This window comes from Phaethon aethereus, assembly GCF_964289735.1.
Source record: "Phaethon aethereus genome assembly, chromosome: 3".
In the NCBI taxonomy this organism is placed as follows: domain Eukaryota; kingdom Metazoa; phylum Chordata; class Aves; order Phaethontiformes; family Phaethontidae; genus Phaethon; species Phaethon aethereus.
In genome coordinates, this window is record NC_138576.1 from 55791640 (window position 1) to 55917335 (window position 125696).

At 40.0% G+C, this 125696-nt stretch overlaps 1 protein-coding gene across 1 annotated transcript; it reads right to left on the reverse strand.

Moving 5' to 3' along the window:
- Positions 1–52585: 52585 nt before the first annotated feature.
- On the reverse strand, positions 52586–104433 carry FRK (fyn related Src family tyrosine kinase; the record flags this gene model as incomplete). The annotated part of the gene is made up of 8 exons (XM_081998526.1): positions 52586–52800; positions 54644–54809; positions 56993–57174; positions 62194–62352; positions 73946–74114; positions 74735–74898; positions 83490–83611; positions 104003–104433. The coding sequence occupies 8 exons, from the start codon at positions 104431–104433 to the stop codon at positions 52586–52588; spliced, it is 1608 nt and encodes a 535-aa protein (XP_081854652.1).
- Between the last annotated feature and the right edge of the window lie 21263 nt (positions 104434–125696).

Genomic DNA, 125696 nt, shown 5'->3' on the forward strand with positions numbered 1-125696 from the left:
TGACAGCGGCCCACCAGCAGAACTGACACGTCAGGAGACTTTGGGTAATGCACCACAGGAGTCCATCAGAAACAGACATGCTGGTGGTCACGGACCAGAAAAAGGCATGAGTACCAGCTTGTTTATACCTACTACCTGTCTCAACACGTTTGTCTGTGTAGATTTATAAATATGTGCCTATACATATATGTACAGATGATATACAAGATATACACAGACATTACACACTCTTGAAATCCTTCTCTCCTGCACTAACACCAGACTATTTATAATATTACTTTGATTTGCAACATTTCTCTCACCTCTAAAGACAATTAAGGAGGAAAAAGTTGCACATTAAGTGGACCCATTATGAATTCATTTGCTAGGTTTTTTTATTAGCACAGAGAATGATGAATTAATTTGGTATTCAAGTAATGCTCATTTCTGCCTCCAGTAAGAGTTCCCTCATAACGCACCATTAGTTAAATGTACCATCACAATAAAAATCTAACAAAAAAATAAGCCTTTATGTTACTTTAAATAATGAGCCCTCAGCGAAGCTGAATTAGCATTATAAATTAAGAAGTGTTGCATTATGGTAAGAATATATTCTTTAGGTAACGTCAGTTCACAAGAGCAAAAGCCAAGTTCAACCGTTCTGTCTCCCAATTTAACTGCATAAAAAAGAGGGAAAAAAAGAAAAAATAAAAAAGAAAATTCTCTAGGGCCCACATATACTCCCCCATGTACCCCAGAGAGATAAAATGAAAATCATAGATTCTAGCTTCAGTACTAAAAGAATAAATGCCAGTCACCTACCCATGTGTCATTATCAAATTTCATTAGTATACACTCACTTGTGTACCTAAGCTTTTAATAGAAATATTATGTAAGATAACATTAAAGAATACTTGTAATCTACCCAGATGTGAGTCCTCTTTTCAACATAACCAACTGGACCTTCAGCTTGCTTCCAAATCATCTGGCAATCTGTATACAAAACACCCTCTTACCCATTTAACTGGCACCTTCCTGTGAAACACCTTTAATCCAGAGAGATTAGTTTTACTGCATAAACCTCCTCTAGTATATCCGAAATGTGAACTACAGTTCTTATTGGTTGCACCAGTGGCATAGAAAAAATGCTGTAGAAATTCAGATATCTGTATTTTACTTATTAGTCAAATTACATATTGTGAAGGGTTTTTTGTCTTGTTCTTGATACTTCACTGCTTTTCCTAAACTTTAAGCCACCAACACAGAAATTTTTGCCCGAATTTCAGACAGTACCAGTCTACAGGTTAGGCAGACAGAAGCAGTGAATACCTCTTGTGACCCGCAGTGATTTTGGTAGATTTAAAAAAAAAAAAAAAAAAAAAAATCAAGTTTAGCAAAGAGATTCAATGAGTCTATGAATATTTAATTTGATGCACACCTTCTCTCCCACACCTTGATGTAAAAATACAATCCAGTAACTAACACAGGCAGCACTAAGCACAGACCAAGACCCAGTCTGTATACACAGGCTACACCTATGCTAGTGAATTGAAAACACAAGTATGAGTCCCACCCTGTAGTTCTCCATACTGTTAAATGGTTAGTGCGGTTTTGGCCTGAGTCAGTCGGTACTCTCCTTAGCAATGCCCAGAGTATTTCTAGAGTTGATCAGACTGGGAACCGTTGCTAACAAACTTGTCCACTGTGGAAAGGGATAGGAGAGTTTAGCTGTGTGGATGAAACTCTGCCATGGCAGGCAGCCTTAGGGCCAGAAACGAATCTCTGGCTCATTTGATATGTTTTCTGAGTGTAAATGTAACTACAGAATTGCACCAGTAACATACACCTCCTAATAAATACGATTGTTCAGGAATTTCCAGTGAAATATTTTTTTTTTTCCTTTAGAAAGCTCTGGTTCATTAAAACTGAGAACTTTTGCAGGAATGATCATATCTGTTTCAGCAAAGAGAGAATAGCTAATCAAAAACAGAGGCAAGAATGACATTAACAACCAGAAAGGCCAAAAGCTAATAGGATATTTACTTGGCCTATGAGATACTGACGTTTAAGTCACTGTTTTGAATCAGCTAGAACAAAGACTTGTGTTATACTCTTATTCAGCCTGCACAACTGTTTTGAACTAATAGCTACGCTGAGATGAAGCACAGTTATTTTTTGTTCTCTATTATTTACCTGGTAAAGTTTAGGTTTCAATCCATGGAGAAGGGATTTTTTAAAGATTTCCCACAAAGTTCTAACCATAAATTATATCTCCATCTTTACCCATTCTCTTCTGTGACATCCACCAAACACCAACTCAACCATAAAATCATAGAATCATAAAATCATTAAGGTTGGAAAAAAAAGAAAGTGCCATATTTTGCCACTTGTTGCCACAAAGCCAACATTGGAACAGGCTGCCCAGGAAGGTGGTGGAGTCACCGTCACTGGAAGTATTTAAAAAATGTGTGGATGTGGCACTTCTGGACATGGTTTAGTGGGCATGGTGATGTTGGGTTGATGGTTGGACTTGATGATCTTGAAGGTCTTTTCCAAATTTAATGATTCTGTAATTCTGTGATCTACACATTTTTTAACAACTCCAGTGATGGTGACTCCACCACTTCCCTGAGCAGCCTGTTCCAATGTTACACCACTCTTTCAGTAAAGAAATTTTTCCTAATATCCAATCTAAACCTCCCCTGGCGCAACTTGAGGCCATTTCCTCTCTTCCTATCGCTAGTTACTTGAGAGAAGACACCAACACCTACTTCACTACAACCTCCTTTCAGGTAGTTGTAGAGAGCAATAAGGTCTCCCCTCAGCCTCCTCTTCTCCAGACTAAACAACCCCAGTTCCCTCAGCCGCTCCTCATAAGACTTGTGCTCCAGACCCCTCACCAGCTTTGTTGCCCTTCTCTGGACATGCTCGAGCACCTCAACGTCCTTCTTGTAGTGAGGGGCCCAAAACTGAACACAGGATTCAAGGTGCAGCTCCGCCACTGCCGAATACAGGGGCACAATCACTTCCCTTGCTCCTGCTGGCCACACTAGTTCTGATACAGGCCAGGATGCTGTTGGTCTTCTTGGCCACCTGGGCACACTGCTGTGTGTCAACCAGCACCCCCAGGTCCTTTTCTGCCGGGCAGCTTTTCAGTCATTCTTCCCCAAGCCTGTAGCATTGCATGGGGTTGTTGTGGCCAAAGTGCAGGACCCAGCACTTGGCCTTATTAAACCTCATACAGGTGACCTCAGCCCATCGATCCAGCCTGTCCAGATCCCTCTGCAGAGCCCTCCTACCCTCCAGCAGATCAACATTCCAACCCAACTTGGTGTTGTCTGAAAACTTACTGAGGGAGCACTCGATCCCCTCATCCAGATCATCAATAAAGATACTGAACAGAACCGAGCCCTGGGGAACACCACTGGTGACCGGCCACCAGCTGGATTTAACGCCGTTCACCACAACTCTCTGGGCTTGGCCATCCAGCCAGTTCTTTACCCAGCAAAGAGTAAACCCGTCCAAGCCACGAAGCCGCCAGTTTCTCCAGGAGAATGCGGTGGGAGATGCTGTCAAAGGCTTTACTAAAGTCCAGGTAGACAACATCCTCAGCCTCTCCCTCATCCACCAGGTGGGTCACCTGGTCATAGAAGGAGATACAGTTGGTCAAGCAGGACCTGCCTTTCATGAACTCGTGCTGGCTGAGCTTGATTCCTCCATTGTCCTGCACATGCCCTGTGAGAGTCCTCAAGATGAACCACTCCATAATCTTCCCTGGTACCGAGGTCAGGTTGACAGGCCTGTAGTTACCCAGATCCTCCTTCCAGCCCTTCTTGTAGATGGGTGTCACATTGGCAAGCCTCCAGTTGTGTGGGACCTCCCCTGTTAACCAGACTGCTGATAAATGATGGAGAGTGGCTTGGCAAGCTCCTCTGCCAGCTCCCTCAGTACTCTCAGGTGGATCCCATCCAGACCCATAGACTTGTGAGTGTCCAGGTGGCTTAACAGGTTGTTAACTGCTTCCTCCTGGATTATGGGGTGGGGGGGTGGGGCTATTTTGCTCTCCATCCCTGTTTTCCAGCTGATTTCCACTGAATACCCTGAGGATAACTGGTCTGAACCATCTGTATGTTCTTTTATAAATATTTAGGGGTTAATCACATAATTCTGATCTTTTATTTGATTCTGTAATAAGATCTAATTGTAGCTCATCAGCAGAGGCAATTGACAAGAATGGCATATAAAGAAAGGAAATTTAAGCTATATCCGGTTTCTTAATGACATCGGTCAATGCATTTTAACTGAGAAAGATGTACAAAAATGAGTATCACTGATCACAGGCGTTACACAAGGACTCTACAGGAAGTTATTGGTAAAATCTGTGAGGTATGGACATGGCTACTCCTATCAAAAAAAGACACTGTTTCAGTTGTCTTGGGAGCCAGGGAACAGGATGACTTCAGCAGTTCAGGCATAACCAATATTATATCACTGAGCAGATGCAAAAATAGATAGCACAAATGAAATTATGCACAGGATTCAGTGAGGTTTTACAATGATTTCTACTACAATGTAGCTAATTCCTCAAATTATGATATAGCCAACAGTGCTGAAAAAGGTAAAATGCACAAGACAGCTTGTATTGCAAAGTGTTATTATTAAAGTCTTAGCTTGCTTATTGTATTCTGTTAGACTCTGTTTATTACCAGAATTGGAGTCACCTAATTTTTCCTTGATTCGTTGTAGGATTTTATATTTATGCTGTCTCATTTATTGCATTGGCAGCAGAGATCTGTGCTATAGCCTTGCCTCAAAAAGCTAATGTCTTCAAACTCATTCTGGACTGATGACATCTGTTGATAATCTCAATATCTCTTAGTCATACCAGTACAATTGCCTTATCCTTCTGGTGTACAGCAGATTTAAGCGGTTTCGTCAAAGTAGGTCATACATAGTTTCACAACACCTCAACTCCCTCCAGTTTTCCATGACAAAATGTCACAAGGTTCTTGCTCCACTTGCCAGTGAATGAGGCCATGAGCTGAGAATGAAGGCAGCCCTCTTTACTACTGTGCATGTGCATATGTCTTTCTTGTCTGTGTAGTTTTTTCCTTTCTTATTTTTTCTTTTTACTTTTTTCTTTTTCTGGCACAAAAGAAGCAGCTTACATCTGTTCTTTTTGTTCTCATGGTTTCATGTGCTAAAAAAAAAAAAGAAGAGAGACTGAATTTAATGCTTCTATACTAGGAGATTTAGCGTGCTTTTCAGCCTGACATGGAACTGATGAAAGGCAGCACAACTACACGCTTTTCCCAACTGAGCTCAGATAGGTTTGTTCACTAGAGTTCAAGTCTCCTGCCAACAACTCACCACAGTTTCAAATTATTCTCCTTCCATATTCAATCTCTGTGAGTGGATCAGCCTATGCCCCTTCTTCCAGACTGTACATTTGCCAGTTTTAAGGATTTAATAGCGGGGTTGCAGCAGTGACAGCTCTATTTGTGGCACACCTCCCTTCCCACAGTTGATAGAGGTCTGGTATTCAGCCGTAAAGTTCAACTCTCCAACACCTTATCAATCAGCTTCCCTGTGTGACCCACTTCAGGAAAGATTTAAATGAGGTAGTGTGGATTCTTCATAGTGAATACTATAATTGGAGGGAAGAGCGAGCTGTATATTGTTCCTCTAATACATCAGTGCTTTCAATGGATTGTTTGGCTTTGATATTAATTCACAAATGGTACAAAACCTGGAATCTGTGAAATGAGGGAAAAAAAATTCTTAAAGAAAATAGAACAAGTTATTTTTTTGAGAATCTTAGTGGCTTTTCCCAGACTTAAAATGTTCTCTTCATGCCATGAAGCAAACGTCATTTGCTGTCACTTTCCATTCAAACCATCATGGTCCCCACTGTGAAATTCAAAAACATTTGGCTTCTCTCCCAGTCTTTTGTTATGCCTGCTATTCCAAAAAATACAGGTGGGACAGGATAGGGAAAGACTACAGACTTGCTGAGAAGTGGATTTCTTTCTCAAGAGCAAAAGAAGCAAAATCATATAGATTTCCTTTCTATCTGTATTGGTACAGACAGTGGCATGTTTAATGTAACTTTCTAGGCAGGGCTGCCTGGGTTCTGTTCCAAAATAACTTGTTGAATAAATGATGTTCTGCAGTCAGAGTGGTAAAAGAGGACACTCAGTGTCCAAAAATGGAGGCAAGGTACAGGGCAAGCACAAGCTGCAAATCTCTCCTCTCCTCTCCTCTCCTCTCCTCTCCTCTCCCTTCATGATAAAGAGAAGACTACTGGACTGTTTAGAAAAGGAAGCAAGATCACCTTCCATAGTAGCTACTTTCAGACCTACCAACTACTGAGCAGTTACTACTGCTAAAGCATACATGACCATCTATTGTTAAAAAGGATATGACAAAACTGTCAATGTTAGGACACAGCACTCATAAACCAAGCTGTAGCCAGAAGAAACACACAGAATTTCGGTTAAAATCTATCGCTTTACTGCCTGTTCTACCTATTTTTGTGTCTTTCACAATCCTTACTAATCAAGAGTAAATCACTCTAGTTTTAAGGGTAGTAAAACAATCCATTTTGCAGATAAAATTACTGAGAGGAAGCAGAAAGTCAGAGAAGGAAACTAGAAAATAAAGTAAACCAGAGAATAAACCAAAAGATTCTTACATAAGAATTACTTTCTTACATAATCATAACATAACACATTAAACTCAGAGCTATTTTACCTCCAGCTCTTGCCTATTTCAAATTCTTGCTTAACCTACTCTGTTGCAGTTACAGCCTTTGGTTAAGTCCCTGTACACTGTCATGTACTCTTCTCCAAATCAGTCAAGAGGTTAAAACTCTTTTTATTTCCTTTTTAGATAGTTACTTTAATACCATTAATCAAACATCACATCTTGGAAAAAGTAAGGGGCGCAAAGTCAGGTCCCAACTACTTCGAAAGTGTAAAAATTAAAGTAATAGAAAAGTAATAAAAATTAAAGCCAGGTATAAGAGTAAGGGTGTAAGTTCAAAAGAAGAATCAAGAGGATCCAGAGGAGACGTGAGACAGAGAATTTGAGGGCAGCTAAAGTTATGTAATGAACATTTGTCTCAACAGCCAACAATAATTTAAGACCTCACAGATTCAGCCTCTGCTTCAAAACAGGTCACTCATTTCCCAGGCATTTAAACGAACTGTTACACTTCAGCAGTAGGGTTTCTCCATGGTAAAGGAGTGTGTCCCCCTGCAGCCCCTCCATAATGGAGGATATATATGCCTGCAGCGCATAGAGGACTCCACCTCGGAGCAGACAGATGCACCCAAGGAAGGCTGTGACCCCGTGGAGAGGACCCCATGCTAGAGTAGGTTTCTCTGGCAGGACTTGTGACCCCATAGAGGATCCACACTGGAGCAGTCTGCTCCTGAAGGACTGCACTCCATGGAAAGGACCCAGGCTGGAGCAGTTCATGAAGAACTGCAGCCCATAGGAAGGACCTACATTGGAAAAGTTCATGGAGGACTGTCTCCCGTGAGTGGGTTCCCACACTGGAACAGGCGAAGAGTGTGAAGGGGGAGCGGCAGAGACAATATGTGATGAACTGACCACAACCCCCATTTCCCTGTCCCATTCTGCTACTCGGAGGGTAGGAGGTAGCAAATTTGGGAGTGAAGTTAGTGCTCAGAAGAAGGGAGGAGACGGGGTGAAGCTGTTTTATGATTTGGGTTTATTTTTTATTGCCCTACTCTGGCTTTTGATTGGCAATAAATTAAATTAATTTCCCTGAGTCAAGTCTGTTTTGCCTGTGACAGTAACGGCTGAGTGATCTCCCTGCCCTTGTCTTGACTCACAAGCCTTTTGTTATACTTTCTATGCTTTCTCTCCCCCGTCCAGCTGAGGAGGGGAGTGATAGAACAGCTTGGTGGGCACCTGGCATCCAGCCAAGGTCAACCCACCACAATAGTAAGAAACGTACAGCAAAGTTTTATGTAATACTTAATGTCAATTCATTAATTTCTACAGTAAAATTGGTTATGCCTGTATTTGCTTTCTTTCTGTGGGTTTAGTATTCTTCCTGCTCCCCATCCCATAAAGTCATCCTCACCACCATCCCCTACCTGTTACTAGCAGAAGAGAGATTTATAAATGGCAAGCCCAGCTTATTTGCTGATTTTTGCTTGGAGCAGAGCGAAATACTGCCCAAGCCACAATAGAAGTTTTGCTTTTCCTTTCAACACCACCCCAAGCAAGACCTCACATCAACAATGGAGGCAAAAGGAAGGCAAACTGTGAGCTCTGGTTGGTGCTGATGCCGAGAACTGGCTCTTTTAAATAGAGGGTCACTAAAAATGAGCAATTAACCAGTTCTCTCCTCATTGTCGTGCAGTTTGTGTTAATGAACTGTTAAGTCCTACATCACTTCAGAGATACTGATTTTATTAATAATCAATCATTGGAAGTCCCTCATCTCTGTTTGTAGTTCTCCTTGAATAGACCCTGACACCATCACCTTGTTTCCCTGCCTCCACGAATCAATTCTGGCAGCAGTCCTCAGATATCACCTAAGTGACACAGCTGCTTGAGACGTTGAACAGAATGGAAATGTTTAGAAGAAAAAAGGAAATTGAGAATGACCACACTGAAAGGTCTGGGTTTTATTAAAATGAATGAAAAATCAGAATAAAACACAATTGTTCTAGCTGCTTTCCAAACAGAAGAATTTTGCACAGGAAACCCAGTTCTTCCTGGTAGGACCACAGAGGAGTAACAAGTTTCTGGCAGAAACATGCATTCCATGAAGCTCAAAACATCTTTTCATCTTTTCTTTACATAACCCAACAGCAATAGTTCTTCCTAGCTACTTGTTTCTATTTCTTTTACACAGTGACCTTCATTTCTTCTTTTTTATTGTCATACTTTGCTCTATTCTGAATCAATCGCATGTTGGATGTGTTGATGTTGGAAAACCTCTTTTCATGTATTTCACTTCCCTTCAGTTTCTCTGGCTAACTTTGTTATAGAATAGAAACATACAATAGAAAGTTCCCTTGCACAGGAGTCTTTGACTTGGTTTTCAGAGATGCTAAATACTCACTCTTCACTATCTCTGAATATCATGCCATTTATTACATTTCAGGTCCTGGCACAGTTCTGCAAGACACTCATTCTCCCTGTTTCTCTCCATCACAGCACATCTGTTCCTCTGGTTTTGTTTTCTGGGTTTTATTTTTCGATTTTTTTTCCCCTCTTATTCCTTACTATTTACTCTGTTTATGTATACTCTATGAATTTAACTTAGCCTTTTATTTTGATGTTTTCAGTAAAGAAATGCACATATGTTTTTATCATTCTTTCAACTTCTCTCACCATAGTCCTCTCTATTCCCTTCAGGCTGAACACAACCCCTTTTGATCTGCTGTCATTTATCCACATTAGGACGAAGTCACCCGTTGCAAGTATGATGCACTCTGGAGTAAGTGCTGCAGCTGCAAATTTGCACTGCATTGTGGAGGGCATGACTTTGCTGCTCCTGCTACAAAGTCTAGTCATTAGTTAAAAGCTTGTACTTTTAGTTCAGGAGGCCATTCTCTAGACCCAAGTGAAAGATAGCACCATACTCCAGAGCAGCCAATGGTCTCTTGCCCAAGGCATGAATTCAACAAAGTTATTGACCTGACTTACAAAGCAAGAGTATCACTATAGCATACACGGTTCAGTACTCTTCCAAAAAGGTTTATATCTTCTTGTACTATTCTCTTACTTTTTCTGTAACATTTTGACTGCATGTTCCATTGTGAACCTGAGGAAATTTTCTGGAAGAATGCCTACAAATGGAAAAAAACTAATGCAAAAGTATATAAATCACTATAATTGGCATATTCTTAGAGCTCTAGTTCTGTCCCATGCTATCAGCCAAGAAGGCATCTATCACACACACATCTTCACAAGTACTGTAAACAGTAGCAGGCAAAAGAGTCTCAACATAGGGAATTTTTACTTAATTTAATTTATTCCCAATAAACACAAACTTGTAAACACTGATTCCAGTATTAAGAAAAAGAAAACATTAAAAACTAAACAGTTAGGGAAACACTTTCTCAAGTCTTAATTTAAGACAATCATCCTCCTAGTCTCAATGGCCATTGTTTTTGCCACACTTTACAGTCAGTTCCTCCAAATTGCTTCAATGAGGTGACAGGCAGCACACAAAGTTAGGGTGGAGTGTAATGGTTTCTTTCTGCTGCTCTTCATTTCCTAGTAGATTTCCTCTGCTCCTTCATGCTCCTTAGTGGGCTTCCTCCACTCCTCTGTGCTTCTTAGTATCACTGCATGGGCAACAGTCCCTTGAGGGTGTACCTTCCCCAGTCTGGGCCACAGCTCCTTCAGGCTGGAGTGCCTCCTTCCAAGAGTGCACCTCTGGCCACATGTTTCCTCAGCAGTCCTCTCACTCTCTGTGTCTAAGAGTGCCTCTTGACATTTCTCCCAATGCATGTCTTCACATAACTCTACACATGCTTCCTTCCTTGCGGCTCCTGCCCCTTCTTAAGTATATTTCAGCCGATGCCCTATGTGCTCTCCTGATTGGCTGAGCTTCTGGCATATGATGGTTTCAGCATGTGGTTGTTTTATTTCTAAAATAAATAATATCATAGACACGTTTCACATACCTTTTCTAAAATTTGCTGAGATAAAAAATGCAGAAAGTCTCTAGTGATATTAAAATTATCCTGTGGGTTAGCCATCAAAGTTTGCTCGAAGAATGATGCTGAACATATTCTTTTGTTTCCACATTACAGGCCATAACATTTATTTCAGAGGTATCTTAAATCCTTGCCTGCCTATGAAGTCTACAGTTAGATCACTCCTGTGAATAAAACTTTTCTGTGAGGATAACATAATATTTCAGTATTAATAAATTTTTCCTTAGTCCCTTGCACATTTAAGCTTTCCTTATTTAAACTTATTATCACAAGCAACAAAAATAACAAAAACCCCTGAAATAAATGTCTTAACTAAAATAAAATAAAATTAGATGTGCAAGGAAACAAACTAGGTAAAGACGAACTTTCTGTTGCAAACTCTGTCTCTAATAGTCATTGTCAGCTGTTTCCACAAGGACTTCTCAGAATGAAGCTCAAATCATATTGCATGTCATTGGCTCTTACAGCAGCAAGTCTGCTATCCATCACTATAGCACCCAGAGTTGTAAGCTCAGGAATGGGCATCAGTTTGTCAAATTCTCACAAAATATGTCCAGCTTCTCTCATCAGTCACAGACTTTGAAGGACAAATGCAACAACAGTTGCCTGGTCAAAGTAGTTGAGATACAGGGGCAATAAAATTAGTTCAAAGTTTCCTACTTCACCTTCTCAACTAGGAGAGGTTTGCATGTTTGCAAGGCAAGCTCTCTGTGTCTTGTATTGACTTCTAGAAGTAAGGATCAAAGGGGTGTCCATATTCAACATTCTTTGCTCTTTTGTTAATGATGTCTTAAAGGGAAAGGAGAGAGGAGGCAAAATCAGGTCTTTCTCCTCATCTTTCTGAGTCTCTAGATGGAAATCCATACCGAGAAAACCAGTGGACAGTTGCTATTTTACGTGAATAAAAATACTATTAATCTGTGATCCTTTATCATACTTGGAAGATCATTAAGCCAAGCAGGCAAACTGTTAATGTTTACAATATCTGATATTCCCCAACAATATACACAGACTAATAGGAGGAAAACAACTCTAATCCTGCCTTACTGCCAATGGGGATTAATTTAATTCAAATAAACATGTTTATGGAAATAAAGAAAAATTCCTTCTGCAAACAGCTGGTTAAACTTGAAATTTTTTTCTTAATTCATCCAAAATGACCAATTAGACCGGGTGCAGTAATTGTTCTTCTCTCCCTGCTCATGCTTTACTAATTGCTAATGTTGGTGTGTGTAAATACCAATTAAATCTGTTCCGACTTATTCTTTTCAACTGGTGTTTAGGTTTTAAAGGGAAAAATGGCTTTTTAAATTCATATAGACAGTGTGTGTCCTTTGTGATTTTCACAGTCTGTTCCAGTTAACAACAAATGAAGATAAATACCAAGCAAAATATGTTTGGTGTTTCTATAGAACAAACAGCCCTATTTATAAGTGTTACAAACTACCTAGTATTTTGGTCACTTGCTTGTGATTTCCTGTGTATCAACCACAGAATAATGTCAATGACATGGTAAGTGTTATCTCACCATTTTACCTCAGTGCTAATTGCCAGTGATTTGTTGGTGAAGGGTGACAGTAATGACAAAGGGGGTAACAAAGAGGAATGTAATTCAAGTGGAGCTAAAATACCTCCTTGGGTTTTATGTGTTCTACTTGACCCAAGTAAACATCATTCCTTTAAATCATTACTTCAGATTGTTTTCTTCTGAAATCAAAGGATAATTTTGCAAGCTGGTTTGGTAAGGATGATTACAGATGTAATAGTGGGTAAACTAAACCAGAGATGAAACGAAAGGAATAAGGAGTAGGGAAAAAAAAACATGATGACATTAAATTCACAAAGATTAGGTACTAGATTACAAATAAAAACTGTATGTGATACATTTAGACTTAACTAAGATTAAATGGTGAAAGCTGGAAGGAAGCTGAAAATAAAGTTGCTTCTGTGGTGATTGTTTTATTAGGTTTAAAGCAATGAAGCTCCATCATGGAGTCCTTTGTTCAGCAGTCCCACCAGCGCACCTCATTCCCGACCTGTGGGGTTCAGCCTGGAGCAGAGCGTGCCGGGAGCCACGTAGACGTTGCAGATTCAGCCAACTCTGAGATAACCTGCTGCTGAGGGCAACACTGGGAATTGGTGGGCAACAGCAGAGTGGAGTGATGAAATCAAAGTAGCTTGTTTCACGCTGGATCCCTCACAGCTATCTGACTGAAGTTTTTTTCTTTTTTGTGTGTGTCTTAGGCCAGGGTCTTTTTCAACCTCCAGTCGTTCATCGGGGTTGCAACAGTGCTCACTGCACTTGTTTAAATGAGAACAGAAGATGGAGACAGCAAAAAGATGCATTAGCTGCTTCTGCTCACAGAAAGAAGAGTAGAACTCTCTGCAGGGACTAAGATGAAAAAGTCTCAAACATTTAACAACTATATGGCTGGTTATATGGTTGTGACTGGTTTCTGGTAAGCAGAGCATTTGCTCCAACTTTTAGTTTTAGTGCACTTCTAATGCAACCCTCTTGATTTGCCTTTCCTTAACATTATAATAAATCAAGAATAACGCCACTGACATCCTCATTTTCAGATTGCCTACCCCTGTAAAATATTCCTAGTGGAAGTGGAGGTCTTCCATAATTTCTCTTCAACTACTGAAAGTAGGCTTACTTTTTTTGTTATCTTGAATGAATCACTTAGAAGGACTTAGAGGATACTTTTTAGAGCAGAACCTGACATCCTTTCTTCACATGTTGGATGCCAAAATAAAAAAGTTGTTAATACACAAACCAGATTCCCCATATATAATAATATCTCTATAGTACCACTAGTTATGTAGTAATTCCCAACCTACATCAAAATGAATGCTGGTTTCTGTCGTGGAAGTTTGTAAAGCTCTTCCTTAGGGGTTGGGTTATATTATACTGTAGATTTTCCCCATATTTGCTCAAACCCTAGATTAGCAGCACAAAAGATTCAGCATCTTGAGACTGTTCTCATTTATGCTCTGGTCCAAACTAGCTAGTAATCAGTACTTGAATAAGGAACCCCTAGCTAGAATAAACATCCCATACCACTTTTCATGTCATATAAGCAGAGCCAAAGTTGTAGCAATGGCAAGGTACAAGGGTGTACCAACTGGACAAAGCAGGAGCCTTCCAAAGACTTCAGCGTGTGCTTGTTACTTTCTGTCTTCAGTGTCCTAAAACTGGCTTCAGCTTGGAGTGAGAAATTCCATCAGTGGAAATGAAGGGTAAGAGCATGATCTAAACTGATATACTGCCTTAGGACATGAAAATACCTTACAGAACAACCTAGAAAAATCTCTAAATCAAGGTCTGTATTTTCTTCTTTTCAGGTTTTCCATGTCTCTTCAAGCTAGCAATGTGTCTCTTTTTTCTATTTCTTATGGTTTTTTAATGAGAAAGGAAAGATCATTTAGCCAGTCCTAAACGAAGGACTTCAATGCTCCCTCAAAATCGTATTTATAAAGGTTTAAATACCGCTATGCATATTTATTACATTGTAAACTTCTTTCTGCCTACATTTTCAAGCCTTGCTCTCTCCAACTGGACTTCTGTTTGCAGGACATAAGGGATATAACAGAAATCCACAGGATTATTTTTACTTCTTCTCTGTGCCTTGCACTATCACAAACATTTCTGTACTGAATAAAGCTATATATTTTATGCCACTGTGTAACTGCTTCTTGTCCTCACCTAATTTTATATGTTTCTTATTATAATGTTTTATTAAGCTGTACAGTGTATTTTCTGGGTAACACTACATTTTAATGGGCTCGACTCTCTTTGCTATAACCTCATTTTTTATCTCACCTGGACGAATGCAACAGAGGGCGTTCTGTGGACATCACAGCCCAGAATCATCTCAGTTCAAATATGATGTGTAGTACATAGCAAAACATGCAATAACAAATAAATGCATTGATGATTTAGAAGAACGGCATGAATGGTAATGGGGATTATGTCACTTGTTAACCTTGATCCTTTGTTCATTAATTTAGTCCCAATCGGTACAAAAGGTTCCATTTATTTCTCAATCATCCCTCCAGCAAGCCTGCAGCCCATGTCTACAAGGTAATAACTTGCAGAAGCTGTATATGAAATAAAATTTTAAATAAGGGAAATCAACAGCACATCATATCCCTGTTTTCTTCCTTCCATTTTCACTATCTTCTTCACTCACTGATGAGGAAGGTTAATATTAAACATTGAGTTAATGGTTGTCAAATCAATCATGCTTTTCACTGAGTTATGCTAGAAAGAAGCAACACACTTTATAAGAAATCAGAGAAGGGCTGAATGAGATAATGTAAAATCACTTATACAGGCACTCTGGAGATGGAACCCCGTTTAATATTTAATGTAGTCATTAACCTGAGAGTGGAAGGAAGAGGGTAATGGATGGCCTATTGCTTTTACCTACAGGACAAGTTTCTGAAGCAAACTGTCTCCCCTGGGGCAAGTATCACACATGCCGAAAATCTATAAAGAGGGTCATAGATGAAAGGAGTTTGAGCAGCTTCAAAATTCCCATGTGAGCATCGTGAAAACTGCAGGCAGACCAGGTGGTGAAACTTGCCATACTTTGTGCAGCCGTGGGCCATTGCCATCCAAATGCTCAATTAGATTATTATGGCAACAGACACACCATGCTGGTCAAATAACCAACACATCTGCAGAAAATAATCAATTATTGAAGAAAACTATCTACAAGTAACATTACTCTCACGCTTTCTTGTTCTTCTCTTTCTTTCTTTTTTTTTTTCATTCTGCTTAGATGCCCAGCTGTTAGAGATTACTCCTGAGAGCCAGAAATCCATGAACTAAATTTAACTATGAGAAACATGGTGGGGAGGTTGTTTGTTTTGGATGGTTGGTCTTTTATTTTGGTTTTTCATAAGAAAAACACTCAAAAACACATTAAACATTTACAGGTGACCTTCTAAATACTGTAAATATTTTCTGTCTGGCAACAGCACAGCATACAGTATGTTTTTATGCAGTGTAGCCAAGTTATATGGTAACCATTGCAATAACAGTCAGGGCACGTGACGCACTGTCACAAGGACATCATGCACAGCTATGAATTTACTCCAATGGGTTGCTGTGCAATGGCTTCCCCACCAGCACCACCTAGCATGGCACCCGTCCTCCCAATCATACGGACCACCCAAACCCCTTTGCCCAAAAAGAACTCATCAGCATCCAGCCTTGAATTGCATTTCCCCTCCTCCTCACTAATTTGAGAACCTCTCAGGTCTCCCCACCTCCCTTAAGTGGGAAGTTTCTACACACACTGATGAAACAGACAACTGCTGTCATGCTGGACCATCTATTTTTGCAGGCACAAAAAGCCACCATTGTATGTTCTCTCACAAAGAGAGAGTACGGAGCCTGACACACTCCTATACATGAATGGTCTTTATCAGCAAAGGGGATATGGTGGATGTTGTTCTTCACTGCTGCTCTGACAGGTAGTCATACTGTTGGTATACCTGTAAGTCAGTATAGACAAAACAGACATCTGACCTAGAAGAGAGTGGCAAGATTGAAATTTCTCAGCAACAAGAGTGCCAAAGCTTTAAAAAATGCAGAAATACAGGGTTGGGTGGGGGGAGGGTTCTATCTGATTCATAACTGATAGCAGAATACGGGGCATCCATTAAGCTACAAGGTAAATATGTGATATCAAAACCAGAGCAATTACTAAGTGTTAGCATTAACTTTTGCCACAATACTTTCTATCACACTAAACTCTATGTAATAGAGCCATTTCCTTCCCTGAGGAACTTAACTGCTATAGGGAACAAACACACAAAAGTCAAGACCATCCTTGGTTGCATCTTATTCACTATTTATTTAATGACTGGATTGGTTTTGTAAATACATTTTTAAAAAATCAGTAATTAATGTTACAAGAGAAAGAGTAGTTTTATAAAGAATGGTCTCTTCTTAAAGAAATCTTTCTTCCACAGAATCAAAGACTAAGGTCCTGTATTTTTAAATTACATTTTTTAAAAAGTCCATTTTACAAAAACAAAAAATTATTTTATTTCCAGAAATGAGCAGAATATCACTGCATCATTAAGCTTTCACGATAAGCAGTAAATCAATTTCTGAGATGCCTGAGAATCTGTGCAAAGGAAAATGCTAAGTTTGAATCTATCCATGCTTTCATATCTGAAACCTAGCTGTCAGGCAACTCTGAGATGTTCTTATGACTTTGCTTCACAGAAGGCTCTGGTACAGCTGGTCATCCACAATTTGCGTTGGATTCTACATAAAGAAGAAAAATCACACTAGTAGGAGCACAGCAATGTAGGATCATAAATAAAGCACTTTTGTCTTGTTATGAAAGGGGCTGCATCATCTTATCCTTAGTGCTGCACCGTTATTTCTCACATGTATAGTATCACTGCTGCAACACTTTCCAGGTAAATAAAAAGGCAAGATATTTGCTATGGAGAAATTACAATCTAAATTAGGCCCATGAATGACAATCAGCTATGAAGTTCAGAGACAGAACAAAGCAAAAGGCAAGCAATATTGCTCTCCAGGGACAGTACATTATTAATAATAAGTAAATAAATACTGTATACTTACTCTTAGCTAAATTAACTTATTATCTTAATAAAATAGTAAAATATTAATTAATATATTAATTAATATAATAAAAATATTATAGATACTGTAGCAAGTTAGGTGACAGAGCACAAATACACAGAGTCGGGACAAAAAAGTTGAAAGTAAGCACATGCTTTTAGTTCTTGATTTTGTTTAGCAAATAACCTAGTACCAGTCAAATTCTGTCTTTGCTGGTACAGTGACTCAGATGATTTGTTATCCTGTGCCACTGACTGAGAGCACTGTTTGCATGGCTGAGCCTTTGTGAAGGCACTGACTGTATACTGGAACACCCACCTGTTCAAGTGTACAATGTTCAGCAACAATTTAAGGCAGGGATACAGAGGGTCTACCCTGCTTGAGCTGGGGCATCAGACAAGATGACTTCCAGAGGCCCCTTCCATCCTCAACCATTCTGTGATTCTGTCTAGAGCTGTAGCCTTAACACTGGGTGCCTCAAACAATTTGGTCATGCATTTGTGCACTTTGGAAGTTGTGGCTACTGGGTTGATTAGCATCAAGAGTGTGTTTCTGGTGGCTCTATCTCCATTGGACCCAAATTTCTGCAGCAGAGCGAGCTGATGAGTTCACAGCCAAAAATCATCCATCTCACTGTTTGAGGACGGGGATCTAGGTGAGTTCATCACACAGCTGCTTTGCTCTCCTGATGTTACACTAGGGAGTCACCTATTAGAGCTGAAGATTCTGTCTTTCTAATAATTGACATTATTCTCTCTGATCTTTCAGCTTTTGTGGTTGCCAGACTACACTGTTTGTTGTATTGGGTAATAAGAACAGCATGTTGAGCAACAGCAATGGAAAAACTATAAATCATTTGATAACATTAAGAGATTGTTGTTGAACTCAGACATATTTATAATGTTTTAATGACTCTAAAGTGGAAAATAGCTATATTTCTGTACCTGTAATTTTTGCCCAGATATGAAAAATGCTAAAAGAGACAGAGTTCAGAGCCAGAGGGAAGGTCGACTTTGCCATGGAAGATATTTTGTATAGCAATAATTAAAAATATATTTAATCACTAAAATAGTATGATGAATCACAACATTAACAAAATCTTCTGGTAATGTCAACTGCATTATCCATACTTATGGTAAGCAATGGGGATGTTAAGATGAAATACTAAACCCTTAGTAGCTGGGGGAGGGATAAGGAGGATGTTTTAAAACATGACACCCAAAGCAGACTGCTTTATATGTCTTTTTTTGAAGTTGCGCTTGAAATTGATAGTAGCTTCTAATGCTGATAAAGCAGCAGAACTTTATAGTCTACACTGCTCTTATGATGTTTCTCAATTCATGATGAGCTGTGGTGTCTGTGTGAACGTACAGTATAGTGCCAGGAAGATTTTATGGTTTTGGGATAGAGACAATAACATAGGTGTTTAAACTAAAACAGTGATACAGGGCAGATGATTTTACATTTCATTTTAAAACTAGAAGGACATGACAGACAGACAGACAGGTTGATAATATTTGTAGTTTCTTTTAAGAACTCTGGATGCTATGCAATGCTATGGTCCCTGACAGGATGCACCCTGAAGTGCTGAGGCAGCTGTCTGTGACACCACCCTCGATAATCTCTGATTAATCATGGCAATTGGGAGAGGTGCCTGAGGACTGGAGGAAAGCAAATGTTGCTCCTATCTTCAAGAAGGGAAAGAAGGAGGATGCAGGGAAGTACAGGCCATTCAGCATCACCTCTAGTTGGAAGCCAATAACAAGCCTTGCACCCCTGGTGTCAATATTGGGTTCAGTACCGTTCAGCATCCTTATTCATGGTGTGGATGATGGTCCAGAGTGTACCCTCAGAAAGTCTGATGATGAGGGAGGAGTGGCTGATACGTCAGAGGGTCGTGCTGCCACCCAGTAGGATCTCAATCGTCTGAAGAAATGGGCTGACAGGAACCTCATGCAGTTCAACAAGTGTAAAGTCCTGCACCTGGGGAGAAACAACCCCAGGCACCAGTATATGTTGGGCATCACCCTGTTGGAAAGCAGCTTGGCAGAAAAGGACTTGGGGATCTTAGCAGACACCAAGCTGACCATGAGCCAGCAAAGCATCCTTGCTGCAGCAAGAAATAATGGCATCCTGGTTTGCATTAGACAAAGTATTACCAGCAGGTCAAGGGAGGTGATCTTTCCCCTCTGTTCAGTGCTGGTGAGGCCACACCTGGAGTGCTGGGGTTAAACCACAACAACAGCCCTTTGCTGGACTCTGTCCAGTAGCTCCATGTCTCTCTTGTACCGGTGAGCCCAGAATTGGACCCAGTACTCCAGGTGTGGTCTCATCAGAAGATGATCAAAGGACTAGAGCATCTCACATATAAGAGAAGGCTGAAAGAGCTGGGACTGTTCAGCCTGGAGAAGAGGAAGCTCAGAGAGGACCTTATCAATGTATATAAATACCTTGAGAGGGTGAAAAAAGGACAGAGCCAGGCTCTTTTCAGTGGTTCTCAGTGACAGGACCAGAGGCAATGGGCACAATGAAACAAAGGACGTTCCATCTGAACATCAGGATATACTTTTTTATTATAAGGGCGATTAAGCATTGGTACAGGTTGCCTATAGAGGTTGTGGTGCTCGGAGATATTCAAAAGCTTTCTGGACATAGTCCTGGACAACCAGCTCTAAGTGGCCATACTTGACCAGGGGGTTGGACCAGACAACCTCCAGAGGTCACTCACAACCTCAGCCATTCTGTGATTCTGTGAACAACTACTTTTTATCACTATCAGAAAAGGATGCAGGACTTTTTGCTTTGATGTCTCTAAAATCATGCTTATGTTCTTTGAATGGATAACATCTAACCCACTTATGTAAAACGTATGCTGGATTTGGTCCTTTATCAGGAATGCAAAGAAGAACTGTAGGTCAGTATTCTTATTCACCTGTGATACTATCAACGTGGAATGAAACACCTACTGGGGTTGCCCATCTGTCAATAATGGAGCCCAGTCACTTCAGGGAGGAGGACAATATGTACAAACGCTGAAAAACTTGGGTGCAGTGAGTCATCTATGCCAGTACACATGACAGCAAAGGTTGCTTCAGTGGTTGGTCACCAGTGGCTGGGGTGAGAACATGTTCCACCCAGGCTTGAAGTAGCCTTTATCATTTTTCCAGTCCAAGGACAGTTAAGTACAGCTGCCTTTAAAAAGCATAAGTATAATCAGTAGCTTCTTTACCAAGAAAGGCATCTGGGTTTTTTTTATCGTAGTTTCCAAGGCTAGCAGTCCTGGTGCTTAAAATCCAACACCACAAATGGATTTCCTTTTTTGTTACAACGAAGTTTATTACATGGTATTGATCAAGCTTTCATTATTGGCATTCATTTACAACATTTTCAGAGACGCCTAAGAAATTGGAATGTCTCGGTGTCATGAATTTCAGCTCATACTGCATATCTCAAAGATAAAGGCAGTTACAGTAACTAAAAATATCAAGTTTAAGTAAGGATTATGCTAAAGGTAACTCTTTTGTTTATAATTAAGAGAAGATAATACAACCAACATTTTCTTCAGAGGAAAAAGCAAATCACTTAAATAAAATCAATCTTTATTTTATCATCAGCCAAAAAATGAATAAAAATTGTTCATTTTTAATAACAGCACAGCTTCACTCCAGTGAAGTATTCATTTTATCGACAGCAACATATGCCATTATCAGTCTTACATACAAGCAAAGAATGAGTCTGATGATGTTATGTTAGGATATGAATATTACTATTTTACTTGCTTGCATTGCTGCAACAATAGGTTTTCCACAGATTATTCAAGCAAATAAAAAAACATTCTCCATCCCAAATAAAACTTGACATTTAGATAAAAAATACTGCATCTTTCTTTTGGCCAGTACCAGTATTAAACTCAGATGTGATGCATCCAATACAGAAAATTAAAGTATTGGTAGAGAGGATGTTAAGTGATACCTATGTGAATTATGGAAAAAAGTGCATAAGCCTTACAATATTATCGGATGTTTATTTTTTCAAGGGAATAGTTTAGCAATATTTCCAACAAATTATATTAACTCTATAATGTAAATATATATGATATACATTAAAAGCATGTCAAAACCAGAGTAAATACTTATTTTTTGTTTTTAATAAAACACCTTTAATCAGGTGCTCATGGTCTAAATAAATTGTGACTAAGCACAAGAAAGACATAATTAAAATATCCTCACTGATGTAAAAAAAAAATCCTGTGGTGCAATGAAAAGAGATGAGAAGGAAGAATATTAAACACTGAGCTAAGGGTAAGCTTAGTAAATTCACTTTTGAACTCACATTTTATATGCGGTAGGAAAGAGCTTAAGGTCCTGATTATACTAAGTGCTTAAGCACCTTCTAATTCTCTTGAAGCCAATGGGAGTTGAACATGTGTTTCTCTAAGGCGAAACAGGCACACACATGCACCTTGACAAGTTAGAGCCTGTATGGACACAGTCCTGTTGATCTTTTAGAGCATGCCTGAGACAGAAGTGCGGTGGAGGCTCGGTCTGGAGCAGTTGTCTGCATTCACAGTGTAGCTCTAGGATATTCCATGCGTACCCCCGTTATGGGATTTGCATACACAGATAAGAGATTTTAGCAGTAACACTAGTCTCCCAAGCACAAGTGCATGACAGACATCTAACATCTAACATTTAATGCCTTCCAATAAAGACACATATCTGGGCTCATCTATATCATGCTATACTTTGCAACATCCTTCATTGTACAAGGAGCCCTCTGCACCCCATCATCCACCCTGATGATGATGCTTCAGCAGGCTTAGCCTAGCAATATTAGCAACACAAGGAAAAGATATGAGATAGGCTATGAGAAATAAGCAAAAAGCTAACTTCCATACAACCACATGGCACTGTGATTGACTACCATGTAGTTATCTGATCACTTCGTCTCTTAAGTGCAAGCACCAGCCAGCCTTGCACCTTGTCCTAGGCACACCAATCTGTATTCCCACACAGGGGCACCGTTGTGGGAAATCACAACATCTCAGCCTATTGTATCTTGAGAAATTCAGACTCGCAGCTGCAGCAGGCTACAAATGTCCAGAGGCAAAAAGACCCTTTCATAGCCTTCTGAAACAAAGGGGGGCTGACTACAGAAGTCCTGTTTCTAGATCTAAACTCAGTCCATAAATGATCAGGTACTAGCTTTTGGAAGACATCTATACCAGATATGAACAGAACCTGTGGAATCACGGAATCACAGAATCATTAAGGTTGGAAAGGACCTTCAAGATCATCAAGTCCAACCATTAATCCAGCGCCACCATGTCCCCTAAACCATGTCCTGAAGCACCACATCCATATGATTTTTGAACACTTCCAGAGGTGGTGACTCCACCACCTCCTCAGGCAGCCTGTTCCAACGCTTGACCACCCTCACGGTGAAGAAATTTTTCCTAATATCCAATCTAAACTTCCCCTGGTGCAACTTGAGGCCATTTCCTCTCTTCCTATCGCTAGTTACTTGGGAGAAGAGACCAACACTGTTGTCACCACAACCCCCTTTCAGATAGTTGTAGAGCGCGATAAGGTCTCCCCTCAGCCTCCTCTTCTCCAGAGTGAACCACCCCAGTTCCCTCAGCCGCTCCTCATAAGACTTGTGCTCCAGCCCCCTCACCAGCTTTGTTGCCCTTCTTTGGACATGCTCAAGCACCTCAACATCCTTCTTGTGGTGAGGGGCCCAACACTGAACACAACAGCAACAGTTGTGTCAGCAAGTCCATTGCTGTGGCATGTACAAAACCCTTTGCTACTTGGTCTACTTCCCTTTGTCGTCTGTGACATCCTAAACACCAGCACAACCCTCAAGCAGGAAAGTCAATTGCACCAGAGTACTGTTAAGATATTCGGATCCAGTGTCTGCTGGGGAGGCTTGAAAGTATTCTTCGATCGTATTCTGACACTAAAAAATCGAATTACAAGTCTTTTATGCATGGTTAGATCAATTTTAGAGGCCAAGGAAAAGGGTAGAACACCCTCGTATTTCAGAGTTCTTGTGCATCTTTCCCTGTACTACACTTGTATGGATACTGGTAATGTGAGGAAGACTGCATGCTTCATCTTGTTGACTAGAGGAAAGACTTGCTTGACCCTGGAAGATAATTGCTTTGTCCTGGCACCCACACAGAGAACACTTGCAACCACAACACATAGAGCACTCTAAAGCATCCAAAAGACTTGAGGATCTAACAACTGCACCAAGAAAAAGGCATTTTCTCTTCGCATTCTATCTCCACCTTCCAGCAATTTCTACCTGAGGCACAGTTCTGCCTTACCCTTATGGAAGCTGACTCTCTTCATAGTGGGAAAGAGAAAAGACCTTTCCAAGGTCTTAATAATACTTCTTCTGCCATCCATTTGCCGCTCTGCTATCACCTCACAGCACACAGAGTAGCTGTGCCATGACCAAAGCCTGCCTAGGGAATTTCATATATCATTTCCCTTCCCACTCCCTTGCTGAGTCGAGTTACCACTCCATGTTACATTCTTCTTCCATGTGAATCCTACCATCTACTCCCACAAGAAGCTGCAGCTGGGTCCATCTAATGGTGCTGTTGGGAGAATGTAATATCTGCAGATTTTCACAGGTATTGATTTAAGTTAATAGTTACATATTATCCACTTTAAAAGAAAATTACTGTTTTCATTACTAAGAAAACATTTTCCTGTTGTCACGAGAAAGCAGAAATGGTGTCCTCACATTAAAAGGCTTTTAGGAAGAAATAGGCATTGAACTCCTGTTTGCAGCCTATTTCTTACAAGAGTTTTTGTTCTTTTGACAATGAAAAAGGCCATATTTCCTTCATACCTACTGAGACTAATTGGAGCCTACATCTGGAGAATACATTCACGTAGGCCACCTTATTTTAATAGAGCAAATTCAATCTAGCCACAGCTCTTTCAAAGGCATGAGATGGGCCTCCATTCCTGGATCCATCTAAAATCATATACATACAGGCTTTCTTGTGACTTCTCTGGAAGAGGAGGACAAGAAATATAAAAATAGGGATTACCTCCCCCTTAGCCCTTAAAATAGTAGAGAGTTGTAATCATACTAGTTTTGTAAAGAAGAATTTGCCATCATTATCATCTCTTTTTTATGTTGGGGATGTTGGCCAACCACTTCTGCCATCTTCATGTTCAAGGCATGTAATGTCATCTATGCCTTGTCCCTGAAATGTGTTCTTCAATTCAAGTGCCAGGGAAGATAGAGAGTATATTAAGATGGATTTGGGGATGAGGAATGGCCCTAGGAGTGTGTCACATTTCTGCCTCTTCCTCTGCCTCCCCTCATCTAGGCAATGCTCAAGAGCTGCAGTGTGTTGTGGGCCCTTCCACCATCTACAGAATGGGACAGACATGCTTCTCAGGAGGTACTGAACAGGCTCCAGCAATGATATATAGTGTGGCCTTGCAGACTGAGAGGTGGCAAATATTCCTCCAGTTCCACTCTTTTACGAGATAGGCCTGTAAGTCAATATAGGCTACTTCAGAGAGTATCTCAGTGGAAGCTTGCTGGCTTACATGAGGGACAGGCAGCCTGTAAGGGACCACCATGAGGGAAGTCTTGCTGCTGTATGAATGACATGTGCATGGGGATGGAGGCTTACATGTAGGTGATGGTTGACTATAAGGTAGGTGCACTTAGGGATTGGTGGTCTGGGGTCTCCTTTCTGATCATCTGGCCAGACTAACAAACTGTTTATAACTGATATAGAGTCCAGGGAACTGGAGATGTCCAGTGAATGAAAGGCCTACTGAAATGCAGAGGTTTCACTTTGCCACTTACACACTTCCCAAGTGGAAGATTCTGCCACTGAGTAGCTGAAAGTGTTCTTCAGTCTTTTTCACCTTCTTTCAACTTTGCTCCCAGATCTAACGGTAATCCTGCTGATCTTCCAGTGCAGCCCTACAGATGCAAGGTGTACCTATGCTCAGAAAAAAGACAGAAAGACAGACAGACAGACAGACAGGAAGGAAGGAAGGAAGGAAGGAAGGCAGGCAGAAAGGCAGAAAGGCAGGCAGAAAGGAAGGCAGGCAGAAAGGAAGGCAGAAAGGCAGAAAGGCAGGCAGGCAGAAAGGAAAGAGAAAGAAAGAAAGAAAGAAAGAAAGAAAGAAAGAAAGAAAGAAAGAAAGAAAGAAAGAAAGAAAGAAAGAAAGAAAGAAAGAAAGAAAGAAAGAAAGAAAGAAAGAAAGAAAGAAAGAAAGAAAGAAAGAAAGAAAGAAAGAAAGAAAGAAAGAAAGAAAGAAAGAAAGAAAGAAAGAAAGAAAGAAAGAAAGAAAGAAAGAAAGAAAGAAAGAAAGAAAGAAAGAAAGAAAGAAAGAAAGAAAGAAAGAAAGAAAGAAAGAAAGAAAGAAAGAAAGAAAGAAAGAAAGAAAGAAAGAAAGAAAGAAAGAAAGAAAGAAAGAAAGAAAGAAAGAAAGAAAGAGAAAGAGACAAAAATACATAAACCCAAAAGTGTATCTACAGCAATAATTACATGGAAGAAAAGCTTTGTGTTCTCCAGTACCAGACTATTTTGCACAGCTGAGGCACAGCTACAAGTTCCTTCTTAATCACTGTACTGTGGGAGGTAGGGATACCAACATCAGGCTAAGGTTACCCATTAGCATCCTAGATTTATTCCATTCAACTTTAGGTAACTTTACATTACAAGCCAAACTTAAGTTAGTTGTCCTGGCTGCCTCAGTAATCAGCATTCAGAGAAACAAACTCTTCTGGGGTATTAATCTCTGGCACCTAACTTTGAATAGTCTCTAACTTTGGAAGTACCAAAAGTTAAAGATGAAGAAAGCCCTTGATGCTCTGTTCAAAATTTTCTGACAAAAGTGTTATTAGCTGAAACATAGGTCTGGAGAATTGTACTACCTTATTACTATACAGAGTACTCTGGAGCATTGGATTGGTGTACCGAAACTAGAATAAAACCTGCAGTCAAATAAAAGGACAAGGGATCCTTCAAACCCACCTCAATTTGGACTGAACTATTAACTTTCATTCCTTCTGGGCCCCAATCTGAATTGTCCCAGTTCTTCCATTTACACCAACCTCTGCTGGGATTTTATCACTCATTGACAGTGCTGTACCTGCTGAGACATATGGTTTAAGGATACCACAAATTATGTAGCAATCTTCCTTACATCCTTGCAGAACAGTGATGTGGTAGCAGCCTCAGAGAACTAAAATCTCCAGACAAATGTTCCTCAACAGTACAAAATATGGAATGTAGCCTACATTCAAAGCATTACAGAAAACAGCAGAGCTATAGTGTGTGTCAAAAAAGCACAGTTCAGACATTAAAAATTGTGCTGTTTCAACAATATTTTTGTCATTACACCAAAAGAGGTTAATCTGGTTATTAAGAGCTTGAAAAAAATCCATTCTTTTTAATATAATCTTCTGTTAGAGAAGTTAATTAAGGTAAAGAAATGCAAACTAGCAATTATCTTCTTCCCTTCTTAAATCGTATAACAGAGTAACTGCTGAACTTACGTAAATCAAACTATTTTTGGCAGACAGACATACACACAAAGACTAAAGTTGAGCCCAGTCTGACAAATTCTACATCATGTTGAAGTGTAATGAAAATAAGTAGGAAGGAGATTGCGAGCACACCACTAATGGTGTTCAAAATGGATATGCAGACTATGCTATACAGCAAATCAATCTAACATGTTAGAACAGTAGGATAATTAACTACAAATTAATGGCCAGTAAAGAATTAGGCACACAATAAGCCAACTTCTCAGCTATGCAAATTGGCACAAATGCAGGACCTGGTCTGCTCTGTGCCTCATAAATTATTGCAATTATAGACAGTAAGACAAGACAGCAACATCCAAAGGTTGTTTCATTTACACCCTGCCCAAAGGTGGGATCAGCTGTACCGATGTCATTCCTTACAAAAGCTTGTCCAGTCTGTTTCCAAAAACATGCAGGAATGTGAACTCCTCAACTTCTCAGCAGCCTGCTCCTATTCCAAACCATGAGAATTTTTTTTCTCAATATCTAATCTAGGTCTTCCCTGCTGTAATGAAACCCTCCTTCTCCTACAAACGTGACTCAAGGAAAAGATTATTGCCTTCCATGTCATGGCCATCTTTTACATATCCTTCTGTCTTCTCCCCTCTTGACTAAACCATCCCAGATATTCCTCTTTCTGCATTAGCCATGGTTTATCTATTCTTTTTGCTCTGTCCTTCAGTTTCTCACTAAATTCTTAATCACAGAGAAGAATTACTACAATTACAGAATATGAAGAAACCTCTGCATAGCCAAGTCTGAGCTCTATAAAGGTATAGGTCTTTGATTTGCTAGATCAGGCTCCCTGACTCAGAAGGTTCTCATACATTTTGATCAGAAATAAGTGGATGAATAAATCTGAGTATCTGGACTTTGGCATCTTCTGATAGTAAGTATCACTGGATCTGATCCTGCTGTGTTTGAAGATTGAAATTCATCGAAGAATGCCAGTACAATCTCACTATGAGTGGGATTTTAAACACAGGAATGTGCATAAAAGGACATCATTCTATTTTTGCCCCAAATAGGATAGAAGTGCTATTATGCTAATACTATATTCTGATCTGCTTTCATACTCTGCTTTTTGTGAAGGGGTTGGTTTCCTTATTATAGACCTTAAAATCCTTTCAGATAACATGTCATCGCCTGCTGACCCTGATGATGAATTCTAACCCTTGCTATGCGATAGAAATATATAGTCTTTCATAATCCCAATCTGACATAGTGTAAGAGCAAGGAAATCAACAGAACTTGTTAATTACAGTTATTCAGTAGTGCTAAACCTTTACCTTTGCAGTATCACTGCAGTATCACCTCAATCATTCCTTTCCCCCAAAAACTGAATTTATTAATTGATCAGCTGAATTGTCCTGTTGCTAGACATAACCAATTTTTCTCTATGTTTTTGGTTTTGATTTTGTTGCATTTCCACCTGATGAATTAATTCCTTCCCGTTTTAAACAAAGTGATCAAGAGGACTACTGTGTTCACATCATTGATCTCGGACATAGATCTTGACTGTAAAGTCCTGTTTTGATAAGCAGGCCACTATGGAGTTTTTCTGGGAGAAGGGATTGAATGGTGTAGCAGTGGCTCCCCTGAAATCTCTTCTTCACAAATGCCATTTCTCAGAGAAGTTTGTTAGGCCTGATGCTTTTGTTCTAACCTCTCGTTATTGTTCATTTTATTGCTAACTTTTTACCTCAGTTATCACACAGCTTTACGTATCTTAAGATACCTTTAATAACTCCCATCAATCTCCCTTTATTAACTCACATAACTTACAATACCATCCTAACTTCCAGCAATTAAAGCCAGGGTAAATACTTCAAAAGCAACATCTTTCTCCTGGTCCCTCCGCTAGCGCTGACTGTGTTGATCTTTCAGGAGAGCACAGCAGAGTGCCATGCTCACAGCAATATTAGCTCAGACCCTGAAAACAGTGAATGTTTACTCAGGTTCAGTGCTGTGCTTATTCAATTCATAGCTCAGACGGAGCCTGTGCAGTATCAGCTCTGTATGGAGCATCATTAAGGGACGCAGATATGCTCTGGTTTATTTCTGTTCAGCCAGAGGAGTATCCCCCAGCTCCAGATTCTGTTAATGTACCACTATGCATCTAAACTGTCTTTTTGCAAGTCCCCAGTTCTGATGGAACAGGGTTCCAATGTAATTCTTCCGATGTTCATGTCCCAATTCCCTTGTGAAAGAAAACTGGGAGGGGTTCCAACCAGGAAAAAAAGTGCCCAGGTTAGAAGTCAACCACTACATGCTTATAGGGTTTCCAGGCTCAACGATGTAGTACTAGGACTGTGGGAGAAATTCTCTCATAAGCATAATTTATTCCTATGTTCTTTTGGATACTTGCACTTTCAACATGATTCTTAATTAAGAATGTCCCTCACTGCAAACATCTCAGCACTATCTGTACATGCCAGTGCATTCTTTTGCTATCTTTGCTTGAAACACTCTTTGTACATTCATCTTATCAAGAATAGCTGTTGCAGCCACACACACAGAGGAAGAAAGAAAAAGAAGACTCCTACTGCCTGGGCTCCTAGGCTTCTGCATTCCCCCCCCTTTCCCCACCCCACTCCCCTCTTCTTTTCACAGCTTTTGAGGCAGAAAGAACCACAGCAACAGGGTCGTCCGACCTGCTGCCCATAAGGCATCCAATCCATAGCTTTATTTAAGCTTTAATGATTTGTTGCAAATATATGTTCTTAACTTGAAGATTACGGATGAGAGCGCGCCATTATTTTCTTAATTCATTCAAAAGGGCTTTGAACCTTCCATTTGTGAGTGTTTTAGATTATCCATTGTAGATGACAGCAGCAGGACTGGAATGAATTTATCTTACTGTTTAGAGTAGGATCTGACCCTATGATAAAATTTGGTTAATGGGGCAATAGAAATAAAAGGAACCAGTTTACTTTCTCTGAAGCATCTTACACTTGCAAAGACATTCTGGAAAATAATTGAGATTTTTTAGCATGGAATTCAGAACTGACTCTGAATATATCCAGACGGGCCTTGAACGCAACCAGGTATTTCAAGAGTTACTTTTAAGATGCAGTGATATTTAACTTGTCAGATCAAGATTTAAGTTAAAAACTGAAACCTCCTCAGAAGGATCATATAATTTCAGAAATTATTGGTAAAAAAAGTATGTTAAGACAACTTGTTACTACTCCTCCCAACTCAGAAATGTTCTTTTCAAAGCATTGCTGGCTGCTGTGTCCCATCTTCTGCACAAACCAGTTACTTGAATTTCCACCACTTCGGGGACTGGAGGGGAAGGGGAAAGGGAGAGTGGAAGTTTTATTCTAAAGATCAAGAAGGGGCATTTTTTCTGTAATTATATTTCAAACTTTTTTTGGTCATTTCATGGTAAATGCAGAATGATATTATGGATTCACTACAGTGTAAACTTGAAAGGGAAAGTTACACCCAAGTTTTTCACAAAGTGAGAACTGACCCAGGCAGACACAGCAGTGCTTAACCACTTGTACTGATTGAGTAAGCCAATAGCTTACCCATAAGCACGAGGGGAGTAGAGGCAAGGGTTAAAGATCTGTTTCAGTCCCAGCTGATTTACTTCTGCATCTGCAATTCAGGTTGCTGCAAGCACCTGAGGAAGCCCAAGGGCTAGAAAGGAGATGAGAAAAGTTTCTTAGCTTCTCCAGGACATTCTTACTATTACAGATTCATAGAGGAACAACCACAGTTTTTGCCTCCTCCCTTGAAAACCCTGAGTATCCAGCATCAAAACATCTTCTTCAAATTCTCCCCATGAAAACCTCATGCAGAAGATGCTTCAAAGCTTCAAAATATGTACCTAAGAGAAGCCTATACTTTGAGGACATAGGCTCAAATCCATGTTCCTTGAAGCTGGGTCTCTAAAAGGTGAGAATAATGGAGGAACCAAGGAAGGGCTGGGATCTTGCAAGGCAAGATCTTCTGGCCCAGTATCTTAAGAATCCAGTCATCTTCCCCACTGCAGGTCTCTCTGCCAAAGAAATGTACTGAAACATTAGACTCTGTCTGATACTCTTCAGGTGTGACTTGCTTGTGTTTGCTGTGTGAGCTTGTGGCCACTGCTGAGAAAGCACTTTGACACTTAGGTCCCTGGACACATTTCAGAGAGACCAGTATGCGTTACCTGGTTTTCACTGCAGATCCTCTGCAGGAAGAAACTAATATTTGTGAACTTGCTGGCTCCATCGTGTGTCCTCCAGACAACACTGCAAGGGGGAAAACACTCCTCGGATTTTTCACATTTCTAAACTTAGAAGTGAAAACACGTATGTTTTAAAACAAACACTTTGAGTTACAAAAGGCTGTGCAATGCCTCTGATGACTACACCTGCACTGCCTGGCTGCGAATGAAAAGGCACAGCCGTTCCTTATGATAAGAAAACCAAGCAGAGCAAACAGACTACTTTTTGTTGTGTTTTACGTTGTCAAAGCTGAACTGGGATTTTCTAACTCCCCAGTATTTTAGAAGGTAGTTAACAGATTGAGATGTGGCTGCTAGATTCGGCATCGAGCCTGACTACAGTTGTTTTTCAGTAGCTTGCTATGGTTTTGTGCAAGTCACATAATTTTTTGCCTCGGTTTATATGCATTTGGCACTTTGTTACAGGAGAATCAAGTTTGAAGGTGTATTCATGGAGGTCCTGATAGAGATTTGGAAGCTTTGGAAGGAAATCACTATGTGCCTTGTCACAATGTTCCCCAATAAAACATCTGAATAATGTCAATAATAAAAACACAGTATTATTAAATATCATGTACTTAATTAAACAATAATTAATAATTCTTGCAGGTTTTTATGCAAGAGGAGTAGAATCACTGATTTTTTTGGTGAGACATCCTTCAACACTATGTGTGTTGATGAAAGTACAGGAGGCAATTATCGTACTTGGGAAATGTTCAGAAGGGATATTAGCTGCCATCTCTGCTTGGCATAACATGGTTAACATAGCATCCTACAGGCAGCATGTTTAGTAATTTATGTGTGGATGCAATTAATGTGGATGTGGATGTGGGATTAATCTGAAGAAATGCAGATGTGAACAGATGTAGATGTATACATCCAGGTTAGTGCACCCAGGCTCCTTTGTAGTCATAAGAAAGAAAGATCTTTAGGGAGCGATCCATCCTATTCTGAGACAACCAACCAAACTATACCACACAAAGTACAGTCTAAAACTTCCTTTCCCTTTCTCTCCAATAACTACAAAAGGAGCTGCAATGACTAGTCAAAGTGCAGCCATTGATACTGTAGTTAAGTAAAGAGAGGTGAGCTGAAAACTACATCACAATTTGGAGTATATTCACATAGAAACTTGATTCACAGTTCTACCACAAAAGTATTGGGTGATATTTAATAGCTCACTCTCTGTTGTGCTCCCATTTCTTTATTTGTGCTAAGGTGATTATGAGATTTATTCATTATGAAGACCTTTGCAGTACTCAAGTGAGGGGAAATATTTCACCTGAAGTAATAATGCTGGTGGTGGTAGTAGTAGTAGTAGTATTCTATTACTATTATTATTATTATTACAGGTGACTCACCAATTTCAATTTCTCATCTGAAAATATCTGATTTGTTTTCAGTCAGGGAGATGTCAAAGACAAAATGCTCACTGCATTCACTTCTTATCAGATTAACTTTCCTCACTGAGCATTTCCAGTCCAATCATACCAAATAAACTTCCTCTGAAATATTAAAAACCATTACCCACATAATGTGGTATTAATCATCAAAATGACTTATTTCATTTGTGCATCACTGTTTCTGTACCAGGTAAGCATTGGTTTTTTCATAGTACGTCTCCTTTCTGTGTAACACTGGCATAACAAATAAAAGGCTGGATCTGAAGACAATCTATAAATGCTAATGGTGGTGTTGCATCATTTTTATTCCCTTCCAACAAAACCTCCTAATTATATATTCACCAAGTAACACGATGAAGTACAGCAAGAATGGGAGAAGGGGGAAGTAGAGCCTCTTACCTGGCCTTGAGCCAGGCCTTCGGGTATCCTGTGATCAAAGTGTGGAAATCAAAGCATGAACTTGAGAATATGTAGTAATTGGAGCACTACATGATTTGAATGTCAACAATTAGTTTGTCATTGCTTAACATAAGTACAAGAGAACACTTAAATAGGTATAATAGAATTTTACTTTATAACGATTTTATATAACTCTATTAGAATCTGTTACAATCCCAGTAACATGTATTCCTGCTTCTTACAATACAGTATCTATGGCTGGCTCACAGTAAACAGCATTACTTGTTTCAGATGGTATAAGCTACCACCCAAAATCTAGAACTGGCTGTATCTGAGAGGTGTGAGACTCCAGAATATTCTGTTTTGGCAACAGGACTGTCTCAGAAGACATATTATCTGAACATTGCACTAAAAAGCAATAGCATCATTCTTAAGTCAACGTAACACTTTGGTTGCTAATAAATCACATAGCACTGGAGCAGGCAGTTATCATTCCCAAACTTAAAGAGAAGATTGACTGGTTTTCATCTAATCAATGAGCCTGTGGGAGAAACATCAGGGGAGGAAAAAAAAGATGTTGGAATGGTTTGAGGAGATGGATTAGTGTGCAAGGAAGAAAAGAAATCGCACTGAGCTGAGAGCTGATCCAGATGGAAGCTACACTGACTAGAAAAGTCTGGACTGCAGTGGATAGGAAATTTACAATTGTATTTTTTTAATTGGAAATATCAGAACTTCTTTGGAAATCAGAACTTCTGAAAGAAATATACTATTTTTAATTTAGTTCTTGATAGTACAGGTTTTGTCATGATGTAATTCTGGTCAAAACCAGAGGAAGAGAAGGAAGAAGAAAATGAAAATCTAGCAGATAGTCACCAGTGACCTAAGGTGCTCCTCTTAAATGTGGAAGACTCATGTCTTCCATTCTACTCATTTTGAAGAAAACTGAGCCTTCTTCAACCCAGTTAGATAACCTGGCCACTTGAGTTTTATTTACTTTTGGACTGAGGGGAAAGTAGCTGTGAAAAATAAGGAAAATCTCAGTAATCTGTAGGATTTCTGACATGGGTTTCACCAAGCAACAATAATCCTATCACAATAGGACAGGAGGATCAAGTCTTCACTGAGTTCACTGCGCACACAAACTTCCATGAATAACTCAAAACGTCTGCTCTTTCACATGTCAGGACTACTGACACACTCACTTATTTGGACTAAAAAATATTAATCCTGATAGATCCTGTAACATGGAGGCATTGTACTGCAGTGGGGAACGTGTGTGTGTGTCTCTTTCACAATCAGATCATCCCATCAGTATTATTTTCTGTCACAGACTATGTAGTCCTAGGGTCATTTACAACATCATCCCAGAGGTAAGGAACACTTAAAGAACTGCAGTCTTTTCACATACTATGGGATCCCCAACCTCACAAGTTCTTAACTTTTATACAGTCATTTTCACCTTCTCACCTTGTAATTAAAACAATTTGGACTGATATTAAATAATTAAATTGTGTTGCATCTTGACAAAAACTGTTTAAACCCTTAATGCTGTTTGGCTGTTAACAAACCTCACTGTGATTTATTTCTTGCCTTTGTTAATTGGATACAATTCTTCCTTTTTGTATAGCACTAAAAATGAGCCATTAGTGAAACTTTTTAAGAAAAAAAAACTGTCTGAGAAGTGTAACAGATGAAAAGCACCCTTTTGGATGTGTCATAATGGGCAAATCTTTTTGGGGGTGTATCAGCCTGACTTCTTTAGAGTAAACAGTGAGTCCATCCCAGGTTTTTTTTTTTCCACAGTTACTTTTTTAAATGTGTTTTGAAGAGTGGCTAAATATTAAGGAGACATATGCAAATATGTAGTTGTTTCTTCTTATTATTGCTGAACAGATTTTAGCTGCGCTCAAACTAGAAATAAGATTAGAATACCCTCTCCAAGGGAAAAATACAAAAGAATGAAGCAGGAAAACAGGCACATTTTATCTAGGAACGAAAACAGTAAACCGCACTCCATTTTCACAATACACTCCTCTGAGAGCCCTTCATCATGTCTGTGCTTAGGTACGTTGGCTTCTATTAGATGTTTCTGGAGATGCACGACGCTTAACATCCATGCATAAAAGGCCATAAAAGAATTAAGAGCAATAAGGGGCTAACCAGGCAGTTGCAGAACACAAATATCACAGCTTGTGTATCGCAGAAATGAAGTGGTAAGCACGGTCTAAGTATATGCATTGGGAGCTCAGGATTTGTTTTTCTGCATGTTATGAATTTTGTGACTTTTAAATAGTAAGTCCAGGCCAAATTAATTCACCTGGTAATGAGAGCTGTGCAGTGACTGTGGAACAATCTATAGGAGTTCACATTTCTTCCATAAAGAGCAGCTCTGTGCCTCATTGCCAAAGATTTATTAAGGGATGAGCCAGTCCCTGAAGAAGGCAATGACATTTTTCCTACAGCTTTTAAGGCATTTTGGACAGTTTCCAGTATAAATTGGAGAGAGTAGAAAGATTGCCACTGACTTCAGCCTGGACAGGTTGGTCTTTCGGAAGGGGAATGGGGCAGACTAGCCTTTTCATCTCTGGCCCCTTTATCACCTTCTTTTGCAGACTTTGTCCTTGATAAGAGAAGAACTGGCAAAATTATGCGCACAATGTGTGTTCAGCCAGAACCTGAAGTCCATGCTTTGGCCTGCGGGATTGCAACCATAGCTAGGCACCGCAGCCCAGCCCTCTCTGTTCTGCGTCAGCCTGAGCTCCTTTATATTAATCCAAAAAGGGACCAAGAGATAAGAAAGCCTTGAATACACAGATAAGAAAGCCTTTTCAAACCTAGAATAGGTTTGAAACAAGTACATGAGAAGTTATCCAACATTTAAACCCAGGGTTTAGGCCTGGAGGTGTCATGCAATGTGAATGTGGCTATAATGGTGTGTATCGTAAGATTTTGCGTTGTTTCGTGCTAGTCCAGCTGTAGTGGGTTTTGACCACTCTGGAACAGATAGTGTTTAGACACGGGCAAATAAAGTTTTATTGATGGAATACTTAGAATGATCGTAGATGTAGAAAAAGAGGCAAAGGACAGAAGCCCTTTCTCAAGCCATTTAGAAAGTCTCTAAACCCAAATTCTGTCTGTCTTTTCCCAGTATATAAGCTGGTATAATAAAAAGCACGGTCTGCATCCACAGATTTTATCCCATTTTGCATATGCACTTTGGTCTACACCTAATAACAAACCCCTAAAACAAACTGTAGGTGCGGCTTTATATCCTTGTAAAAATGCTTGAAAAAGTTCCCACAGTACTTCAAAACCAAACGGTTAAAGAGGTACCAAATTCACTACTTTGGGTGAATTTTTGTCAAAATACTCGCAGAGGCTGGGCAAAATAATTTTAGTTTCCAACGTGATACATTAAAAGTATCACTACAAACAGCTTATAACCAGTGAATTCTCCTTCCAAACTAGATGACTAACTAAAGATGCGATTAAGTCCAAGTGGTATCTTAGCTGGTTTGTAAGTATTCCTGGCTGAAAAGTAAGGAGCAAAATATAAATATATACTCAGCAACATATATTATAAATGTGTGCCTGTTTCAATTAATTGTTTGGGTTTTTTTAATAGAAAACAAATTATGGTAAAAAGTCAATATATTGCACACTTTCTGTCAAAAATCTTATCTCTCTTTTTTTATATTGTGTAATACTTCATTTCAACATTGATTTCAGTATTTTTCTTTTACAGTCTTTAGAAGTTGACAACTAAGGCATATTTCTTTTTGGGAAAATTAAATACTACATTCAGTTTCTTTTTTTTTACTTAATGTAAGTTTCAACAGGTTTTAACAGTAAGTTAACGTGGAATTTATCTGTTATTGTTTCTGTATTTTCAGGTTAACTATCCAGTTTTGTTGAGTAATTTATAAATCTTTAATCATAATTATAATGGCATTACTTTTTAAAATTAGAATTAATTGGAATGCCATCTTTGTCATTCCATAAACCATTGGAATTCCATAAACCCAGAGATTATTCATGGCCCTAAAGCAATATAATATTTGGTAGTTCACGGGTTTTATATGTTATAGATAATTCTTTTGACTGACATATCAAACAGTGCTGACATTCTAATAATATGAAAATGTGATTTTCAGGTGTCTAAACATTCTCTTCACTGCTCTAGTTTCTTTATGGGAGTCAGAAAATCTCTTAGAGACTAGCTGTGTGAATCAAGTTGTTTAAAAGAAAATGGCATGCTCATTCTATGGAGGTTTTAAGATTTTCCATTTGTCTTATAATTAAAATGAAATGCAGAAGTGGTTTCTTTGTTCAGAGCAAATTCCAAAATTGTTAGCATAAAAAGAAGTGAAAGATGTTTCTATTTCTAGTGAAAGAAAACATTCTAACATCTGAAGAGAATTTAGATTCAGTGTCTCACTATATCATTAACAAGCCATATTGACATTTTAAGACAAACTATTTTTATTTGGATGCTCATTTTTAAAATTCCTCTGATAAGATTAATTAAAAAATGGAAAAATATCAGAACTAATATTTTCTGATGTCTTTTTCATGGTAACATATATTTCAATTTTGTGTGTGTACGGGTATCAAGAAATTTTGAACAGGTCTGTTACCTAAGTGTTAGGCACAAACAGCATCTAACATCATATTTTTACACTGGACAAGGATAAACATTGCTTTGCATAGATAGTCTTTTCAGTCATGATAACTTTTCTACCTTAATCATTTGGAGAAAAAGGAAGGGACTATAAGGGAAAATAGTTTTGAATTCCTCTTTATCCTAATATATCTGTTAAAAAATTGCACAGATTACTTCTTCAGATTATACAGAAAATGTCTTCAAAGGTTAACACAGAGTATTTAAAATATTTAAAAATCTATGGGTGTTACCAGCCAGCCAAGTAGCTGCAACTGGAGGAAGTAAGAAGTTACTTGAGAGAGTCTCAAGAACCCTGCTAAACTCTTCAGGTTTATCTACAAACTGCTCAGCAAACTTGTGCCTACCATAGATGAGAAAATGGCATTTTATGTTTATTCAAGGACACCGTGAAGGACAGCCAGTTAAGGAATTCCAACAACATTAAAGAGACAAGAAATAAGCAGCAATCATTTCCCACAGCATGTTTCTTGTCTGTACACTAGGCACTTTGCTTTGAATGCAAAAGAGCTTGGAGGTGGGACTTCTGGATAGATAACAAAGGTTATAAACCTTTCGATTAGAAAAGCTTTCAATTAAGCACTTCCTTTGCCTCCAATATATGGTCTTTCATTTATTTATATTTTTAAGGGCTATTCTATTCCATGAAGTGAAAATTAGATATACTGCGAGTGTTTTCTCAAGAAGATCTTTTTTTCATAAAAAGGTAACTCATATGAAATGTTACAAAGAAAATTAGATACAAAAGAAGTGGATTTGCATATATTTATCTGGTCTGAATGACTACATAAAATTAGATATTTGAACCATATTCTAAATTATAAGTGAAGGAAAGAAAAAATAAGAGGCAGTAAAATAGGACTTTGAATTGAAAAATTGAGTTAAAAAGAAAAATAATTAAAGGTTTATAGAAAATTTAAAAAGGAAAATTATTTTTCCAGTGTTATATATTGAACCTATTGAACAGTAAATGCAATCATTACAGAAAGTGAAATTCCTTTAGCATAGAAAACATTGTGAAATTTGTTATTATTTCAGCCATTTGCAGGTTAAAAAGTAAAAACAAACAAACAAAAAATCAAAACAAAACCCCACAAACAAACAAACTCCACCTTTGGCTAAAATAATAAAAAACAATTTTTTTTTTCTTTTAATATTATATGGATGGATACTTTGCTCAGAACTGAAACAACTGAAGAGTTATTATAGTCTGACCTCGCATCCTCAACAGCCTACATGTGGGGATTTATCTCTGTGGGTTAAAAGATCTTTTTCTTCTGTTTTTCTACTCAGAACTGCAGTAGAAATTCTGTATGTAGACCAGTTTCAGTATATTTTAAGCATAAAGGTGCTATGCTCTGGGTAACTCTCCTAGTATTTTCTTCAATATTACATGATTTGGAAACACTGTTTTTTGTCAGTATAGTTGGAAAGCCATAGAAACTGAGTGGTGTTTTCCAAATACTTTGAAACATGCATATCTGCCCCAGATATCACCTCTCAGTTGTGATTCCTGGCATGTGACATCTCTTTTCCTTCTACCACATAGCACAATTCATGTCTATACTTCAGTTATTCCTGAATTCTCTTGAGAGCTTTATGTTTTTCCCGGGCTACAAAAAATGAAGCAAGTTATTACACCTGCTGCAGATGAAGAAACACTACTTTATACCCATCAATGAAAGCCATTTAAAGAATTTCATGTTTAGATCATAGCAGCACATCTCCATTTGTTTTACACGTTGTATTGCAATGACCCATGTGGTTCAGAATCTTACGGTAAGTCAAAGGCACAGAAGGGCAGCGGGCTCAAGGAAAAACAAGGTGGTCTCTGGCTGTAATTTAAACTCTGGCAGCTGGCGTGGAAGGGTACATGCTAAATAAAAGCATTTTACAGTGATGCATCAAACAGATTCAAGGGCAGAATATAGCCCTGAGGAAGCAACTGTTTTGAGATGGAACATGCCATCTGTAATTGTTTCCTTGTCTTAAAGACAGAGAGACACTCTGTTTTCCTTTTACTCTCCACAATTTCCCAGCACTTTGTGTTTTTATGAAAGCTATCAGCATTAGATACATCAAACTCCGTTCACTCCAAGCACCCCTGGTGTAACTTGCTTATTTCCCCAGCCTCCAGCCTAACTTGCCAGAGAAGGTCTGCCAGCCCAGGCTGTTCAATAGCCATCTCTGTGAGTCATAACACAGCAGCTCCAGATGGAAGACAGGGCAAACATCTCCCTCCAGAGTTATCACCAGCTCAGTTCCCATCAATCAACCAGCAGCTGGGAGTGAAAAATCATTTGCTGCTTTGCCTGGCTTGCTCATGCCGAAGACTCAGCACGTTAGAGCTGCACTTTCCTTCTCACCCAATCCTTGCAGAAGGAAAAGCCTGAAGACTCTCACAGATTTCCCACACGGCTACTCAGCCCACCACCTCCAAGCATCACACCAAACTTAGTGTGCAAAAGGAATTTTGTCTTAGCGCTTTGACTTGGCATTTTTAATTCAGAGAATGAAGCCTTCTGGCTTGTCAAGCCAAGCACATGGTTTACAGGCGAAATCTAGTCAGTCTTCCCTCCATCCAAAAGACAGAGGAGCGTTACATGCATTATTCTAACGGCACAGGAGCAAGTGACTGGCAAGCCAAAGGCACGTCTGGGTTAACATGTGGGAAGCAAGCGCACTGAATAAATGTGATTGCTCATGCCCGTTCGGCAGTTGGTAGAAGTAGTAGGAGTTGGCTGGTGAACTGTGATGGTGGTGAGAATCTAGTTTCTGCTCTGTAGCAGCAGACGTGGCAGGAGGTGGCTGTTCCTTGAGCCAAGACGAAAATGGAGAGTGAACAGTTGGAGCACGCTGGCAGCAGAGTTTTGGCACGAAGCTGCACAGCAGATGCTACATCGTGCCAGCGTGACCCGCTGAGCCGTGCTCTCAGCCGTCACCTGCGTGTGTGGATACCTGCGGAAGCCCATACCTCGGAGGTTATGAAAGAAACAAAACTGCATGGAAAACAAATACACAGCCCGAATAGTATCTTCTAATCTGTTACAAAGACAAGCAGTAAACACCAGAGAATACTCCTCTGCTCAGAATTATGTGGGCTGGCAGATGTAGCCCTTGGTTTCCTTTGAATTAATAACCCTTCACCCCCAGACAAGGGTGTTTGCTTTTACAGGAGATGATGGGCCTGCCTAAGCGGGAGTGGGGCCTGGTCTGCAGGGGAATGCCTGGCTGCTGTGCTCAGTGCCCCAGACTTGCCCCTCTGTACTGTGAGCAGGCCTAGAAGTCATAAGTCTCCTTTTTTGGGATTTTTTTGAAGCATTAACCCAGGCATTTCTGCCACGCACTCGGTAACAAGAGGGAGCTGAAACAGATCTACACCATACAAGGTATTTCCATTTTAGGGGCCTCTGATGAAGACATAGTTCTGATTCTTACCTGTGGCTAACTATGCAATGGTGTTATTTTCCTGTGCTGCCTGGGCAAAGCGGGCAGGATCACTTTGCATTATTTCAAATGTATTCATCTGTTAAAAATTTGACTCAAATTTTATTGGTATTGTATATTTGGGGAAAAAGGAACAGCGAGCAGATAACAGCTAAATCATACACTGCGGGACAGAGAGGAGCAAAAATATCAGCCCAAGAGGGAAAAAAAACAGTAAAGAAAGAAATTCAGCTGGGAAAGGAAATAGTACTATGTACAAATTACATATAGAAAGAAAAAGAGAAGAAGGAAATCTGTAGGCTAGCCTTTTGTGAGCATCACTTTTATCCCTAGCTTCTATATAGGTAGCAGACCTTGCTTTCGCAGAAAACTGTGTATTAGGAAAAGAAACCTTGAATCACCTATGGGAGAAAAGAGAAAGGCCATAGGGCTAAATCACAGGAGTCAAAGATTTGAAACACTGAACTAAAGATACAAAGCCAAAAAACACGGTGACAAATTCATAAATTCTACATAGTTGCTCCATTCAACATAAGACATTGTTCGCTGTCTCTAGCCCTGGGAAATGTTTTATTCACCTAGAAACCTGTCTTCAGTCTGTCTGAAATTGTATTTTAGTTCTAAGATACAGGGATATCATTAAGTAGAGGGCATCTGACATTGCCGTGGGGCTTCCCAATTGAAAAAATGCTCTATCAGATGAGGGGATTTGGTGTCCTTGTATTGTTACTATCTAGTGAAGTTAAATGAAAAGTTATACCTTCTTTGCACTTTTTGTACTTAGGAGTCTCCAGGGAAATCAGGCAGATCACAGCCAAGTTAAGATTCCAAATTGTCAATCAGAAGCGAAAGCGTTTTTCAACATTTTAAGTAGGGAAAGTGGATCACTCTCCAATTTTAACCAAAGTAGTGGAATAGCAAAGAAACCAGCCAGACTCTGACTCTGACCCTGACCCTGACCCTCTCTCTGATTTCCCATAGCAACACTGAATAGATCTTTTGTAACCTATTGACAAGACTGTCTAAGATTTTAATAACCCTTCTTCCACCCCCACCTCCCTTTTTCCCAAACTCATAACCACTGGAAGCCCACGTACAACTCGGTGATAAAGCAGCATTATTTGTAGTTTAAAAAAAAAATCTCTGTTTCCTCAAAACAGCGTTCTGCTCATTCTTAAGCTTTCTTCTCCTAACCCACCCATCACAATTCAAAAATGTCATGTTAACATTTTATATGCAGAGTCGTCCTGGCTTCTTCTTAGAAACAGCAACATCCTTGAATAATTTATACCAGTGTGTTTCTGCTCTACTTTTTTCCTGGACTTCAGTAAGCTTCCATGAAGGAGAGGGAGGAGGAGTCAAATAAGCAAATGATAATAAGTATCTGCCTCTGCATCCAGTGTTTGTTCTCCATCGTTCCCCCTGTCTGGAAAGACGGGAAAGGAAATTCTTCTCTCAGAAATGCTAAAGTTTGAATTCAAGTTCAAGACTAACAGGGCTTTCCAATAACAGCTACAAGAATCACAGCAGGTAAAGTCAGGTTCAGCAAACACCTGCTTGTCAATATGGTGCTTAGCATCGTAACTGAAAGATGTTTTAGTGAAATAAGGGCCAAAGTGGGAGTTTGATCATGCAGGGGTCTCCACCCAGGGTGCATACATTGCCTCTCAAGCTGTTCTGTAATTTAAACCATTTACGTCTTTGCTGAAGCAAATTTAAAAACAACAAAAAACCCCAAAGCAAATCAAAGCAAAACCAAACCACAAACAAACAAAAATCACTCCCCCACAAAAAAAAAAAAAAAAAAAAAAAAAAAAAAATATATATATATATAACCTGCAAAGTCTGCAGGACTGCTGGAGTGTCCCTTCTTTCAGCTGAAACACAGAGCAATAGAAAAGGGCAGAGGAGGCCCGGGGGGAATCTAAATCCTACTGGACTTACATGGTGTCACAAGGAGACACAGCCTTTTAGCCTCATTATCTTGGAAACATCCAGAGGAAGACGCCAGGTATTTAGCTTTCATATGTTCTTGACTGCAGTGCTGGTCTTTAGACTTTATCCCCATAGGCATTCTCCCTCTTTGCCTGTCTTTTCACCTCATCTTCATCCACTTAAGGCAGATAAATTATTATTCAGTGTGTTACACTGCAGATCAGAAGTAGGTCTGCAGTTTGTACGGGCCATTCCTAATCTATTAAGTGAGCCCTGTAACAGTGCATCTGCCGTAACTCAGGGTAAAAGCTTTCAGCTGAACGTTTGCCGTGTACTGAGCTCTGCGTTACCTATGGTGGGTAAGAAACAAAAGACATTGTAAAAGCTAGCTCAAAATGCTGCTCAGGAGACCATTTTAAACCATATTAAACTTTCACCTTTCACTTTTGAAAACAAAACACTGAACTTGGATGACTGCGTGATTTAGCCTTTTCCTTATCAATTTCTCAAAATTACAGAGAATATGTACCTTCCTTACAGTTGTTGAAACTTATGCTAGCCTACCTGATATAACTTTACCAGCTAGTGCAGGTGTTGCCAACAGTGAGACCAAAACATCACAAAACTGCAGAGACTAACTCCGTGATATATTTCTCCAGCTTTCTCTGTGAGGTTAGTAATAGATTCTACTTTCCTACAATTATTTGGTAGTGGCACCCTAACTATCTTGTCATGTAAAGCTTGCTCTGTTATATCCACACAGATTGAAGACACACCTTTGCCTGAAGCATGGAAATACCATAAAGAAAATTGCTATTTCCTAATATCAAAAAGCCTATCTGAAGTACCGGAAGGTTTCTTAATTGCCTTCATAGCCACAGAAATGTATTCATGTTGAGAATGCGCAAAGGTAAATTTTAATTTTAGCAGGACAAAAGTTTAATTTTACTCATAAAATATAAAAGATAACAAAGTAAGGGGTCAGCTGCTTTTAGCCTTAAGAAACAGCGCCATTATGATTTAGATATCAGCCATAAGTTAACTTCAAATCAATATTTGACACTTGCACTATATTTAAATTGTGTTGCTGTAAAGTACGTTAAGAATTCACTGTTGAGAATACAGTTATTCCACAGAGCAGGCTAAAGAAGAGCCAATGTAATAAACAATTTATAACTTTAAGTATGTTTCCCGCAATAAACTTCCAAAATCCATCCTAAATAAATTTTGTGTATCTCATTATAACTCATAATTTAGTTATACGAAGAATGAAAGAAATAAATTATGATTATTCCCTAATACTCTGGATGTTTTATCTCTTAAGAATCATTTCACATGATAATTGATTGCTGGAGCCACATCTCAAGGGTGAATAAGGAAAACTTCACAAAATTATTTTAGAGCTTTGGGACCTATAAGAGGTATGTGATATGCACTTACCAGACCTCCAGAAACCACAACTAAAGTGAAATCTCTTACCACTGTATGAGGCAGGGGTTAGCAAATACACTGCCTTTGTTAGCGTGACAATTGATGAGAGGAAAATCATAGCTACAGTGCATGCTCCTGAAGTGGAGCAGGTAAGTGTTTTCAGGAGTCAGACATGCAGTAATACGACCATGTACCACTGTGGTGCCAGGATGGGGAGAGCTATGGGATCACCCTGAAGCTGTTTCATCCTACCACTGACCCTACATACTGATCTGTGGCTTTACCGAGCTTACAGGGCTAAAGCTACAAGCACGGCAGGAGATGAGCTTGGTATAGGAATGCTTCCAACTTTTGGCTAACTCAGTCAGCTTGACACTAAAAGTTACCCTCGACAAGCTAAATTAAAATTAAGTAGAATGTTCTAGACTTTAGTAACGGCTTTGATTAGGACTAGGTTTTTCTGTGCGTCCAAAAGAAGCTTAATAAACTTATAAGTGGAAAGGGTAACATGAAACATCCATACAAACCTAAAGATGTAAATGGATAACTGATCCAAAAAAACAATTCATTTATTCCTCTGAACTCTCTGCTTCCTTCCTTATCTCTTCTGTTTATACTCTCCTGAGAAACTGTGTTAACTTACCCAAGTCCTTCATCTACCTCTGCTAATACAGCAGAAAGTCAATGGCACTAGGAATGGGCCATCTGACATTGCAACCTCAAGTTTTGTAAAATGTCTCAAAGGTCATGAGAAAGGAGCTGAGTGGGGTATAAACACTTGCCAAAACAAAGTCTTTCCCTGCAGAATTTCCAAGGCAAGAACATTGCCTTTGGTTGTGTGTGAGCTCCAATGCCCAACTGCGGCATTTCGGAAATCAGAGTTGTCATCCACATCAGAAGTCAGAACCATCCCGATTAGGACCTGCTGTTTTCAAATGGCCATAGCCAGATGACAGCAGCTACCCCAGCTGGACGGCCTGGGACGCACCCACAGCGTGCAAACAAATACCTAATGTTGGTCATCAGTGTTTGCTTTATAGAATTGTAAGCAAAAGACAGAGGATTTCTTAAAGGTGACTGACAGTGGTGAAATTTCCTCTCGGTTTTCGTCTCTGATGTGTATTTGCTTTTTGTGGCAGACTGCCCGCCTGCCCAACCCTCATGTAGCCACAGTACAGGTAGAAAAAGAGCACACCAGCCTGTCCTCCAACCCGGCCACGGTTGCAGATTTTATACTTTGCTAACCCCTTAGACTATAGTCATGCCCTGTGCCACTGATTTGCTCTCCACTAAAGGTTTAGTCCATTTTCTGTTTCCAGTCTCACAGGAAAATGCCAGATCAATATTAAGACCCTGATGTCAGGAATTTAGGGAACCGTCACAATCTCTTGTGCCCTGCAATCAATGAATTTCTCTTCCCACCACCCCTTCCTACAGAAACAGGCCTGTGTTTCTCTTTCAGGGAAGACTGTTGTGAAGTTCGTGATGTAGCAGCTCTCATACTGCATTTCTTCCAAATTCTAGTACCTTATTAATCTGACTATAGTAATACTATTCATTCATAGTTAAGGGGTCCGAAAGATTTGTATTGAGTCATTTCTCATTAACTCCGAAGGCAGTCTGTCAACTGCAATAGGAGTCTACCTTATTATCTTAATTCAATGTATGTGTGTGTGCCAGAGCAACAGTTAAATAAATCAGAGAAGACCTGTGGGCTTTTAACTTGTTACTGCATGCCTTTCTTTCCATAACTGATCTAGTATCTGGCAGGGATGAGAGTGTGGATGAGAGCCAGCTTGCTAAGGAGACAGGCAACATTGATAGTGGAACAACTGGAAGAAGAGAGACGGTTATTATTGAAGTGTTGTGATAAGAGTGTGGCTACAGGTGAGACTGCTGACTTTGGAGAACTACTGCCTACATTTAGAAGATGAGGTAAAAGGAACAGTGAAACATACATTTTTGAAACTTTTGATTTTGGTATAAAGTAACCCAGCACCAAGGAGTTCTAGAAGAACATGCAAGTTCAGTTTTCATTATTCTGGCTTCTGAGAGAGATGTGGAACTGAGATGCGGGTGATGGCAAAGAATGGACAGGTATTTGTTTATAAGAAGCTGCCTCACAGGAAAAAAACCCCACTGAATACATTGTGTTCTATTTTTGGTAATTTTAAATATTTGGCAGAATAATGGAGCACCTTGGAATATGAACACATTTTGCTCTTTGCAAATGTAAATAAGCTAATCATAGTATAAAAACATCAGAGTAATTTTTTTTAAAATATCAAGAACAGAAAAAAAATAGTGCGAGAAAAAACAATGCTGAAAACCATACATGACCAACAACAAAAACTTCAGCATATTTAGATATGCTTCTAAGCAGAGATATAACTGTCCAGTCACAGAGACAGAAAATAAAAAGGAAATAAAAACTGTTTTGATATTGCTGTATATGTATTTGAATTCTCTAGTATATTAAAACACAGAAGTCCAATCAGTATACTCAGAATTTACATCAAAGTAATCAGAGAAAAGAATGCAGTGCAATATGCTTTGCTTTTCTTTAATAGGGTAAATAGCACAACCAGCTTATCCAAAGAGTGTTTTTTATAAGTTCAGCAGCAACTTTCTCTTTGCTTTGAAATGTTTTACCACTGTCTTTTCTAAAGACATGAACAATGGTAAAAGTATGATAAACACTTCTTGCATTTCTTTTTTTATTTTTTAAGGGTAGTTTTGGGAATAATCTTCAAGGCTGAACGGTTTTTTTACTTTAGAAAAAGAAGAGAAAAAAACTCATATCTTTCAGCACAACTAAAAAGTCTTTTTACTCTGTGGGAGCTCTAATCTCCTGTAATAATATAGGTAAAAAAATGGGGGGCAGGGGAAGAAATAAAGAAGTTGTTGTATACCTGTCTGCTCAAATATCTGCCTAATTTTAGCAGAATTTATTTTGTTGAAAATAGTGATGGGAATCGATATACAATTTCTATCACGTTTTTCAATTCTAGTGATATTTAGATCCAGGAATTGGCTAAAATTCATTTCTAGAATACTGAATGTTTTAAATGTACATTTTAATTTTCTCTGTACCAAAATAAGGACTGAATTCTTCAGCACAATGTAGATGTGAAAGATTAAAATGCCAAAGTACTTTTCAGTGATATGCCCAGCTTGTTTATACATGTCATTTCTCATATTGATTTTTTCCTTTTATATTAGTTATTCCTGAAAAACCTGGGACTGAAAAAATAAAAAAATTACACAGACCTGTTAATAGTAAGCGTGGATAGAATGAAGTCTTTTTCATAGACCCCAGTTCAGTTGTTGGTTTTTTTTTGAGCACACACAGAGTTCTTCCAAGTAAACATTTGCAACAGGTGACTGAGGCAGGAGTCTGGAGAACACATCTGGCCCAGATGTTGCTGGAAAGCCACACAGCTTTCGATAAAAATATACCACACATCTGTACATCTGTGAGCACAGAAACACAACTCTTACGTGCACCATTTTTACCTGCTCCAAGATCCACACACCACAAATAACTGACCAGTGAGTCGCAATGGCCATGGGAGCACTGACTGGACGTGATACTGCAGCACTTTTTAAAGGAGTGAAAGAGAAGCACATAGGAGAGCATAAGGAGCAATCACTTGAATGAGTCACGTGCTCCATTTCCATGCACCGACAGTTTGTTGAGTCTGAAACACAATAAAATAATGCACTCTGCTGGTTCAGTTCCTTGCACACTGTAAGTTACAAATCTACACAAAGAAAATCGCTGCTCATAGTCAAGTCATTCGGAGAGCAAGTATGAGATACAATAGCCAAAAAAAGGAAAGTAGTACAAGTGACAGAAGGTCCCCTGTTGCCTTATCATAGGTTTAGTATCCCGACATAATTTTTGGTGATAAAGGTTCTCCAGTAGGAGCTAAAAATAAACACTAGGGACTCCCTAATACTTACAGTTCAATTGCATTGCCCCATAACTTCCTCAAGAATGGAGAGTTTAAGAAAAATAGAGGTTTGTTCTTTCTGGTTGGACATTTTAAAGTCATCTTTTGTAAGACCACATAAAATGATTTAATTCTCAAAGAATAACTGAATTACATAAATAAAACATTACATAAAAGACGTCTCAGTACAATTTATGTGAAGTGAATTTCACAAGGACCAGTCTATTGTAGAAAACTCAACTTATCTCTTCCTGATGCTTTTATTCTATCTAAACATAGAAATTTATGTCAGTTCAAAAAAATCTATTACTGTTTCTCATAACTGAATCCATTATTTTCCCTCCATGACCCATCAGGTAAAAACAAGTGCAATAGATAGCTCTAGCAGAACCTTGAACATGAAAGGCCTCAAGAATAAAATGAGAAAAGTTAAAGCCATCTCACCTTGCACTATAACTGGAAATTATAGCCTTGACGTTTAATTTAAATCAAGTCATAGCAAAGACTTTTGACTATAATTATCTGACATATAAATAAAATTATTATAAAATGGAATTGTACTTGGAAAGGTATAGTTTTGTTTGTTGCATTGCCTGTAAGCAAATTGAACTCTGCAAAGTTTTATCACCCTTTGCTGTCTTCTTCCTCCAGTCTTTCTTGGTAATGGAGCCATTTGACTGCAAAAATATGGAGACAAAAAGCTGGAAACAAATTATTAATTTTCCATATTACTCTTTATTTCCAGAGCCTTGCTGATTCCATTGCATTGGTGATTTTTCTCTCCTTTGTTCCCCTGCCAGCTCAGGGAAAAAAGAGATCCAAAATTAGAGCTCATATTAGAATGACAGCATTTCACTGGTATAGCAGCAGTTTATGGACAAGAAAAGTAAGGGAGCAGGTGTAAGCGCATGGATTTAAAACAGAAAGAGGAACCATAGCAGCATCTGAGGGTTCCAGGCTTGGCCTCAGCTGGATTGTTGATAGTGGCAAAGGGGCTCTACCAGGCACCAGACTTTCTCAGAGCAACCCAGTGCAAGAGAAAAATGAACATCCTGGACCCATAACGTACCTGCCTTCCTGCCTTTCCTTGCTTTCCACTTCTGCTAAGACCGTGCACTGGTCGCTGGACACACAGCGATGGGGTGGAGATGGTGTTCAGGATTGAGAGAGAGACGGCGCCTCTTCACCTACAGTGCATCACCTTGGGGAGGCCAAATATGCACAGGCTGCCTCTAAGATGAATACATAATAAACTAATTTCTTTGATGCAGGGCCTATGATGAGACTCACCAAAGTGAACCTACCTCCTGCCTTCAGCCAGCGCTGCTGCTCGGCTCCCACCCTGGGCCAGCCCGCTCCAGAGGCAGCTGGCAGACCCCAACTGCGCTAACCAGCTGTGGCTCTGCAAGCACGCAGAGAGAAAGCAGAAGAGATAAAATGGCAGGATGCAGCAGCAGGGGAACACGCCTGCTGGCAGCAGCAGGTACCCAGAGGCCATCACACGCGGGCGCCCGCTCCTCACACAGCTCAGCAGGGTGCAGCTCACTTGCATTTTCTGCTCCTCTCAGCTACAGGTGGTTCATGAGGCCACACTTGGCAGAGGGAGCTTGAAACAGCTAATCTGAGTTTGCAACACGTGGGTTATTACACACACCCCTCAGCAAAGAGCCTCATTTCTCCTGGATGCCTTTACAGCAGCGAAGAGAGAGAAGCTTGTCAGGGGTGCTTCAGAGGTGAAATGAAATTTTGGTACACCATCTCAAGGAGCCTCTCTCTCTCCTTTGACTATAGGAGAAATCAAGGAGACAAAGTACTCAGCTACGTGAACAGACCTTCCATTCTCCATGTGTTGGTTTAGGAAGGTATTTATTGTACAGGTGTGCTTTCTTCAGAATTACTGGTGTCGCTTCAGTGGAGTCCTACAAGATCCTGCTGACTTGCACCTGAGGGCAGAGGCCAGCACAGAGCAGCTTGGACCAGTTGGTATAATGTGGAATTCCAAATAATCTGCTATTTCCCTGCTGTCAATTTTTTTTTTTCCTGGCAGCTTATCTCCTGTGAACTGCACACATCTGTGCTTTTTAAGATTATGTTTCTTCTATCAACAGTTTTTTTGAGTTGGGCAAAGTCAGCTTTTATTCGCAACATTCTTAATGTTTTCAGTCTGAAAAATCATGTTAGAAATAGTGCTTGAACATCGAGATTGCAAGTCTGACACAGAGCTCTTTCCAAATAACAACATTCTTATTCTCTTTACGTAAACCTACTCTGTGGGATTTGCTAACTTCATACTGTAACAGTGTTAAACACAGTTCCTAGGCAGATGAGAGATGCCTGGATGGAGGTTTGATAATCAGAAATAACACCTTTTGGGGGCCACAAGCCAGCAGCTAGCATGAGTCTCAAAACAAACATGGATGGAGGACAGCAGGAGATTTTGCCTGGGAGTCTCTCAGTTCTTTCCATGCCAATTCTTATCAGGATGGGTTTGGCAAAGCCCTTTCACCTCTTCTTTCAGAGTGAATGATTACTTTCCAAAATCCCATGGATTCTCTGACAATTAATTATCGCTGTATTGTGCTTTTCAAATGTAATTAGTATAAAGAGGGCTAGTAGGGAGAAACACTGCACGGAAAATGAAGGTGAATGGAGACAGAATGCTAGAAATACTCTAAGTCTAGTAAGATAGAAAGAGGAGAAAAACAATAAATAAGGAAAGGACTTTTGAATAGCGAGTACATAAAAGACGTGTATGAAAGAAAAAAAAAAGGTGTGCTGGCTTCCAAAAGTAGAGGAGGGGAAAAGGAAATTAAAAATTAGAAGCAAGGCACTGAGATGAATGGATTTCGAGTATAAAGAGAAGAAAATAAAATGAAAAAGGTGTAATAAAAACCGCCTAGCCTGTAAAGTAATGAATCTTTTCATTTGTTTATACCCTTTCTTGATATTAGAGGAAAATAGTAGCACACTTATACTGAACTCACACTATGTTAACACAGTACAGCTCTTAATTCCTGGATTATGTTGTTAAATAATTAACTGATGAATCATAAGTAAATAATTGGAACTTGGTTCTCTAAGCCTCACAACTGAGAACATAAAACTGTCACAGTGATATCAGATTTTAACAGAACTGATATTGTAGTTAATTAGAAAAACTGGCAAAAAAATATAAAACCTATAGCTGTAAAGACTGTTAGCAGCATCACCTGGGCTCCATTTCCCTATGGAACAAAATAAAATGGATGATCTATTATTTAAATCTCCTATATTAAAGTTACATCTGGAGAAGATGGAAGCATGGAGTGTCAGTTCCTCTGCAAAATACCTAGACCTGCCCTGGGCCTTGTCCTCTTGGAGAGGGTCTGTGATTTGGGCAGCAGGATAGGAAAGGGTGTCACTCTAAAAGGCTAAGGCAACCTCGAGTTCATGTTGAAATATCTTTGCCTCCAATATTCCTAAAATTAAGAACTATAAACCAAACCCTTACACTTCAATGGACAGTAACTCATCAGTTCCATGCACTATTTAACAACATTAAGAAAAAACAGCTCCAAGAGTCTAATAATAAATGTGTTTATTCATGTAAAAGAGGAACAGCAGACAAACTAAAAAAGATCACTGTTTGCATCCAGAGAACAAAATAATTCCCTTTTTCCCATGAACATCTGTTTTATTTTCTGATACAGCAAAAGCACATATACTTCAAGTCTAAGCAAGGCAATTAATCTGGATTCTGCCATCATCACGGTCACGGGATTACTTTTATTTTTTTTACAATGAGAGGACCCTGGAAGCACAGATCCTGCTGTGCAGAGCCATCACGCTCCTTCACGGGAACAACCTGGTAGGAATCAAAAATCTAAGGAGCAGCAAATGTTTATTCCAATAAAGAAATGGCAAAATGCTACAATGGTTACTGAATAATACTCTTTTCATTTGCTCATTCTTGCCATCTGTTGTTCAAAAAATAAATAGAAGACATTTTATTTTTTAGAAGCCCCCACCCCTCCAGCTTCCTGATGCTCAGTCTTGCAGAACACTTGCCAGCAGCAAAAATTTTTCAGTGTCTTTGAGTATCGGCGCGGGGATGAAAACGTACCGGAATTCCTCAGCACCCCCTAATAACCTCCACGTCTGAGGTTAGGCTGGTTTCACAGCACACACACACCCCCGTCAGCCATGTTTGCTGGCGTCTGTCCCTCAGCTCCCACCCAGGGCTTCATGTCACCACGGCCTGGGCATGGGCGTAGGAAGAGGTGTTGGTCTCGAAGTAGCACTCCAGCTGCCCGCAGAGGGCCTGGAAGGTGGGCCGCCCGCCCGCCTCCGCGCCCCAGCACTGCAGCATCAGCTGGTAGAGTGGCTCCGGGCAGGCCTCTGGCCGGGGCAGTCTGTACCCCTGGTCCAGCATCTGGATCACCTGGTGTCCCGGCATACCTGCAGGCCCAAAGGGGTTCGTCAGGCTACTCGGGGTCTGCGTAGTGATGCCGTGGGTCCCTGTCCCTTACTGAGGCCAGGCCGCGGGATGCCCCCCGCGAGGTACGCGCGCACGCCAGGGGCAGAGCTGGCCTCAGCAGGCCCCCTGCAACGGCAACAGCCCGCAGGAGTCACCGGAAGATCCCAAACCAGCAGTTAAAAACCTCCTCCATCATTTCTCGGCCCCCTCACCCCGACTGTGCCGCTCTGAGAGGCGTAGCAAATGGGTTTGTCTGGGTGTGAGGCTTTCCCTCTGCCACCTGGGCTTGCTGAAATTTTTTTCTGACACCTATTTTGCTTAAATTGTTCCTAAATGCCTCTAGTCTCAGTGACTTCAAAATCTCCCAAGAAAATCCATCCTGCTGCTGGATTTTCCTCACATTTAACAAGTTTTCCCTAACAGCCCTAAGGTTCCTCTGGTGCAGCTATGTGGTGGCATCCTGCCTGCGCTGTCACCGTGGGTCACGGAGAACCGTTCCCCTTCCTTTGCTATACCTTTATATATTAAGTCTATAGTCCTGCTCCTTTTCAATTTTCTGCTCTTTAAATCTTGAATTGCATAATCTTTACTTCTTTTCCTTAGATCTCTGAATGGTGTTTCGTCTGTACATTGCCCACTGCCACCATGGATCAACATAACTTCTACTCTTAACTGATTACTGAGGTCGAACTCCTGAAAGTAATACCAAGTAAGCAAATAGCCCTGGCAAAAGGACATTTTCTACTGTAAAATTACAGGTAAACTCTGCCTTTGCCAAGGGGTAACGCTAAACATATTTTCAGAAAATACCAAGAATCATGGTGTTACATATCATTTATAACTGAATAGTTTATTTATGTGTGTGTATGCATATGCACACAACTACAGTTTGTATAAGAAAGAGTTGAGGATTTTTGGCTTTGGTTTTGTGGTTGGTTGGGTTTTTTCTCCAGAACAGTTTCACAGGAGGTGAGGGTGGGAATGAAAAAGCAAAATCAATTTTTCCTTTACAGGAAATACCAGTTTGGGACCCTGTGAAATGTAGTTTATGGCGAACACACCACCCCTCAGGCCTGTACAGATGCAGCATAACTTTTTTTTGCTTTAGTCCTTCCCTTGTGTTCTCCTCACCGGCACAAAATGAGTCGCAGTCAATCATCTCACTGATATCTTGTGTTACTGCAGCCACAGTTCCTTGAGCATTTCTCAGACTGCTAGGAATTATAGCTGCTCTCATACTATTAGATCTACTTTTTAGGTTGGTGACATTTTATTCCTAATTCTTGTGATCCTTCTCTTTATGAAGACTTTCCACTGCAATAGCCAAATATGAGGGAAGGGGATAGAAACTCTCTGATTCATTTTTCAGACACCCTCCTCCTGAAGTGCCTTGTGCAGCACTCCACACATAATAATCTGTCCTTCCATGAGATATCCTCAAAAAAATAAATTTAAAAAAAAAAGAACCCGAAGGGCAGGAGGGGGGACAGAAAAACCTTCCCTTTTTCTACAGTCCGAGAATTGGCATCTTTGATCTGATGCTGGAGGGAAATAGCCAGTTGGTTTAGGTGCCTGTGCAATGCAGGTTGACTCCAGTGAGAGGAAGCTTGAACGGCTGCTAATCCCAGCCTTTGGAAAGCTTCCAGGGAGCCTGGGGCAGCCAGAAGGTCTGACCCACTAAAAGGAGCTCATCTGAACAGCACTCTTTCAGTGTTTACAGTTTTAGTCCTTTAACATGCCTGTAGTACAGGCATTCAACCTTTTTGTTTGTCCTTCTTAAAGCAAGAAAACATTAGACATCATTCTTCAGATAAAAGCACTTACCAGCATAAGGCATCTTCCCATAGGTGACTATTTCAAACAGAAGTATTCCAAATGACCAGACGTCTGACTTAATGCTGAATTTGTTGTAGCGGATTGCCTCTGGGGCTGTCCATTTCACTGGGAGTTTTGTTTCATGCCTGGCTTCATATATGTTTTCATTTTCTACCTGTCATGGGTAAAACAAAGCAAGCCTGATTTCAGATCTGCTTCAGCAAAGCACTTAAGCACCTGACTAAGCTAAGCATGTGCTTAATCTTATCCACTTTTAGCCAAGCATTTGCCTTTCATGGTATTAAAGCACGCACTTTCTAAAGTCTATTGTTGAATTGAGTTTCACAGTTGAGAAATGCTACCGTTCATTGGAGGCTTTTCTAAAGCATTTATCATTTCAAGTGAGCACACAGTGTTGGAGTGACTTGTGATTAATTATGACCTGCTACTGTGAATTCTGGACCTGGCTTGCAAGACTTCAAACGTCTGTCAGGAGTGACAGTGTAAGCTTCCTGCTGACACTAGAGATCAAATGGCTCCACATCAGGTCTTCAGTAAACAGAAAAGGGAAGAGCAAGAGCTAATGAATTTCAGAACCTTTCTTCTGTGATTTACTTCGGTGTTGAAGGGCCATTGACTTTGATAGCAATCACTTAAACAGGTTTTGGGGACCAAAGAACAAACTCCAAGTCATTCAAATTAACATATTAACTTACAGTGGGTCCAATTAATTCATGTAAAGTGAAGATGAAAGACACATAGAAAAAGAAAAATTATTTACTTACAAATTTGTAGAATCATGTCTTTAAAGTTTTATAGCACAGACATCCAAACTTTGTGGACATTTATTGTCCCTTTAATTCCTAAACGTAATTTAGTGTACATCAGTCACATGCAAGCCTTGGTCAGGTTTTTCACAGGCAAATCCAGGCAAATGTGTACAAGATTTTGTTTGATTGTTTTTAATACAGAATGTACATTTGTCAGCTGTAATGTCTGATAGTTTTTAAAAGACTGGTTGTTAGTGTCTTGTATCTACATGCTGATACAGTTGGCATCTTGACCATAATACTTATCTCTAGAAACAAGAAATTATTTCATTATTCTAATTAATGCATATAGAAATACAGATTTCACACCTACTCCTTTGGGATCTTTGCATGTTACCATGTTAGTGTTTTGGCTTAGGAGACAGAATATTCCTAAGAAAGTCTGCCAAGATCACTCTATGACAGAGTATTTTAGTAAAGTTCAGTTTTAACAAGAAATGTCAACACCTGTAAATTATTACACTCTCTAGTGAGGACAGAGGAGAAGTACCCATTGTAAGCATCGTTCATTTAAAAATATATATTTTTCATGTTAAAAAATGTGCAATCTGAACTTATGCATAACTAGACGAATCAAAATTAAGCAAAAAGCACTTTCAAAGTCCCTTGATGCCATTGTCAAGCCATTATTCTATACTTCAGTATGTAATAAATCCAACTCTCTTATGAACTTCAATTTCTGCTGCTTGAACGGAAAAAAACAAATGAGAAGCAGAGGGCTTTTTTCTCTGTTTTTCCTTCTCGGTGCAAGAACATAAATCAATAAAAACAATAATAAGACCTCAGAAATTATGGATTATATATTGAAATCCATAAAATATGGCAAATCAAATCTTTCCAACTTTGATCAAATAATTTTCAGAGGTAGGAAATCTCATTTCTAAACCACAGCTCACTCTTAAGGTGATCTTGGTCAGCGTTACTTGGCATTCCACATCCTCAAGGGCTAGAGAAAAAAAACAATGCAATGGCAAAGAACTTGAAATTGCATCAGAATTAAATCTCTGAGAGCTCGCTTATGAACTCTGTTGTTAGTCATGGAGAGGAATAAGGTCCTTTTGTGATGACTGCCTGCACTCACAAGCATCATGGAGGCAGTGGGGACGTGAAAAAGGATGCAATAGCTGTCAATACATTTTTATACCCTTTCCCTTATATAATTTATATAATCAGGAATATAATTTTGCCATCATTCCTGTGATTTCTCTCCATGTGCCAGACATTACTGTTGTGGATAAATGTTGTGCAGCAAAGGGTATTGCTTGCCAGGCTTCTTCTTTGATGGCTGAGTGGGAAGCAGACACTGAGATGCCATCTTTAGACTGACACAAAAGCACAGGCCAGCTTCTAACCTTGCATGGGATAAGGCAGGTAAAAGATATAAATGAACACATTAGGGGTCCTTTTCTTCCCGGGCATGCCTTTGCCTGAACGCAGCAATTCAGAGGCTACAGTTCATCCTTTAGTTGATGTCTTCCACCTTGTTCCCCAGAATTAAGTAGAGCCAACTCACCCTCTCACAACCCACCTTAAAAACTCTTGCAAGTCCAAAGTCTGCCACTTTGTAAACGCTGTGTTCACCAACAAGGACGTTCCTGGCTGCAAGATCCCGATGGATATAGTTCTGAGATTCAAGGTAAGCCATCCCAGAAGCCACCTGAGCAGCCATGTCTACTTGATGTGGCAGGAAGATTTGGGAGCCTGCATCTTCTATTTAAAAAGAAAATTATAAGGTTAACATAATGCTCACAGTATTCACATGTAAATAACATAAGAGCTGACTGGTTCAAACAGCCAACATAAATCAACTAAACTGTGTAGTACAATTAAAGTAACAGCTAGACCAAATGACAGAGGGTAGTGAATGACACTACTTAAAGTCATGCAGCTATTCTTATGATGACTGAGTAACAATGCCTGTCCCGTTTTCTCTAAAAAAGTAGATACTAAATGCAGCAGCTGATCTAGACCTGGAAGGAGATCTGACATAGTCTAAAGTAAAAGGCATTTATCTCCTCGTAGTAATGATGTTTGCCTTTCTGACAAGTGTATAACCGGTTCCAAACTGTGAGTAAGAGTTAATGTCAATACTCACTGGGTGTAACCAAAGCTGACTGAAGATGGAAAAGCACAAAATTATGCTGGTTCTCTCTTCTCCAATGATTCTTACTAGGAAGTATACCATCTGATCTCAAGTGTAACTCTAATTGTCACTTTCCAGTCCACTTGAGTGTTTCATGCTGTTATCTCTGTTGCTGCTACTCAAGAGTAGGACTCCTTGAGCAGCTTTCAAGCTGCCTGATTCTCTTAAGCAATGTACATGCCATTCTCACCACTGTAAGATCAGCAAGTCCCAGAAACAGAGATTGGGCAATCAAAGATCAGCTGTCCAAACAAAGTAGTAAAACTTTGAGCAGAGCAACTTGCCTCCACAAATGAAGAAAAGAGCCTTAGGGCCATGAAAAACTGCAGCCATAACTAATAAGACAGGTACCAAAGAAAAGTCATTGGGGTATAACACATTAGAAGTCGAATTCAGGGCCTTTGTGGCATTTTGGGGACAGCTGACCTCCTCATAGCGAAGAATTTATACCCCAAGGTAATCCAGGCAAGCCAAATTCAAACATTACTGTCACCCAAATCCAAAAGCTGCTCCACTGAAGCATGAGTGCCTGCCTACCTCTGTAGCCTCTAATACTCAAAACAGTTTCAACTTTATGTTTCAGAACCATAACCTTATCGAAAAGCTGAGTGTTCACTGCTAGGTTTATTGGCAATTCTCCTTTCTCATTGAGAATGGTGACTTTTCCTGTCTGTGTCTGTGTTAAAGAAATAACACTTTTGTAGCTGGCAGTATTCTGCTGCTTATTTTGAATTGATTTGTAGTGAAAGTGTGTCTTAGTGTTGTTTTGCATAGCCTATTTCAGTTCTGGCATTTTATCTGACCTAGCCTTGCAATCACGCCTTATGAAGAGTGTGAAATTTCATTGTTTACTAATCTATTCTGCAATCTGCAGGCCTTGAATTTCCGGCTCATCTGGATGTTCTGAGATGAATAGGTAAAAGAAATGAGTGTTAAATGATTAAATTTGCCCTGTAGGTGTATTGTCCTACTTCCTTTTGGAGGCTAAACCCATTGTCATGATAATCCAGCACTAAGATTATTTACTTCTTTTGTTGACTCAGAAAGTCTTTTCCTCTCCCACACATCTGTTTAATAGCTGCCTTGACTTTTAAAAGAGAGAGGGAGAAAAATCAGGCTATGTGAAAATCCGTGGCTTAACCATCAAGAAAATCCATCATCAGGCCACGGAAAAATACCACACTCTGAAGTGTTGCAGTTCTGATAACTGGCAGACATCAACATTTATTATTCAGCTTGCTGGACAAAGATATAAATCTGCAAAAGATCCTTATGTTGCTTGTAATCAGAAAATAACTAAATACATAAAAGTACCTTGAATGAGTACCTGGGTTTTAGAAACTAGCTTATGTGACTCAGCTAAAAATCCCTCTCTCCTTGTTCCCTTTCACACTGCTCCTTTATCTGCACAGGCTATGAAGTACCTCCTGGTGAAAGCAGACAAGGTTGCAGCCAGACTTGAACACAGGTTTGTCATTGCTCTGCTGATGCTCCAGGCTGGCCTGATACCAGCTTGCTCCGAGAGGCAGAACAGAGCAATGTCACAGCAAAAAAGGATGACTCACATGCCTTATGTTTAATGAGCTGCTTCAGTGCAGAATAGGAGACAGAGCTGCCAAGCCATCCCTGTCTTACTCCCTGCAGAACACACAGGTGCACCGTGTTAAAGGACAAAGATGAGATCCACCTCTAATGGTCGAGTTGCAGCTCAAAGAGTATTTCTTCCATTGGGGCCTGCTTGGGATCCCAGACCAGGCTGACCTACTGCCTTTAGCTTGTGGGCTGAGGGGGCAGAAGAGGCCACCGTTGCCCTGGCTGCTGCAGTTTCTTGGAGGGTTTCTCTTGTGAGCTGGTTCTGCGCTGATGCTGTTCTGTAGCTAAAGAAGGGAAAGCTGAAAGGAGGAGCCTCAGCTGATCAGGAGCTGCAAACTGTGCAAAGAGATGAAGCATGAGACTCTTTGGGACCTGAAGTGCAAATCATGTATGGTTGTTGCACAACTATAGTCTCTGACTATACCTCTACATTCCCAGCTTGGGCCAGCCAAAGCACGCAAGTTTAAGCACAGCATTGCATTAGTACAACTACGAAGGTTTCCAGATCAGAGCCAGGTCCCATCTGGCTGGTTCAGAGCAGGTTGGAAGGGTTTACAGCTGTACTCATATGGGTATACATATGCTTTAGTTTGTTTTAAAGTGTTTTAAAGGAGGAAATATTACAACAAAAAAAACAAAGTTGATATAACTTCCACACTCAAAACCAGCCACTACTGGTGAATTTATAAAACCTTCCTGTGGCTTATTCTTTATCCTATAAAGAAAATTTTATGCCTCCATGTCCCTTTTTACTAATATTTTTTGACAAAACTATCACCCTTATATGAAAAATTTGTTAGAAAAAATATTAAAGAAGGCTTAGGATCTGCACCCTGTTCTAAGCAATAAACCACAATATCTCATATAGGAAAGACAGGAAAATATTCTCATTGACAGATGTCTGACAATAAATAAATAAATAAATAAATAAATAAGCAGCACTTTCTCCAGTTGAGAGCATTGCCTCCATTATAATTCACCGAACTTCAAGAGTGCATCCCCACCAGAACAAGTCCCAGGTCTATCAGAATTGATAAAAACACTCATACATTTATGACAATTTCATTCACATCCAATAGTAACAAAAAGTTTTCAGATGCATTTTTCTCATACCGGTGGCAGTTCAGTAAGCCTGCATAGCGGTGTTCATCAAGAAGTATCCCGATCCTGTACATTCTCAGGGTGCACAGGCAATTCACATGCCCATCATTATTAAGTAGCTGTCATTATGGTGGAATGTGATAGTCACTATGCATGAAATATTAGGAATGTTTAAAGCTGGAAAAACACAATATGCATTTCTAGGAGGGGAAATTTAATCAAAGAATGATCGCTAGACTTTCCCTCTGTTCTAGTTTGCCATATTTATCCATAGTGCACACAGAGACAGCCGCATTTTGGAAATGTTTTCCTGGTTCCTGCAGTGGCTGAGTCTCAAGAATGCTTATCAGGAGCTGTACACTGACTGCCAGCCAACACATATCACTTCCAGTCACAGAGCTCTACACAAGCTTCAAATCTCTTTCCTTATTACTCTCCCTGATAGCATTGACTTTTCTCTGACCAGTACCTATCAAAGCACCCAGATCTCTGCTTCCACCTCTTAGTTCTGTTTATCCCGTTATGCATAGGCTGTCAGACAAGGAGAGATACTACTAGGCTGGGTTTCAACCGGCCATTTTGACGGTTATCCCGACAGCTGCCTGGAAACCTACTGACTTTCCACATTCTCTCTGATGCAGGGCTATAGGAATGAGAGCTTCGGCAAAGATCAGGCTGCATACATTCACTGCCCAGAGCAAGGGCAGCTGCTGTGCATATGCTGGCAACTCATCTACACACAGGCTGCAGCGCTGATGTGTCCTGGACATGTTGTACTCAGTGCACAAACAGGCCAGTTTTCACCTCTGCAATAGCTGTGACTCATCCTGGTTTTCTCAGAGCTATTCCTCCGGGGCAATAAACCTTTTCATGTGCAGCAACCATTTCCTGATGTGCCAGCACCTTTCAATTAGAGAAGCAGCAATCTGCACACAAAGGCACCAAAGAAAGACAAGAATTTAAAGGAAATTTGTGCCTTGTTACATCTGGCCACTAAATGCCAACAAACCTAAATGATCTGGCCCAAGTTTCTTGCAGCCCCTCTCTGCACAGCTCCTGGTGGGGCTGTCCCGCTACCAGAGATTTCTTTCGCTGTAATCAACCCTGGACTGAGCCTCACTTAAAAAATGGTTCCACAGAGAAGATGGGGGAAGGCTTGTGTCATGGCAAATACTGTCTGTGGTATTTCACAGGACTTTGCCTTATGGGCTGGGGACAGAGAAGAAATTTATCAAGACAATCACAATGAACATTTTGTCTTCAAGAGATCGTTACAGCTTTAGAGATATTTAGCATCTCAGAGACATCTGCTAAACTGAAAATGGGTAACAGCACTAGAATCAAGCATTTCTCAATAGCGGGGGTGAACTTAAAGTGCAGTCATTATGCTAGTCTGTTCCAGGCTGTACAACTTTATTTTTAATTATTATTTGCCTTCAAAAGAGCACTTTGAAGTGCTGTTGAGATAAAAGCCCTGATGCAACAAATTCACAGTGAAAGGCTATCCCTGCCTAGCAATAGATTTCAAAGCTGTTAAGTACATTTTGTGGAAGTGCCTCTATTTCATGTCAAATATGATGACCTATCCTTCTGTATACTTATATTTTTATTCTGTCAGTGTATGTTCCCATCTACTCATAGAACTGTGTGGAAAAATGTAGGTCATTATAAGGCAAGAGTCAAGCTATGAATGTGATTCTGTCCTACTTCTCAAATACTTTGGGATGTCAAAAATTCATAAACCACTTTCCTCTTTTCTCATCCCCACACACAACAGATAATGTAGCTTTTATATTAAATCAGAGTGTTGTACTTCTATCCTTTCTGTTAGTGTATTTACCAAACTGACAGCTGTGGCACCCTGTGAAATAAGTTTATAGTCGCTTGCTTACTTTGAAGGTATTCTAGAAGACTTCCATATCTCATCAGCTCAGTAATAATATAAATTGGGTCCTCCAAAGTACAAACAGCATAAAGCTGTATAAGCTTTGGATGTCTCAAGTTCTTCATTATTTGTGCTTCCCTCAGAAAGTCCTTTGGATCCATTGAACCTGAAACAACAGCATATAACAAAACATAAGCTGAGGTTATTAAAAGCCTTCCTACCAGCCTGGCAGTCTTAAGGGAATAACTGAGACTGTTTTCTGTCTTTCAAAGTACATTAGCATCACAAATCTTCACAGTTCCCACAGAAAACAGACAGTGCGGCTGAAATAAATGGTTAATGAGTGAAACATGCCAGTTGTGCAGGGACAGAGAACTTATGTGTTCCAACTACCAGAAACATAAAGGTGAAAATTAACCTCCCTCAGGCCTCCCCCAGGCTGAAAAAAGTGAGGCTAGACCGTTAACTGATATAATTTAAGCAAACAATTATGTTACCACTGGTTAACAAAATGGCTAGAAACTGAGGTAAGAGTGCATAGGTAATGAACATAAAATTTCTGACAGAAAAACAGTGCTGCAGTAAGAATTTGTTGCACTATTTTTTCTGTTTCAGCAACAGAAGTCTGAAAGCACTGAAATCACTTTAGCATATAAGGAATGGATGTGTGCATTTTATATGCATAAATACAAATAACTATTTGTGTGCACAGATGTAACAGTAATTTTACACTCCCTTGAATGCAGAGTATCTTAACAGCTAACGATCCCAACTTTGAAAATGTTATATAAGGTCATAATATCTCGAGTTCTATACATATATATATTAATATATTAATATATCCATATATTCATATAGTCATATAACCATATAGTCATACAATCATACAGTCATATACGTATACATGTATTCATATACATGTATTCATCTGTGTGACTCAATTCATAAACTGTGTCAAAGAAACAATAGAGAAATGGCACAGGGAGCTGAAGATGGTGGCAAATTTAGCATTAGAGCTCATACGTCCTAAGAGGGGACTAACTAGAAAAAAACCATGCACAAATAAGGAGGAAAAGCTTTCTCTATGGATGATCCAGTAGTGATCAGATATTCTCAGATGTTTGAGGAAGATGGTAAATAAACATCTACTTCACAATACTTGTTATAAACAAATGTGAAATTATACAACTATTCAAATGTTTCCTTCCTCCCATATCAAAATAGTTTCATTAAGAAAAGATTACAGTGAAGGTTCTGGGGAGAAAAAGATCTACCCAAGTCTAGTCTGCTCTATGCCATGTTTAAAAACAAGCTGTTTTCTTAGTGTAAGCAGACTGAACCATTTGCGAAGCCAAGGCTGCAAGAGTAAGTCTTTATGTTTTTTTAACATTAGGAAACCGACAAGGTTCATTTGGGAGTTTGGCTCTGTTCCAAACATGGATGTTTAATTGAAGTGAAATGCTGGGAGGATGCTAAATGGCTCAGCAATAAAACTCCACCAGAAAATCTGTTCTACAGAGTGAACTGGCAAATCAGCCTGGGCCACCTTCACTCAACACCTGCCTTGAATGCCACCTCCTGAAAAGTGCTCCAATGTATTTCCCAAAACACAGCAATGATGTACATCAATGCAAGAGGAATGACTCAGAAATGCTTCTGACACAAACTTTATGAAAAAATAGCCACTTGACATTGCATCTTGTGAGAGCAAAGATTATTGGAAGGGACAGGTGCTCCTCTCCCCCATGTCCTCATACTTTCCTTGGCAATCCCACAGGGTCCAGTTTGACAATATTTTATAGGATGCCATTAGGAGAGATGGTGAAAGACAACGGATTTCCGTACCATCAATAAGTGGATAGCAGCCAATAATACATCACTTCAGCAGGTACAGGTAATACCCATTTCCTTTTGTCACTGTCAGAGGAAAGCGGGGCCCACATGAAAAGTAAATGACTCATACTTGGACGGGATAAAGCAGAGATTATGACAGTCAGGTGGAAAAGCACCAAATATCTGTAATGCTAACATTATGTCCTTTTCCTGTTTAGAGCAGGACAATCTTTACATTGTTATTTGAACTTTCCACCAATCCCAGATTTCAAAGAAAAGCCTAGGGTTATCTTTATAAGGTTTGGATTCACTTTGATAATGATTTAATATTGTGGTCCATTTGCTTACCTTTTTAAAGATATATGCATTTGTCATGGAAATCATCCTAAAGTCTACAGAGAAGCTGTCTGGTGTGAGGTATTCTGCCTCCAAAGGTAAATCTATAAGCATGACTAGCGATTTAGCATTGGTGGCAAAATTTGACATGTTGTTCCTAAAAAGGACAAACTATTTGCTAGCTTGGGGTCTACCAAATCTGTACGAGGTTTAAGAAGGCCAAGTGCCAGGTCCTGCACTTGGGTCACAACAAGCCCATGCAACGCTACAGGCTTGGGGAGGAGTGGCTGGAGAGCTGCCCGGTGAAAAAGGACCTGGGGGTGCTGGTTGACAGCCGGCTGAACATGAACTGGCAGTGTGCCCAGGTGGCCAAGAAGGCCAACAGCATCCTGGCCTGTATCAGAACTAGTGTGGCCAGCAGGAGCAGGGAAGTGATTGTGCTCCTGTACTCGGCACTGGTGAGGCCGCACCTCGAATCCTGTGTTCAGTTTTGGGCCCCTCACTACAAGAAGGGCATTGAGGTGCTCGAGCGTGTCCAGAGAAGGGCAATGAAGCTGGTGAGGGGTCTGGAGCACAAGTCTTATGAGGAGCGGCTGAGGGAACTGGGGTTGTTCAGTCTGGAGAAGAGGAGGCTGAGGGGAGACATTATCGCTCTCTACAACTACCTGAAAGGGGGTTGTGGTGACGAGGGTGTTGGTCTCTTCTCCCAAGTAACTAGCAACAGAACGAGAATAAATGGCCTCAAGTTGTGCCAAGGGAGGTTTAGACTGGGTATTAGGAAAAATTTCTTTCCTGGGAGAGTGGTCAAGCATTGGAACAGGCTGCCCAGGGAGGTGGTGGAGTCACCATCACTGGAGGTGTTCAAAAAACATGTGGACATGGCACTTTGGGACATGGTTTAGTGGGCATGGTGATGTTGGGTTGATGGTTGGACTTGATGATCTTGAAGGTCTTTTCCAGCCTTAATGAATCTGTGAATCTGTGAAATCACCTGCCTTCTATGGATCATTATTACAGGATTTCTTCACACAGTTTAATTGTGCTATAAACTTCTTCCAACAAACTGAAATCAAGCACCACTTTTTTCACATATGAAAACTTCCAATAAATTGATCGGGAGGGAGGTATTCTGTTAGCTGAATAACAGCAAATCATTCTTTACTCTGTAAAAGTAATTAATAATAATAATAATCATAACAAACCAGTGAAAAAGATCATGAAGTATTTCCTGCATATTTTAAAGGGTGTTAAAAAAAAAAGTGGCTTTATTAGTGTTTTGTCTAAGATTGGGTTTTAACAACTAGAGAAGCAAAGTACAACTGTCTAAGAACAAGCAAACATGCTTGTTAGTGATTAGATAAAGCCTGTCACAACAGTGGCACGGAAATTAAAATACACTTCTTTGAGGAAGTTTATATAAATGAAATACATAAAATTTTTGTCACGTGGACTTAAAATAACTGGGTTTTTTTCATTTGTAGTTGAATTACATGTGTTTATAATGAAGTAGAAGTTTTCAACTGTAAGTGGTAAAGAAAGTATGAGCAGCAGATTAAGTAGAAATCACTTGATCAAAAACCAGCTACTTAAGCCTTTACTCAAACAACATATATCCCTTGTGTGAGATACCAGTTTGGGAGTAGATTGAGCAGTATCTGAAGGAAATGTGGGTATTATAATTTGTTTTTTGAATGAAAAATATTTTTGTAAATATCAAAGTCTTCTTAAGAACAAAATGTTGGGATATATTTCTTTGATGCATTCTATGATGTGCTGCTTTGCCAGAAATCACCTCTACTTCAAGCCTACTTAAAGCAGGCATATCAGTTCTGATTACTTTCTTCTGAAAATATTTTGTTCTAGAACTGAGGAAGTGTCACATTATAAGATAGGTGCTGATAATTTGGAAATTAGTTAGAAAGAAAGGTTAGTTATGTCTATGTAGTTTCCACTGGCCTAAATGTAGGTGGTCCTTAAATATTTGACAAATCCCTCCAGAGACCCTTTGTATACAACTTTCAATAAACCTTCCCAAATGACTTCAAAGTAACCTTGTACTTCAGAGCAACCTTGTCTTCTGAATAACTTTATACAAAATGAACTTATGTACAGAGTACATTGAGCATATACTGTGATCTTCTGCATAAGTTTATGCATAATAAAGAAGTAGCATTAAAAACTACAAGTTCTTTGTTACACAGAGACTGAGTATAAACTACTCACATTAACAGGAGAATGAGATAGGTATCTGCCAACCCTTAGGCAGCTTTCTCACCATATGGAAGTGAACTTAAAAGTTAGTGTATGGTTATAGACTCCTAAAAAAAAACCTGCTTGGGCAGCTTCCATGCAAAGAGAGAAGCTTGGGAGTTGCTTTACAATATGACAACAAATGCAACCATCAACTTGAACAGGCATAAGGAACTTTCTCAGATACAATTAATTGGTGATGATAGATGTCTGCTTTACATGCTGACAGTTGGAGAAGTAAGCTAGCTGAGACAACAGGTTCTAGAGAATCTATCACACAGCATAGGACAAAGTGCAAATCCCTGCTGCAATGATTTCCACTTAAATAGAAAAAACAGTGCCTCAATGAGGAAATAAAAACAGAAATGTGAAATGACATGTTCAGAGGCCTACAGTAAGACAGTGCAGAGCCGAGAATAGAAACAGCAACTGCTGGCTTCTAGACCGTTTTCCTATCTGCTGATCCTTACACCTCTTTGATGATTGTGGGTCAACAACTCAAAAGTAAGAGATGTCGCTTAAGGCAAAGATGTTCTTATGTTTTTTTCATTCACACATCCATCACTATTTTTTTTTTTGCTGGTACAATGCCACAGATGTCTCCAAAGTAGAGTCAAACACGAGTGCACAAATGACAGAATTATCTGAATGAAGGCATCACATTCCTATTGCTTTTTGTTTATAGTCACAGTGGTCAACAGATTGGTTCAACAAGATCTATAGTTCTGCACCTTCTAGCCTAGGAGCTGTACATTTTAATCACTGTGACCTAGAAATACTAATGTGCATCCAGCTTTTAAACCCAGCTGGAGTGTCTTCAATGCACTGCTGAAATATTTAAGCAACTCACTGCCAGAAGCTTGAAGAAGGCTGCCATTGGCTCATGCAATGCTGTTCTTCCACACAGGATGGATGGTTCATGATTATGCACCTGTATATTCCCTGTGGAAAATTTGTTCTTCATAGTGCAGAGGACACAGTAACAAATCCACACTGCTCAGTTTTTTTACCTGATGCCTAAAGTAATCGTGTACTCAGTCACAGCCCTATAAAGTTAAGAACTTATGTTTCCTTTATATTAGGGTTACTGCATAAGATAAGGGGTTTTATAGACATCTGAAAATGCATTCATGGGATTCTCCTTTGAATGAGTATTATTTTTAATGTAAACACTAATTTGGGACAGCATATAGGAGAGTATTAAAACAAGACTGCATAACCAGAGGGCAAGTAGAGAATGAAATCCATCATGGACATCCTGGGGAGCACCAAACAGAAAAAGTAGGAAAGTAGAAACTCTTCAGCTTCTCTGCAGCACAAAAAACAAAACAAAACAAACCAAAAAACTCCTGTTCCGCTGTCATTTTTCATCTGGATCAGGTCCTACGTTGGACATAGCAGGGAGCACAGTATGAACAATTGGACAGAAGATCAAAGAAGAGGGAAACTCAAATCTTTGTCTCTTTAGGATTATTGCAGAGGAGATGTAGCAGCAACCATGGCTTGATAAGATGTCTTGCCAGTGCAGGGATCTCCTCTTCCCATGCCATTCTCCCCTGGATGTTTGTGGGATGAGCAATAAGGGAGGGAATTAAAATTGCCAGAAACAATGAGGGGAGAAGGGAAAGAGGGGAAGGGGACAGAAGAGAAAAGAGAAACAAAGAAGAGTAGGAGATGGAAGGACATGACCACCATCCATATCCTCCGCAATGAAGGACACTGTCCCAGGGGACAAAATGCTACAGTTCAACCTCTGAATATAACACCAGGAAGTGGTGAGATGACACAGAAAGCTGGTACTAATTAAAGGATCAAGATTTATGATTTCTAGCATAATGGCAACCTGTCTCACGCTCACAAATGAGGTTTAAGATACAAAAACTTCTAAATATTGTTGTATTAATGAAAGTTATTAAAGATAATACTTGGTATTACTTTAACCAAAAGACTTTAATTATGAGTTTTCAGACTCTTCCTGCAAGGTTAATAGAAAACTTGTATAAATACAAAGATTGCAAGCTAATCATTCTGACATTTTGAAGGTCTCCATAATCCACCACTGGTTCTGAAAAAGTCTTGAAAGAGTGAAGAGGGGAAAATTGATTCTGAATCAATACATTTCATCTTCTGATGTTTTTGATAGTGAAGTGTTGAACATTCTGTTTAGAGATGGACAACAAACTGTTAGCAAAAACAAGAATTCGTTGAAAAAGGATGGTTCAGTAAACCTGAAAACATCTCTTGTTGAGTTCTTTTTCCTGCAAAGTCTCCCTTATGGTCCAGAAAGGCTCTGTGTGGAGCCCTGTTGTCCATAGCCAGGAGACTGCAAACTCCAAACTCTGAAACCAGTTAAACTAGATGCTCCATTGTCATAAAGACAGTGGGTGAAATGACACTCCACGAGGTTCATCAGAAGATGGACATTTCCCATATCCTTCTTAGGAACCCAGATCCCTCTGTAGTTCTTGGTCAGAGGGCTCCCAGGCTGACAAGTTTAAGATCTCAGAGGCTCTACCAACTTGATATTTTCGTCAGTTTTGTTACTGTTGTAAATTCTGTGGAATTATAGAACACTGCTTGTAGCTGGATTCACCTTCTCCAAATGTAGGCAATTATTCAGGCACCTAGATCTGAGTTAGTTGTCCAGACTTTACAATCAATGGAAAGAAACATGCTTTAATAGCACGTTATCTTTTCATTGCAACATATATTTCTAATCTATATTATGATTTATCTGACAAGTAAGTGCTTATTTTTTCTCACTAATTATTAAAAAAACCCAATACATCTAAGATGTTAGATGCCTAAAAATAGGAAAAATGTAGCTAGTATGCTACACATCAATGTTTCTGAAAGAAACACTTGCGAAATTTCCAGTTTGTGTGCAATATCTGAAAAATTTGCTCTCACTCCAAATTGGAATGGAAATAGATTTCTGAATACCATAATTACTCACAGGTCAGGAGTCACACACTTGCATCAAATGAGAACTGGCTCTAGGAAAAGTCCAGCACTGCCACCTCACCAGAATTCTGGGAATTTTTTTTTTTGCTACAGGTTAAAAGGTCATCTACCTAAACACAATCATTTTAAGCATTTTAACTGCAATAGCTAGAAATTAGTGTAAGTCCGGAAAAAATACCTGAGAAATGAGGATAGTACCATATAACAAAAAACTATATTTAGCCTTTCTACAGGCAGCTGAAAATTGGCTTAACTCTCTCTGTATGTACCTCCAGAATGCAAAGAAAAAACTACGCATACGAGGACACTTTTATTTTATTACAAGAAGACATAACAAGAGTTAAAGAGAAGATATCAGGTAAATCCAGATGAGGAATTAGGCCCACATTCTTACAGGCATAGTGATATACCTTTGATACAAACTGTAAAAGACAGCAGAGAAATTCTCTCTGTGCCTCCATCTCAGGACTAGAAGACTCTTAGTTATTATACAGTCAAGAACAAGCTGTGTTTTGATTAAATATAAATAATCTATCTCAGCAAAGGGGTGAAATGTAATGGCATATAGCAGCAAATTATTCAGACTACACATGATCTAGGACAGATATACACTGCAAAAAAAATGCTCAACAAAAAACCTCAAACTAGCAGAAATCCCTTCTGGCCTTCATGCCTATAAAAATATGATGTATTGATTGCATTATGCTCTTCTATATTGCTGGCTATGTGATTACCTTAGTTGATTAACCTGCTCCTGCTTGGAAATGAGAGCATGGTTCCATGTTACAATTTCTCTGGTGGTAAAGCCACTTTAACAGAACCCTCTCTATCTTGATCCCCTATATTTGCCAGATCACTTCCAATTCATCACACCTCTCTGTTGTTCTGATGACTTTCTTCTCCAGTAGATCTACACTGTAAAGCAGCTTAGCAAAAAGACTTTGCTTTAAAGCACGCTCCCACATTCATTTAGATCTTTGAGCCAAGAAAGAGGAGAGGATCGTTTTACAATGTGTTACATTTGAAGCCTGAAATACTGCTTATGCGAATATTGGAAGCTTCAATCATCAACATGTAAGATGATGCATTTCTTGATTACTTGTGAACTACTATGTTTGCCATTCACTTATCATCTTTATATTATGATGAATAAAATTACCAGACCTAGCCTTTGTTGTAATTTTATTAATACCAAGCTAAGCATTTATTACTCAGATTAGGGTTATTGGGGTTTTTCTTTAATTATTGTAATGTCATTCCTCATGAGTAACAATGAGAAGAAGCTATGGAAAACCAATGTGTTAACTGATTACATTAAGGCACTCCAGATGGTGAAAAACATTGTGTAGAAGAGGAAAATTCCCTAGAGAAGTATACTACAAGGTTAAATGCTTCCATTGAGACTGTTTAAAGTATTTTTATAGAACAAGATAGTTCACAAAGTACAGTGTTAAGAGATTTGGTATTACCTATATAAATTATCAAGTTGGCTTTGAGAATCAAAGTCTTCATTCTGAGCATCACTAAGTGCAATGCACAACTTCCTTATCACAGTACTAGATCACCACCTCTCCACTACCCAAACATTACATCCAGGTGGGGCTTGTGTCTGCCCTAACCCAATAGAACCCACTGTGAACTCAATGAGAAACTACTGTTGACCTTAACAGGAGGCAGACTAGAGTGAGAGACGGAAGAAGTGTTGATTAATCAAGCCCTTTTTCCCAGCTGAACTATGATACTACAAAAAGTATCACAGTTGAAGGGGCTACTTCCTCTGTACTCTGCTAGTCGGCATGTAATAACAAGTGAGCAGTGAATATTATGTTTATTCCAGTGTAAAATTTAATTTTTAGCTAACAAACCTATTGAAGAATTTTATGTGATCAGTTTTTACTGGTTTATAATCTTCTGTAAGTGCATTCTTAGGACACCCTATTATTATAAAAGACAAAAAACTTCTTTTCCTCCTCATGTCACTCTAGAAGTATTGTGCTCTCTGTGTGCTTTTTCAGCAAGATATTAAAAGGGTAATGAATTGAACAACAGTCAAAGAACAGGTCTCCACACATCAGTTTGGCCTTAAACACACTAAAATCTGTTTATAAACTAATATAACGTTAACTAACTCTTCCCTTTCTTCAAGTATAGTATTAGTAGCAGTCATTCAGCTACTAATTCAACATCAAAAAGAAAAAAAAAAATAAGAGAGAAGGTAAATTGCAGCTGGAACTTTCCACTAGCGTTTCATGTATTTCTGGGTAGTCTTGTCAATTCTAACTGAATCCATTATTAAAATAGAAGTTTGTTTCATGGAGAACTGATAATATATACTGTTCCCATTATACAGAAGGAAAAGCTGAATGAGATTTTGGAAATTAGTTATTAAGAGAATGATATGAAATATGATTAAAATAGATTCCAATTTTTGCATATGCAATAGAAGATAAATGTCAGCTCCACTTCCCTGCTAAAGAAAATTAGTACAAATACATGCACTGCAATTTGTTCAAAATCTAATTATTTTGTTTCATGAGAAACAAATATTTTCCTGAAGTGCTAATTGCCACATTCTTTCTTAAAGAGGAAAGAAAACACAATTTCTAAAAGAAAATTTAATGTCACAAAAATTTAAGACAGCTTAGTCTTGTTCTTCATTTCAGCTTCATTAGTTTCCTTCTTTAAATGTTTTTATGAGATTTCACACTTCAGTCTTCTGCAATAAAACAGAATTGTCCAGATGTTGCATTAAATCACTAAAGGCAAGTAAATGCAGATGGAAATATTGGTTCTTGTCATATGGAGAAGAAAGGCAAGCATCATACCGGGCTGTTTAAACAGAGGTCTAGCATGTCAGAAACGTGAAGCAAATGCCTCTCTTTACACTCTAGACTTGTTCTTCCTTTTAGCATTCTACTTGGAAAAAAATATGGCTACTACCTCGAAACAGCACAGTGAAGATGTTCTGAAAACAACGGGACATCTGAAACATCCAAGCTACACAAAGAATCTGCTTGAGCTGTTGAACTTAAAGAAGTGAACACCAAAGAGGAACGTGATAACAGATTTCCAGTATGTATAAGACTGCTGCAAAGAGGAAGAAAATAATAGGTACTCTTCAGTCATTGTGTATAAGGCAAGAGGTAATGGGCTTGTACTTTGGAATGAAAGATTCAGGTTAGACACAAGGAGAAGACAACTGGTTTCAGACTTGTGATTTTAGAAGTCATTAAAAATAGGCAGATGGATCCCTGTCACAGGGCCATTGTACAAAATTGCTTGTATGGAATTGAATGACTACATTTCATCTGTAGGTGAAGTAATGGATTTACTACTAGTTTGTTGTCTGTAGTACTTCTAGTGATTAGATGCTATATTATAATTCTTTTGGTAATACAAAATATGTACTATGTTAAGTTTGTATTTAAGAAGTGATTTAATCTTAACATCAATTAACATAAACTTTCTCAAAGTTTTTGATACACAACATTAATATCAAATATTTGCATATAATCTAGGCTTGTTACTAATACAGATTTTAACATTTTTCTTAATTATTTTTCATTAATTTCAAGCAATTTGTGCATTTTAAATTGACAACATAAAATATCTGCCAGCAGATGGCAAGAACCACGCAGATAAGAAAGGTAGCCTGGATGATATATGTGTTTTTTAAAAAGAGATAACAATATAATGAGTTGTGGTTAATTGAAAAAATTTGTGTTGGGCATTAATGATCATGTTTCAGGGAGCAGAACAGATTCAAATCTTTGATTCAGAAGAACAGCTAAATATACTTGAGCCCTACTTGAATGGTTTCCTGAACAGGGAGGAATTTAAGCATGTATTTTAGGGCTATCTTGTATCAGTATATTATTTGTGTTGTGGGACTCACAAATTGAAAGCAAATAAGAACCTTCTTTTCTTTGCTTAACTCAAAGTAGAAGAAATGTTCAGACTAAAGACCTTCTATAATTTGTGTGAAAAACAACATACTTTTTTCAGTGAACTGATGCATGTCTCTACTGATGAGTAAATGCAGAAACCATCTTGAAATATCTTTGTCCATTTCCCTTTCCTAAGACAGTATACACCAAATCTATAGCGATGGGCCTTGCTGGGGTTACCTTTTTATGCAATACAGATGTTGAACAAGAAAGTGTTCAGCTCATATAGAAACAGAAGATTGTATAAAACTGTCATTCAAAATGCTAAAGAATAGCTGGACTTGTGCTTTATTAACCTTCATGTTTAAGTGCATGGATTTTAAGAATGGTTGCATATATGGACACTCTCTCTTTTGAGTAGCATTAAAAAATAAAGGAGTACCCTTGGTAGCATTTCACATTATTAGCATTTAAGAGTAGTTCACATACCTGGTTTTAATGTTTTGATTGCCACAGGGGTGGTATTATTCCACAGTCCTTCCCATACCTCACCAAACTGACCGGATCCTAGTTTTTTCAACAATTTCAGAGATTGTCGGTCTATCTCCCACTGATCAACAGTTTTATATGACAAATCAAATGTAGTAGGAATCTGTACCTGGTAAAAGAAAATTAATAATACAGTAATTGTGATTTCTAATATTTTTGCAACAGCATACACAAGTCATTGTTAACTATGTCATGTCATGTTGCAACGGATATAAATAATTTTTCCTTAGAATACACACACGTGATAAAGTGAGCTGAGAACATAAAATACAGCCCACGTCTTGGGTACTTCTTGTTAGAAATAAGAAATACTCTAAAGAAAATATGCTGCCATTAAAAGTAAAAATTAGAAACCATCCCTCTAGCAAGCTTTTTGAACACTGATGTATTGCTTGCCTGAACCTTGTGGTTTTGTCTCAGTAATTACTTATGGACAGCTAGAGTTATGAAGTTGGAGATTTCGTCTCCATATACATTTATAAAAAGGTATTCATTTAGCATATTTTCTCCTCCAGCCATACAATGATTTGTTCAAAATGGCATGGTATTTTATTATTAGCATGTCAGCTTCATGACTGAAATTGTAGTGCTACCCAGAACTTCCCGAAAATAAGCAGATCGTCAACATTTTGAAATGGTAGAAGCACATCTGGGGTTAACACCTTCTGACTAATATCTGATGAGTTAGCTAACAAGAAATATGTTGCACAATGTAGAGTCTGCTCTTACCTTGAGGCATGGCTTTCCAAGCACCACACAGAGGCCATCGCTGTTCTTACTGTAATAGTCAACAAACTCATTCAGAGTTTTAAAAGTTTTCCTTCTGCTTAGGAAAAAGCCTCCTTCATCCAACTTTCTGATCCTGTAGTGTTTCACAGACGCACCATCAAAAACTAGGAAGATTTAAATATATTAAGTTTCCAGGAACTATAACAGTGGTACAATGTACCTTATGGCCAAACCATCGTAATGTTCCTAAATGTATTTGTGAGGAACTTAATAAAATAAGTTATTTTAGTTTCAAAGATGACAACTATAAAAAAACCTCTTTCAAACCAAAGCCCACTGTTTAGATAGCCTAACACATCTAGTATATTGGTCTTCAGCCATTCAGGTTTGGAGATTCTTGCTTGCACCATACGAACTGATGCAAAAATACATAAATACACCTTCTGTGAGGCAGCTCATATTTTCCATCTTTTAAGAAACCAAAACCAGCCGGGAGCATCTAATTCACAGTAATCATTTAATTAGTTTTTAATATTTCATTTATGTGAAATAAACTGTGTTAACATTCCAAATAGCAGCTTCTGGGCTGGCAGGCATTTTAGAGCAAGCAGATATACCCTCCACATGGCCATGATTCTCTGAAAAGCACTTCACACCTTCCATGGGTTTTATTGAGTTTTATGCATGTTTGGAATATGTAAGAAACAGGCCAATAATGCTCTGTTTTGAGTAGCTGATGACTCCCTTTCCATTGAAATGTGTTTTATTCTAATTTGTTCTTTCTTAATCAAAAAGACTTTCCTTTCACCTCCTGTAGGTTATTTACCTGCATGTGTTGACACCCAAAGTGTCCTTCCCTGTGACCATCAGAGCACTCTTTAGAGGTGTCAAAAAGGAGGCTGGGCCACTGCATGCTGGGGCTAGACCTGGAATAGCAGCAGGCCAGAGATGAACAAAAAAATGCAGTGTCACTCACTTAGTACGTTATCTAAGGAATATCGGGCTTGCAATTGCCATTTCTGGTGGCTCTGTCATATATGGCTTAGAGTAGTGGTCTCCAAAGCAGAGAGCATGCAACCCAGGGACTGTGCAAGACAATCCATTGAGGTGTGGGAAAGAAGTATTTTTTGTACCATTAATAAGTAAAATAAAATAAATATTTTAAAAATACTGTTTATCTCATCTTTATCTCATCCTTTTTAAATTTTTTTTAGCATATGTTCTATAATGTACATAGTCTATCAGTACAGTAGTACATGCATATAATTTACAAATAAATAAAAAACTAAACATATATTGGGGGTAAATGTTCTAAAATCTTTTTACTGGTAGGGGTGCAAAATCAAAAAAGTTTGGAGATCACTGGCTTAGAGATCTCCTTTATAAAGGAATACCAGCAGTAGCAATGGCAGGCTGCACGCCAGCAGAGAGGGCAGTTCTGAAGAGATGGAAGGGCGTGTAGTCTCTCACATTTATCATGACACTCCATCACTCTCCATTTCCAATGGGCAATGGAGAGCCTCTGTTACATACTGAAGGGTAACTGATTTACTCCTGTCAGAGGGGTATCCCACCCTGCATTTAATGAAACAACACTGTGCTTTTCCGTGATGAGTGAGGCGAGAGCTCTCAAGGGGAGGAGGATGTTCCAGCTGCCATCCTGGTCGTCATCACCCAACATTACACCTTTCCAACAAGCCAGGTGGCTCCTTCCACACCAATAGATTTGGAAGACTACCATTACTGTCCTCTTCCAGGACCCTCATGCAAGATGAAAGCCTGAAAAGCAAAAGGGAGGCATAGGGGAAAGGCCTTCTGCTGTTTACCTCCAGTATACCTTTTAGTAGCCAAAATTCCAGCAAACATATTCAATTTAGTCATGTTGACTAGTGGTTACTCTTAGTTAAATAATTGAATGGAAACATTTTTCAATCCTAGAAGCAGACTCAGTCTGTCACATTGGAAAATGTCATTACCTAAAAAATTTTTATTGCTCTCCCCTGGAGATATTATAGCTGACAGTTCCTTTATATTGTAACACAGCATGAATTTTGGTAATCACTTTGGTTATACTAACAGAAGAATACACAGCTACATATTGTATGTAGGAAAAAATATAGAAAATTATGGGTTGCATGCAATTGATATAAAGTATAATTTCTCTCACCATTTAAGTGATCAAGTTAAAAAGAAAAATCTTTCCTTCCTCAAGTCCTGTCATGTATGATCACATTTTTTTCTACCGTACTGTGCGATTGTCACCCGAGGCCACCAGGGGGAATACAGGAGCTGTTGAAAATATTAGGGGATTTTACATCTGCCCCAGGAAATATTTCAAGAGAGCTGATTTATCAACTTACAAATCTGCATGAGGACCAGAAGTAAGAATATTTGTAAATATAACTCTATAGTATAAAGATCATTACATCACACTTTTCAAATGCCACTTATTTTTAATTTAACACCTCATATCACAGAATCACAGAATCACAGAATCACTAGGTTGGAAAGGACCTTTAAGATCATCAAGTCCAACCATTAATCCAGAACCACCATGTCCCCTAAACCATGTCCTGAAGCGCCACATCCACACATTTTTTGAACACTTCCAGGGATGGCGACTCCACCACCTCCCTGGGCAGCCTGTTCCAATGCCTGACCACCCTCTCAGTGAAGAAATTTTTCCTAATATCCAATCTAAACCTCCCCTGGCGCAACTTGAGGCCATTTCCTCTTGTCCTATCACTAGTTACTTGGGAGAAGAGACCAACACCCTCATCGCCACAACCCCCTTTCAGGTAGTTGTAGAGAGCGATAAGGTCTCCCCTCAGCCTCCTCTTCTCCAGACTAAACAACCCCAGTTCCCTCAGCCGCTCCTCATAAGACATGTGCTCCAGACCCCTCACCAGCTTCGTTGCCCTTCTCTGGACACGCTCCAGCACCTCAACATCCTTCTTGTAGTGAGGGGCCCAAAACTGAACGCAGTATTCAAGGTGCGGCCTCACCAGTGCCGAGTACAGGGGCACAATCACCTCCCTACTCCTGCTGGCCACACTATTCCTGATACAGGCCAGGACGCTGTTGGCCTTCTTGGCCACCTGGGCACACTGCCGGCTCATATTCAGCCGGCTGTCAACCAGCACCCCCAGGTCCCTTTCCGCCAGGCTGCTCTCCAGCCACTCCTCCCCAAGCCTGTAGCATTGCATGGGGTTGTTGTGGCCAAAGTGCAGGACCCTGCACTTGGCCTTATTAAACCTCATACAGTTGGCCTCTGCCCATCGATCCAGCCTGTCCAGATCCCTCTGCAGAGCCCTCCTACCCTCCAGCAGATCAACACTCCCACCCAGCTTGGTGTCATCTGCAAACTTACTGAGGGAGCACTCAATTCCCTCATCCAGATCATCTATAAAGATATTGAACAAGACTGGTCCCAGAACCGAGCCCTGGGGAACACCACTCGTGACCGGCTGCCAGCCGGATTTAACGCCATTCACCACAACTCTCTGGGCTCGGCCATCCAGCCAGTTCCTCACCCAGCGAAGAGTAAACCCGTCTAAGCCACGAGCCGCCAGTTTCTCCAGGAGAATGCTGTGGGAGACGCTGTCAAAGGCTTTACTAAAGTCCAGGTAGACAACGTCCACAGCCTTTCCCTCATCCACTAGGCGGGTCACCTGGTCATAGAAGGAGATCAGGTTGGTCAAGCAGGACCTGCCTTTCATGAACCCATGCTGGCTGGGCCTGATCCTTTGGCTGTTCTGCAGATGCCCTGTGAGCACTCTCAAAACCAACCGCTCCATAATCTTCCCTGGAACAGAGGTCAGGCTGACAGGCCTGTAGTTCCCAGGATCCTCCTTCCGGCCTTTCTTGTAGACAGGCGTCACATTGGCAAGCCAATATTTAGTTGTTTTTTTTAAATTATAAAATGCATGTATATTTTTGTGATGTGTTATTTGGAAAAGGGGCTGAAGCAAAAGGAAGGAGAGTAATTCAGTAACAACAGACTGCAAATGTGATGACTTTTCCAAAGTTCACTGTAAAGTGCATCTGGCCCAATGAATCGCTATTTATGAATAAAAGGCCAACATGATGACTGTGTTAATCCAGTCTCAGTTGCATATCACAATTGATAGCACTTTGACTACCTGCTTTATTTAGTAGCAGTATTGTAACTATTACTTGTGAAGAGCTGATGTTAATGCAAGAGTTGGTTTGAAAGATGCGCTCTAATTTCTTAAATGAGCCTTGCATGAAGCCTTATGATTGGCAGTATCCAGGTCAGGCAGTGACGTGTGTGGAGAAGCTGAAAAAATCTCTGCGTTGATACCGTCTCTTCTTGTGATCAGCACCTGAGACGAGCTCAGTATTTGTCAGGGGGCTGTTTACTTGTACCCCAGGGCTAAGTCTGGCTTTGCAAGTCCTGCACCGCACATTCGTAGCGCTACAGCATGGCGCGGCTCCTCCGCCCGATGTGACACAGGGCGCGCATCATGCAAGGAGGAGCTAGCCATAACCTCCTCCATGCTCCCAGCCATCCCTACGTCCAGCCAGGCTGCTAACCAGGACGGGATTGCAACTTCAGCTTCACACAGCTTGACAGCAGCTGGGTTTGAAGACTGCGGTGGTTTTCTCCTCCACTTGCCCTTCCAAAAAAATCACCACTCTCCATTAGATTTCTTCACGGGTTTGGTTTAACAGAAGCATTGTCCTCTCTTTGATTCCCATCTTCGTAAGGCTGGGCCATGCAGGTGTAGATTTTGTCACCCCAAGGATGAGAATAAAATAACTTACTACTCCTTTCCCAGGGCAGCAAAATTCGATTTTATAGTGGCATAAACAGGGTCGACACCTTCCCCAAAGGAATCGCCGAGACACTAAGGCACCCTCACCGCCAGTGTGCCGGCACCGCTCCTGCCACCGCTCCTGCCGCGCTGCCGGCGGGAGCTGCCTGGCCTCCACGCCCAGGGTGGGTGTGGGAGGAGGGTGGCCTTTGAGATCACCCTCACCAGCACAGAACAGGTGCAGGGGCTGCTCCGAAATCGTTCTCCTGCTATGGCCCTCATTTTGCCACTCCCATCAGTCTGCTGCCTTAAACAATTACCTATTTTTTCCTATGCTGAAAACCAGTTTGGCGTAGAGGAAACCACACAATCCTTTTTAGGAGGAGGGAAAAATACTGGAAGAAAACACAAACCATTTACACTGCCATTTAATGCAATCAGTCTTTCAGATACCATTATTCAGTGAGGGAGGAAGCAGAGAGCCTCCTGCTATCATTGGCAATGACACTCAATTAAGCTGAGCACATCTAAATTATGGCTTTTAATTAAAAAGAGGCAAAGTCTAAGATGGTACCAACATGTTTAAAATTTAATACGTTTCACACCAGATGCTGGAGTCATCAACATAAAAATCTGTCGACAACATGTGCATTTTTAAAATGGGAAAATCTATTTTTAAAATGTCAAACATTTTAAAATGATAGCAACATATCTCAGTGGCCTATCTGGTTTGATGTGCTTTCCATTTAACCATTCACAGCTGAGAAAAACCTTTCTGAACACAACTTTTTGGTTTGAATTTAAATAGTCATTTATCATCTAAATCTTACAAAGTGTGTATTCCCATCAAGGGAAAAGTGTCATTTTAATGAAAAGTAGGATTTATTTCTTTTTCTTTTGTTTTTTCCTAAGGAGATCCATTTGTCTTCCTCATTAACATTGTCTCTTATGCATTGCACATATGAGTATAAAATCAAGCATGAAAGTCATAAAATCAGTTCATGGGTACTTGGGTAAAAATCTCTCTTCTATTTCTTCCTCTTTAGCTTTATTACACTTAGGTGTTAGGCTGGACAGAGGGTTACAATATTTTCTTAAAGACCTTAATTCTGATAGTCATTGCCATCTACTCTGGAGTGAAACCAAAACAGCAGTAGCAGGTAGAACAAACCCAACCAGTCCTACAGAGGATGGGAGTTTGGGGGTCTATTCTTTCTGCACTGAAAAACAATTGGAAACAGAAATTAGGGATATATTCCAAAATACCAGGCTGTGACTTCTTCCTTGTCAGTGTATCAGCTGCCATGGAGATGGAAGCCATCTGAGACCTCTTAAAAGAAATACTCCTGAATCAGTATTCCTCCAGAAAGCCCTGCTTTTCTGCCTCATCTTTGAGTGTCTCATAACTCCTTCTGAAGGAACAAAGAGGAGAGTCAGAAGAATTGCCGCCTTCATAGCATCTGGTGGACTAAACAACCTTCTTTACAACTAATTCTCCTCACAGTACAATCCACTTCATCATTTGCTTTAGAATTCACCAGATCTCCCAAAAGTAGACGTAAGTAATGAGATTATGGACATACAATGTCTGGACCATTATGTATACTATTAGGTTGGAAGCAAAAAGCTTGCACAACACAAACAGACGCCGTTCAGTCAAGCCTACTGAGTAAGCAGCAAATAATATTTAGCTCTTCAGGATGAAGTAGCATGTCGAGGTTAAATTACATGCAAGTCTGGGAAGCTGCTAAAAGCACTAGCAGCAGTAGTAAATGATGTCATTAACACTCACCGTCTGCTGACTGCTTCAGAATTTATTCTTTTTCTTTGCCTAAAAGATCACAAACATGTAATAAATCTGAGATGACACATATATACATGCATACATGCTCAGAGGACAACCCATGTTCGTGCATGAAGGAGAGCTGGCTCCTGTAGCTGGAGCCTTGCCTCCACGTATATTAAGTCCTTCAGTGCCACTCTTCCCTTCCTTCGGGAAACAAACCAGCATGGAAGAAATCCACACTCACAGTTTCATATCTTGCTATTACAAGCCATCATCAAATCTCCTGTTCCCAAGTAAACTTATAGAGAAACCTGAAAAATGTCTACCACAAAGCTTTTATAACCGAATCAAATATACCAAATAAGGTAGCACATAGTTTCTATCCATGGTTTGTAAGGAAAAAATTAAACAGTGTCATCAAAGGATGTTCTCATCCTACCACACATGCTGGCCTAATATTTATTTTCAGTCTCTTGGATTTTTCTCTCTAGTACTTCATAGTTTAAATAAAGTCCTGCGCCTTGCTGTTAGAGAAGTAGTCAGGATGCAGGGTGAAGAATTAAGTTTTTTAATCTTTCCTAGAAGGCTACAGCTGGAGAATAATAAAAAGAAATTGCATTTCCACCCCTAGGTGCACCAGCACAAGATTTTTCATTGATTTTTACTAAGGTGTCATGTATTCAAGTGCCAGTATTAAGCAGATAATACAGGCCTATCTATCCTTCCCTGCATAACAGCACTCTCTTATCAGTCTAGCCCAGTCCTTGGATGAAATCAGTTCACTGGTGAAGAACACTTGAAGGAAGCTGAAACCATGTACGACAGGGATAAGTTGGCATATAGAGGGAAAGCATTTTGAAAGGTCTGCAGCTATAATACAATCTTTGGTTAAAAAGGTGCACACAGAGGGGTCAGTTCTGTCACAGTTTGGGAGTAGTCTGATTCCTTGCTGATGTTAGTTTTCTTATCAGCGTTTCTTGGCAAGAACAAACTTCCTTGAGGTCAAACTGAAGACTATGGAATGAACTCTCCCAGAACTGTAAACATATTTATTTCATAAACTTCCCTGTATTTCACTCCACAGGCAACATATATTTCTTTGTCTTGGCAATGAAAAGCAATCCCATTACCACAAGTCATTGCACGTCTATACCCTTTCCTTATGATTCAGAAAGAGAAACCAAGAATGTGTCAAAAGTTCATTAAGCTGCTTAATGCGTTTCTGTGTAATGCTCAGAAGATGACTGACACATAAACAACCAGGCAGAAGGGGAGTCAATATGAAAGAATCTGGTTATACACAAGACGCCTCATTTTACTGACGTAATCCTGCACATGACAACTTACGGTTTGTTCAGAAACATCAAGTCTGCACTGGCATATGGAACTATATAGGTAGAGCACATTAGAAAGTTTGGGTGTATAGCCTTGTTGTCTCGGGGACAACATTATGCTCTTGGCTCACACTTGTAAGACAAGTTTGGTAAAAAAAGGTCAGGGAAAACAACCAATGAAAGCCATGTTTACTATCTAATACAGCAAATATCTATGACATGAAAAATATGACATGTCGAGTAAGTAAAATTATTATCAAATAAGTGTCCTTATTTGATAGTCTCTCGGATTCAAATAAAGCACTTTAAATACATTTCAAAATCCATCATCATCATAAATCTTAATTCCAACTAACTTTTCAATGAAATACGACTGGTTCCAAAGCAGAGTTTTTAAGATCTTCCTATCATTTTTCCCCTGAAAACAAATAAATATAAACCTAAGGGTGTGCTCTAGCAGAAATCTCATTTTCTTAAACTGCAGATATCTGCCAACATGGTTTAATTATTATTTTGTCTACTAATCAGAACAGTAGTGTACAACTCTAATGTATTTTTTGTCATTTTAATCATGAAAATAGTTTCTATTTTAAGGCAGCTGGCACACTAGAAGTACTAAGCATAAGAAAGTTAATTTCTGTTCTGACCATATTAATAAACAAAGCCTACAAAACAAATGTTAGTAAAAACCAAAATGGCTCTTGCCAGGTTTTCTTTATATATATCCTGGGAAAGAAATATTATCATGAACTTAATTTCATTTTCATGCCCACAGTTTATCATTCTCAAAAATGAAAAAGTCCAGCTCACCAGAGAAATTTTTAAAACATTGCTTAAGTTGAAATACTAGAATATACCTGAAAGTGAGAATTCGCCTTTTAGACTTTCACTTTCTCTGATTAGGAAGGCTCCTGCCTGGTTTCCAGGGTATGACAGTTGTCTCTCGGCATCTGCTCGTTTGATAGGGCCAAAAAACCATCTGAACAAATAAAAAACATTAATTTTACCAGTCAGTGAAACATACCAGGAAGACAATTTAGCTTTTATAAACATGCTGCATATTTACTAAAAGATAATCTGTGATATGCTAATTAAATTCCAATAGCATGGGGGAAAAAAGCCAACAAGTACTACACAACAAATTTATTGCTAGAAAATATTGCTTATACATTTGAGTGAAATCTGGATTTTACCGCTGTGGTGGGTAGACCCTGGCTGGAGGCCAGGTGCCCACCAAAGCCGTTCTGTCACTGCCCTCCTCAGCAGGACAGGGGAGAGAAAATGTGCTGAAAGGTTCATGGGTTGAGATAAGGACAGGGAGAGATCACTCACCAGTTACTGTCACGGGCAAAACAGACTTGACTTGGGGAAATTAATTTAATTTATTGCCAATCAAAATCAGACTAGGATAATAAGAAATAAGACTAAATCTTAAAACACCTTTCCCCCACCCCTCCCTTCTTCCTGGGCTCAACTTCACTCCCGATTTCTCTCCCTCCTCCCCTCGAGTGGCACAGGGGGACGGGGATGGGGTTTGTGGTCAGTTCATCACACGCTGTCTCTGCCGCTCCTTCCTCCTCAGGGGGAGGCTCCTCACCCTCTGCCCTGCTCCAGCCTGGGGTCCCTCCCACAGGAGGCAGTCCTCCATGAACTTCTCCAACGTGAGTCCTTCCCACAGGCTGCAGTTCTTCACATACTGCTCCAGCCTGGGTCCCCCCACGGGTGCCGTCCTTCAGGAACAGACTGCTCCAGCCTGGGTCCCCCGTGGGGTCACAAGTCCTGCCAGTAACCCTGCTCCAGCCTGGGCTCCTCTCCCCATGGGGCCACAGGTCCTGCCAGGAGCCTGCTCCAGCATGGGCTTCCCACGGGATCACAGCCTCCTTCAGGCATCCCCCTGCTCCGGTGTGGGGTCCTGCCCGGGCTGCAGGTGGAGATCTGCGCCCCGTGGAGCTCCATGGCTGCAGGGGCACAGCCGGCCTCACCGTGGTCTTCCCCAGGGGCTGCCGGGGAACCTCTGCTCCGGCGCCTGGAGCCCCTCCTGCCCCTCCCGCTTCGCTGACCTGGGATCTGCAGAGTTGGTCCTCTCACATGTTCTCACTCCTCTCTCCGGCTGCAATTCCTGCATGCCACCTTTTTCCCCCTTCTTAACTCTGCTCTCCCAGAGGCCCTACCACCGTCGCTGATGGGCTTGGCCTTGGTCAGCAGCAGGTCCGTCTCCGAGCAAGCTGGCGTTGGCTCTATTGGGTGCAAGGGAAGCTTCTAGCAACTTCTTGCAGAAACCACCCCTGCAACCCCCCCCACTACAAAAATCTTGCCACACAAACCCAATACAAAGTCAAAGACCCCCGAAACTGCAGAAGAGCTCTCAGGCTCCAAAAGACAAACCACCCTGCAGCCTTCTCCATTCCACTGCCACATTGAGACCTCAGATGAGTTACTGGCAATTTTTCAGCTCTGCTGCTGTTAGACAAACAAAACCGGTATGTCCCTCAAGTCACTGCAAACATCTCAACATCCCTGTTCTGTAACAATCTACTCCCACCTATGTCTTTTAAAACATACTTTTTCTCTCTTACTAAACCCTGTAGTTTACGAGGACTTCTTCAAGAGATAGTTTTCGTTTTCTCCTCTGAGGGTACTATTTAGCTCTTTTGCTGCTTTGTAATGAGTGTAAATTAAATGGAAATAAGACTGAGATGAGCCAGCATTTTCAAGCTGGCATTCAGCTTCTGTCCAAATATAACATACAAAGCTCTTTCCAAGATTAGGTCCACCCCTTATTTGAAGCGAATGGTGATAAATAGTTATCAGAAATATGCCATATACTCATAGGGGAACTCCTTTTAAATTAATCATAGCTAGATCTATTATGCAAACTTTTAAGATAAATCAATGTATCACACCACAAGTAAGCTGCCTATTCAGCTACCTACTTGATTTGTCATTTGCTAGTGAAAAGTACATGAGTCATCAACAACCTGCTTTAGTATCTGTAAGGCTTGTAATCACCATGTGGAATGGAGGAAATAAATGAGAACATTGGGTGACACCTTGGCTGAGCAAGCACGAGGAATGAAAAATGTTTTTGTATGAATAAAGAGGAAACAAAAAGAGGCAAGTACAGATGGGGCTAACCTACACTGAATATGCTTTGTTAACAAAGAAAAATGAAATGCAGATATTCGGGACTGCATTTCTGTCCTCTGACTTGAAGATGTTTTGGATAAAATAGGCCTTGATACATACTTGGCAAGGAAAGGAATCTCATAAGGAATCTGGAATGTGTTAGTAATAATTTTAATTAGTTAAACATGTTAATTAGTTCAACTAATTAATTAAAATAATTCATTAATTAGACTATAAAAAACCAAGTAATCAATAAATGTTCAAATCCTTGACTGAGTTTCACATCAAAAGAATGAGAGCAGAGTACAAGTTCAACTCTATTCGAGTCCCAAAGAAAATTTATCTACCCTAAAATTTAATTAGAATATTTCTGAAATTTCTAAGTACAACTGCTCTGAGAATAACACCTGAAAACTAATAAACTATATGATCTGAAAAAAAATTGAATTGATATTTTTCTCCTTAAATTCTAAGATATCACTTAGTAATGTCCAAAGTGACTGATTGTCATAAGAGTATATAAGAAAAGGTATTTAATTTTGTGTCTCCTTTTTTCATGGGTTAAAAGGGTAGCATCCTCTCAAAAGCATTTCATTTTGTACCAAAGCCAAAAGATCTTCCAATTAGCAAGGTTGAATTTTATGTTCTGGTCAATACTTAACGGCAGCTTATAAGAAAAATGGGGACAAACTTTTTAGCAGGGCCTTTTGCAAGAGGACAAGGGGTAATGGTTTTCAACTAAAAGAGGGTAGATTTCGATTAGATAGAAGGAAGAAATTTTTCACACTGAGGATGGTGAAACACTGGCACAGGTTGCCCAGAGAGGTGGTAGATGCCCCATCCCTGGAAACATTCCAAGTCAGGTTGGATGGGGCTCTGAGCAACCTGATTTTGTTGAAGATGTCCCTGCTCATTGCAGGGGGGTTGGACTAGATGGCCTTAAAGGGTCCCTTTCAACCCCAAATTTCTATTTTTCTACAGTTCTATGATTCTATGATAATCAAAAGTATAGTCTTCACGTGCCCCAGTATTAAGTACACAGTAATTCATACCGCTAAAGCTGAAAACATGAGCAGTAATACAATGTATGCAACAAAAGGAAATTGTTGGTTTATTTGGGAAATACAATTTAAAACAGTACTACACTTGTGTATGTAAGACCATGTCTACAACACAGAATATGATTTTGGAATAAAAACCCAACATAAATCCATGTTGTATTTAGGCATATGCATCTGTTGCTTTGACTTCAAAATATTTCAAATTACATGTTTATTTTTCTTAGGTTGGAAAATGTTAATTTAAATCAATTTGAACTTACCATTAAAGATTATATGGAGGATATGTAATATGTAGGTTCTGACTCCAGATAAACTTAGGAGTTAAAAAGATCCTGACTTGCAAAATAAGGTAATTAGAGCAACAGCTCAATTACGTTGAGAAGGTAAATGTAACTGAAGCAATTATTATGGAGGGTGAAAAGTGGACACATATTGTATATTACCTCATTTGTCTGACTTTATATGATCTGATTAAAATCTTATCTGGCCCTCCAGTAGATTAATTGGATTGTGTTAACTGTAGTACTGGGCTATGAGGAGAATAACAGATTTTTCTAGACTAATAAGAGCAAAGAATTACTGCAATTAGAGAAAAAGTCTTGGGTGAGGACAAAGAAAAATAGATACTGTATATAATGAAAACAAATATATCCCAGTTTCTTCTGGAATGCAGAAAGTTGTGCAATAGCTAAAACAAATAAAGAAAAGCTTCAACAGTATATCAATTTTACATTTTAAGTGCCTCAAAATCTACAGTCATAGAAAGCTGTAGCTGCAAAGAACCCCAAAGTTAGGATCTGGCAATATTAATATTGCTTTCATGGTACCCACTCAGACATTTTCAGGAAAATCCAGCATGACACCGTCTTTAATTACAAGGCCACATCTACTGTTGCTTATAGTGTTAATACAAATGCTGCTTACTGAATAGTTAACCTCTATTATGTTTTGTCATTGCGTAGATAGAGATGATTTACTGTACATTGTTTAGTCTGTGCTCTCAATACAAGTTATAAAATTACACGAATGGCTAATTTCCTAGCAGCCTCTATAATAGTGTTCACGACTATAATATCCAAATGCTTTACAAACATTCATTAATATATTTTTGTGACATTTTTGCTTGTAAAATATTTTTTACAGTGGAGAAACATCACAGAAAAGGTCTAGGGCAATAACACATTAATATGAGGCTTTGCTACTAACTTCGGATGTCCAGTCTGAAACGCCTCAGGCCCACCTTTCAGGGAACCTAGCATCATATGGTATGTAGTAGTTTACAGAGAGCAATAGCTGCTAACTTCTGTGTCACAGAAGACAAGGAGAGATGCATGGAAAGCTAAAGAGACAGAGAAAGAGAGACGGAGAGATCCTCCAGGGTCTTAGTTACTTTCATCATATGACCATCCTGTGACCACTGCTCTTACCCAGCACGTGGAAACCTGGACGGGCTCGTGTGTGCCACTCTTCGCTGCCGTCAGCCGTGCCGTGCAAGCAGGGCTGCTGAGCCAGCTCTTAGCCCATGCCAGGTTTGCAGTCTGCTCTGGGTAAACATGAGTGCAGAAGCAGGGACAGAAGTTTACCAAGGGCCCCACCAGCACAACCTCTCCGCGCCGAGGGGAAGGCTCCAAGCACTTGCTGGCTTTTCCCAAAGTATCGAAAATCTCTGTAGAACGCAGCTGCCAAATTCTAATGGATCTCTTTGGTTATCACATATGAAGTGCAATTTTATTTTCAAAAGCTTGGTTAGTTTGAAGCAAAGTTTTCTTAGATAGCAAAGCAGCACACACTTTTAATATAGCAGTCTCACCTGCAAAATATCAGGCCCTTCCTCTAAAGCACAAGCACAAAGGATTTCTTGTATTGTTCTGAGCCACATTTTTTTCTTTCAGGGAGAGAAAGAGGCAGCCTATGCTTGGTATCAGCCCTGGAAAATTCACTTCCGATCAGGTGAAGCCTAGAAAAGTCACAAGCAACCAAACAAGCTCTTTTGATAGAAAAAATTAGGCTGTCTTAATTATAAGACTAATGAAGTAATATCATTTCTCCAAGAGCTGACATTACAAGAAATTAGGAAATATCACTGCAAAGATGAAAGCCTTACAGATGCAATATAGTTAAGAAACAGATGTGCTTTACAAATGATGAGCTGCGTGCGTGAAGGAGAGCATGGGAGATGAGCACTGGCTGCTTCAGTTTTCCCTCTATAGCCTACGGTGAACCCAATGATGGCATTGAGGGGGAAAAAAAATAAAAAAATCTGTAGTCAGGCTAAACCATGAAGATGAAAATTTGCAAAAGATTCCTTTCATGAGCATTTTCAAAAACACAAGCCTTCCCACAAGAATCTACATAGTGAAAGGTCCAGGATTACTCTAGGGCTTGCAGGCTTTCACTGTGCAGAGGCTGTAAAACCTAAGACTGGGTTTCATCTCCTTCAGAACCAGAGCCTTTCCTCCTTACTTCCTACTACAGGCTTGCCTGGGATTGTTTTTAATGCTGTCTATCTTTGATTGTCATTTATTATCAGATACTGAAGGATGCAGGGGACAAGGACCAAATTTACGAGGAAGGAATTTAAAGCTACTGATAAAGGAATGCATAGGACACTGCAGGAGGGAGGGAGAAAACAGGATAGTAAAAATTCAAAGCAGAGAGGACCATAGAATATTATAAAGGGGATGGAGGAAGAGAAGGAGAAAGTCCGAGCTAACAGGGAACAATGAAGAGAAAGTAAAGACAAGACAAAAACAAGGACTGCATTTATTGCCCAAGGGCTATAATCTGCTGCTGCCTGAGCTGCTGCACCTGCTCAGCAAATGCTGGTTTGCAGCTTATCCTGCTCCCACAGGGTGCGTGTCTTTGGCAGCGATTTCAGCCCTACTTGGGGAAACAATTTCACAGAATATCTCATGAAGCAATTTCACAGACCAGCTCTCACTGTAAGGATTGCTCTCTTACAGACCTTTTCCCTTGCCCTTTCTTACTTCATCACACCACTCATGCTTGTACTGGCCAAGAGAATACGTTAACATTAATTTTCATCATGTATTTATTGACTAAATGTACTGCTTTAAACATTACTCACCAAAGTACCAGCAGCAACGAGTCAAATTTTTCAAAAAAATGTTTAGTTAACAACAACCTTCACTATGTACATAAGTAAATCAGTTAAAATCTTAACACACTGCAGAAAATACCTCACTTAGACAATACTTGAAATAAAAAAATCATTTAAAATGTACATCTGCAATGACACAGCTCAGTTCTGATTACTTATTTACCATAATCAAAAACGAGTTTCCTCCAAATGAAACTAGAAATTCAGGTTTTCAGGAATGGTTATGTAGAGCAGCACACTTAACCTTTCACAATCACAATGAATTTGCTTCATACGTAATGATCTGAGTCATGTATTTTGCTGCGATTCTTGTTGTTGAATAGCTTATCACAAACTAAAATGAAGACTATCTGTATTAGTCTTTTCACAATGACAAAGGGTGGAATAAGTCTGTTTTTCTTTCCACAGGGGAAAACATAGAACATGTCAATAAGCTCTGAAAAACTGAAGGCTCATTTCTACACTATATAAGTGGCAGAGATCTATCAAAATGACAGAGCAGCATTAGTTTATATTATGTGCGCATGTAGAAGTCTGCCTGTATGTTTGAAAGTGGCAGTCTGTGTGTAGCAACACACGTTAATTTACACTGTATTTTCCATATTTTGAGACCAACATTTGTCTTTAAATAACCATTACAATAAGAAATATAGTTTTGGAAAATAACAGATCCCATTTTGCTCTTGGGTTTTGGATAAAGTTTTGCTAATGTTCTTGTCAACAGATTATAGGTGGCTGGTTGGAGTTTTTCCATAAATACTAAATTTATGTTAAACTTAAGAGAACCTCATTGGTGAGATGGCAAAATATGAGATGATAACTGAAGAGACATAGAAGCGAAAAAAAAAGGGAAAGAAAATTAAGTTATACTTCTCTATACACTGTCTAAACAAAATATTATAGCTTAACTTGTAAAGGTACTCAATTTGAAAATTTTTCAAATTTAAAGGTTTTTTATTTCTGTTTTCAAATGGAGTTTCCATCAAAATACAAGTATTTTTTAATTTAATTTTGTTCAGAAAGGATTAAGTTATCTGAAAACAAGATACAGCCAAGCAATACCCTTCATTTTGTTTCCAACCAGGTTAAATATTTTGATTTGATACAAAACTAAAGTGAAGGACTCTTGAGAAACACCACTGCTTCTTTCTTCCAGGAGAAGAGAGCCATCTTTCCTTTCTCTCTTACCAAATTTACTTGATCATGAACATGAGCACTAGGACACAAGTGATACATTCATCCATGAAACAGGGGATCTTTAGTTAAAATGAGGCAGTTAATTTAGTTAAAATTTCTCTAACACACCATAGTCACTATTTTGCTGAAATATGCAACATGCATAGATGCTTACATACAGTAATTTGGGGAATGTACCACTGTTACAACAGAGGTAATCCTTTTGGGACTGAACATACCTGAGCTACCACCAAAATTATGCAGAACCTTTGCTACTATTTCTTTGTAGTAAGACGGGAGGCTTATTGCCAGTAAAAAAGCTTTATACTTCTAGACTCAAAGACCAGAGTCACCACACTTACATTGTGTAGTACCTTTAAAGAAATTGTTTTAATATTACTACTCTCCAAAAACTTGACCCTAATGCTGAACAGTTGCTTACCCCACACAATCCCAATGACCTCAATGTAACTATAGCAAACCTGTGAAACACTCACCTACCCTGTCAAACTGACCTTGTGCATACCTGAGACCCAAAAGGAGCCCTTGGTTGCACTAACAAATCAGTGGGGGGGGGGTCAGCTGAAGAAACTGCAGGAGATTATTAGCTCGTGAGAAGAGGGCAGCAGATGTGTCAAAAAGGATTCTGAACCTCTAAATCTGTTTTGGTCTAAGAAATATCTTTGTTTTGTGTTACTCTGTTGTTTTTATTAGAGATAATAAGCTGTGCCCTAAAGAAAGGGCCTGCCAAGGCTTTAGGGACTTTTACAGTAAGTAACTTCATGGGGTTGTTTGGATAAGGTAACATTCAACAGTGAGTAAGTGTGGTAAAACCCACCACAGAGGTAGGAATTTCCTCTTACAGACTAGAAAAAATTTACTTGTAAATGTAAACACAAAGATCACTTGGGCATTAGTCTACAAAATCCATAACACGTTGTGTATAAACCTTTTTAGTAACTACTTCAGTAGGCCATAACTGTACTGTGCGATTCTGTTGTAAGGGATTATGCATACTACTACATTAATTTTTCAATAGTTGATAACAGCAGTTGACTGTGCTGCAAACATGGAAATGAGTTTTTTTCTGAGCCTGCTTCAGGATGACAAACCATTGCACCTTTGGCTACTCTCGCACTCTGTAATGACTGGGAGGTGACTATTTCTCCTGGACAGATAGTATTACGAGGCCAAGTGCATGAGCTCTGTAAATTAGCATAGCTCATCCACTAGTTTCACTGCACAACAGGAACAAAAGTTAATAAACCAGCAACCAAATCACAATCCAACAGAGTTAATTTGCCGAAATCTCCATAAATAAATCTCATCCTGTGAGACCCCACTTCACTATTGTGTAATTAATTTCAAGATTTCCATTCATTCTCCACAAGATCTGTCATCTGCATGCTGTATTCTTTAATCTGCTCTGATGTTCTTCTGTATGAGAAAATAAATGGCAGATGAAAGCATTATCGTATTACTTTTTCTCTGGTGTTTTAGTTACGCTAAGTCCCTGGTATTTCTCCAATTTAAGAGACCAAAGACAATCATCAAAGTTTGTTCCCAGTAGTGGTTTTGTACCTGGATAAGGACTTTATTGCATTGGCTTTAACGAGCATTGCTTTGGAACGCTAGGTATGAAATATAGCCATATAATCACCTCTTTTTAAAAAACACTTAAAATGTGTTCCTCAGACCCTATTTCTGCTGCATAGAGTCTTCCAAATAACGGTGTAAAATCTTAAATCAATGCTAGTAGCACCTGTATGCATTTGTTAACACATACATGAACAAAAGTACAGATATACTGCCATAATACTTTAAGAGTAGCAATAACTCTGCTATTCATAGCAACTGAGGAACAAGGTTGAAACCTTTGGGGTGGCCTTAATGTTAACATGCTACAGAGAACACTAATAACATCAATTGATTTAACATTAAAGGAAAATCAAAAGGACAAGAAAATGTTCAATCATACATTCACTTAAACCATTACAGCTTCCAAAAGCACTCAATTGATTTTCTTGAAAAAATCATTCCTGAGAAACTATTTTCTTTTCTCACAGGGAAACTCACCTCAGTACAGAAGTAATACAGAAATCCTTGAAAACAAAAAGCCCCCCTTGCCTGCACAGGACACTGGTGGCAGAGCAGATCTCTCCATCCATTTTGTGCAGAGCTCTCTCTCAGACATGCACTTGGGCAAGCACCTCCTCAGCCCATTGCTAGCAGCCTCAGCAGACTCGTGCCCTCCGTCAGGACAACTTGCAGTGGAGAACAACCAGGTTGCTCTGTCCCCAGGGGGACTCGGAAAGGAAGTGTGCAGTCTGGTGTCCCCAGGTGACCCGGAGCCAAAGGACAGAGTGGTTCTTTCACATGGGGACAATTTTCTCAACCAAACAGTCTCCCAGTTTTCAGGGTAACCTTTTCAGGGTGGCAGATGGGAAGGGTGACACACTACAGACACCTTTGACATCCAGAGGTAAAGCTGGAGCACATCTAACTCCGTATCAGTCAGCCCAAGTCCCACACACATGGTTTCTTTTGGAAGGGATCACAACACCATGTCAGAAAGGCATGCCAGCAACAAAGGAAGTTTCTGGGTGATTTTTCAAACATTTTAGCTCTGTAATAAGAACATTTCCCATTTTCTCTTTTCTTTCCTTGCAGGTATTGAGAAATCTAATAACTAACTTTCCAAGCTAATCAAGTTGTCATTTTGGAACAGCAAAAAACATCAGGTGACTTTCTATAGATCAAAATGATAATGATTTATCCATGTCAGTGGCTGACAATATATACACACTTCTAAACACTCATAAATCTGTAGAAGTTTGGGAAAAGCATAAAATAAAAGGAACAGAAAGCCAAGACTACTTTTTTTTTTTGAAGCAGGTGTAAAGAAGTTAGGAGCAGTCACCTCCTCCCGCTGCTGTGGCCCAAGGACCTCCTGCCCAGCTGCTGGAGCCCAGCCTGGGGACACAAGAGCTTTGCCCATGCTGAAGGATGTGGCTGCCACTTTCCTGTTTGCAGGTTCAACCAGCGGTGAAGTTGAGCATGAGTCTCAGAGACACACAGACCACCACAGTCGGGGCACTGCCTTCAACACCACCCATGTACAGGACTCACATAAAACCCAAGCACAGTCCCCTCCTCCTCCTCCCGTTTGCCTGGCGGAGCCAGAAGGTCACTAGTGATGGTGCACACACACTCTCTCTGGATTCACAAGCACAATCACATTCACAGTTCCCCCCCTCAAAGACCGGCACAGCCTGTCTCTCCATCCAACAACCCCTCCCTGATCCCAGCCCCTTACCCACACGCACCTCACACACACCGGTCCTCCCAGCAGCTGGTTTCAAGACAGACCCCAGCGGCTGGTGGCTAAGACCTCCACCCACTCCAGCGTCTGGCACCGAGACCCCTCTCGCTCCAGGAGCTGAGACCACAGGCCAGGGGCACCTACGGCCCTGCTCTGACCCAGTTGCTGGCCCAGTGCCCAGTCACACCGGTCCCCTCAGTAGCTGGCACTGAGTCCTTGCAGCACTCGCACCTGGGACAGAGGGTAAAATTTCACAGGGATAGTCAAGAAAGGATTTCTTGACATGAGAAGACAGGACAGAGTGCGGTGACCATTTTGGCACAGGGCTTACTCAAACAAGTCTATTGTCCAGCCCCGTTTTACACGTGAAGTTACACTCCTATACCCCTTTCTGTCTACCCCCGCATTGTTCCTCCCTGATCCTGGTTCCCTAAACCTTGCTTCATCACTTGGCATAGCCCCACAGACCCACCTCCAACATTCTGGACCGCCAGATTTGTATCCTTATCAGTTGCAAAGTCGGAGTTTGCCTGCTGTTTCTCGATAGCCCATCAATTAGTGTGCTGATCAGCTTTTTTTCTGGTTATTGTCTTTGTTAACATTAATCAGTCAGGTTTGATGTCTCTGTGTGTTTGTCTCCCTCCCTTATTGGCAAGGTCTTCAGTCAGATAATCTTGCAGAAAAATAAACATTCGCACACTCCGCATACCCTTATCGGTGAGCACGACTCAGCGGGCTTGTCCTCATCACCACCTCTCTTCTCACACGTCCCTCTGGTTTGTCTCTGCGTGTTCTTGTGTATGGCTCCTTTCACCACATACCCTTAGAGAAGCAGAGATTCCTTCCCTGTACCCTTACAGAGATTCCCACTAACTGAAAAAATCAAGTTTCAAAAGGAAGACTCAGCTCTGTGAGTTCTCATCATTTCTGAAATTCATGGTATATATTCATTCCCACATGTGAGTCTCAAATTATTTTTTTTCTCTCTTCTTTTGCAATAAGGTTTGAAAGGTGTGCTACAAAATTGTTTGTGCTATAAATACAGAAAAATTTTATTAATTTTTCAGGAAACTAGCCATATATCTGCTTTAGTGAGAGAAAGCTAAGGGAAAATGTTTACAAATGTTACTGCAGATAAATTTATAATGTAAAATGTTATAGATTACAGAGTAGTCTGCACAGAAGTAATGGAAATGTTAATTAGTGCAATCCTTTCTGGAACCATCACTTATTATTTAATTCACTGCTTTGTTTTTCCAGTTTTCATTGATTAGGATTAGTGTACCAGCATGGAAAAACCCCATGTATTTCCATCTGGTTTAAGTGATAAAGAGAAGGAACACATTCGTGATCAATATTTTGTTTGATCATCTGAAAAGCTGTTCCTGGTTAATTCTAACCATGTCTTGAGAACTGAAAACTGCAAAGATGTAGATTTCCATTCCAATTTCTTGCAACTTTTATGGTTTTCTTATGCAGTTATGAGGTGCAAACCTGAATGTCAACATTTAAGAAAACTCCCATGAAGAATAAGCTTCTTACCTAAGAAGTTTAATCTCTTATTTTTTGAAGTTCTAATGCAAGAAGGGTCTTCAAATATGTCCCATATAATGCTATTTAAAAATCACTGAAAATTATTTTTTCCTCTTACATGTACTAGTAAATATGTAATAATATTTTGTCTTTTTTAAAATATCACCTCATAAATTATATTGCCTTTGCTGTGCATACTTTTCTTGCATAACTTGAAAATGGAACAAAACGTTTTATTACAGAAAAACATCTGAACCCTGATTAATCATATTTTTTCTACTAATCTGTTTTAAAATTAAAGTGCAGGTAAGTTTTGTGTTGTCTACACTAGGCTACTGGAAGGCTGCATCATTATTACAATGTTTGCATGAGGCATTTCCACTACATCTTCACGTTAGAAGATAATGTCTGTAAAATAATATTATAAAATAATATAAAATTTAGTTCTGCATCTTTGGTAGGAAGAAAAATTAATTGATGGGTAAATCTGTAAGGATAAAGTTACTGAGCTCTGCAGCCCAGGCTGACTCGGGTGCTTTAGGGTAGATGGGGCAGATAGGTGTGGCCTGTAAAGAACCAGACTCTGAATTTCACAGGGACCTGTGCAGTGTTAACATTTCCTTTTGTGCTTATTTATTTTGAGCGAGGTTTTTTTGAGTCATTCATAACGAAGCAATCACCAATCCTGAAAAAAAAAAAGCCAAACACTTGTTTAGGAATATAAAACTTTCTGCAGAGACGAGAGGGGTTTATTTGTGCATTTTCATTTTGGGTTTTTTTTTCTAATAGCTTGTTCTTTGCCCACAGACAGAAATAAAGAATTGTGCAGTGTCAACACCTACACGTTTGCTAAACAGACTTAACAACAGGTCTGTAATTAGACATGGCAGCGATGTACCCTCTGACATTGCTTATACAACAGTTCCAGCCTGTGGTGAAGTACAAAGGGAACAGACCAAAGAAAGTGGATGGGCCTGTGCACTTTTCATAAAATCCTTTCTGAACAGAATAACGGGGGTAGAGGGGCTATTGGTTTGACCTCGTAGGGTATCTTTTATGTTTTTATGACTTAATCTCTTCAGTACAGTTATGATCCTACACAAAGAAAGCCCCAAAGTCTTCTATAACCAACAGTGATTTTTACATGTTACAAAACAATTTTTCACGGAGATACCTGACCTAGTTTGTTTAAAATCAGCACAGCTTTAGAACTTTTTAGCCTCGCGGAACTGTTGGTTACTATTTTTCAGTTCTAAACCTGCTCAGAGATCACTCGGCTCTGCACAGGTCTGTATTGTGCTGAACAGAGAGCCATCAAAGACAACTGTTGAGGAAACAGTAATCATTGTACAATACCCAGCGAATGTTTTTGCCAACAACATTGCTCAAAACCAACCAACATTGCTCAAAACCAACTAATCTAGGCTAGCACGCACAACACTTATTCCTACTGAGTCTGAAGAAAAAACATCAAACAGAGTATTGAGTTATTCTGACCAGTATATGGTCTTTGTTTTCTAAATGGCACTGTAAAGGCCACATGGCTTTCACAGTGTTGTAAGAAAAGCTAACTGGCTATGTAAGAAAAGCTAACTGGCTATGTTTGCATAGGTTTTAAGGGTATTTTTTCTGGTCTTCGCATGATTCATTGTCAAATCTTTCACAACAGGGTAATGGAAGCTAATATATAATGATTATAATGTATAACATACACACTAATTTCAAATAAAGACAAGGTAGGAGGAAATTTCTTCATTTCTCAGAATTTGAATAGACAATGTCGTGTATTTAGAACACCACATTGCCAGAAAATAGGTGATCTAAATTAGACAAGTTTGCATGAACTGCTCATTTACAATGCCATAATTCCTTCCACCTTTCTGAGTGGAGACACACATTTTTCTGGGCATGGGTATACACATGGATGGGTAAATACTGCTGGCACTTGACAAAATCTGACGTTTTACAGTTCTGTAAACCATGTCCTTTTGTGTTCAGTGTATCTTTGCATATTTAAGAAATGAGCAGAAATGAAGACAAAGTTTGAGATGTGCATGCAGACAGCACTGGAATGCTCAACTACAACTAAAGAAGTTATTCAATTCATAGTCTCTTTATAGTATTGAATAATTGAAATTTGAGAGAGACATTCCAAAACATGCATGGCAGTTCCAGACTTTGGGTACTTCAGATGCAATGAACACAAGGTCAAAAAACATCAAAAGCATGATCTTCTGGCTTTGCAGTACACATCTTGTCTCACAGGGCTGTTTTACATGGTCTTAAAAGTATCAGTCTCATAAACCTTCTCTCTGTTTTGTGTGTGTACACGTGCATGCACACACAAAAGCACATATGTAAAGTATATCCATTGAAAGAAAAGATATAATTTCAAATAAGTTGACAACCATTTCAATGATTTATAATAAATACATGTTTTGGTGATAAAGAAACCTTTTCTATCAAAAACTATATGAGAATTAACTTTTGTACTTAACATAACAGGTTCCAAGAATGTGAGAACAACCTACTACTACTTTGTGTAGTCATGTTAGTAATGAACAGTTTACACAAGTTCATTTTAGTACAAGAGTTACTGCTGATTCTGGTGGTATCCTCAGGATTTTGTAGTGTAATAGAGAGAGAAATTATGAGAGCAAGAGAGAGGGAATGCACAGAAACCACAATGGATTATATTCAGTTTTCTAAGGTGTTCAGCAGAACAAAAGTTTTGCTTTAAAAAGAGTTTCTAGACATTTTGGCTTTAAATGCCACTTTGAAAAAAGACCCACATGAACCAAAGAAACCCCATAACCCTGACTTTGCAGAAAGTCTGAAACAGGTCAGCCCAGGGAATGTTTTATTGTTCATGTATACTAACTCAGATTCAGTCAGTGTATGAAATAGTTAAAACTGAGTCGGGTCACAGAAGGTGAAGGAATTACGGAGATTGACAAAAATAACCTACAAGTCACTTCTGCTTTCAAAGGGTTGTTTAAAAAGCTCATTGTGGAATTGACTGGTGAGGTTTCATTGATTAGGTCTGGGGCTCGGTTTCCACCAGCTGGGAAATACCTACATAAGAAATGTCTCTGAAATAAGGAATGTTTCTGAAACTGACAAAAATTAAAAGTAATTGCTGTGATCTTCTTTGGCCTAATCTACTAGGACTTTGTGTGGATTTACTTCCCTCAGCACAGCAGTCTTGTGTCAATAACATTGGGATGAACATATGGAATGAAGTTGACTTTCAATAAGCAGCCAACAGGTCCATCAGGATGGCAGACGAGACACCTGTAACTTCACCTTTCCTCTAGAAAAAAAGAATTCATGCCAGTCCAACAGTGAGGTTTTGGGGTTTTTTTTGCTTCATTAAAATTAACTGTACAGCTGGGCTATATTTGTTGTCCATAACAATTTGCACTATGTCATGTTCTTGTTTAGTTAAAACAACTGACAGTAATAAAATCAGGGCAGGTGAATGCGTTACTATGGTTCCTGCTTATAGTGCAGAATAACAGGTACAGAAAGAGAACAGAGACAGGAAGGTCACACTCCTTGCCAAGGAAAATGCTATCTTTTAATTCAGATTTTGATGTTAGTCAAGTTGCTCTTTCTGATCATCCTTTGCTGGACATGCAAGTTAAATTATTGAACTATATCTCCAATTGCATTTTTTGCTTTACTTTTACTAAACATTATGTGTCTAAACCCATAAAGACAGACATTCTGAAGTCAGGGGATGCAGCAGACACAACCTCACTCAAACTTCCTTAGAAATGAAAAATCTGTCTCCTTTTGGTTTTCACTGCTACCTATGATGCAGAGAGAAGAAAAGCACCAAGTGTTCTTAGAGCTGTTAATTTATCATTAGCATAGTCTGTGTCTGCTTTTGGTCAGATATTAAGTAAAATGACATTTTTGTAGTAAGAGATTTATTTCCTCATGGAGTAAAAGTTCAACTTGCAACTATGGTTTGCTAGACGAATGCTTCCACTCCCTGGCTGCCTTGTCCCAGCTATCCCAGGTAGGTCCAACACAACTGTCTCCAGAGACACCAGGTACAATCCCTTCACAACGCCTCCGCCCTGGCAGGTTGTTGTTAGTATAAGGAGTACTACAGGTGCTAGAAAAGATCAGCAATAAGAAGATGCTTTACTGGTACTTATAAAAATGAAGGGCCTTGTTTCCTCAGTCTGTCCAAAACCGCCTTCATGGCAGTAGCTGAGCATTACTTGGACATATCTAATCTTATGCAGCACACATTTGGACTGCAATGCTGCAGCAGGAAGAATCCAAGCCATGGATTTACCTTTTTCACCCCCTTCCCCTATTCACACAAATTATTACTGATTTCATCCCAGTCATTTACAGTGGAAGGGATCACTCAAGCCAAATGAAGGAAGCAAGAGAAGCTTTTTTTTTACAAGATATTATGCACAAATATTAAGTGTTTGACTTTTGACATAAGTTAGTTATATTTATTATGTTATGTTTTGTTATATTAAATATGTTAGCAAAACACAATATCAACAAAGTCTCCCTTCAATTTTAGCATACAATTTCTACCAATAAACTTTGGTCTGAGGAAAACAACACAGTAAAGAAATCTCATTCTCTCTCAATTCTGCTTGAACATTCTGATAGACAAGGTTATAGAAAAATTCCCTTTGTTATAAACAGTATTTAATTTTTGTTTTCCCCAGTCTGGAGATATTGCACATGCTTTCTGCCCTTTCATCCAGTTATTGATTCACCTTATCAGCACTACCTCAGTCATATTGGACAGAGTCGAAGAGACTTCCAGGAAGAAAAGGTGTTATCTAAATGAGTACAAGAAAGAAAAGTTTCTCATTTTCCTTCATTCCTTTTCTTACCAAAGAGAAGTTCAAAAAAGCCTTTGTCCCTGAAAAAAAATCACAGACACGTCACTGAGGAGACAAAATGGTCTGCTGCAGCACTTGCCAAGAACAAGCAATTACCTAGCATTATCTTCTGCCAGAATGGACAACACAGATCCAGATGGACTTTCTGATCTCTAACTATCTTTATGATAAAGGCCTTGTCAAAATGTTGATTAAAAAAGTCCAGGTATATTTTGTTGTTAATAATCTTAAAGGGGACAGGCAAAACTGAAATGATTAGCAAAAGAAATTTGATTGCTCTGCATGCAGTTCTCAGACATATATTGGCTAAATTTACATAGTGGCCCTGTCATCTCTAAGTCATTCCATGACTTATAGAATATTTCATGCCACTCTATCCCTTTATTTAAGTGACTTTATGGAGTATCCATGCATGCATATGAATGTCATTTTTTATTTAAAGTTTACATACAAACATGCTGAAATCAGCTGCTAAAGAATATGGTCAGTTTGGTTTTCTTCCCAGGCTTCCTAAGAGTTATACCATGAGTCAAGTCTGTTTCCCAGAACAGTTTAGCCTGTTTGTCTTAATCGAGTAAGATGGAGATACAGTCCAGAAATAAGCTAAAGTTACAGATATAAAGACATACAGAAGCTAGCTGGTGCTAGGAAATGTGCCTTCAACTAGCTCAAATACTGTTGATTAGCTGTGCCTGGCAAATATTGCAAAGCATAAGCAACATACTGCAAATACATAGTGTATATGCATTTTGGCAGGTGAACATGAGATTGTAAGTTCTCCATTCTTTATCAGTTCTGTGCTGGGACCATAAAGAAGTGGTAAAAAGGATGCCAGGATGCAACAAAAACTTTACCTATTTCCAAAATGTTTATATCATGGCTGTGAGCAATTGGCCAACACCAAAGGGGAGTGCAAATTAAAATAAAAATGGAAAGATGAAAGAAGTTAAAGTTTGGGCAGAGAATATGATTAAAGCATTGAATTTTATTTAAAGAGACATTAGAATAACTTTTTTCACCCTCATTCCTTTATCTCAGGGAAAACAAGGTTTAGTTATTTAAACCATCATTACTGTTGCTATTTAAACCATCGTTACTGTTTCACTAGGATAACAGAGGTGTGAAATGCAGAGGGTGGATGAAAGGGAATTCTTGGAGGAAATTGTAGCAAGGAATATTCCAACTGGATACAAGGCAAAAAAATGCTCACCATGAGAGTGAAAAGCTCACCATGAGAGTGAAAAGCTCACCATGAGAGTGAAAAGCTCAACTGGAAATTGACTTTATTTTGGCCATGTTTGGGTTGGGATGACTGCTTCAAACGTCCTTCAGAAGTCCTTCCCAACCTGAGTTAGTCTATGGTGTGTATATGTGTGTGGCCTGACAGCAGACAGTCTGGTATATGTATGACGATCACTAAACCCAACTGACTTAGAAGGAAGTCTGAGAAGAGACAACACATTTAGCCAGATTAGTTTTGGTATGAAACTAAAAACTCATTTTGGAGGAATGACTCTAAAAGTTCTCCATTTCCTCCTCTCCAGTGTTCTAACAATCTATAAAAAAAAAATCTTTTGCCAAAATTCAGTCTTTATCAACAAAAGGAGAAAGTATATAAAAAGAGTAAAAGAAAATAAAATCGACTCTGTAATAAGAAAAAAACTGAGGCTGTGCAACAATGCACTTTGGCAAACTTAACTTCATATTCAATGCTGTAGGTATAGAAAGATAACAGGGACCTTAAAAGCTGAGACTTTGTTGTATAACTGAGCAAAATTACTCTCAAACCATTAACAGCAAGCAGAAATCTTAGATGACTTGTAATAAAACTAGTTCTTGAAAGAGAGCAAAGGCCAAGCTGAGTTGAATTAGACCATTCTCCACCATTTCTCTAGTGGTTCAGAAAATGCCTTCCCTGCAGATTAATTTCTGCAACTGGAAAAATTGTTTTGAACATGATCATTGAAAGGGTTGCCTGCCTGAATACAGCAACAGCTGGTCGGACTCCGGAAATTAAGGTCTCATGGTTACAGAGGAATCTTACAGTTGCCCTAAGATGTCTCTAGCACAAATCTCATGGCTGATAAAAGACTGGCATAATCACAGCTCAGCCAATTTTCCTAGCCATTGGCAGTACGGAGAGCAGATCAGAACAGAGATGATGCTTAGGTCCAAATGAGTTTTAACTAAAAATCTGCAACATCATCCCTCTAAAGTCAACACTAATTCGGAGACTAATAATGAATGCCATTTCTGCTGTCTCTTTCCACATTGATAATTCTTGCCAAAACATACCTCTGGAACTGCAGTCAGACCTATTTCAGAAAAGGCTGCCTCTGACTGCAACGTACATAAGTAACTCTGCATCCCAGGCTGATTCAGACCTTACTCATCCTCACAAGGGAGCCAAGTAACAGATTTTGTGTGATTTCTGCTCTATTTCAGGACATTAAGTAAGATGATGATTTGAAGGGGCAGAAAAACATGGGCTGCATAATTAAGCCCTGTAAAAGTTTAACAAATTGAATTTGTACGCTGTTGCTATACCCATTTTTTTGCCCTTTTCAGTACTTACTCCAGTTAAGTTTGTCCTGAGAGCAGACATTTGCCTCCAAAGAAGAAACAAATAATACAGAGGAAACCATAAAATTCTTATCTGTTAGACCCTCACCCATCATTTGCATGAAGATGTAAAGATGTAAATGTAGCCTCCTGAAACTCTGATTAATTGATAACTTTGCAGCTGGTTAGGCTGAACGCTGTTTGGGGCAGGGGTCATACCTTTTCCCTCTCTAGGAAGCACCTGACACACACTTACTGTTACACAAACAAAAAAAATGAACCGTCACAGCGGTAACCAACCTGATATTCCCAGATGCTTCTTAAATAGGTGATTAGGATATATCAAGAGGGAAATGACTTAAACCAAAACAAAACCCTCAACACGCTGCCTTTTGTAATAGATTTTCTTGTGACCATGGTGTCTATTCCTTGCACATGCTGACTAGCACTATCACTGGTAGGACCTCTGGAGGTTGAGTGTGGCAGGGTACACCCAGCAAAAGAAAAGGTTGTAACCTCCCACCCCAAACCCATTTAACTGAAGAGAAAAGAGTCTGCAGTGTGCGTTACATGGGTTACTCACGGCTCAGCTTCGATGCTCTGGTCAGCAGCTATGTAGTTGGCCGGGATGTAGCCCTGGAGCTTGTGGCCAGGACAGACTGACCCTGCTGGCAGGAGGAGCCTAGCGTACCACCAGCCCTCGTGGGATGCATCCAGCACTTCAAGCTTATCCCCCGCTCGGAAGCTCAAGTCCTCCTCAGTGCGCGCCTCGTAGTCAAAGAGTGCCACAAATCTGCAAGTATTCACCAAATGCTGGCCAGGCAGTGGAGGTAAAGGTTTCTCTTTTATCTTACAGTCTCCATCTTTCTGTCCTGTTTGGAAGTCATTCCTTACGACAGCAAGGTTGGCAAAGACTTGTCCAACTTTCTCATCCTGCTCACCTTCTGTCCCCGAGAATAAGCACGGGATGTAGGGCTCCAAACAGGCGCAGTGCTTCTGACAAAAGTTTCCCATCCTGGTTCCTTATGCCTTCCTGCTTCTGCTTTTCTTTCACTTTTCCCAGTTGCGATACTCTTAGACCAATTTTTGCACCATCAACATTTTAATGTTTCTTCTCTCCCTCCTCCTTTGGCACAAAATGAAACAACTGTGGGCACAGCTGGAAGCTCCTCTCTGAGCCCCACTGAGAGCTCATTACAGGCAGCTCCTGGATCGGGAGTGAAACCTGAGTATCCAAGTGCCGAAGCACATGTGGAGGGAATTTCCCACTTCCTTTTCCGAACAGGAAAGCAACAAAACAGCTAGGCTGGGCTGAGCTCCATGAACAACGGGTGAGCACGGAGCCTCTTCTCCCACAGCAAAACAAGAAGTCAGAACATCTAAGCAAATGAGTTTTTTCTTATCTCAGATGGGGTCCTGTCATATGATCAGCGGTGAACATAAAGTCTGTCTTGGTAATGATTAACCAAGCTGACCTGCCTGTTTCCTTAGCAGTCTCCGACGTGGACAGCTTGAATATTTCTTTTTGTTTCCTGGTTTGTGCTGGTTTCGGCTCCCGGTGGGAAGCCTTTGCTCGCCGGGGGCTGGCAGACGCCCTCACCTGGAGCGCACCTGTGGCTTCTGCTCTCCCTCCACCTGGGCACGTGCCCCTGCTGAGCGCCCGCCCCTCAAACCAGCCCTCCGGCCTTTTTCTTTTTTTTTTTTTTTTTTTTTTTTGAGCTGGGCTTGGCACTTCTTACAAGAAAAATAAATATATGGGGCTTACGGTTATAGATTTTAATTGATTCCTTATTCTACATTTTAAGAAAATGAAGGCACTAGACAAAAAAGTGCTCTAGGTGTTCACCTGATTATACCAATCACGTATTAAAATAACGGCTACCTTCCAGTCACCAAGTAAGCCAACGAAGCCAATCTTACCAGTATGTTCACATTTCTAAAGCACCTATAACCTGGCATACAAACCGAGCACGGGTGTCTGGATACTGCTGCAGCAAAGCAGCCTGGAGAGGCATCTGCCACGTCCCTACAGTGCAGCCCAAGCTTTACAACAGCTGGAAATCACCACAGCCTGGGGCACGCATAATGCTTGGAGAGGGAGAAGGAAGCACAGGAGATAGCCTGTCTGCACCATGCGGTGCCATTTCGGTAAGAGGCAAACTCTTACGGGTAAGAGGTCAATCAAAACCTACACGTGGACCTATAGCTTCCTGGTGATAAAGAAAACTAGGTCCCATCTTTCTTTTTTTTTTTTTTTTGTCAGGAATAACTGCTGTCTTCCTAAACCATTCACACATGTCGCTCAGCTCCATTTACATTTGCTGAGTTCTGTTTCTTTACTTTACCAGAAAAAAACCCCGATGAAATAACTTGGAAACCAAGGCCCCTTGTTTTCACCATGTGTCTCAGTCAGTTCTTTGAGAAGACCTGTGGCACAGGCAGAAGCCTACTGATGGACTAGGGACTGTGGGATAACTGAAAGAGGTCTCCACTAGTATATCACTATCACTAGTTTATCACTATCATCAGGTGCATCTCCACTGAAGAGGGATGGTGAACTGCTTTCTCAGTCCTCTTCTGCATTGTTGCAAAGAAAACTGAATAAAGGAGAAAGTGCCATGCACATTAAGCTATCACTAAACCTCATAACCTGTAGTGAACCCTTTGGGCCTGATCAAAAAATGGCATGCTGATTTCACAGGTTATGAAAATCATATTTAGTTTATGAAGCACTACTGGAGATGATTTTTCCCCACAGCAGTTATTAATCATTACCCAGATCAATAAGAACACAGATATCCAAGAGATATTTACTTTTCTTCGATCTGATGGAGAATATCCAACATTGGGAAAGGCCTGTGTTGAAAAAGAAACTATCTTCATTAGTCTTGCTTCAAGAATTATCTACATTTACCAAAACCAGAGAATATTAGAAAAGATTTATTAAATAATCTGTTTTTTTCAGTTTGCATATTTGATAGTTTTTCTGTAATGTTTTGTCATTCTGGCAACTTGGGCATTAATCTGGCAAAGATTTGCACACATGTTTACTGCACAGAACACTTTCATCATGACAATGGAGCCACTCGCATCGTACAGAATCATTCTCATGCGCAACTCTTTTCGGGATCAAGCCCCATCTCTACACTCAAGTACCAATACATATACACATTAGAAAGCCCTCTGCATTCACTGAGACCACTCAGATAAATATTTATAACTGTAGATAGAATGGGTCTTAAGCCTACAAATATTTGTGTATATGAATATCTTACACCAAATAAACCCAGGTGCTAAATTCATCTTCTCTCCAAATTTATGCCCCTGTTGGGCTTTTCAAGATCAGAAAGACTTTTGCTGGAAGTGATAGATAACTACAAATCGGATTATTTTCCTCCCAACCAACTCTTCAGGATCAGTTCTATTTATGAAACAACTCGACTTTGACAAATAGCCGTGAAATTCATTACTCAGATTTAAAACTCTCCTGAAAAAGAGAGAAGAGTGGGATTCATGAGAACTGCTGAGCAGATTCCCGAGCCCGCATGGGGCAAGATCGTGGCTGAGCTGTGGTGGCCACACTGCAACAGTGCCTCTGCAACGGTCTTTGTTCCCATCCTGGTGACTTTATTGAGGATTCTCTGCATTTCTGAAAACAATGCAGTACTCTCTATGTTTTAGCAATATGTAATTTTATCACAAGGCGAGAAAAAAATGAACATGTAATAAAAATGTTCTTGCTGGTTTTACTGAAAAAAAAAAATCTGATAAATCCCATAATCCTAATTTTCATGCTCACAGTTTGGAACAAATAAGGTTAATCATATGTTTTCAGGGGCTTTTCAGTATAAACTATTGTTTGAGTCATCTGCACCAATATTACATAAAACTCAACAGGATAATCTTTGCAGTACCTATTTCTGGGCTTAATTTAGTTCTTTTGCCTTGCATCCCACTATATTTTCTTTTTGCAAACGGAGGCCAAACAGATCTGTATTGCTTACTGGCCTTCTGTGTCTTTACTTAATTTGTTTTGGAGGCTGAGTGTCAAACCAGAAATTGTCCAATTAAATAAGCTACTGGGTGTAAAGTGGCTGTGAAAGACTTAATCAGATATATTGATGAATTTTACTAGCAAATATGCTTTGAGAAGGACACAAGAGTCTCACCTCATTCTTACAGTCAGCAATAGCTAGCGAGAAAGATGAATTTATTATGACCAGAATGGCACATTTACAGTATAGATACTGAAATTTAGTATTCTGGTCCCTATATTATTAAAAAAATCATTAATATTGCAAGTAGTTTCTTGAAATATGCAACACCTTAAAACAAAGATGGATCATTTACAATCTGTGTCTGACAGGGTCATATAAACTTAGATTTTAGAAAAGGAAATAAACCTATTCAATCAAGTAGTACTTACCCCTTCAAGCTAGCTAATTCCCCATTGCTTTTAAAGTATATTTCCTTGTTCCATAAAGAAAAAAAGTCCACACTGACGCTATAGGTTTGAGAATGACAGATGTCTGAAGTCACTTTTTATATTCTATATGTTGCTTACAAAGTCCTGTGTAGGTAAGACTCTTGCAAGACGACTTACCCCTCCTTAAAGGATTAATTTTCAGTGCTCTAAATCCATTAAATCAAATTATAATTAGTTTAAAGTCAATATTCTTTAGGCCTTGTTTATTCTACAAAATAATCATGTTTAAACACGATGGTGAAACGTATTTCCTTTAGTCGCCTGAATGGACAGAAAGATAGTGTGTTAATATGATATGTTTTAGTAAGCCTGGTACAAACTTAATCTGCAACACTGGTATTAACTGAAGTGCTCTTGGAATGAGGTACTGCTCTGCATGAATTAAGTCTGAGTCGTATTAAATAAGTACAGAAAAGATTTGAATCCAGAATATTTCAAAAGTCTTCTTTTGAGAGAACTTTTATTTGTATTCCATGGTTTCAAAACTTATTTTGTATGAGTTTTCATTACAGATATTTCCTATGTTTATTGATTTCAGAATCACAGAATCACAGAATCACTAGGTTGGAAAGGACCTTCAAGATCATCAAGTCCAACCATTAATCCAGCACCACCATGTCCCCTAAACCATGTCCTGAAGCGCCACATCCACACGTTTTTTGAACACTTCCAGAGATGGCGACTCCACCACCTCCCTGGGCAGCCTGTTCCAATGCCTGACCACCCTCTCAGTGAAGAAATTTTTCCTAATATCCAATCTAAACCTCCCCTGGCGCAACTTGAGGCCATTTCCTCTCATCCTATCACTAGTTACTTGGGAGAAGAGACCAACACCCTCGTCGCCACAACCCCCCTTCAGGTAGTTGTAGAGAGCGATAAGGTCTCCTCTCAGCCTCCTCTTCTCCAGACTAAACAATCCCAGTTCCCTCAGCCGTTCCTCATAAGACATGTGCTCCAGACCCCTCACCAGCTTCGTTGCCCTTCTCTGGACACGCTCCAGCACCTCAACATCCTTCTTGTAGTGAGGGGCCCAAAACTGAACACAGTATTCAAGGTGCGGCCTCACCAGTGCCGAGTACAGGGGCACAATCACTTCCCTACTCCTGCTGGCCACACTATTCCTGATACAGGCCAGGACGCTGTTGGCCTTCTTGGCCACCTGGGCACACTGCCGGCTCATATTCAGCCGGCTGTCAACCAGCACCCCCAGGTCCCTTTCTGCCGGGCAGCTCTCCAGCCACTCCTCCCCAAGCCTGTAGCGTTGCATGGGGTTGTTGTGACCCAAATGCAGGACCCTGCACTTGGCCTTATTAAACCTCATACAGTTGGCCTCTGCCCATCGATCCAGCCTGTCCAGATCCCTCTGCAGAGCCCTCCTACCCTCCAGCAGATCAACACTCCCACTCAACTTGGTGTCATCTGCAAACTTACTGAGAGAGCACTCTGTATGTATCTGATTTGTATGTGTACTGTATGGAACTATTGGCGTAATTACATAAAACCTCAGAGTTATAGAAAAAATGAACCCTCCTCCACCTCATAAGTTTGCTGCTCCGTATTTCAGAAACAGGGAGTGAACGTCACTGAGCATCAGGCTTTGGTACTGATGATACATGTTGTTTGAAACAATTCCCCTACGCCATGAAGAAAATTACAGTCAGAACAGTACTCTGCTGGGGAAAAAGAATATTCCAAGGCAATAGCCACCAACAGTTTTGTTAAGAAATATGAGTCAGTTCAAACTGGAAATTGAGAGAGAGAGTGTTTTTTTCTGAATAATAAGATGAGAAGACAACAGAAACAAACATTTTCCTCCGCAATTGTTTTGAATTTTGTAAACAGGAAAAACTCCATGTGGAAAAATGAGAAATTAAGACATAAAATACAAGAATCATAATTAAATAATGTATGAAACAGCTGTCTGTAGTATCACTGTCTGTATTGTATATTCTTTTTCAAGTCAGTAGCTACACTGATGCATTAACATATGCTAATTTAAATATTTCACATAATATATCTTACTTAGAAAAACTTCTTAATACATTATGATAAAGCAAGTCAAATGTTCCAGCAAAGTAAAATATTCAAATAATATGATCTTTAAAGAAATTAGAAGAAAAGCAAATGCATACTATTCTGAATCCATGCTTGGAAAATAATTTAAATGATTAAACATTTTAAAGTTGTGTTGTTTTTTTAAGGTAACAAATTGAGATGAAGAACGGTGATTTTTTTTATTACAGCTGTCTTTTCAGCTATATTTCTTTCCCTTTGCACATTAGAATGGAGCACATTACCACCACTTTGTAGCTTTTTTTATACTCCTTTTAATCAGCACTTCTTTTTTTTTCTGTAATTTGCAAATTGCTATTCTTCTCTATGAAAATAAATTATGTGTGTAATTTTACTCTTGACAAAATTGTTTACTCTTATTGATTAATCACATTCCTGGTTTTGTACATTATCTTAGACCATAAATCTGCAAAGACATAGAGTTATATTTGATTCGGCATTTTCCAACCTTAAATCTTTTGCATTTGTGATGAGAAAACTCTGGCTATTTATTTTCATAAGGCTGATCTAGTAATCCATCTCTACTCTAGAAAGCATTAAAAGTACATTTTCAAGTGCTTCGGTGATGAGGGTTGCTTATTTATTAGCTGAATTTGGGCCTAAAACAGGCTACATCTGACAACGAATTAATAGAGAGGAATAAGGCTCTGCCAAGGAGTGACAGAATAGAGACTTTCTCTATTTCTTCAAACAATCAGATCTCACTCTACTTAAATTTAATGTGAATTTTGCCATTATCTGCAATGGGACCAGACTTCAGACATTATTTTTCATTTTATTGTACATTATTCTAAATGATATACAGTACACGATGTTAAAAATTGTAAGTTAATTTGCTTTCTATGAAGCAGCCTTTCTGAATAAAACCATGCTGTAGCTCTCTAGGGCATGAAAAATACTTCTAATCAAATCTGTCTCTGGGTGGGAAAAAATATGGTAAGCAGATGACAAAGAATTATCAGCAAACATGACTTTGCCATTCTTTTAAGAAAATGTATTCCAACACTGACTCTGTTATGGATAGTTTTTAAATTTAGAAAGTGTATATATTTATGAAGATTTTATGATGGGTCAAGATCATTTCTCGCATAACTCTATCAAATTCTGCATGCTATGCCATAGATGACTTATGAACATAATTTACCATATTCATCTTCAGAAGTTGGAATTGTAGCAAGAGAAGCAGAAAAGTCCAAAGAGGGATGGATGGAAAGGAATAGTGTATCAAACTACTGTACTCAATGTTTCACCTGTGAACAAAAGTGGTGTTTTTTTCCCAAAAATAAAATCAGTGCTCTCTCCTGACCTGTGCATGTGGGAAAGGCAGCATCTTACAAGGAGCTAAAACTTACAATTAGAATATATTGATATATCATATAAAGGAACACAACTTTTTAATTACTTTAATTTACTGAAATATTACATGTAAAAGGAGTAGAAAAATGCTAGCTATTAATTTTAGAATAGAATAGAATAGAATAGAATAGAATAGAATAGAATAGAATAGAATAGAACAGAACAGAACAGAACAGAATAGAGTAATTTCAGCTGAAAGGGACCTACAACAACCATCTAGCCCAACTGCCTGACCACTTCAGGGCTGACCAAAAGTTAAAGCATGTTATTAAGGGCATTGTCCAAATGCCTCTTGAACACTGACAGGCTTGGGGCATCGACCACCTCTCTACGAAGCCTGTTCCAGTGTTTGACCACCCTGTCAGTAAAGAAATGCTTCCTAATATCCGGTATAAACCTCCCCTGATGCAGCTTTGAAGTATTCACACGTGTCCTATCACTGGATCCCAGGGAGAAGAGACCACCACCTCCCTCTCCACTCCATTTTATTTTTATTCTTCCTGCAAGATAAACCATATTTATAAAAATCACTCCACATTACTGTAAATTGTGCATATACTAGGATTTTATACAGCTAAAATTACTCTGTAGGAAAAGGGCTGGGTCCATAATCTGTTCCTGTGATTATACGAACCCTGTGCAAAGTCCATCCACCTTCCAGGCTAGGTCTCCCTCTCTCCTTGTATATTTTCTATATCATATCCTACCTCTCATTTTCTTTCTGCTTTATCTGTCTTTCACACGTGTGCAGTGAGATGCTGTACAGAGAACATTACCCAACATGGAAGACATGGTCTTTATAAACCTGAGGAAAGGGCATAGGAAGTGTCCCATGGCGAGCATTGAGGGAGCTGGCGGAGGAGCTTGCCAAGCCACTCTCCATCATTTATCAGCAGTCCTGGTTAACAGGGGAGGTCCCAGATGACTGGAGGCTTGCCAATGTGATGCCTGTCTACAAGAAAGGCCGGAACAAGGATCCCAGGAACTACAGGCCTGTCAGCCTGACCTTGGTATTGGGGAAGATTATAGAGAGATTCATCCTGAGAGCTCTCACAGGGCATGTGCAGGACAACCAAGGGATCAGGCCCAGCCAGCACAGGTTCATGAAAGGCAGGTCCTGCTTGACCAACCGTATCTCCTTCTATGACCAGGTGACCCATCCAGTGCATGAGGGAAAGGCTGTGGATGTTGTCTACCTGGACTTTAGTAAAGCCTTTGACAGCATCTCCCATAGCATTCTCCTGGAGAAACTAGCGGCTCGTGGCTTGGATGGGTTTACTCTTCACTGGGTAAAGAACTGGCTGGATGGCCAAGCCCAGAGAGTTGTGGTGGAGTTAAATCCAGCTGGTGGCCGGTTACAAGCGGTGTTCCCCAGGGCTCAGTTCTGGGGCCGGTCTTGTTCAGTATCTTTATTGATGATCTGGATGAGGGAATCGAGTGCTCCCTCAGTAAGTTTGCAGATGACACCAAGTTTGGTGGGAGTGGTGATCTGCTGGAGGGTAGGAAGGCTCTGCAGAGAGATCTGGACAGACTGGATCGATGGGCCGAGGTCAACTGTATGAGGCTTAATAAGGCCAAGCGCCAGGTCCTGCATTTGGGTCACAACAACCCCATGCAACGCTACAGGCTTGGGGAGGAGTAGCTGGAGAGCTGCCCAGCGGAAAGGGACCTGGGGGTGCTGGTTGACAGCCGGCTGAATATGAGCCAGCAGTGTGCCCAGGTGGCCAAGAAGGCCAACAGCATCCTGGCCTGTATCAGAACTAGTGTGGCCAGCAGGAGGAGGGAAGTGATCGTGCCCCTGTACTCGGCACTGGTGAGGCCACACCTCAAATCCTGTGTTCAGTTCTGAGCCCCTCACTACAAGAAGGATGCTGAGATGCTGGAGCGTGTCCAGAGAAGGGCAACGAAGCTGGGAAGGGGTTTGGAGAACAAGTCTTATGAGGAACGGCTGAGGGAACAGGGGTTGTTCAGTCTGGAGAAGAGGAGGCTGAGGGGAGACCTCATCGCACCCTACAACTACCTGGAAGGGGGTTGTGGTGAGGTGGGTGTTGGTCTCTTCTCCCAAGTAACTAGGGATAGAACGAGAGGAAATGGCTTCAAGTTGCACTAGGGGAGTTTTAGACTGGATATTAGGAAAAAATTTACGGAGAGTGTGGTCAAACATTGAAACAGGCTGCCCAGGGAGCTGGTGGAGTCACCATCACTGGAAGTATTCAAAAAACATGTAGACGTGGCACTTCGGGACATGGTTTAGTGGGCATGGTGGTGTTGGGTTGATGGTTGGACTTGATGATCTTGAAGGTCTTTTCCAGCCTTAATGATTCTGTGATTCTGTGAAAAGGAAGCTATCATCCTGGGGCTTACTTCAAAATGATGTTGGGAAGCAGCAGCCAGGGCACGTGTTAAACTCTGGAAACAACCTTAAACACCATAGAGTAGCCATGGCCAATGGCACAACTGATTTAAAAAATGTTGTCTTACCTACACATCTTCAGAAGCATAGGTATAATCTGAGGGTCAACCAATACCAATACTTAGGTGACTAATTTCTATATTTGATCCAGTATAAAAGGTCTTAGAAACACGTTTTCCTTACTCTGAAGTCAGTGACAATATAGTCATCAGTTTAACCGAGAGCAGGATTTCACTTTTACCCTTAGTTTATGTATTATTATTTTTGTATCAGTTTTTGACTTATGTTTAGAATAGTCTTTATGTAAAGTTGCAGCATGTGAAGTTATTTTTGTTGTGTTTCAGCATGTCTGACCTGTTTCCCATGTGTTCAAAATACAAAGTTTCACAAATGAAACTGATGCAACTTGTCCTGCAAATATGTATACTCTTATCCTCCTTCCTTTCCTTTTGTTTCTGTATTCTTCTCTCCCTCTCTCCGAGTATCCTTTCTATATAGTTTCCTACCTCCTTGTTTCTTTCTGCTGTATGTTTTTCACAGGTATGCAGTGAGATGCTCTACAAAGAACCTTACCCAACATGCGAGTCATGGTCTTTATAAACATAACGAAAGGGGACAGGAAGTAAGCACCTTTAGTGATAACGCAGTTTCAGTGAGCATTTTTGGTACAGATTTCTGTTGTTGTGGACAGAATAATTTACTCTTCCTCTCCGAAAAAAATTTCCCAAATTCATATTCCTCTGTCTTTGTTTCCACAGCTTTAAACCTTATTGGAATTCTCCCTCTCCCTGAGAACAGCATGAGGCTCAACACAACAACATAGGTAAACGTGAACATACAGTTTTCCTGTAAATACAAGAGATGGCTCTAACCTTCTTCACAGACTTACATACAGAGTACAGTTCTTTAAAAAGTTACATCAGCATGATGGAATCTTCTTGAGGCTTAGTATACACTTAGAGTTTTAGAATATATTCTTCTAGATCACTTCCTTCTTATCAAAATTCAGCATACTTTTTTTATCCTTTCATCAGAAGATTACTAGACACCTTCTTGAGTCAGAAGCAGAACAGTAAATATCAAATGTAATTTATATTCAAAAAAAGCTTATATATGAGATTTATAAGCATTAATACTAGCATTTTATTATTGCAGCTCCAAGGAACAGTGCTCTCAGTGTCTGGCATACTCAGAAATGAACACATACAGAAGAAAATACTTCTTAAATAGAAGACCAAGCATTCCTTAATAAAGATGACTCATTGTTAAAAGAAGAAAAAAACCCTGATTTATTTACTCATCATAGTGATAGCATAGAATTTGATATTGAAAATCTTAACATGGTGATGATTGTAATGAATTAAGTAACTTGTATGTTACTTTACTTTGAAAGCACGACTTGCTGTGTTACATTACTGTGGGTTCATTATTTCAGTACTTAGCCCTGGTAAGGCCAAAACTGGAGCAATGTGTCCAGTTTTTGATCCTGTATTCCAGAAAAAAAAAATATATGGACCAATTTGATAATGAATGAGTGATGAATGAATATCATTCAGATTGAGAATGAAAGATAAGAGGGCTCGAAACACCTCAGCTTTTAAGGAAGGACCGTAAATAACAAAAAGATTCTGTGGGAAAATACACAGCAGCAGCTCTCAAATAGATGGAAGGCTGGTATGCAGTGAATGACATGGTTCTCACAGCTGCTAGGAATAGGACACAACATAAGACAAAAAAGATGCATTAGAGCAACAGAGACTTTGTTTTGACAAGGGCGGGGGAGAAAACTCAGTGTTCTGTGTGTAAGGACTGTTAAAGACTGGAAGAAATTGCTTCAGTGGCTCTTTGGTCTTTTTAAGAAGAAGTTAGACAATTGACTATTAGGGATCTTAGTACTCTGTTTGATCCTGCCCCAGGGCAAGAAAATGACTGTCTTTAGGTCTTTCCTAGTTCTGTTATCGTCAAGCCCGTAGTTTTATAATTGTGGCATTTCCCACTGGCTGTTCAATAGCTCTGTTCCTTTGTGCAAACTGTGTATTGAAATACATCAGATTTGTCTTTTATGCAATCATTAGTAAGTGTCAGGCTTGAAATGTAAGCCTGTAATCTACTTCAACAACTCAGAAATCCTCACAATGTCTGAATTAGACATATTCCAATTTTACTCATGAACAAATCTAAGCCATAAGTGATTAAGTTATCTGCACTTGAATACACCATGAACAAATGGGAAATGAGGACTGAAAACTTAAGAGTCCTACCCCGGATTTTATGCTTAAAATTGCAAAAATAACAAAATGGTATGTTAAAAAATACCCAAACATAGAATAAACAAGGCAGTGTCCCATAGATCACAGAAACTGCACAGTTCTCTCACCATAAAATACAAACAGGTCTACTTTGGAAACTTCCCAAAAAGTCTGTATTTCCCATACAATTTCTTTTGACTAAATGTAGCATCCATGCAGCTCAAAAAGAAAAATATTTCAAAGTGCCTTTAGACAACTATTCAGAGTTTTAAAATACATACTCACTAAGGGTCCAGCAATCAGTCTTGGCTATTAATCACTCTGACAAAATCATTAATTTTCATTTCCTTCTTTCAGGTTTTGTGGGAACAGCCTTAGTTAAATTACAAGATCTGAGAGAGATGATAATGACAATAAGCAGGCTTTTGAGAGATTCTGAGCATCTAGTGGATTACTATCTGTTTAACCTTTTAATGAACTCTTGGGTTTAGTTTTGGGAATCTTGTTTCTTTTGCAGCATGAGTCTCATTTCTATGCTGGTGAGACAGAGAACGTAACCAATATAGTACTGAGGTGCCAGATGTAATCAGATGTCCTGCTCCCAGCAGGATGCTATAAATTGTAGGTGTGTGATTCTACTGAACAAGTTAATGTGTCCATATTTTGTGCCATATAAAAAGGCTACTAAAAAAACCCATAAATATTAAAACTTCTGAAATTGCTAGAATTTAATAAAATCCTAAATCCTGATCAATAGTCAAGTATGTTCACCTAGGAAGTGAACTTCTACCTAGTAAGAAGGCACCTCGTGTCACAGAGGGATGCCTTGAAGATTACGTAGTATTTTCCTAAACTTTTAAAGGTCTACTAAAGAAATAGTAAGTGCTAATGACTGTTTTTCAAAGCAAATATATTCTTGACAGTTTTTGATTTCTCACTAAGAACCAGGATATCCTTGAAATGAATTAGTGTTGTTAGATCTATGCCTACTAAAACATCACTCTCTAGTAAGTCAGAGGCCTGCTTCTGTATATTCTTGTTTTATTCCTCTGATGGTTCCTCATCAGAAGTGTTTCCTTCTAAGTGTCCTAAACTTAAAACCACAGAAACAAATCCTGCAATCCTGTTCAACTTCAAATATGTGAAGAATCCCATTGAAAGTACAATTTCATGCAAAATCCTGGAAACGTGGTGTACCTGTGTGACTACCACCGACTACTAGTGAGTGTTTCTTTCAAGCTGTGATTGTGGGGTCAGAGATGAAGCTAGCATTATGCTCCCTAGGCCCTTCGAGTTAAATATGTACAGCATCCTTATGCCAAAACAACCACATTGTATTTGAATCTGATTGCTGATCCACGCATAAAAGAGGAAGCAGAAGGGTAGTGGTGCATTGAACTGCCTGTAGGATGGGAGCTGTGCGGTGGCTTTTCAGGAGTTGTTAAGGGTGCTTGTGTGCCACTTCAGCACCAAACGGGCTAATAGGAGGGTCCAACCGAGATGGGAGTGAAGTTAGAGCAACAGCAGTGTTTGTCTGGGGGCTGCCCCAGACCGTGGGAGGGTAAGGGGCGTTCTGACCAGACGTGTATGCAGAGCTCCCTGAGCTGGGCCAGCTGGGAGAGCCCAAGATGTGGGCTCCGTCCTCCTGCCGGTCTGGGGTGGAGGCAACAGTTCTCAGATGGGGAGTTTGTGCTGTGAAGAGCAGGGAGTTATCCCGGCGGGGAGAGCGGGCACCATGCTCGGCGGGGTGGAGGTGGCCTGTCAGTGCAGCGTGGGGATGCTGGGCTGTGAGGCACTCCTCTGCCTGTGCATTGAACAACTTCATGGTTAAAAGCTAAAACAAGTGCAAACCTGAGGTTCTAGCTCTTACCAGTGTGCTAAAATAAAACATAAAAAAAAAAAACCAACACTTTTTCGTTTGACTTATTCTACTCCAAGAGTATTTTCATTTGTTTTTAAAACCAAACAGGCAAAAATCTAGAATGTTCTGAGCTTACTTTTGTGTAAGAAGATATTACTTGTCAAAAATGAAAATGCTTCATGTTTGTTCAAATTCTTGTTTTATTTTCACATATCATGATTGCATACTCCCCTGTAGCAATACGGGGGGGCCCTATTTTTTTTTTTAACTAAACTCTTATAACCTTTGCCTAAATAGGCAAATAGCTGCAACTGCATAGCTGGGACAAAAGACAAAACACAACTGACAAAGTCAACTTGCGCAGCCTGTGGAAAATAAAACCGAAGGAAAGTAAAATAGATTAAGGTGCAGATGATTTGAGCTAACTTGCAGGGATATGCTCCGTTGTGTCGTAATGCTGCCCTCTTAAGGGCAAAGAAAGCTGGGAGCTGGAGTACCTGTCTGGCTCAGAGGCCTACAATTTCTGTGTGACAGCTAAGATTTATCTGAGGTATTTTGACATGGTTCTAATGCCTTTATGTATGTTACCACACCCTGTTACGTTTCTTTTGCCCTCCGGGGCACGTTAGCACACTCCTGCCCTCAAAAACTGCACGGTGCCTCTTCTGCGTGGAAAGCAGGCATGAGGCACGATGAAAACCGAAATGCCCCTTTGCACGCCTGTGAAAGGCTGTGACACACCAGCTCTCGCACATCACACGTGTTTCCTGCAGGTCGCTAAGTGTGAGGGCAGCAAGCGCGGGCAGCACCAGCTACCGGGGGAGCTCCCTCCGGGTGCCCTTTCAGCCTCGGCCCTGGCCTGAGGGATGCTGCAGCTGCAGGAGGTGAGCCGCACCAGTTATGTCCCCTGCAGCGTGACTAGTTAGACATTCCCTTGACAGGACAATTTTATAAGGCCTTTGACATGGTCCCCCACAACATCCTTCTCTCTAAATTGCAGAGATATGGTGTTGATGGGTGGACTGTTCAATGGATGAGGAATTGGTTGGATGGTCGCATCTGGAGGGTAGTGGTCAATGGCTCAATGTCCAGATGGAGATCGGCGATGAGCGGTGTCCCTCAGGGGTCGGTACTGGGACCAGGACTCTTTAATATCTTCATCAATGACATAGTGGGATCAAGTGCACCCTCAGCAAGTTTGCAGATGACACTAAGCTGAGTGGCGCGGTTGACACACCTGAGGGATGGGATGCCATCTAGAGGGACCTGGACAAGCTTGAGGAATGGGCCCATGTGAACCTCATGAGGTTCCACAAGGTCAAGTGCAGGGTTCTGCACCCTGGTCAGGACAAGCCACGGTACCAGTACAGGCTGGGCGATGAAGGGATCAAGAGCAGCCCTGCTGAGAAGGACTTGGGGGTACTGGTGGATGAAGAGCTGGACATGAGCTGGCAATGGGTGCTCGCAGCCCAGAAGGCCAACTGTACCCTGGGCTGCATCCAAAGAAGCATGGCCAGCAGGTCGAGGGAGGTGATTCTGCCTCTCTGCTCCACTCTGGTGAGACCCCACCTGGAGTCCTGCATCCAGCTCTGGAGCCCTCAGCACAGGATAGGCATAGAGCTGTTGGAGAGGGTCCAGAGGAGGGCCACAAAAATGATCAGAGGGATGGAACATCTCTCTTACAAGGAAAGGCTGAGGGAGTTGAGGTTGTTCAGCCTGGAGAAAAGAAGGCTCTGGAGAGACCTTATTGCTGCCTTCCAGTACTTAAAGGGGACCTATAAGAAAGATGGGGACAGACTTTTTAGCAGGGCTTGTTGCAATTGGACAAGGGGTAATGGTTTTCAACTAAAAGAGGGTGGATTCAGACTAGATCTAAGGAAGAAATTTTTCACAATGAGGGTGATGAACCACTGGCACAGGTTGCCTGGAGAGGTGGTAGATGACCCATCCCTGGCAACATTCCAGGTCAGGTTGTCCGGGGCTCTGAGCAACCTAATTTGGTTGAAGATGTCCCTGCTCACTGCATGGGGGTTGGACTAGATGACCTTTAAATGTCCCTTCCAACTCAAACTATTCTATGATTCTATGATTTTTCCCAGTGGATTATTACCACATATATACAATAAAAAAGTAATTACTGTGATGCATGAATTGACCATAGAGAAACCTAAAATATTATCAGCTAGGACCCCATAGCCCAAAAGCTCGACCTCAGTTATGTGAACATCTCTGAGCGGCTCATGGTACCATCAAACTGGAAAGACAGAGCTGAAAGGATGCTGTTAACCCATTAAGGTAGTTCAGTTGTTAGAAGGGATTTCGTTTAAAGGCAGCTCCTTTCTGAGAAAGGCCCTAGGGTGGGATGTCAGTATGTTTAAAGAATTTATCTGAAAGGAAGAAACCGAGAGACAAAGCAATGCTTGTAAGCCAAAAGAAAAAGAAATAAATTTGGCGAGGGATTATGCTGGAAGTAAACTGCCAAGACTTTCCTGTTATCAGGTTTGTGCTGTGAATACTGAAGGTGAAGGTGACATTCTCTTATTTATCTTCTCTTTTCCCAGAACTGAAAACCAATTCTCTTCATCAACATTTTCTATATTTCTTGTTGTCATAGTTCTAATTTAATCTACTTCATGCACCTGAAATTTAACTTGCTGAATCTCTCCATTGGTGATTATTGTTCCTCACATAAAGTGGTTTAAGATTAAATATGATTAGTACTTTTGTGCCATAAATTCTAAGATAGCTTGTCATTACTGCCAGTATAATTGTGCAGCACTCACAAAATCTGGCTGTTGAAGATTACATTCAGTTAACAATGAATACAGAGCCCAGAGGCTGGTCTAGATCATCTTTAAAGGTCCCTTCCAACCCAAACCATCCCATGATTCTATCAATGAATATATGATTTTCGATATCTGTCTAGATGTTTCAATATTGTAGGGTGTTCAGTTCATTTTGTGGTGAGTTTCCATACAAAATGTTTTACAGGCATAATAAGCAAAGTTACAAATTTAAAATGCCATAATCTAAACACAATTTTGGAAGGTACAGGAGGTGTTTTAGGAAAAAAAAAAAAGTTGTTCTGGAATAAGAGAGATGTACTGATATAATCTGCAAGGCAGACAAACATTAAGTTAATTTGAGGATAGTGTGAAACAGCAGCTGTGGATGAACTCTTGGACCTACTGAAGTCAAAATTGTGGCCATTGACTTCACTGGGGCAGGACTTTGCCCTGTGTTTCCATGTTTTTCACATGTAAAGTGAGCAGCTTTAGGAAGATAAAATACCTTGTGCTCAGAGTTCCTGGGCTGCTGCCTCATCTTTACATTTGTGATCTCTGTTGCATGCAAGATCCTAGATGAATCTCTATCTGTATGCTCAGGTTTCACACCTGATAATTTGGAAAATACATACATGCATAGGTATATATATATTCAAGTTTATATGCACATATATAATTTTTAACATATAACTAAAACATATATATGTATAAATATGTATATCCAATTCATGGTATAGATAATGTATAGTGTATACAATATATATGGTATGCATATGTATAAATAAGTAACAGCATTAGGAAGTATATTAATGTCTGTGGGAGATACTGAGAGCCTTTGAAAGAAGCTGCTATACAATGATCTCAGGTAAAATTATGCAATCCATTTCTTTCTTGCTCTGACATATTAAGTGCTCATCCTGTCCTACTATTAGCATTAGTGAATTTTATTCCTAATTTCCATGTATTTTCCTGTCTAGTCCATTTTTAATCTGATACTAAACTTCTCTGCAGAACTTTTAAATGTATGTGATAGGTCATGTTATTTAAATTTCTCTCATCTCTGTCTACCTGAGCATAGCAAACTGAATTATAATACATAAGTACATTGTATCTCATTCAACTATTTGAATGTATTTCCAAAAGCATTTCAGTGTGGAATACGAAATTATCATTGAGCCATCCTGCAAAAATCAAATCATAATTTGATATAATCAAAACATAATTATTTTGATATAATCAAAACTGCTGCTGTGCACTGCTGCTGTGGTTATGAACCCCAATGTACCCACCTGCAAAGTAGAACACTTACAGCTGTGCAGAGGAAGGCAACTCTGGAAAAGATGACTTGCATTACATGTTTCATAAGAGTTGCTCTCAATTAAAATACTTTTTCTATAATTCTATTGTTGTGATTTAACTCCAGCCAGCAACTAAGCACCACACAGACATTCAGTCACTCCCCCTGCCCTGGTGGGATGAGGGAGAGAATTAGAAGATAAAAGTGAGAAAACTCATGGTCTGAGATAAAGACAGTTTAACAGGTAAAGCAAAAGCCGCGCACACAAGCAAAGCAAAACAAGGAATTCATTCACCACTCCCCATGGGCAGGCAGGTGTTCAGCCATCTCCAGGGAAGCAGGGCTGCCTCATGTGTAACAGTTACTTGGGAAGAGAAATGCCATCACTCCCAACGTCCCCCCCCTCTTTTTCCCCCATCTTTATATGCTGACCATGACATCATACGGTATGGAACATCCCTTTGGTCAGTTGGGGTTGTGTCCCCTCCCAGCTTCCCATGCACCCCCAGCCTCCTTGCTGGTGGGGTGGGGTGAGGAGCAGAAAAGGCCTTCACTCTGTGTAAGGACTGCTCAGCAGTAATGAAAACATCCCTGTGTTATCAACAGTGTTTTCAGAACAAATCCAAAACACAGCCTCACACTAGCTACTGTGAAGAAAATTAACTCTACCCCAGCTAAAACCAGCAGATTCTCTACCCCTTCTTCTGTACCCTTTATGTCATGCTTAGGCACCACACTATCCAATACATTGTCATTAACCACCACCTCTCTTCCCATCCTTTGATACAATACACAGATATCATTCCCTTAGTCTATGGACCACCCCTTTAAAATGTCTTTGTCCACAAGTGTCCGCAAAATGTCCATGGAGTTAATTTAGTCCATGACTTTGGGCTCCATCTGTTATGGTGATCACTCAGGACAGAAGAGGTGGTGTGTTGTGTGGAGTTACTGGGCACCAAAGCCAGATCAGGTCGGGTCACTGCTGCACTTGCACTGCTTCTTGTAAGGCTTCTCCTGCATTGGTTCAGGTGGTTCCTGCTACAGTAATTCCCATAAAATGCAACTCAAATCATGGGTTAAAACAATTTAAAGGTATTTCCATTACAATCTCCACCCTGGCCCCTTTGGACCAGACCATCGGGTTTAATATTGCAATGAACTCCTCTCCTTGCCCCTGCTCTGGCTTGGACTTCTCCATAGGCTGCAGTCCCTTAAGGTTGTAGCTGCTCCAAGTGAAGACTTATCTATGAGCCACAGTCTCTTCAGGGGTATACCTGCTGCAGCATAGACTTATCCACAGTCACTTTGAGGTGCACCTGTTCCAAAATGGCCTTATCCATGGGCCCCAACGCCTTCAGAAATATACCTGCTCCAGCATGGCCTTACCCACAGCTACAGTCCCTTCAGAAGTAAACCTGTTCCAACATGGCTTTACCCATGGCTGCAGTCCCTGCAGGGATATACCTGCTCTGTCGTGGGCTTATCCATGCCCACACTCTTTGAGGTTCTTCAGCATAACCTCATGCACAGGCACTGATGCTTCAAGGTGTAGCTGCTGCTGCATGGACTTATCCATAGCCACAGGCACTTTGAGGTGTACCTTCTCCAGCATGGGCTTACCATTGGGCCACAATCCCTTCAGAGGTATACCTGCTGAGGCACAGACATAACCACGGCCACAGACACTTTGAGATGTACCTGCTCTGCTGTGTGCTTATTCACGGCCCGATGCTTCAGGGTGTCCTGCTGCTGCATGGCCTCATCGACACACAGGTCACAGTCCCTTCGCCTCGAGTTCACACTGGACTTCCAGCCTGTCCAGTACAGCAGCACAGAAACAGCAGCGATGCCCCGGCCATCTGCCAGCCCAGGGGCATGGCCACGCTGTTATCAAACTGTTCCCAGGCCCAGCAGAGCCAGACGATGAGCAGTACAGCAGCACGGCAGCAGTGAAAGCAAAAAGCAGCCAGTAACGAGCACTAGACTCTAATATACGTAAGGAAAGCAAACCCATGGCAAGCACAGGAGCCTGGCAATTAATAGCTAAAGAGCAATAATAGCTACAAATTCAATCCATCACATTCCAATCATCAAACCTGTTGTTATCTTGAACACTTCAAGACCCACATTGGGTGCCAAAAAGGACTGTCATGGATGGCTTAACCCCAGCCAGCAACTAAGCACCACGCAGCTGCTCGCTCACTCCCCCATGGTGGAACGGGGGAGAGAATTAGAAGAGTAAAAGTGAGAATACTTGTGGGCTGAGATAAAGACAGTTTAACAGGTAAAGCAAAAGCCGCGCACACAAGCAAAGCAAAACAAGGAATTCATTCACCACTCCCCATGGGCAGGCAGGTGTTCAGCCATCTCCGGGAAAGCCGTAATGATTTCTTATGGGAAGACAGATGCCATCACTCCAAATGTCCTCCCCTTCCTTCTTCACCCAGATTTATATGCTGAGCACGATGTCATACAGTATGGAATATCCCTTTGGTCAGTCGGGGTCAGCTGTCCCAACTGTGTTCCCTCCCAGCTTCCCGTGCACCCCCAGCCTCCTCACTGGTGGGGTGGGGTGAGAAGCAGAGAAGGCCTTGACTCTGTGTAAGCACTGCTCAGCAGTAACTGAAACATCCCCATCTTATCAACACTGTTTTCTGCACAAATCCAAAACACAGCCCCATACTAGCTACTGTGAAGAAAATTAACGCTACCCCAGCGTTACAGCCAGCACATCTATTTATAGCCATACAAGAATTAAAAAAAAAAAAAAAGAGATTTATTTGCAGAGTAATTGAACTAGAATTTTTCATCTTTTGTGAATCAAAAGAAAGTTTTGATGGTGTGATTTGTATAAAAAGAGAAAAGAATAGCAGAGAGGAATGAGGAGGTCCTGCAAACAAGGCCATCAAGCCCAGCTATTTGTGCATCCTGAGTCTGGCCTTAATTAGACACTATATTCAAGTTCAACTACAAAGAAAATAATTAAGTCAATGCAACTCTGATCTGTTTATTTTTCTGTAAAGGTCGTACTTCCTTTCAGACAGCGCTTTCTTTGTATTTGCACTATGGTGATAGTTGTTGGGCAGGTACCTATCAAAATACCCATTTGATTATGTTATCTGGAGGCAGACTGTACTGTTCTTGGTGTCTGTCTTTATTTTGGTTACCAAAGCTGCTCAGGAAATTAAAGGGTAGTCAGTTACCTCTGGGGTTTTGGTTTGTCCACAGCTAAATGTACAGTATAGTGTGGTTTGCTGTATAGTGTTGCTTACAGTGATAATGAAGTAGTAGCCGTAGCGTTTGCTGACGTAGGAAGACGCTCTCCAGCTGGGCCCTTACCGCGCGGCGTTGCCCGCTCGCCCGCCCTGGCGCTAGCCAAGACTAACCGCTTTTCCTTCCCTCCCACCTGCATCCTGCTCACCGGGTCTCAGCGAAGCACCCCCCAGACGACTTGCATTCGTGAGGAACACGCCTGCGCTCCCGACGAACTGCAGCTAGGGCTGGAGCCAGCGGGGCCCTGCGTCCCACGCCTGCTCCCCGGCACTTTCGGCCTTTCGCTCGGGCACGCGGGGCGGAGGCGGGGCGTGCTCGCCCCGCCGCGGCTCCGGGTCGGGCCCGGCACGCCGTGCGCTCTGCGGGAGGTGGTACCGGCAGAGCGTGTGGTCCAGGTCGAAGCCCATCACGTCGCAGTCGACCAGGGAGAAGTGCTGCTGCATCGCCGAGCCGCCGCCGCCGCGGGGAGGCGGGCGGAGG